The sequence below is a fragment of the Pyrus communis genome, chromosome 9, assembly GCF_041283825.1.
Source record: "Pyrus communis isolate YQ-2024b chromosome 9, ASM4128382v1, whole genome shotgun sequence".
In the NCBI taxonomy this organism is placed as follows: Eukaryota; Viridiplantae; Streptophyta; class Magnoliopsida; order Rosales; family Rosaceae; genus Pyrus; species Pyrus communis.
This window is the reverse complement of record NC_142573.1, coordinates 10,665,037-10,785,261: the sequence shown is the minus strand read 5'-3', so window position 1 is coordinate 10,785,261 and position 120,225 is coordinate 10,665,037. Positions and strand designations below refer to the sequence as shown.

Here is a 120,225-nt window from a genome sequence, read left to right as displayed (position 1 = left end):
CATTAAATAAACTCACATGACTATCACATGGAGGGTCAAATTCATCATTTCAATTCAAATTAAATCCTATTCCATGGACATCTATTATGAGTTAGGGTTTATAACGGAAATTAAAGTTCACATAAAAAAGCTTGAATGTAAAGAGTGAAACTAAACATGTAAAACCACATCAATGGCTAAAAGAAGAGGCAAAAGTGAAGTCACATATAATTTCTTAGTATGATTTAATTTCATTTGGAAATCATAATACTTCTAATAAATCATTGTTTTTTTCAATGTCAAGACGTCTTTGATCATGAGTTAGAGTCTTAGTCTTAGTTGAATTTTCATTCTTGTATTAATTTGTGCCAGTCCTAATGCATATATGCCTTTCAATTTTGTCTTTAATTGGTAGTGTGGTTTGATGCATGCTGTAATTGGCCAGTACACAACCTTTCAATTTTTTTCTTAATCTTCTTTAAATTTTAATTATTTAAGTTTCTTACGCTTTTGAAATTTATATGAGCATACGTGAAAATTGAATTTTTTGTACTGTCTTTCACCCATTACCTGCAATCCTGCAATCCTGCAATGCCTTTTACTCGTCTGAACGCATTAACATATGTGGAATATGTATTTTGACTTGGACATGGCGTTAGTTTTTATTTTATTTTTTATCTTAGATAAGATATTATAAATATTAGTCTAGAAGAAGAAATGTTTGTGGGATTCTTTATAAAACCAACGCAAAAGAAGTGGCAATAATTACTATAGCCTAATAAATAAATAAAAGATAAAATGCATTAACATGTGTGAAATATCTATGCTGGCTTGGATATATGAAGTATCTATATGCTGGCTTGGATATGTGAAGTATTTATAGTGTAATTATTTTGTTGTTGATGATTTACTTCGTTTGAGTTTGTCATGTAGTTTGGATCTAGTCTTTTTTAAGCAAACTCCTCGTTCTTGTTGTCTGTTGCTAATTGCAGATATAATTAAGTTTCGTAGCCTTGTGATATTCTTATGCAATCTTCTTTTTCTTTCGGACTTATACCCCGTTGTCAACCAAAAAAAAAAAAAAAAACTAGAACTAGTTTTTAATTTTCGATAAGGTTTAGTATAAAAGTAATTTTCTTCAAGGATTGAAGTGAAATTTTAATTTTTTTAATCATTAGAAGTAATCATCTAGTCAAACCACCATTGTTACCATCTCTAATACCATGACTTAATTGTGGCCGTTATCATTGTGTATTGGTTATCACCACAATTTCAATTACAAGAACATTTCCATTACTACTAGGACAATACTTGGCTGCTAAAAGTTTAGCAACAATTCCTGCTCATACCCAATCATATTTGGACACGATTCAAATAATTGAAATTATAAACACTGATTGGACACATGTTTATTTGTGATTGGGTATCGGCATGAGTTGTTGCTGAACTTTCAGCTGCCAAGTAGTGTCCCTACTACTAATATCACCACTCTAACCTTCATCTTTGACATCATTACCCTCACCATCACTCATCGTTGCCACCACCAATCATTTCAGAGCATTTCCACCGATTTTGGTTGATTTGGATCTAGGACTAGACTTATGACAGTTATTATTTACTTAAATAAAGAACTATCATGACTGTTACTAATCACTCTCCAACTATTGTGAATAATAACTAACATGATCTTTACTATTCACAAAGATTTATTTATTTTTAATGTATACCATATGTCCATGTGACACATCCCGACCCAGAATGTCCACCTGGACTCCGAATCGATCTGTGCTAGCCGACACCAAGAGGGTGACGTAGCCATAAAGTGTAGTAATGTTGAAAATGTGAATAAATTTAAACCTAAAAGTGCCTAAGTATAAGAGTGCGCTAGTGAGCGAGAATGAACCCATTTCACACGTGATGTCAGAGCATAAGTAAAGTACTGTAGAGTAGATTGAGAATTATACCATCGAAGGTAATCACCCATACCGAGATTTGCCAAGAATCCTTGTTAATACGAAAGCTCAGCTGCTAAAACCTGGAGGGGCAAAAAACAATGGTGAGTGGGCCTAAAAATAAAGTTTTATAAAAACTTTTTTGAAAACATTATAACCTCTCGCCGTAAAACAAGTATAGTTTCCAAAATATACATACTACGCATGGTATGAAAGTACTTACCGCAACCTACAATATCTCAAGAATTCAATACGGTACTATATTTCATAAATAAGCACATGACGTCCATAATCACATAATCTCGCATAAGCAAACATATCATATCGAGTACTCATTGACAGATACTGACACACGAGTTCATGCAGAGATATTCTGACATGAGTAGGATTAGGTGTAACAATGATATACGCTATAGTACTACAATCACGTGAAGACTGGCGTTATACGCAACACATATGAGTCCTAATTGCCTATAGCAATCTAGGACATGACTGGCACCTACAATGGATCCAAAGTGCGCGTACGGTGCGATGTGCACATACACGTCAATGACTAGCCCTAACCCGGGCAAGTACTAACATCGGTGCAGCAAACGATGAGCAGATAACATAAATATAGTCATGCCACAATGATTCGATAATTTGAGTCAACATAATATCATTCATAGCCGTAAATATAATTATGGCATCAATAATAATATGCATACATGTGCATCCCGTAAAACGTAACATAACTTCATAATTTTTATCAATATGCTAAATCTTTTAAACGTCACGTTAATCTAGGCGTATTGTAGAAAACTCTTTATGAAATGTATAAATGGAAACTAGCAATTATATACATATATATATACACACACACTATATAAAAGAAAAGACCCACTCACACATACTTGCGAAGTCGTAGCTGTTTGGACGTGAGAAGCCGGAGTCTCCAATAGTAATCGCACCTAAGTATAATATTGGGAACCATTAGTAAAACTTAACTAAGACAATTAAATTTGGAGGAATGAAGTGCGGATTTGAAATCAGGACGTCGAAATACGCTAAGGAAGGTCCCCGGCAAATTTTGTTAAAAAGTCAATGAAAAAGTCAACAGTCAACCCTAAAAAGTCAACCGAGACGCCCCGGTGATCAACTACATTAAGACTTTAGAATTTCACTAAATGGATGCCAAAAAGGGACTTGGGACGTCGAAATTAACCTAAGAGGGTTTCCGAGAAAATTCCAAAAAGTCAACTAACGGTTAACATAATATTCCTCTTCAACCTCTAAGTGGATCCGGGTTTGGGCTTGGGCCCTTTTATTTTATTTTATTTTTTTTCCTTCTTCTTTTCAGGCCGGTTGCCACTATAACCGTTGGGATAATCCCAGCTCCGACCATCGAAAATCTTCACTAAACCTAGCCTTCCAATATATCAAATCGAAGCTCAGAAGACAAGGAATCATAATATACCTTTGGTTTCCTCAGCCGTGGCCGGAATTGGCTAGAAAATGGCTCGAAAGTCGTTAGATCTCTGTCGGAGAATTGGGTTTGTAATTCTCGGGGTATTTCTGCATCCAAACAACATTAAAACATCTCAAAAACATCCTAAACGTACTCCTAAATACGATTTACGAAGATTTTAGGCATTTTCAAGGTTCACCTTTGTCAGAAAAATGAAGTTTCGTCGAAGGAAACGATGAATAATGGCCAAAGCCACTATACAGCCCTATCTCGAACTAGGGTGTCCTGAGTAAAACGGCAGGATAGAGGAGATGATGGTCCATCACAGTAGAATGGTGGTGATCGTGTCTAGTCACGAGAATGGTAATGGTGGTCACGGTTTGCACAAAAGAGAGGGACGAGAAAGCTTGGGGTTTTCCTCATACTTCTTGGTTTCGTGGAACTAGTCCAGGCAGTGAGATGTCGGCGGTGGTTCAAGTGGAGTTCGCTGGAGGGGAAGTGAGTGTGCCGTGTGGTGCACGGTCTCTCGGGGTGTGTAGAGAAAAAGAGAGAGTTTGAGTGAGATAGAGTGAAAAGAGAATGTTAGGTGAAAGAAATAGTGAAGAAAGGTGAGAGTTAGAGAGATAGAGGTCCGAGAGAGTTGAAGAGGAACTGAGAGGAGACACGAGAGTGAGGGGAGGAGTGGTGTGGGTTCCACTTGACACAGCTCAAAGTCACCAATGAAAATACAGAAAAATATTTCCTGCAACGTGAATTTACCAAAACGTTTGTCGTAACTCCAAATTCAATTTCGCTTGCGCTTATGTGTTTGTACTATCAAGTACTTCGAGAATACGATAAAATAAGAGCCCATGTGCGTCACGAAATGATAGTCAACAAAAGTCAACGATCTTGTCTCTAGGGACATTTTTGCCAAATCACTGTTTTAAATTTTATAAAATCGTAAAATTAGGGATGAATTGTCACACCATGTCTATCTCAAATATTGTTTAGCTTGTGATAAATGAATTTTGGTACATCTTAAAAACCTAACAAGATAACATAATAATTACATGTAACCGTTGTAATTTTTTTTATTTTTTAAGTGATTTTTTCCTTAATTTTTTCTGAACTTTTCTGGATTTAAAAAACATTATTATTATGAAAAATAATAAGAACAGTGAATTGAGCAGGAATTTGAAATGGACGTTTTAGATTTGGCCATATGTTGAGTATAGGAAAGGGATCATCTTCGGATCCCTTCCTCCTAATCCACCAAATCAAAGGATATAGACCATTGAAATTTGATCCAACGGCTAAAGTTATTATAACTTTTAAAGCAGGCCCTTGTTTGTAACCGTTGGATCAAATATTAATGGCATGGATTCTCTAATTTGGTGAATTAGGAGGAGGGAATCTAGAGAGGATCCCTTTCCTTGAGTACATGGTAAGTAGTTGTTGTGGTGGGGCCATGCGACAAAATTTGTCGCATCACTCTCCTAGCTAGGTATGCGTGGCGCACATGCCTAGCGCCAAAAAAAAAAAAAAAAAAAGTAAAAGACTTCGCTAACGTAGCATCAAGCATTTAGACATGAACTCTTCATCAATATGGCTGGTGGCATGGTTAGTGAGCCATGCTGACCCAAAAATGGGTGGATGAGTGTTTTGAGTTGGATTTGGGATCTAGCCATGTCAATTTAACATGTGTGAAATTGCTCTAAATCACCTTAGTCTTTCCACCCAAACAGTCATAACTACCTAAAGAGTTATAAGAATATTTAATAGAAGTGAGATGGTTAGAATTTTAAATGACTGGAAAAATACAAAATATGTCAAATATTGTGGAGCTTAGGACTCTAGTGGTAGTGGTAGTAGAATTATTTTCTTTTTCATACAAGAAATATTGAGAGAGAAAGAGAGAGGGAGAGGGAATCAAACGTAAGCCCTCAAGTGCAACATACGTACTTACAATCTCTTGTTGATTACTATCACATCCCCGTCCGGGCCCCCATCACATCCCATGCTTGACTCCATTGTAGCACGATATTGTCCGCTTTGGGCGCCGACCACGCCCTCACAGTTTTGTTTCTGGGAACTCATACGAGAACTTCCCAATGGGTCACCCATCCTGGGATTGCTCTAGCGCGCTACTCGCTTAACTTCGGAGTTCCTACTAAACCCGAAGCCAGTGAGCTCCCAAAGTGGACAATATCGTGCTATGGTGGAGTCGAGTGGCCAGCACAGCTCAATTCAGAGTCCTAGTTGACATTCTAGGTTGTGGTGTGTCAATTACCATTAGATCTATATCCTTACGTCAATTTTATTATGTGACTTGAATTTCTTTACCCCAGTTAAAATAAAAATTAGACTTTAAAATATCTTTCAATTTTTAAGAAAAAAAAGATCACTAAACCAAGCTTGGAAGAGTTTAAAAAACTATACGATCAAAGGATAATATAAATTTTTTTTTTTTTGAAATTGTGGATAAAATCAAGAACGTTCTATTATTTCTGTGCTTGGTTTTAATGGACTAGAATAAGGAAACACCCATTTTCTCTCTCTACCTATGTATTTTTTTTAACAAACAATATTATTTAAACGAGGGGGAGTGGACTAAGCCTCACAATGGGCTACCAATAATATGGTTCAAATTTGCCCTTAATGAGAATCAAACTTAAAACTTCTCACTCACAAGTGAAGATGACTACCTTTGTATTTAGCTCGCAATAATCAATCAAATTTTGAATTTTTTACTTGTAGATTTGCGTATTATAATGTGACCCAAGTCAAAAAGTCAGAAATCATAATAATTATAAAAATAATATTAATTAAGCACAATGAAAGTAAGTATTCATAATAATATTAATACTGTCACTTAGTACTACGGTATAATAATATTCATCTTCATTTGTAAGTGAGAGGTTTTAGGTTCGATTCTCGTTGAAGGCGAATTTGAACCACATTATTACTAACCCATTGTGAGGCTAATCCACCTCCTCTCCATTAGCGTAGATGATATATTTCGTTCAAAAAATAATAATATCAATACTCGTTCTTGTATAGGTAAACATACCGTTGTTGTTACAGGTAAAACGAGTTTCTCTTTATGAGGATGGAATGTGAGATTGAACTATTATTGTGAATGAATCCAAATCTTTCCAAGTATACAATCTTATTATTTATTGTTATACATATGAACCATGCGCGCCTACGCACGCATAACCATGTTTAAGTGCGTAGTTACACATGCATAAGCATGCGCTTAAGCTCGTAACCTTCTTTTAAATTATCTGTTGCTTTTGAATTTATGTTTTGTTTCCTAAAAAAAAGACAAATTCTTAGGCTCATGGTTATAAGAGCACGAGGAACAAGACCCATCATCCAATATTGAGAAGAAAAATATCATTATACGGTCTATACCTCGAAAGACCATAAAAAGAGAAAAAAAATGAAAGGATAACATATCATTTTTGATGAAAATGTGTATGAAAACAGGGGCACTTGTGTAAAATCAAAGCTTGGTTCATTGGAGTGGACTCGGAAACACCCATCTGCTCCTCTCTCTTTATCTATCTATCTCCATCTGCGTCTCTTATGTCGTCCTGTTTGTGTCATTAACTCAATTATTTTGGTAAATTAAATCATAAACATATAAAAAAAAATTTCCCAAATTTTAAATTAGTATAATTTCTCAGCAAATTAACCCCCAATTGAGCAATTGAGATTTGACTCGTTTGAGCCCCAAAAACCCGAAAGCCTCAAAATTTCGACTTCCTCTCGCTTTTCTTCTTCTTCTTCTCCTACTCCACCTCCCTCCTTCTCCCTCTTTCGTCGTAATTTCGTGTTCGGTTTCGACCCCCTTTTCTGCTCCGTGTCAATTCGCACGTGCGGTGTATCATTTGGGGACGGCGGTGCGAACCGACTTTCCCTCTCTCTGAATCCGAATCTCTATTCTCGCTCGCTCTCTCTCTGTATCTCGCAATCGCCGATCGTCGTCGACTGTACTGGTCGTGCTTTATCAAAGCCCTCTATCAATTTTGAGCTCCGATCGCTTATCTATCAGGTTCGTGTGCCACCTAGGGTTTGCTTCGATTTTTGATTCGATTCGATTTGATTTGAGTATGCTTGGGTTGATTATTGTGAAATTGGGAATTCAGCTTGTATTTGTTGACTGCTGAATTACTCAATTGCCCATTTGATTGCATAGGTTTAGGTTGCGATCTTCCCTGGCCCCAATTTTGCCCCTTTGCCCCTTTGCTGATTGATTGTCTTATTCATTTCTTACAAGTTCAGTATCTGACTGCTTTATGGTGTTTAATTGTAGTAAGCGAAATTTACAAAGTTTATGTGAAAATGGTGGTCGATTTTGCTTAAAGTCATTTATCATTTTCAAAGATTTGTTATTTGGTATACTAATTTGATTCACATTTTGCTGAATTGTTTTGCATTGTATTCATAGTTGTGCTATCCTAATTATTTTACTTGGTTTTCTGCTACTAAAACCCCCAAGTGGTAAAACTTTGAGTGAAAAATGCAAGCGATTCTCCTTAAATTCACTTGCATTTTTGAATGGTTTTATATTGATACAAAATGTGGTCATCATGTTGGTAATTTTGTTTTTTCCTCCCCGCTACTAGTTTTTTGTCTGTGCTATTTCTCCTACTTAAGTAGACTCATGATTATGTGCTTTAGTTGACCGAATTACATGATTCATTGTTTTGTCACTGTATGTACAGTATGGAGGGAGTTTGTTGTGGTTAAAGCATGAGTTGGCGGTGCAGTTCTAAAGGTTTTGTTTTTAAGTTATGCGTTACTTGCTAGTTACAGTCAGCGTGGTAAAGGATAAAGGAGATGAATGTGCAGACACACATGTCAGGACAGATATCGGGGCAAGTGCCCAATCAGGCAGGATCTCAGATGCCTGTGCTCTCCCAGCATAATGGAAATGCCCTTGCTCCCCAAATGCAAAATTTAGGTGGGCCTGCTCATGCTATGTCCAACATGGATCCTGAACTTATCAAGGCACGCCAAATTGTGCAGGAGAGAATGTAAGATGCATTTCCTTTTGGTGTTTTACCATTATTTATATGGGCAGCAAGTTGCTTGTTAGCATGTCTCAGCTGACTTGTTTGTTCTTTGTTCTTTTTTTGCGAAGCATGTTATTCCTTATTAATTGTTAACATGTATAATTGATATTGCTTACCTCCGTATGAAATCAAAAGACATGTTATAAAATCAAAAGACATAATTTATTTTTATTTTTATGAAGAAAGTATTCTTTAGCTTTTTGTTTTTTAGTTTTCTTTCTCATATATATTTTTTTAACAGGATATAGTTGTGCTAGCATGCACTTTTGTTAATTCATATATAACATTCGTCTCTTTATGTTAGAGCAATTGTTTACCTAAATACTGATGTTACCATTGTGCTTTTCAGATGCCAAATGATACGGCAGCGACCACTTCCCCAGCCAATGAATGACATGAAGTTTAGGGAGATTGTTAAAAAATTGGATGAGTGTTTATTGAAAAGTGCTCGGGACAAGGTTTCTCATTTTATTTTTTATTTGTTTCTCTATTCGCTTCCCCTTTAGCCTATTTAGACAGATATTTTTACCTCTCTTTTCTCAATGTTATTGAAACAGCTAAATTTTTTATATTTTGTTTTTAAAGCATTATTATTTTGATATTAATTTGAAGTCAAATATGCTGGTTAACCTTTTGATTTCTTGACAGCTATTGAAACTCACTATACATGTATATAGTGATAATGTTCTTACTTGATCTTATTCTTATTCTGTATGAAATGGATATCATCTTAGTACGCTTATGATTCTGTTGTTTGCAAATCCTATTTCAGGATGACTATATGAACCCAGAAACGTTAGGGAGTCGTTTGCACAATTTGATTAAGCGACCCTCAAATCAAAGCCAACAGTATCAACAGGCTGTTAATTCTTCCTCTCCTGCTGGTACGATGATACCAACACCCGGTATGTCACACAATGGGAATTCAAATATGATGGTTACTTCTTCCATGGATGCTTCTATGAACACCGCTAGAGGTAGTACTGGCATAGCGCCTACTACAGTCAACACAGGAAACCTGGTGCCTACTGGTGCCATACATGGCGGTTCATTCAATAGATCTGATGGTAAAAACTGAGTTGTATCATCTTTTCCCCAAATTACTCAAACTGCTGCTTCAAACCACTCTTACAAAATTTGTTTTTGTAGGTTCTATGTCTAATGGCTATCAGCAGTCTCCTGCCAGTTTCTCCATTGGTACTGGAGGGAACATGTCATCAATGGGTGTGCAAAGAATGGCTAGCCAAATGATTCCTACCCCTGGGTTTAATAGCAGTAATAATCAGTCTTTCATGAATTTGGATTCTTCTAATAATGGAGGTGGGTTCTCTACTGTTGATTCTTCAATGGTAACACAACCACAACAGCAAAAGCAGCATATTGGTGGTCAAAATAGCCGTATACTTCATAGCCTTGGCAGCCAAATGAATAGTGGAATAAGGTCTGGCATGCAGCAGAAATCATATGGGTTGCCAAATGGGGCTCTAAATGGTGGGTTGGGATTTGCGAACAGTGTACCAGTTGTTAATGAGCCTGGCACTTCTGAGGGCTATCTAACCTCAACACCCTATGCTAACTCTTCCAAACCATTACAACAGCACTTTGATCAACATCAGCGGCCGGTAATGCAAGGTACTTTCTTTGTGTGCATGCACATACATGCATGTACAGTATAGATGCATATATGAGTCGACTGTTTGTCTATACACTTGCAGGTTATGACTTTATTTGAGTAGTCTATCATAAAATAGGTAAATGTTTGACCAATGAATCATGTATTTACCAGGTGATAGCTATGGAGTGAGTAATGCAGATTCTTTTGGGCCTGGAAACTACTATGGTGCTGCGACCTCTGTTGGGTCAATGCTGAATCCTCAGAATTTGAATTCAGTCAGCTCGACACCCATGTCCAAGGCCATCTCTCCCCTTATAAATAGTCAGTCAAATATACATGGTGCCCAGCAAAGTGTCCATGCAAAGCCTCAACAACTTGATCAATTGGAAAAGATGAATTTCCAAACTACACTATCTTCAAGAGATAGTATGTTCCAGTCTCATCAACAGCAACAATTTCAACAGCAACCTAATCAGTATCAACAGCAACCTAACCAGTATCAACAGCAGCAGCAATTAGGTCATCAACAACGTCAACAGAAGCAGCAAAATCAGCAGTCCCAGCATATGTTAAACAATGATGCTTTTGGTCATTCTCAGATCACACCTGATGTAAGTAGTCAAGCAAACCGTGGTGTGGACCACCATAGTGAAGTTATGCACCAACAAGGTACAGAGCAGTTCCAATTATCAGAGATGCATAACCAATTCCATCAGCACCCTGCTGATGATCGGTTGAGGAATGCTCAGCATGTCCCATCCGGTCAACATGGTATCTCCTCCTCGTTGTCTCAAACTTCCCAGCAAATGCAACAGATATTGCATCCTCACCAATTGGTTGCAGAGTCTCAAAATGATTTCAGCTCTCATTCTGCTGGAGCTCAATCAGAACCAGTACTGCAGGATCAATGGCATCCTCAGTCACAAGATGGGACTCACAGACAGGTCAACATTTCCCATGAGCAGCATCTCCAGGAAGATTTCCATCAGAGGATATCTGGGAAAGATGAAGCCCAATGTAATAATTTGTCTTCAGAAGGACCAAATGCTGTTCAAACAATTTCATCTAGAAGCACATCTCGTCCCCCCAATTCATCGAGTGCTGTTTTTGGATCTTCTAATGGCAATCGGGAGAAACAGTTCAAAAATCAACAGAGATGGCTTTTGTTCTTGCGCCATGCTCGTTGTTGTTCAGCCCGTGAAGGGAAATGTCGCGAACTTAATTGTGTAACTGTTCAAAAACTGTTGAAGCACATGGGAACATGCAATTTACCTCAATGCCCACATCCTCGTTGTCATGTTACCAAGAAATTGGTTGATCATAACAAGAAATGCAAGGACCCAGCTTGCCCTGTTTGCCCTCCTGTTAGGAATTTTCTGCTGACACATCCGAATAAGGCACAGAATCGTCAAGTTTCTGATTCTGGTTTGCAGAATTCAACAAACGGATTGTGTAAAGCCTATGATAGAGAAGACACTTCAGCTAGATTGGTTTTGAAGACTAATACGGCTGTTGAAACTTCTGAAGACAGGCAACCTTCTATAAAACGCATGAAGATAGAGCAGTCCTCTCAACCTGTTCATCCTGATAGTGTTAGTTCTGCAGTAAAAGCTTCTGTGGTTATTGAACCCCATGTACCCCAGGATTTACAGATCCAGGATTACCAACATGGAGAGATTTCTATGCCACTCAAGTCTGAGATTGCAGAAGTGAAAATGGAAGTTCCTTCAAGTTCTGGACAAGGGAGTGTTGATGAGATGAAGGATAGTGTTGAGGATAAGGGCAATCCAAGGCATGATGGTGAATCTGTCTCATATAATGAGTCCGCTGGTTTAGCTAAGCAAGAAAACATCAAACATGAGAAAGAAACTGATCCAGCTAAACATGAAAATGCTACGCATACTGTGGAAAATGCAGCTGGAACCAAGTCTGGGAAGCCTAAAATAAAGGGGGTATCAATGACTGAACTGTTCACTCCGGAGCAAGTTAGGGCCCACATTACAGGTCTCAGGCAGTGGGTTGGCCAGGTTAGTCAATGGATTGGCACTCCTTCCCACCTTTCTCTCTTTGTTCTATTGGTTTCACTATTATATTTAATTTATTTATTTTCACAGAGCAAAGCAAAGGCAGAGAAGAATCAAGCAATGGAGCATGCCATGAGTGAGAACTCCTGTCAGTTGTGTGCAGTTGAGAAGCTTACATTTGAGCCACCGCCAATATATTGCACACCTTGTGGTGCTCGTATCAAGCGCAATGCAACGTACTATACAATGGGGGCTGGTGACACACGACATTATTTCTGTATTCCATGCTATAACGAGGCTCGTGGAGACATGATAGTTGTTGATGGGACTAACATTCCAAAGGCAAGGCTAGAGAAGAAGAAAAATGACGAGGAGACTGAAGAATGGGTACGTTCTTTTTGCTGGAACAATTTTTTTTGTTAGATAGTTTGATTGTTCTAGATAGTGAATCTTATGCTGTTCACCTCCTTATATGCAGTGGGTCCAATGTGACAAATGCGAAGCTTGGCAACATCAAATTTGTGCTTTGTTTAATGGCCGAAGGAATGATGGTGGGCAAGCTGAATACACTTGCCCTAATTGTTATATACAAGAGGTTGAAAGGGGAGAGCGTAAACCTTTACCACAGAGTGCTGTTCTCGGGGCCAAAGATTTGCCGAAGACAATACTAAGTGACCACATAGAGCAACGGTTATTTAAGAAACTGAAGGTGGAAAGACAAGAGAGGGCGCGGCAACAAGGAAAGAGTTATGATGAGGTGATTTATATAGTACTATGTATTTGAAGTGCTATGAGGGATAGAGTACTGCATGATGCTTTTGCTTTTTTCTCTTATGCTGTTAGTATTCTGGTTCAGGAGATGAAGGAATAATAGATAGAAAGTCTACTGTTTAGTTTTGTCTTTTGATTGGTCTAGATTGTAGAAGGTAAGTGAAGGTGAAAACTAAAGGAAGAGCATAGAAACTACCAGTATAACTACGAAGCTTCTAAGAATCATTTCTGGCGGCCTTAGGTATCACCATATCACACCTAGAGTTGAGGTGCATCACACAATGCTACGGAAAAGCACATGTTTTTTGGAGAACACAATTATGTGAACCTACATAAATCTTTCTTTAGTGACCGTGGATTTATCCATGCAGGAATCACCAGTATCAGATTATCTTTTACCAACATAATTCACTATATGGCTGTATTTTCCCAATACATGAATCCCGGACATAAGCGTCTTAGCTGCTGCCACGAACTGCCTTTCATTATTAGTGAAAGGATCATCATTTGGACCATCATACTTGCCGACCATTGATGAACTGATTGGATTAACCAACCAAAATTAGTTTCTGTCATAATATATTGAACAGAAACAAGGGCCTCTGTAATGGCCGACTGAGACTGAACCCAATTACCCAAGATTCCAAGTAGACCAAACATGATCCATATGCCAAATTAGGGCTTGCGTTTGAAGCCTTGTTTCCATGCCTTTTGTAAACTTTTACAGGAGGCCGCTCCCCTTAAGGACTTGGAGGCAGGACCAGTTACGACGTCTAATCCTAATAGAAGTATATAATTGCATTGTTTGTGGTCTTGAGTTTTATCTTCTATAGGACAGTGTCTCATTTTTGGGCATCGGCGGCTCCATAATTTAGGGATAGTTCTTTTCAGCCAATTGTATATTGTATGATTGAAATTTAGCTGCTCATTAGCTTTTGTTGGTATGCTACTATGCTACCATATATCTCGGTTGCTTCGCTTTTCAGTCTTTGTTAAAATCTTTGGCTAACTTTCTCTAGCTAGAGCAGTGGACACCTTGTCCCTGTCTTTTTCTGTTACTGCTAATAAACTTATGTTTCTTACCAAAAAAATAGAAACATATATTTGATAATGTACTTCTAGGAAAAGTTACCATAGAATTGAAAGAAACTTTGATTTATGAATTAATGTTTGTTTATGGTTTTTTGAAACAAGTATTGTGACTTTTGAAAGTGAAAAACTGGAAAGGTTTTTTCTTTTAATGTGATTGGCTGATTTTTTTTTTCTTTCCTTTGTGCTACAAGGTTCCTGGGGCAGAATCTCTTGTAATCAGGGTTGTTTCATCGGTTGACAAAAAATTGGAAGTAAAGCAGCGGTTTCTTGAAATTTTCCAGGAAGAAAATTATCCAACAGAGTTCCCATATAAATCTAAGGTAGGAAGATGGTCAATGTTTAACTGATAATGAAAAGGTTTAAACTGTATTGCTTTAGAGTAACAGGGAAAGGTTCCAATATGCTAATTACATATTTTCCTCTAGGTTGTATTGTTGTTTCAGAAAATTGAAGGTGTAGAAGTATGCCTATTTGGCATGTATGTTCAAGAATTTGGAGCGGAAAGCCAGTTTCCGAATCAGCGGCGTGTGTATCTATCGTACTTGGATTCTGTTAAGTATTTCAGGCCCGAGGTTAAAGCGGTGACGGGAGAGGCTCTCCGCACTTATGTTTATCATGAAATTCTGGTGAGGCTTAGGCTTTCAGTGATCTTGTTCTTCATGTTATCTGTGTTTTCTTTTGTTTGATATGTTCTCTTGGAACTATTGGCCTTAGTTTAGCATTCCCTTTTTCAGATTGGGTACCTTGAATATTGCAAGCTACGAGGGTTTACAAGCTGCTATATATGGGCTTGCCCTCCGTTGAAGGGTGAAGATTATATTCTATATTGTCATCCGGAGATTCAGAAAACACCAAAATCTGATAAGCTTCGTGAATGGTGAGCTTATAGAATTTTGTGAATTGTGTTGCAGTTATTTCTAGAATCAATTATCCTGTTTCTTACATTTTATTATCTCTCTGTTTTGTTTCAGGTATTTGGCAATGCTTAGGAAAGCTGCCAAGGAAGGCATTGTTGCTGAACTCACTAATCTATATGACCATTTCTTTGTAACCACAGCTGAATGCAAGGCCAAAGTCACTGCAGCTAGGCTGCCCTATTTTGATGGTGACTACTGGCCTGGTGCAGCCGAGGATCTGATTTATCAGATGCGTCAAGAAGAGGACGGGAGAAAACAAAATAAGAAAGGATCGACCAAAAAGACTATAACAAAAAGGGCTCTAAAAGCATCTGGTCAAACTGATCTTTCTGCTAATGCGTCAAAGGATCTGCTACTAATGCACAAAGTAATTTTATTCTTTCAACTGCATTATTGTTTTCACCCTTTGTGGATTTTCGGCTAGATAGAGTTTTTTGCACTAATGAGTTCAGGGTTTTCAATTTATTTTAGTATTTATCAGTCTTCGTAAAAGAATAATGTTTGAAGTCTTCTTGTAAATTAATATATGAAAGCTGTTCAAGAGGATGAGATTTTTATTAGATTAATTGCACTTTGTACAACTGATAAAAAAGAATTCGAGATAATTTTTTATCTTTTTTGCTGACTTTTATATTTATGTTCCCTCAGCTTGGTGAAACCATTTCGCCAATGAAGGAGGATTTCATCATGGTTCATTTGCAATACGCATGCTCTCACTGTTGTATACTAATGGTATCAGGAAACCGTTGGTCCTGCACTCAATGCAGAAATTTTCAGCTTTGTGATAAGTAAGATTCTGAACTCCTGCATTCTGCTGTTACTTCCCTCCCCTGCAGAGCTTCCTAATACTGTATTAAATTTTGTTTTTATTACCTATTTTACCATGTATAATGCTTTATTGCTCGTTCGTATATGACTAAATTGTGCTTATAGTTTGTTTGGAGAAGAATGGGTGAAGGTTCTGGTATTGTTGCTCAGGGTTTTGTTAGAATTTGCAGACGGTTTGACCGTTATACCTTCTCAGTTCAGAAAGTTGAATTTTTTTTGCACTTTTCTACACTAGAAGTTTCTTACTGAATATATTGTTTTATACTTCTCACTGAATATTTAACATCAAAGTTTAGCTTTTTTTGGAATAAGGTTTGCCAATTGATTTTGTTCTAATTACTTTACATGGGACCGCAGGTGTCATGAAGCAGAGCAAAAACGGGAAGAAAGAGAGAGGCACCCTATCAATCAGAGGGAAAAGCATGAATTGCGTCCTGTATGTGAATTGTCCTTAGTTCTAGCTTCAGTTCTCATGGCTCTGCAAGATCTTTGTACTTTTTTCAGAAAAACTCTACTTAGTACTGACATCATTTATATGTTGCAGTTTCAAATTACTGATGTACCTGTGGATACAAAGGACAAAGATGAAATTCTTGAGAGTGAATTCTTTGACACCAGACAGGCATTTCTCAGTCTTTGTCAAGGGAATCACTATCAGTATGATACTTTACGGCGGGCTAAACATTCCTCTATGATGGTCCTTTACCATCTTCATAACCCGACTGCTCCTGCGTTTGTGACAACATGCAATATATGTCATCTCGACATTGAAACAGGTCAAGGCTGGCGTTGTGAAGTTTGCCCTGAGTACGATGTATGCAATAACTGTTATCAGAAGGAAGGCGGTGTAGATCATCATCATAAATTGACAAATCATCCATCCATCGCTGATCGCGATGCACAAAACAAAGAAGCTAGGCAAATGCGAGTTGTACAGGTGCTTTATATTTGTGTTTACATAATTGAAGATTTGTGTTGAACATGGATGTATTAGTGGAGCAAAGGCTAGGATGCCAATGTGGTTCTTATAACACTGTTTTCAATTTTGCAGCTTCGGAAAATGCTTGATCTTTTGGTGCATGCATCACAGTGTCGTTCTGCACAATGTCAGTACCCCAATTGCCGTAAGGTGAAGGGACTTTTCCGCCATGGAATTCAATGCAAAGTCCGTGCATCTGGAGGATGTGTTCTCTGTAAGAAAATGTGGTATCTTCTTCAACTTCATGCTCGAGCTTGCAAAGTATCCGAGTGCCATGTGCCGCGTTGCAGGTTCGTGATTTAATTGTCTTCTATTATGACATTCGACTCTCTCTCCTCTCTCTTAATTTCCTCTCCTTCCTCCCTCCCTCTTAAGGGTAATATCGTTGATTCTATTATATAAATGTATGTTTTCAGAGATTTGAAGGAGCATTTGAGGAGATTGCAGCAGCAGTCTGATTCAAGAAGAAGAGCCGCTGTGATGGAGATGATGAGACAGAGAGCTGCTGAGCTACACAACAGTTCTGGGTGACCAAATTGTACATATAGAAACAGATGTTTTGGAGAACAAAGAAAATACCGACAGGGACAGTAGTTTTCTTCTGCTCAGCTAACACACTAGTGGGAACCAGGCGGTGACAGCAAAAGTGGGGCTAGATGGTTAGAAGGGAATAAGCATTTTGCAGTACAGCATGTTGTTTGTTTTCTCTTTTTAGGGAACAATTTTTTGGCTCTGATCTTCACAACTTAAGTCTCCCTAAGAGGAAGAAAGTTGGAGTTTGTCAACCAGTGCCCGCGCTCTATTCGACAGCTGCCAACTATGGTCCCCGTGCGAGTGAAGCAGATAGTGATGCGTGTCTCAGTGCGGCTCGATTTGGTGATTCTTTGATTTTATCCTGGTGTAATACTGTGGAATGCAATTATTTAAGTGGCTAGTGTAGTATAATCTTATCTAAAATGGTTTGTTAGGAAGAAATGTGGGAGGGAAGATAGTTTCAGATCCTTGGTTTTTTGCCCCTTCTCTCCCTTTGTTATGTTGGTCTTCTGTTTGTAGATTGTGTTCTTATCCATGGAAGGAATAATACTCTCTTTTTATAATTTAGTTTATAAATTTGGTCTCTTTAGTCGTACTCATACGATATACTCACATTGCCCTCTGTCTCTCTCTCTCTCTCCAAAAACCGGAATTCAGTTGGTTCTCTCCCCCTTCTCCTGCACTCTCTTGTTTTCCGCTAGATGATTGAATTAATCAACGATATATTTGTTCCCTTGCGCTCCCTCTCTTGTTTTCAGCCAAATGATTGAGCAACTCAACGGTGAATCAATGGACATAAACAAGAAGATTTGCAGTAAATAGGGTTTGCTTTGGCGTTTTGGCTTCTCAAGAATTTCTTGAAGCCTATTACGTTGTGTGCTACAAATATCATCGTGTTTCAAGTTAATCACACGTTGATATGTGAGTAACATAAAACGCAATGAAGATAGTGTTGAATGCAAAAGTTAAATTGCGTGACAATTAAAACACAATATCGACATTGTCGGATCAAAAAATTAAAACGTGTGACAGTGCGTTTACTCCGGTGAACCCAAGGGCAAGTATGCAGTACCAAAATGAAAGGGAAAAGGGTCCTCAACGTGGCACGTTTTGTCTCATGAGCAGCTCTCTCTTTTCAAACCTCAAATTATGTGTGTGTGTGTGGATATGTGGTATGTGCTGGAAATCTCAATCCTTGTCAGTTGTCACACCTTCTTCCGATATGTCCAACTCAAAACTCCCACCATTCATTTTCCCATTTTCCAACTATTTAATTTTATTCCATTATTTTCTCACCAAATTAGAAAAATAAAAGCAATTATCCAACAACAAAATAGAATAAAATTAACAGCAAAAACCAGAATCTGAATATTCGCGAAAGGCTCTGTCGTTGGCGCTAAAACCACCATGGCCGTCACTAAAGCCATCAGCAGCACCAGCTTGAGCAATGGCGGCGGCTGCGGTAAAAATAATATCACTCACTATTACCAATGGCGGAGGCCCATTTCTCTCCCAATCCTAAAACCCAACTCCCAAAACTTCACAATCGCCGCCGGAAACCGCTCGTTGTTAATTCCCAGGGCCGCCGGACCTTCCTCCGAGCCCACCAACAATGGCGGCGGAAGAAAAACCAAAACCAAAACCAAGAACAAAACAGTTGATCCTGCTTCTACTGAGGAGAAAAGTGATTCCCCAATTAATCAAATCCAAGAACAGCAGGAGCAGAAGCAGAGTCAGAAGCAGCTGGGATTGGATTTGGAGGACGTGAACCCGGTCGGGCTCGGTAGGAGGTCGCGCCAGCTGTTCGATGAAGTGTGGCGCAAGTTTTCTGGCCTCGGGCAGATCTCAAGAACCAGTCTTCCCGACGAAAGAGACGCGCTTGACGCTCTGCTCATCAGGGAAGGACCCATGTGCGAGTTTGTCATCCCCGGCGCCCAGAACACCACCGTCTTGGTCGTCGGCGCCACCTCGAGTATCGGCCGGATAGTGGTCCGCAAGCTCATGCTCCGAGGGTACACTGTTAAGGTGCTTCTTTCTGTCCAATTTTTTACATTCTCGACCTTTTTGTGTGTTTTTTCATTTGGTTTTCGGGTTTGGTTTTGTTTTGTGTTGTTTTGATACAAGCGATATTGGGGAAGGGGGAATCAAACTCGGAACTTCTGTTAATGGGTTTAATGCTCTTAACAAACTTAGCTACGAGCGATTTAGGTTTTGTTGTATGTAATGTGTTGTGTGATGGTGAATTAGGCGCTGGTGAGGAATGCTGATCAGGAAGTGGTGGAGATGTTGCCAAGATCGGTTGAGATTGTGACCGGGGATGTGGGTGATCCTGCTACCCTATACGCGGCGGTACAGGGCTGTAACAAGATTATCTATTGTGCTACTGCACGCTCTACTATCAGTGGAGACCTCTACAGAGTTGATCAAAGAGGGGTCTACAACCTCACCAAAGCATTCCAGGTATGATCCTTATTGTCCATATCTTTGAAATGCTCCTTTTTGACATTTAGTAATCTGTTTCGGTTTTGATGCCCTTAAGTTCTTGTGTTGGTTCCATGTTGGATTTGAATTTAGCCCTCCGAGAGTTGCTTGTGTGAATCTTTTGACTGTTTGCATTGCAGGACTATAACAACAAAATGGCACAGTTACGAGCAGGAAAGAGTAGCAAGAGCAAACTTACTCTTGTAAAGTTCAAGACTCCAGAGTCAGTGGATGGATGGGAAGTTCGTCAGGGGACTTACTTTCAGGATGTGGTTGCGTCTAAGTATGATGGAGGAATGGATGCCAAGTTCGAATTCACTTTCACCGGAGATGCTGTTTTCTCCGGTAAGGAAACTACTATAGTGGGGTTTTGAGATTCTAAATGGGAAGCATTAATTAGTCCTTTTTCACTCTATTTCTTGCTGCATGTAGGATATGTTTTCACCAGAGGAGGGTATGTTGAACTTTCTAAAAAGCTTTCGCTTCCCTTGGGTCGAACCCTTGACAGGTAAGCAATATTTGCATTCTCAAATAGAGTTTCTTAAGACCTGGTTATGATAGATTCTTTATTGGAACATCCATTGCCTAAACTGTGAAGGCTTATTTGCTTATGTAATCTATATTTTCAATGTACAGGTACGAAGGTCTAGTTCTTTCTGTTGGTGGGAATGGAAGATCTTACATATTAATTCTTGAAGCTGGTCCTTTGGCGGATACATCTCAAAGTAAATTATACTTTTCTAGATTCAACACAAAAGCAGGATTTTGTAGGGTAAGGATCTCTTTTCTCATCTCTGTTTCTTTTGTGGAATGGTTGCAATATATGCTGTCACTAATTCTATTACTCTGTAATTGGCAGGTCAGAGTACCGTTTTCATCATTCCGCCCTGTGAAACCAGATGATCCACCACTAGACCCATTCCTTGTACATACATTAACCCTGCGTTTTGAGCCCAGAAGACAGGTTTGTACGTTTCTGCTTTCTGTGTGTGAGATAAGTCGACGAATCTGTTTCATATGTTTTCCTCAAATCCAAAAACAACGTAAATTATTTTTTCTGTCTGTTTGATGAATACATTTCTTTGCATCTTTGCTGAATCTACTTAATATTTCTTTGCACAGAAAGCTGTTGAAGGACGTACGGGAGTGCAGCAGCAAGACCCAAGAAGTTTTACGCTTATACTAGAATACATAAAAGCTTTGCCAGTAAGTCTTTAATTTGAGTTGTGCTGATTGTTATATCAGTTTATGTTCTATATTTCTGGTTATTTTAGGTCACGTTCTGTTACCAAGAATTTCTCTCACTCTTGGTGACCAGATAGACTCCCTCCCATACATGTATTTTCTAAACGTTTATGCATTTACGCTCGAAAATCTCAAAAAAAAACAACAAAGCCTTATCCCACTAAGTAAAGTCGGCTGTGCGAATCTTAGAACGCCACTACGCTCAGTTTTGTTCCAAGTCTTCTGTGAGCTCCTACAACACCACTTGAAAATCTAAATGCTGAAAAATTTGCTCAACGCTTTCAGGCTTTAACCATAACAGAGTGAATATCTACATAGAACTCATAGTCCCTTGAGTATGCTTGCGATTCTTGCTAATGGTTCCCCGTTTTCACAATTCTACCATGAGAGCCAATGTTTTCATCAATGAGTTATAAACCGAAAGTCAAACCCTTTCAAAACTGATCATTCGTAGAATGAACCCATTTTCTGACGGTCCGAGTTTGAAGAAATTTTTCGGTGAATCGTTTAATTAACAACTACCACTCTGACCTCGAAGTTAAATAACCGTTTTTATAAATCCTTTTTCATCAATGGTTTGCTTAAAAATAATACTGATGTTTTCTTCTGGATTTTCGCAATGAGAAGCTATGTAACTATCCATTAAGTGTGGTTAATGAGATGGAATGGACGGTTTAGTTAGTGATGACATATGTAGAGTAATGGTCATGCATGATTATTTGTATGAGTTGTATACAGAGGCTAGGATTGCATAATATTTTACAGTCTTAAACCGAATGTGATAATGGGACACGTTTTGCAGACTGGGCAAGAAACGGACTTCGTTTTAGTTTCTTGTACCGGATCAGGAATAGAACCTAATAGAAGGGAGCAGGTTCTTAAAGCCAAAAGGGTTAGCCCTTTATCTTTCTCTTTGTCACTCAGTGAACAGGTTACCTTTTTTTCGTTTGTAACTTCGCTAATTCTTTTACTGTTGAAATTTCTCCAGGCTGGGGAAGAGTCATTGCGAAAATCAGGGCTTGGATACACAATCATTCGTCCTGGTCCCCTGAAGGTGGAGTTCTTACTCTACAATTCACGACTCCCCCCCCTACATTTTGGTCTTCCCCCTATCTGATGAGAATCGGTTTGGTTTGTACAGGAAGAACCAGGTGGACAACGCGCTCTCATATTCGATCAAGGAAACAGGATTTCTCAGGTTAGAATGATCGATGTATTAAAAGTTTTGCTACATCTATTAAGTACTAATTGAAATCACCTCGATCCCTTTTCACTAGATTAAAACAGAGATTATCTTTTGGTTTCTATATGACATCATTGAACATCTAACCTAAACTAGCATCTGTGAATCAGGGGATCAGCTGTGCCGATGTAGCTGATATCTGCGTGAAGGCGTTGCATGATTCAACTGCAAGGAACAAAAGCTTTGATGTGGGTGAAAATCTTTTTGCTGTTACTATATTACTCTCAACTGACATAATGCTAAGCAGATGTTGAAACTTTTCCAGGTATGTTATGAATACGTTGCCGATCAAGGAAAGGAACTTTACGAGCTGGTAAGGACCAAGTAAAATCGATTCATTAGATTCTGTATATTGAAAACAAATATGTATCACAAATATAAGCTTGTAACCACTTCGATTCTACGAACTCCCTCTGCAGGTGGCGCATTTGCCTGACAAAGCCAATAACTATCTGACACCGGCGTTGTCCGCTCTAGAGAAGAATACCTGATCGCGGGGAGCAAGGATGATCTAATGTTCCTAAGATAAGAGTACATTTGTAAAGCTGCATACATGCCAACATTTTCGTGCTGAAATTCATGTGTAGATGCCCAGATGGGTTTGAATTGTTCGTTGTCATGAATCGGGTCAAACGTGTATATAACAAGCACTACAATTACATGCTTAATTACAAAGCTCACTTTCTGATTAACACAGGAGGAATTTCTTGATACCCTCCTTTCAATGGAAGGTAAAAAAATAAAGGAAAACTAATGAAAAATGTTTGAAAACTTTGAGTTTTAACGATAAGGACAAAATAAAGGGTAAAGTGAATAGTACTATAATTGATTTTTTAGTGTAAAAATATAATTTTTCGTTAAAGTGAACAGTACCGTGGGCTTTTTGTTAAAACTCAAAAAATACAATGCCTTTATACGTGAAAACTGGAAAAACAAGGTTAGGGTTTAGGTGGAAGAGTTTAAATTTCAACGGTAATATAATCCCAAAAGCACAACATCCCAATGCGGCAGTGAGTCTGTGCAACTTTCTCACATGGTAAACAAGAGATTCTGCTATACAATCGAAAATATAAATCTCTTCATCTGTCTGATCACGTGAACGAATTACGAGTATAAAGTTATATTCTGGTCACACACAAGATTTACCCACATAAACACATATCTTGAGGTTAGCATAGTTGACACGTATAGCCAGCAGAGGAAAGCAACTCTTGGCCAAGGACCCCATATCACAGATTCACACACACAAGTTGAATGGATAAGAAAAATCTGAGAATCCTTTCATCGCATGCAGTTGGTCTCTTTTGGCTTGAAATGAACCTGCTACCTCAAAGAAATACTGCTTCCAGAATTGTACAAGAACATGCTAATTTATTATGTCCCAACTTCTCCATTCCTTCTCAATAAAATCCCACCACAACTTGAAAAAATCAACATCGCCAACAAGATTAACAATGCCAATGGTATTAGCATCAGAAGCACTTCCCAAGCCAGCAGCAGCAGCAGCAGCAGAAGCACTTCCCAAGCCACCAGCACCAGCAGCAGAAGAAGCAGAAGCAGAAGCTTTCTCTTAGCAACTGCAGGGTTTCTTGCAGCTGCTGCAGTTTTAGCTTCTGCCGGTGCAGTTGAGTCTCCTGAGCAATCTGAGACTCTAGAAAATATTCCCCAGACACTGTCTGGAGAGTGTGCTTTGCCCAAGGATTGCAAGAAACCGAGGATTCAAAGACCAAAGTCGAGAAAGGCAGAGTCTTGCACAATTAAGTGCGTCACCACCTGCATTAGAGGTGGTGAGGGCTCACCTGGTGAAGGCCCCTTCAATGTCAGGAGGTACAAATATTTTTCTTTTTTAAATTATGTTTCTTAGTAGGCATGCTCGGCCGTAACTGTAAAGAGTCATTCCACATGAAAATTGCAATCTTACAATTTATGCGCGCTTAACACTAAAATCACAAAAACAACTTTTTTTTTCCTCGTATTCAACTGCAGTTTGTCTCCAAAGAGGAATGACTTCGGAATTCGAGTATTTTGCTTTCTTGCTTGATCAGCTATATATGTGTTTTTTTTCCCTGCCTTTCTTAAGATCGTATGCCGTTACGTTTGGTGTTTGATGTTCTTGTCATGCCGCAGGCCTATAGTTGTTTTCAAGCAAGGATTTAGAAGCCGGCAATATTGGTACATTTTCCTCTTCAATTTAAACTCTGCAACTGAGAATTAACGGTCACCATTTTTATTTTATTTTTATGTTCTTTAAACATTTGTACAAAAGGCATTAAAGCTTCATCATATCCTCATCAACAACCATATATACGTTTCATGTATTTGATCTAACATCTGTATCTGTAAATACCCCATTCTAAAGTTCTTTTCTCTAAAATTTGATATTTTGCAGTTTGGTGGAGTGCTCAGATATTTGCAATTTAATTAAAGATGGTGACGACGGGCCTTAAATTTAGTTTTCGAAAACCAGAAAACTGTATAGCTTTCAGTTTCATTCCTTGTCAAGGAAGAAAGGAAAAATTCTTTATTTTTGGGGATGAGAGTTTATGCATGTTTACTCAGACATTGTATTATTTAGATACAAGGCATCAAAGCCTTGATGTAGAAAACACAGAGGAAGTGGGCGAGGCATCTACTTCTTTGGCGTCCTTCCTCGTTCTTCCTCTCATCTTCTCTCCCACGACCTCCACCAATATTATTAGCTTCCCTTTCTGCCTCATCCACCATCTGTCATAATTTAAAGCAAATGAGATTATCTTTATTATACTTGCAATACACACACACACACACACAGAGTTCTCTTTTCTTTCTCCTCAACATTATCATGCAAACAGTTTAAACAAATTAGCACAAATTAGATCTCAATTATATAGCTTGATGGTGTTACGGTTCAAATAAGAGTACTACTCATTTGAAGGGAAAAAAAATGTTTTCTTTAGCAATTTGTATGATGTATTACTAGACTGTAAATCTAGACTATGGGTTAAGATCATATTATTTTTATCTGAATATGTAGTTAAGTTCATATTTATTACCGTCGACGATATGTGTATTTGTTCTTGGCAAGAGAACATTTGTTTGACGTCGTGAGTCTCTTGTTATGAAGATAACCATAACATTCACAAAGCATGATTCTAACTCGAGAGAGGTCCTAGTTTCGATTTCATTCACCCTCCCACCATCGCTGGTATGACAAAACACTTGTAAGTAATTAAGCATCAAAGAGATGAGAGATAGAGAGACCTTGTTAGTGGTTTTAGGAGACAGGGAGGGTAGAATGTCAACAAGATGAGTTCTGATCCGGTGCAAGAGGCATCCTTGGTGATTCCATGCGCAGCCCCAGTGACATCTTTGATGACACTCTCTAAGAAGTGGCGTGCACTGTCCAAAGCATCAGCAGGAACAGCAGCAGCTGCCAGCTTCTCCAACAGTCTGTCCTTGATGGCCTCCAAGTTCCACCTTATATGGTCTGCAGCCACACCCAATCCCATCGACGACGGAATCAGCGACGATGGTTCTTGGTTTGCTTTGTTATTGCTCACTTTGATGGCATGGGAAGGAGAGTACAATTCTCCTTGACCCACTTTAGCATCAAGGTTTGCTTCGTTGTTTCTCATGTTGATGGAATAAGCAGGAGAGTACAGTTCTCCTTGACCCACATCATCATCGTCACTTAATCCCTTTGACCCATCTTTGCTTCTGTTTCTACTGTCTTCCATGAATTTGGTTTAGTTTTTTCTATGTCAATATTTACTTTTATGGGTTTGAGTGTTGGTGGCGATTGAGTTGTCTTTGCAAAAGTGCCACCTTATTATACTCTCTCTGTGTTTAGAGAGAAGAGAAGGCTGAGAGAGATGAGGTTGCATGTTTGCTTTCCCTTGATGCTGAACACCTGTCCCTTAACTCCTATTATAGTATGGCTTGTGGCATTAGAGCAATTCCAGAGTTGCTAAGGCCCTCTAAAGCAATTTACTATTGAATCCCCTTAGTGAACAGTAATTACGTTTAATGAACAGTAACTGCTTTTTGCATCTCCATTCCTAAACTGACTAGTCATGGCAATGGGCAATAAAATATTAGTATTTTTTATTTTATAAAATAATACAAAATAATTTTATTTGTAATTTCAGATAAGATTTTTAATCGTTTTCGTTGCTCCACGTGTCATTATCCAAAAAGATAATTTTTGGTTATAGATTTCGATAAGATTTTTATCCAATGTCGTCGTGCCATGTGTTGTTACCTTTTCAAAATCGTTAAGGATAGATTTCTGACACGTGTCACAATCTGTTCACAATCTTTGGTCACAATCTTTGAGGATAGATTTCGATCAAATTTTTAACGAATGACGGCATGCCACGTGACATTATCTACAACCTAATCCTTTCTTTGTCCTCCATATAACCCACCATTCATCCTAAGAAATCACACACTAAAATCAAAATCCATTATTCATAGTTTCTGCTTCCTTTTTACAATGTCTTCTTCAAGGAAGTTGTGGGAAATCGATGAGCAAGAGAAAGAATTGTTTAAGCAAGGGGAAGAAATGTTCAATCTCCAGGTGGGGTGAAAATGAGATGGAAGAGGAAGAGGATGAAGAACATAGAATGAGAGATGACGAAGCAAGAAGCCATAGAGCCTCACATTCCCATCGAGTCATCCAAGCTGTGGCTCAGATCTCCAAGCCCAGCCATTCCGCAAACATTGATAGAAGCAGGCAACGATGAGGTACGGATCTCTTGGATGATTATTTTGTTCATAACAGTGCATTCCCTGATATGTACTTTAGACGTTGTTTTAGAATGGAACGACATTTGTTCAACAAAATCATGATTGCTGTTTGCAACCATGATTCTTACTTTGTGCAAAATAATGTTGCTTTTGGTGTTATGGGTCTCCTTCCGGAGCAAAAAATTACTGCTGCCTTTGCGGGTGCTTGCATATAGAGCATCTGCAAACCAAGTGGATGAGATAGTGAGGATGGGAAAAATCAACCATTCTTGAGTCTCTGATGAGGTTCTGCTCCACAATCGAATTTCTCTACACCACAGAGTACCTCCGGAGACCTACTGAGAGGGACTTGCAAAGGCTTCTGAAGAAGAGCGAAATGCGAGGTTTTCTTGGGATGATTGGAAGCATCGACTGTATGCACTGGACCTGGAAAAAATTGTCCAAATGCATGGCAATGAGCTTATGGGGACAGAAAAAGAGCAAAAAGTATCATTTTGGAGACGGTGGCATCATTTGATACATGAATTTGACACGCTTTTTTCAATGTTCTAGGAGCTCAAAATGAGCTCAATATCCTTGCCCAATCCCCAGTGTTCAACGATGTCCTACAAGGAAAAGCACCAAGAATCACGTACTGGGTCAACGGACATAAGTACCACGGGCCATACTACCTAGCATATGGCATTTACCCAAGGTGGTCATCGTTTGTCAAAATAGTGCCACGTCGCAAAGTGTAAAGGAAAAACACTTTGCAAGCTGTCAAGAGGGATGAAGGAGAGATGTGGAGCATTGTTTTGGTATCATCTAAGGTCGTTGGGCGATTGTCAGGGGTGTTGCCAGAATGTTTGATATAGAGTCGTTTCGATCCATCAGATGACGTGCATCATTCTTCACAATATGATTGTGGGAGATGAGTACGATTATTATGTCGCTAATGAATATGAGCCAAACATGATGAACAATTCCAGAACATAAATATATTGTGTTCATGATGCCACCAAAGAACCCGTGCAACATGAGCCATTACAAAGGGATGAACGTTACAATCAAAGGCTCATTCAACGATATACTACACTTCAGGACCCATATATGCACAATGCCCGGCAAATTGACTTGATAGAGCACCATTGGGAATTGAAACAAGCTCAAGAAACTTAAGTTCATTTAGTGTGTTTGGTTTTATTTGGTGTGTTTATTTAATTTTATTTGGTGTGTTTTTTAAGTTCATTTAGTGAGTTTTTTTATTTTATTTGGTGTGTTTGTAATTTTATTTGGTATGTTTATGTAATTTTATTTGGTGTGTTTATGTCCTTTGAATAAAGATTCTCTTAGTTTAAATAAAGGGGTGTGCTATCCACATACCCTTTTTTACTTCTCCCACACCATTTGCTAATTTATATCCATTGATCTTCTTTAATTCAACTGATTTGACGATCGAAAATTAAAAAGGTGTGTGAGAAGTAAAAAAGGGTGTGTGAATATCACATCCCTAAATAAATTACCAAATTAAATAAATATACTCTTAGTTTAAATAAAGTAATAACTTCAATAAATTGGAAACAACATAAAGTACTCTATTCAATAAATAAGAAATTACAACCCAAAGTGATTGGAAAATTATGGGTTTCGATTAAAAACAAATTCCCTAGTCCCTAGTGAATGGGAAATCATCACCTAACCAATTTGTGGTGCTAGAATCATCTCCTTTTGTGGTGTTAGGATCATCTTCTCTTACTCTTGCTTTCCTTGCAAGCCTCCTTCACACCACGTCCGCTTTCTCCAAATTCCAAAAATATTTAGAATTCGGAGACATCGCCTCTACAGGCTCTTTCATAATGTCACGATCTTGTTGATCCCTTCTTTCTCCTTTAAGCTCCTTCCTTTCTTGCCTAAGTAGCTCTCTTTCTCTTTCATTACCTTGAAATAATCTTTCAGCAGCTGCATCTTTTGCCTCATATCTAGCCTTATTAGCCTCAAATTTAGCCATTTCCCGTGCCAAAATCAATTCACCTTAGCAAGCAAGTTCTTCCATATATTTTGCATTATCATTCTTGGAAGCACTCCCCTTTCTCTTTGAAGCCTTTTTACCTTGAGGCCTAATTAGATAACGGGTCGACCCCAATGCTTGTTCAGGGGGCGTTTTCGACACTTCTTCTTATGTCGGTTTCATGAACATACGAGTCATGAACGGGCATAGAGTGTAGATGGGTGTTGTTCATGACAACTTTTGGACCGACATGCATAACTCTGAATTTAGGACAATCTTTGACAATATTCCAACATTCCCACCGGCTGAACGATTTGTTTTTGTTTTTGGTTTTATCATTATACCAAGCTTATGCTTGAAGTGTCTACACAATGCAGGAGAAGAAATAATTATAATTAAAGAGCTAATGTAAATTTGGGTATAGTACAAACAAACAAATAATATATTGTTACCTGATTCGCTGAATTTTCCCCACTTCGAATATTAGTACTAGCTTGTGCCAAGGCGTCTCTCCAAAGACTAAACGATTGGCTGAGTATTCTCCAACGACTGGACATCGATTCTTTGGTTCTTTTCCACCAATTTTCTCAAGATAATTGGTATGAATAAGACTCCACATTTCTTGCAACTACATTTCATTACCCGTAATCGGATCATGAGTAACTTCAACCTAGCTAGAACACAACGTAACATCTTTAATAAGCATCCAATTCATACCTCCATCATTAGTCATTTTGTTGGAAACCAATTGGATTGAAACTTTGAGAGAAAGATTGGAATGTGGTTGAAAGTATTTGAGAAAATATGAAATTGTGGTGTAAGGTAGAATTTAAAGAGAATGTATTTATAGAAAAGTAAAATCAAATTTTTTTTATTTTTTATTTTTTTTCTGATTGTTTATTAATTTTTAACATTTTTTATTAACTTAATTAATTTCTGCCGTTGGATTAAAAAAAATTTGAAATCCAACCCTCTAGATTGTGCCATGTGGCACAACGGTAACATTTCAGAATTTTTAAAGGCGAATAATGTGGACCGTTGATCTCAAATCCAAAGGAAGGTTTAAATTTTTTTTGACCGTTGGAAATCCAACAGTCCAGAAAAAGTAACCGTTGAAATCCAATGGACGAGAACGTGCTACGTGGCCACCAACGGTAACTTTTTTGCCTTCTACACCACTGGCCCCAGGGCCTGAAAAATTATCGGGGATGTGCCCCCACAAGCGCGTGTTATGCACGTGCCTAACACAAAGTGAATTAAATCGTGGCTGATGTCAACGTGGCATCACCTGGCCCTTGGGCCACCAATTCGAGCCAGGCCTCTCACTTGGGCCCCATTGCCCAATCGCCCGCATGGGCTGGAGCAAAAAGCTGGGGCTTTTGGGTCATCAAAGTCGCTGGTCCATTGGGCTCCAGCTCCCGCTGGAGCTGCTCTTACATAGATATGACACACGTACGCGTATACTAATACATGCATGCACAAACACTCTAATGTAGAGATGAGATTGTATATGTTGGAAAATAAAGTCTTATATCCGGCGTAAACAAAATATTTTAGCTTATTATATTAATACTCCATAAATTGTTGAATAAACTCTACCTACTTAATACACTTCATATTTGCGTTTTCAATTAAAAATTATCTTAACGCCTACTTCCCCATAATACCCTCACACCCCACATTCTCAATATACACCTTACATTTTCTATATACATCCCATTTTTTCTGTACACTCCACATTTCTCAAATCTTATAACACTTATTTTTAATTTTCAGGGACTGAATTTAAACATTTGAACGTTTAGCTTGTTGAGTGATTTCAAATCATCTGAACGTTTAGTTTGCCGAATGATTTCAAATTGAATGATTTGAAAAATGTTTAGGTTCATTTGAACATTTTTCAGTAATAATAATAATAATAATAATTTTCAAGATACCATGCTGTTTCCATTTTCTTGTCCATATTTTGGTCGAACCAAGTCAACCTACAAGAAAGCATCTTAGAATAGTGCAAGAAAGCACCTTATGAATGCCATTGACTCACTCTGCAATTAGTTCGAGGGCCATGGACTTTGAATTATGAGAGTCATAAATGCTAAGTCTTGAATTATGAGATTGAGTAGGACTTCAGGGGCCATGGCCTTTGCCCTCATTAATTCTACAATCAATTCATGATCTCCCAGAAGGACATGACCACGCTATATTCACTGCAACCACTGCCTAGTTGAAAATCACCATTAAAAAAAAAACCTTATTTTAAAAAATGTACTATCTCCTGGCACTATATATTTCAGTTCAGTTTCTAAAACATAACTCAGTCATAATTAAGACATTGTTTTGATGGTGGCTATATTATTTAGACCTGGTAATAGCTTAACTTGTTCCACACAATCTTGTCAATGCCGATGTGTAATTGTCTTCCTTCTCATGGTCAATGAAAGCAAATGCAACAAAAAATGTAATATCAGTTGAAGTTACCCCATACAATCTCTAGTTGTGGAAAACAATGCCTATTAGTCTTGTACGTGCAATCCATGATAAGCAAATGTGGGAAACAATGTAAGATATCAACATTAATTGGGTGAGTCCAAAACAAGTCACTAACAACATTATGAACACTAGTACTTCGATGATGCTCAATATAGTTGTACTCAGCTAACTTACCTAACAAGTGTTGCATTTTTTATCTTCTTGCTCTTTCGTTTGTTCGCTAATAGTGTCTTGCGTTGTATAATGTCCTTGTTGTACATTAAGTAAATCTTTTTTCTTTATGGTGTTCAAAATAACTTTGGGTCTCACTAAACTTGTAGACATGTCAACTAAAAGTTCATTATGCTCTTTAGTTAATCGTCCGACAAAAGAATGCCCTTCAAGATATTGTGAATAAGTATGGTTTTGTACCCCACACTCAACCTCCAATTTCCAATCATCTCCTTCTCCAATGTTGACTTATTTCAACATAAATGGACATCCGCATTTTTCAGTACCAGTATTCCTGGGTTCTTTCTTCTTATTATTATTTGCATCAGAATTTTGGTCATTAATATCAAACTTCCTCAATATGGATCGGTACTTGCCACGTCTCTCACAAGCAAATGTTATTTTAGCTCTCTTCCTCCTTCGGTCAACCCCTCCTTCATTAGACCTGTTGATGACAATAACCATATTCTTCTTTTTTCCTTGTGTGGGAGTCCAATCAAGAAAATCATTTTTACTTTTGAACACATGTCCATACAAGATCATTGCCATTTGCCACTAACAAAATGTTTGTAGACATGCTAAGATTCCAACCCATATGCTATTCCCTATTATGAACCTAATGCACTATGATGCATAAAAGAATGCCAAAGTTTCCATGAAATTCACACATGCATATTCAGTAATGAATCTTGTTACAGAATCCTTGATGGATTAAAGATTTTGGAAATCTAACCATAATTGAAGAACCAATTGAAGTATAGAATACAAGAAACAAAGTATGACCATTTGTAAGGGTTTAATAATATACTAAAAATAGTTACCTCATCAGTTTTAAATGCGTTGGTGTAATCGACGACGCTCGTTGTTGCAACCTCAGTGTCCCCTGTAGAGGTATTGCCTTGTGTGCTATCCTGTTTAAATACACCAAAAATTCGTATCAAATCCTCGTTTATTTATTAAGAACCATACACCTCAATTATTTGCTAACAATCATACAACTCAATATCAATATTAGCCTTATACTTTAATTGGTAAGGGGGTGTAGTCATATGCAAATAATCAATAAAGCTTCTAATTTGGACGAAAAATGCCGACTGAAATTTTGACAAAAGATGTTGCCTGGGATTTAAAGCATATGTGGGTTTGTTTTCAATTCCACCATTAAAACCCATGTCGTCTGTTTTTAATATTTGGTGGTAATTTTAGGTGTTTAATTCTTTATGTAATCCATGTGATCTTTAAAAGATGAATATGAACATAGAAGCTTAAATAACACAGCAAAACCAGGATTAATAATTATTGATGTTGTCGAAATCAGTAAAACAATGGAAAATATGAAGTCTTACCTCATGTGAAGCTTTTGAAACATCGATTTCATGTTCCATTTGTCAAAAATAATTTTTCTCAATCAACATATTAGTAGTTTCATTGGTTAGGGTTTTATTCAACAATGTAAGGGGTTTCGGTAGTTGAAGAAGATAAATAATAGGGTAAATTACACAAAACTACCTCAACTATTGGTTAAACCACAATTTCATGCCTCATATTTTAAAAATTACAATGTCATACCTTATCTTACAAATTTGTTCTATTGGTTAAACCACAATTTCATGCCTCATATTTTAAAAATTACAATGTCATACCTTATCTTACAAATTTGTTGAAATGTTAGACCTCCGTTAGTTTTTCTATTAATTTCTCTGTTAAATACTAACGTGGCTTGATGCGGGTCTACTTCCTAGTCCATTTGGATTAAAAATTAATTAAATATTCAAAAACTAAAACTAAAATTATTTAAATATTTTATTAAAGAAGAAGGACCCACCCCTTACAAACCCATCCCCTCACCCTTCTTCCCCCGTCCACCATCTCGGCCGCGGGTCTCTCGATTCACTCGTTGCTGCTTAAATCTTCCCAGTCCGTCCAACCCATCTTCCCCGTCCATCCCTCTCCACCCATCTTCGTCAAAGTTTCTCCTCCAGATCTTGCTCCTCTTCTTCCTCCTTCTTCTCCTCCTCTTTGTCTTTTTTTTTTTTTTTTTTTTTTTTTTTCGGTGGGTCATATTGCATAGAAGGCAGGAGGACGTTAAAGCTTTACAAATCTTACCACCATTCTATTGGGGATTGGGGGCACTTAGGATTCCATAGGAAATAGGGATAAATTGCTTTTGGTTTTCTATTATGCCATCAAAAAGCTTAAAGCTTTACCACCTATTTCAATGTCCTCCAACACTTGGATTCGTTTACAAATTGCAAAATTGTTTGCAATCGCTAGTGTCACTCTCGCTCACTAAAAAACCCTAATTAAATACCCAAAATAATTTATCCCCAATCCTTAATGCTGCACCCTTACCATCCCCTCCAAAGATGAGATTGCTGGCGTCAAAATCCCGAGAATTCCCCCGTTCAATCCGCCATGAACGGCGGCCAAACAGCATGAACTCTGGGTAGGTCCTGTTCGTGGCACCGAGAGCAGTGGAACGTCGATGGTGGCGACGATGCTTGTTGCTAGAGTTCGTGTTAACTCACCTGGGAAGCTCACCCAAGGAACGGTGGTAGAGGAGACGAGTGGGGAAGCAGGGTGAGGGGATGGATTTGTAGGGTTAGTCCCATATTTAATTAATTTTTAAATATTCCAAAGAATATTTCATATTCATTTTGGAATTGGGTCGGCCGGGTCTTGGGTTTGGATCTTGTTTTTTTTATTTTTTTATTTCTTCTCCAGCCGGTTGCCGTTGCAACCATCAGAATTTGGAAAGTGATGGCCGAGACTTTAAATGGTCATAACGGGTTCATTTCTCAACCAAATTTTGCCCATAATATATCAAAATGAAGTTAGGAAAGTGTAGAACAAGATTATACATATTTGGAGTTCAAAAAGTGGCTGGAGATGGATGGAAAATAGCCTGAAAGGCGACTGGTCCGTCGGAAACTAGGTAACTCGCCGGAAAACTGGACAAACTTTAAACATCCATAGCTTTGTCAATACTCAACAAAATTGAGTGATTCAAAAAATGAAAATTGTACTTCTCAACAAGGTGAAGAGAATGGTACCTTATTGATGGCTAACTCACCGTGATTTGTTCAGAAAATGGCTCGAAAGCCTTGGAGGTCGCCTGAAACTGGGTAAAATTTAGACATTCATAACTTCTTCCATACTCAACGAAATCGAGTGATTCAAAACGAAAATCATACTTCTCAATGAGACGAAGAGAATGGTACCTTTCTTGACGGCTAACTTGCCATGGTTTGGTAGAAAAATGGCTTGAAAGCCACGGAGGTCGCCAGAGTTTGTCGTCGAGGAAGACATGCATGCATATGCAGAGGATAACATGACTAAAAACACACAGATTCAAGTTTAAACTCAACATAAAGTTCATTTCCATCACAAGCGGAAGCCCAGAAATTGAAGAGAATGAGAGAATCTCACCTGAGATTGAGAGTTAGAGCTCAAACCTCTCAGGTTCTATGGAAGGTCACTGCTCAGTGCTCCGATGCCACATGCAATGGTATGGCTAGGTTCCTCTTGTCCTAGAGATTAAGGTTTCATAGTTTTGGAGTTCAATTTGTCAAGGGATTAGGGTGATAGTGTGGGTTCTTTCTCTCGGTGCTAGAGAGAGTGTGAGTTCGAGACTGCAGAGAGAGAATGGAGAGATAGAGAAAGAATAAAAATCTATTTTAATAAAAATGTAAAGAAGTGGTGTCTGATGGTGTTGAGTGGGTAGAGAGAGAGGGAGAGAAAAAGTGTGAGGGAAATGAGTGGAAAGAGAGAGGTTTTGTGACGACGAGGATTGTTGGTAAAAGCTTTTACGTAGGAGACTTCTTATTTCGGTATAAATACTTACTCTTCTTTTACTGCAATTTATCTATGCTTTGACATTACTTGTGTGATATGGGTTCAATCTTGCTCACATGCACACTCTAAATTAGTCACTTTTAGGTTTTAATTTATTCACGTTTTTCACATCACTATACTTTATGGCTTCATCACCTTCCAGGTGTCGACCAGCACATCGTGATTCGAGTGTCCAGGTGGACATTCCGGGTTGGGATGTGTTAGATGTGGGATGCATTCAACATTTTGTGAGGTGCTAATATAAAAAGTCTACAATTTATATATGAGATATTTTAATTCTAAAGTTAACCAAGATTTTTTATGATAAAACTTCACACCTAGCAATAGATTGTTAAGTTATGGATAATGTCGGTGATATTTAGGGTAGACTTTTATGGGCCTATAAAGATTATCATAGTCTTAGAGCAAGTTATTCTTCGATACATGGACCTAATTTACTATGTTCGAACATGCTTCTTGAAGTTCAGCTTTCGTAAAGATGCGTCAACTCCAATTTAAATTGTTTAATAAGCTATGTTCGAGGGAAAAAAAAAAGAAAAAGAAAAAGAAAAAGAGGAAAGTTGTTTAATTAGCTAATTAGTCGGTATTCAATCTCTAATGAACATGCTGTTAGTCATCGGTATCCAGTCATTCAGTAGGTATTCAACTTAAAGCAAGAAGCCAATTAATTAGTTGTAAAAGCTAGTAGAACGAATCTTATTGCTTTTTTGGGTTTTACATTTCATTGCTTGTTCGTTACTAGATTTGGCATTCATGTTGTATTTTTTGAGGATTCGTGTTGTTTTCATGACACATCCAATATCTTAACGGGTCATGTCGTGTAATACCTGTTAAAATGAACGGGTAAATATGACCCGTCCTAAACTTGACTTGTTAATATTAACAAGTAATATGATCTGACCCATTACCCATTAAAAAAAAATATATTGATCTTTCAATAAATAATTAAATGAAAAACCTAATACTAAAAACGTAAGTGAGATCAAAGAATCCAACGGTAATGTTTAATCTCACATAAGTGAGAATAAATCCTATGGCTATTGTTGTAGTAAGGTTTTTTATTAGTTTTTTAATTAATGTAGAGTGTGTGGAAAATAAATAAACAAAATATATACAAAGGCTCGTAATGACAAGCTCTACAACTTTTGTGAAGTGGTCAACTCTGAAATTTGCAACCATAATCCTATAAACCATAAATTTAAATTTGACTGTTAATTGTTGTTCATATTTACACTTCATTTTTCTCAACGAATTTTGTTTTTTGTCCTTTCCATATTTTCTTTTTTTGAAAACATGATCTTTTAGTGGATGCAAAAAGATGAACGGTTCAGATTGTTGATTTCACCTTTGGATTTTATGGTTAGTGAGAATATTTCTTGGAATTTATAAAGCCTCTAAAAACTATATAACAATGGCTCATTTTTAGTTAACCATAAATACTGGAACGTGATATAGACAATCCGAATCATTCATTTTTTTACATCCGCTAAAAGATCATGGTTTCAAAAAAGAAAGTCAGAAAAACAAAATTCGGTGAAAGTTGTAAATCTTGTTATTACAAGTGATTGTATATTTCTTTTTACATTTTTCACACTTTTACATTAATTATTATGAATTTTTGTTAATTTTGCACTCAAACAATAAACACTATTTGTGGGCGTTTGGACATTTTTAACAATCTAAACTACGACGTAACCATCGTCTAACTCTAAGTGACACACCCCGACCGAGATCGGAGCGTGCTGGCCGTCACACGAAGGTGACGTAGCCATGTGCACGTGCGGAAGCTAATAAAGTAATAAAATAAAAGTACGAATAATTTAAAAACTATCATACAAAGTACTAAACAAGTGCTAGCGTAAGTGAAAGACAATTTCAGGGCAGGTCTACAGCAGTCCAAAAGAAAGTTGCGACATAAGTACACCCAAAGGTGACCCTACGCTGGTGAGTATCTGTCAGAAAAGCCGGGAGAATCCTCTGGGAATACCACCGAAACTGCTAATCAACTAGAACCTGGAGGGGCGCAAAACAAAAGCGTGAGTGGGCAAAAACAAAGCTCTTTGAAAACTATTTATCAAAAATACATTCTAACCCCTCGCCGTAAAACCTGTATACTTCCCAGAAAATAATCATATATACGTATGTATAAATATGCCAATCATGCTCAAGGGTATGCCAATCATGCTCAACAATGTGCCATGTCAAAGCCTCTTAATGATATGCAAGTGCTCAGGTATAAATCACATCAATAGCATAACATCTGGCAGCCGGAGTCACCTAACGTGACCTGTACGGCTGCATATAGAGCTCAAATCTCAAACTCAATAACTGAACCTGCCCACGAGTCGGAACCACCTAAAGTGGTCTGTACGACAGGCCTGGGTGTAATATATATGTACGCTCTAGTGCTACGATCACGTGAAGGCTGTGCGAATAATCGCGGGTCACCTACGAGTCGGAACCACCTAAAGTGGTCTGTACGACAAGACTGTGCACCTAACTTGGATCCAAGCTGAGCGTGTGGTGCGGGAAGTGAACATCACGTGAAGGACTGTGCCCTACTCTGGGCGGGAGCACTAACACCGGGGGTGCAGGTTATGAGTTCTCTAAGCACCTCAAACTACTGCTGTAGGTAAATATGAATACCACTTACCTGTGCGTCCACAGCACCCAATATGCATATGTGTATGCAAGCCACTACTAATGCATGTGATGATGCATAAACGATAACAATAAAGTGCATGGCATAAAACAATTAACCCTTTCAAACAATTTCTGGGAAAATAAATGTATATAGGTATATACGGAAAACCAAAAGCCCACTCACTGGTAAGTGGAAGGGTCGTAGCCCCCCTGCCTCGAGTGCGAACGCTCGTCCACGGGGTACGTGTCACCTATATGCGAAATAACTATAAAAACGTTAACTTTAAAGCACATAACCAACTCATCGCAATAACTTCTCATACATTGCTCAAAATGGACAAATGAATATACCAACGTGCTCTACACAACCTCAGGTTCACAACCATATTTTTAGAAAAAAATTCCTCCGCCGCACGCGCCCCCACGCGCCGGCCAAGGCACGGCCACACGCGCCGGCCACGTGCAGGCACGTGTGGCGCACACTGACGGCGTCAACTGACGCCGTTAGGAATATTCCGTCAAAACTGACAGATTCCGTTAACGGCGTCAGGAATATTCCGTCAGAATTGACGGAATATTCCGTCTCCTTCTCCAGCGAGACTCCGGCGACGTCGCCAGCGCCGGAAAACTGGAAAAACTTCAAACCTTGTTTTCTCACTCGTTTCTCAACCATTTTTCATGATTCTTGAACCAAATTAAAGCCCTAGACTAGTAGAATCACGTTATACAACTTTTAAAAGCTAAAAACCACGCGATCATACCTGTCTCGAAACTCAAAACTCGGCCAACTTCGAACCAGGCCTTCCCGACGTCCAATTTCGTCCAACGAGCTACTCCGACGCTCCTTAGGACCTCACTAAGACACCTACGAGCTTAGAAATCCCAAAAGCTCAATGTATAAATTTTGCATGAACAGTACTCAAATCGGCCATTGTCGAATCGACGTGAAAACGAAGGATTTCTCACCTGAAAATGGTATGGTTGTGCTCGCCTCAACCTCACGAGTTCAATGGTGTCCTTGGTTTCCTCGATCTGTGATGGTTTGGGTGGTTTTGGTGTTTGTCCGTACGTTGAAGGAAGAAGAAGAAGGAAGGGAGAGAGAGAGACATGGGACAGAGACAGAGGGAGAGGGAGAGTGTGACAGTGTGTGTGTGTGTGTGGTCCAACACATGCCACACCACACAAAACAACCAAAAACGTGACAAAAACAAACTAGGGGCAATAACGTAATTTCACACGTGCGTTCTAATAATCCCAGGACGGGATGTCACACTAAGCATAAAAGATGCAATCACGAGCATTTGTATATTTTACTTCTTTTTTTTTTTTCTTTTTTTTCTTTTTTTTTTCTTTTCTTTTTTTACATTTTTCACACTTTTAAACATTAATTATTGTTTTGAACTCTCCTAAAAAAATTTTTTTATTTGTTTTGAACTCTCCTAAAAAAAATTTTCACGAGGGTTTGTAAGGTTTTAAAATCCAAATGACGATGTATCCATCGTCAAAGTGTAGAGGCTGCGATCACGAGCGTTTGCATATTTTTTACATTTGTAAATTAATTATTATGAATTTTTTTTATGTGCTTTGGTATTTTTAAATTGCTTTGGTAATTTTGATGTGCTTTAGGATTTTTTAATCTCACTCATGTGAGATTAAATACTACGGCTATAATATTAAAGTCTTCTAGTAGTTTAAAATTATCAAACTAACTTTTTTCTTCTTGGTTGAAACAGGTTACCTGTAGGTAAACCTGTTAAGTATCCGTTATTAACTAGATCTTAACATGTGATCCGATAATAACTTGATTAGTTAACGTGTTAACTTGAAATTTGTTATTTTTGTATTGTTTCAGATCAGATTAACATATCGTGTAAAAAATGCCAAGTCTATTAGTTACCTTGAAACTGCCATTTGATTGGTTAAAGTATTATTGCCATATAGTGCACTGCCATTTGATCGATTAAAGTATGCAACTTCATGTAAGTGCATTATCAATTAGTAATAACATTTTGTAAGTATGTTATCGTTTATTAAACACCAACCTAGTAATCGGGTCGGAGTTCGGATAAGTCGGAGCTTCATGAATTTGGATTGAAACTTTTAAAACAAATAAATGAATTATTCCTTCACGGACAGTGCACAGATAAAAATGCCCTCCAAATGCTTCTTTCTGTGCCATTTTTTGAGTTTTTTCACAGGAAAATGACTGTTTTGCCCTGATTGCCCATGCGACCTCATTGCTCTGGCTTCTGACTCGATTTTTTTCTTCGTTTATTCTTCTGCTTTTTTTTTTCGCTGTGTCGGCATTCTCAGTATTTTGTGACCTAGGTTTCTTTCTGTATGAAACCCTGGTTTTTGTCGCTCTCCAATCATCTTTTTCTCACGAATTACCCAGATCGGTTTTTCTTGCTGGAGAAAACTGGAAGATCTGGAAGTACATTGAGTTGGAGGATGGATATTGCAAAGTAATATATCAGGTTGGAGGCCGTTTGAAATAAACTAGGAGGGGAAAGGAGGGGTGTTCAGGTTTCGCGGATGGTCAGAGAAAAATAGTAGAGAAGGGATGGAAGAAAAATTTAGGATTAGGGGGTACGAAAACAGAGGAAGGAAAGAAGAATGTGAGAGAGATATGGGCTGAGCTCATTTGGACTAATTTTTTTTTTCAAATTGATTTGGGGTTTTGTTTGGGTTTTGGGTTGTGTAGTTTTGTTTAACTAGGAATATAGAATGTGGTCAGACACATTCTTCCTTCCATAGATGATTAATCAGTTAGAAATTAGATCATTTTTTGTTTCTAATTTTACAGGACCATACTACACATCAAAACACACTTAAATTATATTTTTACATCATTGGAGTCACTTTTAAACAAAAACACCAAAAAAATTCTTCTAGCAAGTGTTTAGCAGTGTTCTTAACTTTTCCAGTTCTGAGAACAGTTAGATGCATAAAACTTTATTCTTGCTCATGTGTTTCCCAAATTGTTCACTATCTGAATGTAACTCGTATTTCAATTAGTCTTGATTTACTGTTCTTTTCCAGCATATTTTTTTCACACATTTACTCTTTAGTAGACACACTGGAGGCAACCAAGTTGATTTGTTCTATTTAAAGTTAATTTTATAGTTTTAGACATAAAAATTGAATGTCCACATTAGTTTTAAATTTTTCAACCATATCATTCAACTGATGTCACAAACTGCTATATTTTTTAAACTCTCTGGAAAGGAATTTACATGCAACCCAATGGTCCAAATTTTCTATCTTTCCTACAACAATTAGCCGTAAGCATCCATATCCATTTCGAATCATTTAGGTGAAATTTTGAACCTTTAATTATTGACATTGCTTAATTTAGTTGTAATTTAAAGTCCTATTTTTTTTTTCAGTTTTGGTATTTCTTTTACAGAACAACTTTGATCTTCCACAAGACTACTTTGTGCGGTTTCCGAAAGATCTCCGTCTCAATGCGAGTAGGGTTTTTTCTATCTGTGTGAATTGCCCAACCATCTGTTATGCCTCTATGTTTGTTCCTTGCTATAAATATGATGAATACATATACATATTTGTTAAACTGTTTTACAAATTTTATACACTTTTAAAACCCGCAACAAGGCACGGGCACAATTACTAGTATATGCTAAAACCGTTGGGGATATCACTATAGGTTAGCTTACGAACATCTTCTCCACCGAGTTCATCATCAAGATGGCAGACGGAATGCGATAGAAGAAGTATAAGCAGGTATAAGATTGTGGATTCTCTAATTTACGTGATGTTTAATTTGTATTTTAGGGTTTTACTGTTTTGTGGAATTTAGGAATTAGGATTTGGTCTTCTATTTTAGGGTTTATTTTTTTTTTTTGGTCGAAACCTTCTATTTTAGGGTTTGGTGCGTATAAAATTGTGTATTTTAGGGTTTCAATGTTTGGTGGAATCGCAAAATTAGGATTTGGTCTTCTATTTGTGATTGTTCATTTGAAATTTGATGTAATTTCGTTTTGTAATCTGTTATTTATTCGGGAATTGCAGAATTAGGGTTTCAATATTTGAGTAGTTTGTGATTGTTCCGTTTTATGGACTTAAAAAGTATGTTTATCTTGTGCACCTTATAAGAGGTCTTGAGGCCTCAACATGCGCCATAGTAAAAAAGCAGGGGAAGAAGATGATGAACATGGAAATGGCATTGAAAGCCAACAGAAGAGAATTTTGAGATTTCATTTGAATGATGCAGAGGTTTGGGTGAGGCTCAAAGAATGTTGGGTTGATCTTGAATAGAACGAGGGTCCTTGTATAGTCATTTCTTGATTATGTTGACCTCTACTTACAATGATGCTTAAAATTTCTCCTTCCTACTTTTCTGAACCATAAACCATATTAATTCTATAAACAGAAACCTATAAGCAGTCATTAGAAGAATAAAGAAATTTGGATGTTTACTCGTATATGCAAGCTACAGGTTGATCAAAAGTCAAGTAGTTTGTTCCTTAATCCTTTCTTCCATTTGAAACTAATCAATTGGTAGCCAAACTAATATCATGTCTTGCTTTTTAACAGCCGACCAAGCAAAACTCTATCTAAGCTAATAGCTCTAATTGTGGGTGTGTATATTTTGACACGACGAAAACCAGCTTGCTCACGTTGAAATATATACAGATACATATGTATAAATTCACTTACTGAGAAATCAATTGACACATATAGATATAATTTATTTAATTATATATGTTTTTTTTCTCTTTCGGTTTTGCATTTAATTTGTCATTTATATTATTGGCCTCTGCAGGGCAGAGATCACTGATTGATGTTGGTGTTATTAGTGGAGAAGATGGAGAACTTCATTACTTTGTTAATGTTGCCGACATTCATTTGTAAGGTTAACTTGGAAATTTTGGTCAAGGTCACAATCTTTGCTAAGAAAATTAGAATATTGATGTGCATTTTTGTTTTATATTACATTGTGATTTGCGGGTACTAAGTGTTCTGCTTCTTCTTCTTTTTTTTTTTTTCCCCCTTTCTTTTCGTTTCAATTCTTGATTTTATAATTAGGGGAAATTGTGAGTTTCTGAGCTGATGGAGTTGTTTGTATTGTTTCTGGAAGTAGGTGCAGGCGGCTATGGTTGCGAAGGTTAGGCACAAAAGATTGGTGAATTTGATGGGGCTAATGGTCAAAGTACTCAATAACCCAAGATGTAACCTCACGCACTCCGAATTAGGTTCGTCTATACTCCCATCATATCATCTAAACCATTTAATTGATTACCTTAGACCTCTTGAACACAATCGTAAAGTTTACAAGCATATAAGGAGGATGAAGGAGACTAAAGCACAATCTTGAAATTTCACGGATTACCAAGATTTGGACATTGCCGCATATTTTTGTAGATACCGAAGGCTCAGGCTTGGGCTTCCCATTATATTGATGCATTGAGTGTTTCCTACAAACATTCTCCATTTATAAATTCGTAATAAAGAATAACGTCATATATAGTTGGTTAATTATTTTGTTATTAAGTTTTGTTTTTAGACTTTTGGACGAGGTTAGAAATTTATGCATTTTTTATTAAGTACCGTCACCAAAACTCAGGGCCTTCGTTTCCCAGTGGCACTTTTTATCATGTGGTACTTTCATACATTTTGTTTATCCTCATAAAATAATACATTGTCTCCATGAAAGCTAATTTATCGACTGTGTCAGTAGATTAGAGGTGCTACAACCCACTATGATGCAGTTGCGAATTCAACAGCACCGGGAGTACTTTCAGCCGGATTGAAATCAGGTCGATGCGAAAACGTTGCCTTGGAAAGACAATGAAGGTAGAGCTGAATGGAACGAGGGTCCCTGTAAAGTCATTTCTTGATTATGTTGACCCTACTTAGGGTTGGTTTAGTATTGTTGTGTTATGAAAAAAAGCTACTTCTGCTGTGCTGTGAAAATAAACAACTATGAAATAAAACAGCAAAGTGTTTGATAATTTTTTTTTGTAAAAGTGCTTTTGAAAAAAAAAAGCAGTATTATAGTGTTTGGTAAACTTTTATATAAAACAGATGTGAAAAAAAACCGATTTTTCAAAACTGGGTTTTGCAGCTTTTTGTTTTTGACTTTTTTTTCATCCAAAACTATGAAAAAAAAGCTGAAGCTGAATGTTTACCAAACACAATAACAGCTCCTAGCTTTTTTCAGAATCACCTCAGTACCAAACCAGGCCTTACAATATGATCAATTATTATCACAATGTGCTTGTTGATTAAGATCAAGATGCTTAATTATTATTATTGTTTTATTTTCTTGAAACAATATGTTCTAATTGTAAATTCAATAGATCCATAACTTTTTTGTCATCAGCAATGTCCAATTTTGTTGTTTCTTCCTTTCCTTTATTTTAAACTCATTCATTCAATTTTGCTAGAGGCAATGTTGAGAATCGAACCACTTATGCTACAAGTCCTTAACAATTTATGTGAGCAAATTATGATTAATGATAATATGGAGTGTGATTAACAATGATGGTAGAATACTATGTAATCAATATAAAAAATATTTATGAAACCGAACCAAAATAACCCATAATGTTTATGGAAGAGAGAAAAACAAAGGCCAAATTTTTTTCATGGTCCTTGTGACACGACATTTTCAATGTGCCCCTTGTGGTGAAAAAGCTTTTAATTAAACCCTCGTGGTGAGCCTTATTAGTAATTGAGGTCCAAATCTAAATTTTCATTAGTCTTCCGTTAAATAAACTCACATGAGTATCAATGGAGGGTCAAATTCGCCATTTCAATTCAAATTACATCATATTCCATGGACATCTAGTATGAGTTAGGGTTTAACAGAAATTAGATTTCATAGAAAAAAGCTTGAATGTAAAGAGTGAAACTAAACCTGTAAAACCACGTCAATGGCTAGGAGAAGAGGTGAAAGTGAAGCTGTGTATAATTTCTTAGGTATGATTTAATTTCTTTTGGAAATCATAATACTTCTAATAAACCATTGTTTTTTTTTTCAATGCCAACACGTCTTTGATCATGAGTTAGAGTCTTAGTCTTAGTCTTAGTTGAATTTTCATTCTTGTATCAATTTGTACCAGTCCGAATGCATATATGCCTTTCAATTTTGTCTTTAATTAGTAGTGTGGTTTGATGCACACTATAGTTGGCTAGTACACAACCTTTCAATTTTTTTTCTTAATCTTCTTTGAATTTTAATTATTTAAGTTTCTTATGCTCTTGAAGTTCATATTGCAGAGGGCAGACGTGAAAATTGAATTTTCTCCATTACCTTTCACCCATTGTCTTCAATTCTTTAATTCTGCAATGCCTTTCACTCGTCTGAATGCATAACTGCAATGTCGTTCACCTATTGTCTTTAATTCTTTAAGTTATTCTTGTAAATTATCTCTCATTTTCACTTGTTTCAATTTGCTTTGTGCACTGGAATCAGATGCCAACTTTTTAACTCACAAGAAAAACAAGTGTATGTCATAACTCACCCAGAAAGAACAAGCGTATACCTAAGTCATACTAGATGTCTATGGAATAAGATATAATTTGGATTGAAATGATGTATTTGACCAATCCATGTGAGAGTCACATGAGTGTTTTTAACGAAAGACTAATGGAAGTTTGGATTTGGACCTCAATTGCTAACAGGGCTCACCAGGGAGTTTAATTAACAACCTTTTCATCACAAGGATAACATTGAAAGTGGTGCGTCACCACGGGACCACAAAAAAAATTTGGCCAAAAACAAATATTATTTATTCAACTACAACAAAATAACCAATACTATTTATGAAGTGAACCACTATTTCCTGAACTACAACAAAATAACCCACACTATTTATAAAAGTGAACCAAAATAACTCACATTATTTCTGGAACTACAATGTAATAATGCACACTATTTCTGAATGTAAACCACCGGAATTTGGAAAGTGATGGCTGGGACTTCAAATGGTCATAACGGGTTCATTTCTTAACCAAATTTTGCCCATAATATATCAAAACGAAGCTAGGAAAATGTAGAACAAGATTGTACATATTTGGAGTTCAAAAAGTGGCCGAAGATGGCCGGAAAATGGCCTGAAATGCGACTGGTCTGTCGGAAACTGGGTAACTAGCCGGAAAACTGGACAAACTTTAAACTTCCATAACTTTGTCAATACTCAACGAAATTGAGTGATTCAAAAATGAAAATTGTACTTCTCAACGAGGCGAAGAGAATGGTACCTGCTAGATGGCTAACTCACTTTTATTTGTTCGAAAAATGGCTCGAAAGCCTTGGAGGTCGCCCGAAACTGAGTAAACTTTAGACGTTCATAACTTCTTCCATATTCAAACGAAATTGAGTGATTCAAAAGCAAAAATCATACTTCTCAACGAGAAGAAGAGAATGGTACCTTTCTTGATGGCTAACTCGCCGTGGTTTGGTCGGGGAAAGCCACAGAGGTCGCCAGAGTTTGTCATCGAGGAAGACATGCATGCATTTGCAGAGGATAACAGGGCTAAAAACACATGGATTCAAGTTTAAACTCAACATAACATTCATTTCCATCACACCTGAGATTGAGAGTTAGAGCTCAAAGCTCTTGGGTTCTATGGCAGGTCACTGCAATGCTCTGATGACACATACAAATTTTTATAGAATGAGATGAATGATTAAATAATTACAACTCCATAGTACTTTACAAAATATTTTTTAAAAATCTTACGAATTTATTTTAAATTTAAAACAAAATAAAAGTGTTAAACATGTGATGTAAAATGTAACGGTCCGTTCCCAATTTTACTGTCTTTATAATTTTAATAAGTGAATTTATGAAAATACCCTTTGAGGCAAATGCGTTGACTTTGCTTGACCACTTTGTCATGTCATGTAAAATCTATATATAGCGTATCCTTGTAGTATTCGTCGCTACGAACGCGTGGGTATAAGCAGAATGTGATTCGGAATTATAACAAAGATTTTATGAGGTTTTGAACGTTTAGGATATTTTGGTAAGTTGATAATTAATTAAACATGTGATATTTTTGTCTAACTATTGGGTGCGTACACGTGGGCACCCAAAAATTCTGGAACTCTCTCCCTCCTTCCTTTTCCCTCCCGTTCTCTTTCTCTAGAAAGTTCTCTCACTCTTTCTCGGCTCTCCCTTTCTTCCCGTGGAACAAACCACCGCCACCACCAAAATTTTGGCTTGTTGAACACCAAAACCACCATTATCTGCATGTCCTCACCACCATAAACTCCATTGTGATTTTTGTTTCATTGAAAACGAACCAGAAACACGAGTTCGAAGAACAAGGTTTTGGGCCGAGACTTCTGGGCATGATTCAGACAATTTTCAGCCATCTTTTGAACTTAAAACATCTATAAATCGATTCCTGTCGTTGATTATATAAATTTTCATGTTTGGATCGTGTGATTTGGTTGAAAAATGAGAAAGTTATAACAATTTAAGGTTTGCCCAGTTTTCGGTGAACCCGTGACCTTCCAGACTATTTTCTAGCCAAAATACGGCGATTTAGCCATTGAAAAAGGTGCCAATCTGTTCGTCTCGTTCCAAACTATGATTTTCGTTTTTGAATCACTCAATTTCGTTGAGTATTGACAAAGTTATGGATCTTTAAAGGTTGACCAGAAATTCTGGCGAGAACCCAGTTTTTTTCTGCGGACAGCCGTCTTTCACACCATTTTTCGGCCACCTTTTGGACTTCAAGCAGATATAATATTGTTCTACACTTCTCTAACTTCATTTTGGTATATTATGGGTCGAATTTGGTTGAGAAATGAGTAAGATATGGAGTTCTAAAGATTGCCAGAAAATCTGCAAAATCTGCAAAATCCGGCGACCGGAGAGGTTGAAGAAGAGGAATATTCAGAATATTCCTTGGCATTGACCGTTGATTTTTGTTGATTCTTTTTGGGTTTTGACCCAGGATCTAACTTAGGATAATTCGACGTTCTGAAACCATTTTTGACATCCGTTTAGTGAAATTTAATGTTTTAATGTAGTTTCATAGTTAATCGGCTAATTGACTGCCACATGAATTTGTGAGTGGCGGAGATCCGACCGTCGGATTGTGGTAAGATTTTAGTATGTTATTCTAGAAGTATAATGTGGATCTTTAGAAGTTACGGATCCAAAATCCGAAGTGCGGATCTTCCGGAATGAGTTACATAGGATTATAGATCTTATCATCGATTTTTGTCGGCAAAATGATATTTTCTAGTAGTAGATGTTGACTCATATCTGAGACTTGAACCATTTACGCCACATACATTACTCCAAAATATTTTACGTATTTCAGGGTTTTTTTTTTCTTTATACTACCCTTAAGAAAAGTAAGAAAAAATGTGGAGGGTTGTCGGCTTGGCTACCTAGCTAGCTAGCTCTTCCTTTTCCCCCTTCCAAACGTCCCCTTAAGATCCTATTGGCTATAACGTCACTTCACTCTCCAATTCCTCCTTATAAATTCAGTCCTTCTCTTCTACTCTTTTGCTCACAAAAACTAAATTAACCATATAGCAGTTAAATAATCACTTAAAAACATGGGGAGAGGAGAGTTCAAGGTGACGACGAGCAACCAAGAAGTGGTGGCAGGTGCCTTGCCACTGCAAGAGTATTGGCTACCACTCTCTAACCTTGACTTGCTTTTGCCACCTTTGGACGTGGGAGTTTTCTTTTGCTACAAAAATAAGCAAAGCATGAGCTTTGGGTCCATGGTTGGGGTTCTGAAGAAGGCCATGGCTCAAGCTCTTGTGACTTTCTACGCCTTCTCCGGTGAGGTGGTACCTAACTCTGACGGGGAGCCTGAGATTCTATGCAACAACCGCGGCGTTGATTTCACCGAAGCGTTTGCAGATATTGAGCTTAAGGAGCTCAACTTTTATGACCCTGATCAGAGCATTGAGGGCAAGCTGGTGCCCAAGAAGAAGCATGGCGTCTTGGCTGTCCAGGTTTGTACCTAACTATCATGTCATTTCCTGTTACATGTTTCGAACGTTTCTACTGTGTAGTTGAAATGTGCATGTATTATGGAATGTAATTATGAATATGAACTTCTAACACGTAACATATTTTAAAGGAACAGTACCTGTCACTTGATCTACAATGCACTCACCAAATTTTTATTTTTTCCTAACCACGGATGATTCGCTTTGACAAAATATTTCCAACACCATGCAAGAAGGACAATTTTTTTAAGAATGGTGCAATCAACACACCTATTTTTACCTCTCACACACCTCTTTCAGTTTTCGGCCATTGAATCGAATGAATTGAAGAATATCAATAGACAAAAATTAACAAAAGTGTATAAAAAATAAAAAATGTGTGTGAATAATAAGACTTCTTTTTCTAATTACTTACCGTAAAAAAATCTATGGTGCTTTGGGTTATAAAATACTCCGAGAATTGAACACCCACCCCGCGCCCCCCCACCCCCAAAAAAAACCCCAAAAAAAAAAAAATTTCAGTTAAAAATAATTATATATTTTTTATTTAAAAAAGAAATTCCTAACATTGTGGAAACAAATTAAATTGCGAGTAATGTTATTCTTACCATTTAAATATACCATAATTTTATACCATCTTATGTGGCAACTGAGATGGACATCCACATCAGTTAAAAAAATCCCATGTCAACTAAGGTGGATATTTACGATTTTACTCAATGATTTTTATTAATAAAATAATTAAAAAATAATAATGAAACCTACTTGCTCCCATTTTCAAGCCTCACCGATGGGGCCTCCTCCCTCTTCGCTCTCCAATTTCACCTTCCTTCACCTAATGATTGATGGTGCTCGACCCGCTTAATCACTGCCAATTGACCGAATATCCTAATGGTGCTCCCAGTGATTGTTTTGCTCTGCCACCAAATCAAGTTTGCAATTTTAATGGTTTATGCCTTCTAGCCAAACATTGGATTTCATAGGTTTTTAATTCCAGTAACATTGAACAAAAATCTGAAAAGGATTGGATACGATATTTTCCTTTCTGTTCTACTGTTGAGGATTTTCCGAATGGAAGAAGATTTGGAAGACAACCTCTTTTACTCTTTCTTCATGGACCTTTGGTTAGCACCAAAATCTTTTCCTAATCCTCTATAGGAATGAAAATTTCATTCCATGTTATATCCCGATGTCGAAGGTTTTGGCTTGAATTTTCATTGGAATTATCATCTGTTGGACTCAAACCAGGTGGAGAGATGAAACGTATCTAACAGGGAAGTTGAACGGGTAGGGTTTAAGCAAAAATAAAATAAATAGAAATTCCACCTAGGTTGACACCTAAGCTTCCACATCATGTGGTATACTAAATGTGGTATAATAAGATGGTAAGAATAGCATTATTGTTAAATTACAGGTAACTGAGCTCAACTGTGGTGGTGTGGTGGTGGCATGCACATTTGATCATCGCATAGCAGATGCCTACTCAACCAACATGTTTCTGGTCTCATGGGCTGAGATGGCTCAGTCCAAATCCCTCACCATCCAACCAACTTTTCGTCGTTCCTTGCTTAACCCTCGTCGTCCTGGTCACATCGACCCCTCCCTAAACGACATGTACATGCCCATCACGGCGTTGCCGCCTCCCAGTAAAGGCCGTACTACTGATGATCATGACCATCTCATCAGCCGCATATACTACATCACATCCGAGCAGCTTGAAAATCTCCAAGCCCTAGCTACCTCCAATGGCTACAAAAGGACCAAGCTCGAGTCCTTCTGTGCATTCTTGTGGAAAATGGTAGCAAAATGTGACACTAGTAATGATCGTGCCCAAAAATTATGTAAAATGGGCATTGTTGTTGATGGACGGACAAGATTAAGTGAGGGAAATTACCAAAACGACCATGCAACTCTAATGGCTGCATACTTTGGAAATGTGCTGTCTATTCCATTTGGTGGGGAAAATATTGAAGACCTAACAGAGAAGCCACTGAGTTGGGTAGCTGAGGAAGTCCATGATTTTTTGGAATGTGCTGTGACCAAGGAACATTTTTTGGGGTTGATAGATTGGGTTGAGGCTCATAGACCAGTGCCATGCTTGACCAAAATATACGACAGTGGGAGCAATGAGGGGCCAGCATTTCTTGTGTCGTCCGGCCAACGGTTCCCCAGCTCCAAGGTGGATTTCGGGTGGGGCTCGCCTGTTTTCGGGTCGTACCATTTCCCGTGGGGAGGCAGTGCTGGGTATGTCATGCCAATGCCAAGTCCAGTTGCTAATGGTGACTGGATTGTGTACATGCACATGATGAAGGGGCAGGTGGAGTTGATGGAGAAAGAGGCTGCTCATGTGTTAAGGCCCTTGACTTTTGATTATCTTAATTAGGTAAATTTAGATATAATCAAGTAGTGTTGCCTGGCTATTTCATTATTCAATTCCTTACCAGTAATCTAGCTCTTGCTGCAATATATTGTATCTTCTTTTTATCAAAATCATGCAAGAGACTTTTGGTTTGCTTGGATGTTGTTGACCCTAAAAACTACTAAGCCTAAGTGGCGCGCAGGCCGAGTAACTAATGAGTTAACTATGTCCTTCGATTGATGCGGGGCGTGCCAACTCGTCGGCCAAGCTCAGCCGAGGAGTAAAATTTGTTGATGCTGCGTTGAACGCGCTACTGACTTCTAGATCTTGCAACTGCGGCCAAGGAAGAAACACGTCTCGGCCTTCGGGTTCTCGAGCCTAAATACAAGGCTGCTAGTTCTGTGAAGTTCAATATCAAATTCTGCTTTCAATGTGCCGAATATAGTAACCTGTAACACCTCACTTCTCCGAGATGGTTAATGATATAACCTCTACCAATAAGGATTCGAAAATCCTTCTCGACCGAGACTTGGATAGATAACCGGTCGGCCTTGACGCAGTGCTGTTTATCCAAACTAAAGGTGCTCCGGGAACGGCTGATTCTACAACAACAGTGCTGTTTATCCAAACTGAAGATGTCACCGGTTGCCTTCACAGTGCTGTTTATCCAAACAAAAGGTGTGTTAGTGAAAAAAGAAAATAAAAATCTCAAGATGTTTGAGAGGTTTACGCAGGGCAATTTGTGTGTTGAATTGGAGGGGCCCCCAAATGTTGTCTGCGACTCTGTATTTATAGTAGCTATCTTTTGCTTGGCACGGCTTGATAGCTTTGTAGAGTCCAATTGTCGCTCTAACTTTGTAGAACATGACTTAACTCAAACTTGTGTCCCATCACCTTAGCCGTCCAATATCTCCAAGATATGATAAAGGCTATCTCTTAATTTTCCTTGAAAAGATTAAATATATCTTCCCACATACGTGGCTAACCAAATGAATGCATCATATTCCAACTGAAACCTCTCTTTCTCCACTATATTGGTCCAAGTGTAACCATGCATGCATGATAATTAAAATACCATGGTTGATAGTTTTGCATTATCTGCAAAACCACCCTGATCCCATCAAATCACCTCATTTTGACTAATCCAAAAGGCGTATCCACATGTTGATCATCCAATATTAATTGCATCCTTGTGGTATTGTTCCATGTGGTTTTGCATGTAAGATATGATTCTAATGCTGCACGGCATTTCACATAACCTCTTATGCATGGAGCTTTACGCGTATCACAACTCTGTACATATTTTCAAGATAATTACTATGATAAAAAAAAAAACAATAGTAATGTTAAGAAAAATCTCTAATCATCCAATGGCCTCGATTATTTGAGCCGATGGTGTAATTTTGGGTCCAAACAGATATGTATGGTTAATATCAATACTAGTCATCTATGGTTGATATAAATCTCATTCCACTTCTCTTTGCAGTCCAATTTTCCATCAAATTGTTAATTAATTTGTCTACCTACATTAAAGATCCCCTCTATTTAATCAAGGTAAAAATATTACTTCTAAATTATAGAAGAGTATAAGCAATTATCCGTCGTTCTAGGATTCATATAGCCGACCCCACTTAATGAGAAAAGGCTTTGTTGTTGTTTTGTATAAGTAATTATCCGTTGTATAAGCTGGTGGACGTCTGGGTGACTCCTTCGGGATTTTTTACGATTCGATTATGATTTCATAAAGTATGAATTTAGAAGATATGGATATGATTGTTATTATTTTGGTCAAATTAGTAGAGAATGTTATTGTGCTTCGTTGGTTCTTTGATATGATATATGTTGTGAATTGCGGTATCATGTTGAGACATAATGACTTATATGATGGATGGAAGGGAAATCATGATTTTCATGTGGGTTTGTTTTGTAGCCCTGAGTCTAGGAATTTCATGCTTGTTAAGTTCTAACAATTGAATGAGAAAATGTTAGGCCTTACAGTTTAAACGGATTGTGATATATGACAATTGTAGTGAATAGTAAACTATGAATGACTTGATCCCTTTTTAGGGTATGTAGGCAATCTAACGAGGAGGTTAGATGCAGCCATAAAGTTTACAAAGATTTCTATGCAATCTGAATCTTGAGTTGCGCTTGGTACATATTCGGGAGATGAGGTATGTTAGATATATATAGATACTTGTTGACGTCACGTATCGATCCTGGCCGTATGTCGGGATCGGGGCGTGACATAAAATGTACCCATTCTTAAATATACCAATTTGTTCTATGTAAAATGTACCCTTTTTTGTTTTTTTATATAAAACCTATTCAATTTTTTTCTAATCCATTTTTAAACTTATATGGGTACATTCTTTTCTTTTGATTTGAGAATGTATCTATATCAAGTTTAATCGAAGAAATTTACTAAGTTATTAAGCCTAATATCTATTACTTTTTTTTGTGTGGTTTTGAAGAATGTACCCATGTTTTGGTACAATATTTTTTTGTTGATTTTGATGAATGTACCCATGTTTATATATGTGTGTGTATATATATATACATATACATACATACATACATACACATACACACAATAGTATAATTTTATATTTTAATATTTTTAACCCCACAAATTATGGATTTTTATTTAAAATTTCATTAATATAAACAACTATAAATTTCAATTTTTAATTTAAAAAATATAGTAACATACATAGAAATAATTTATTACATTAATTTCAAGGACTTCAATCAAAAATTGAAAACCAACAATGCTTCAGTAAAAGAATATTGATAGTTAGGGACTGCATCCAAAGTCTCCCATTTTTTTTTTTTACTTGTAAATGAGATGTTGTAGGTTCTATTAATCGATGACATGATACCAATTTATTTTTTTATTCTTAGTGTAAATAAATCACTGTATTAAAAATAAATAAATAAATCTTAGTTTGAACGTACATATTTGTCAAATAAATGTTTCTCTCAAAGTTAATATGATTTTTTTTTTTTCTTTGACTACAAGCACAAGATTGCTTTATTGGGGAAAAAATATAGAGGGGTAACTAGACGGAAAATCTAAAGAGAAACCAGCTTGTACACAGAATAAGCTAGTGAAGAAATCTGTTGGGAGGGATCGGGTGAGCCACTTTCGTACGTCTTACTAGTTTTTAGCAACTGCATGGAGAGTTTGTACGTACGAATTAGCAGCAAATGAGATAAATGGTTATGACTTATACTACTTATCCTATCACTTTCAAGGCAAAACTTGCCGACACACACTTTTATACCAATACCATCACGGCATCACCTTATTATATGTATAGTTTTGTTCATGTTATCGTTCAGTAGTCAGGGCGGTATGACGAGCGAAGTTGTCATAAACACACTTAACAGATAATATCATATGCATGCGTGTCTAAATATATGGTTTATCAAGAAAGTTAAGGATACGAAAATCTTGGAAAAGTGTGATTTTTATTTCATTTTATAGGTTTTAGTTTGGCCATCACAACCTATATGGATTGATTGAAAGAGGAATCTGAGCTACACGAAGGTGCCCGAAGCTGTACGTTAGTGTAACTTAGGGTATATTATTCATGCACTCAAGAAAGGTTATTAGAATAGCATCATATCAACGTACCCCCTTTTTCTTATTGATTAATTTATGGGATTTGAATGACATAAAAGTAGTTCAACCTTTACCTTATCATTAAGAAATCATTCAAGAAATAAGTACCGATCGAGTTTAATTAATTTAAGTACTAAAACCAAATAAGATAAATGGGACTTTGTGGAGGGGCTACTGAAGTAGTTCACCTATCACAGTTGGTATGACATTTGTGACATTAGAAACTAAATCACCCAAAAAACCCTACACTTACAACACCATCTCTCCCAATTTGTCTCGGAAGATGAAACAACATTTCCAGCTAGGGTAAATAAAAAAATAAAATAAATAAAAAAAATAAAAAACCCTAAAGTTTTGTAAGGTGGTGATTGAGGGTTTGGTTGCTAATGTGGTTGAGGGAGGCCAACACAGAAGGGTGAAATAAACATATATAATAAGGAAAACTAATGAAAAATGTTTGAAAACTTTGAGTTTTAATGATAAGGACAAAATAAAGGGTAAAGTGAATAGTACCAAGATTGACTTTTTAGTGTAAAAATGTGATTTTTCGTTAAAGTAAACAGTACCGTAATATGGTTAACAACTCCTGACCGTTCACTATATATATTTATATACTTCACAGTTTAACTGAAACTGGTGCATTATTCTTTGTGAGTACTAATAAAAAAGTTAGTATTACTGAATTAGGTGAATAACTAGCTAGTGATGATTGAACGTAATAACTAAACGAAACTTACATTTTGACTAGAGTATTTGGAGAAGAAATTAAGTAGCTTTCACTGGTACTATTCCATGCATGCTCATCATGATTTGCTAACGGTTGTGTGATGCCAAATAGAAGAAACTTTCACTTAATAATATGCTCTTAAAAATTATGGTGGTGATGGAACAACTACACTATGACTATAGACTAATAATTTCAAATAAATAAATAAATAAATCATGCTGGTTTGTTCACACACGCAAGTGGACCTCTTACCCAATTTCACGTAGTTTGTGTATGGTTTTCTACTATTTTATTTGTTAGGAATTAAACAAGTTTTCCACGTTCCTTGATAATGTATCATAGTTTTTATCGAAGGCTTAGACCAACTTCACTACTTCAGTTTGGTCTAAAAAATGAAGACTACATTTTACTCAACTCATCAGCACTCCGGTTAACTACTAGAACCATGACTGATGCAACTTATCGACTCGGTGACAACGTCGCCCTTATTTGGTTTTTCCTATGCAAACGAACCACGTTATTTCGACAAATAAAAATACGATCATTTAGACAGTAATTAACCTGCCCTTGTGCGACCTGAGTAATTAATTTGTGAAGTTACCAGACGTATTACGTTTAACTTAAGCAATGAACAATCTTACAGCCGCGATTATTGCCAACTCTTATTTTACGATTCTAGAATACAAGCAAATACATATCAGTCACCTTCAAGCACTCTGTCTCAACTCCTGTTAACTTATCCATGAACATGTACAACACCCCCGTGAGGGGTATGAGGTCTACGAGGTGAAAGACCCTAACTGCCACCGAATGGTTTTTCTTCACGCATGCTTACACTTGCATTGTCAACTAGTCCGATCTTTTGTATCACCACGTTATTTAGGGCAAGCTAACTTTAGCTCGATGTCAAGGACTAATCTGAGGTATTTGGCAGTGTAGTATAACCAGGTATCATTCATAAAGGAATTTTGTCAGGCAGGAAGAGGTACCGGAAGCGTGAGTCAAATGGCAGAATCCCACAGTTGCGCGAACCAAGAAGACTTTGTCGCCTCTGTGACATGCATTGTTCAACAAAGGCAGCTTGGTGGGGTGGAAGGTAATGTGATATCCACACAGCCAAATTTGAATCATCCACAAGGCCCTTGGCAAAGCAGTGCAGCATTTTTGGCACCAACAACCTCCCCTTGCTGCTCACCCCAACTGAAGCTCGAATGAAATCACGCTGGGCTTCCTGAAGCTCTTCCCTCACATTTTTAGCAGTGTAGGTTCTTACCTGCATTTATGTACTTCATGTCAAAACATAAAAATATAGCTCAACTTCTAAAAAGGAAATAAAAATTAAGCTGTCCTTGAGCACATAGAAGAACTGTAGGGATTACCCCTGGCGAAGAGTACATTCCACAGCTTAAAGCAAAGGTTGCAAGTGGTTCGTATGTATCAATTGCAGACTTCCGTTGCTCATCTGAGACCTTCAGTTTGTGAAGGGCAAGAAGCAAAGCCTGATATTTTTCACTACAATTGTCAGTCAGGGAATGAAGTATATTAAAGGACTAGAGTTAAAATTAATTGATAGCAAACATTAGGCAAAGTTCATACAATTTGTGGTCTATGGAGTGGCGGTTTCATCTTCAGAATTACATACTCAATAGCAGCTGCACTGAAAGAATGTTCGCCAACTGTGTAAGCCGCCTGCAAAAGTACAACACCAATCAATACATAATAATTCTTTGTTGAGTAGCAAATCCAGTGGCATCGCCAAATTGGCATTGTTTTTCCAATGTCGTTAGAAATGCATATTATAGAGAGAATTATCAGAGAAATCAGACCTTTTGCATCAAAGAGAAGAGCTTCAAGTCACTTCTAGGGACTCCATAAGCCAAGTAAGCCTGTTCACAGTAAGAGATATTAAACTCCATAACTTCTATATGCATGCTTTGCAAAGTTCACCAATGCGACATATAATACACGGTAAATGAAGGAAACTTACATGCATGATCAGTGCATTGTACAAGTTAATCCAGAAAGCAAGCTTCTCATTGTAACTCAAATGGATAGGGTTTACTTTCGCCAGTTGCTCCACAAGTACTCTGTTATAAGTTTGGAAAGAAAAGCATAAACCTTTCTGATTAGCTTTATATTCAAACAACAATTTTAGCCATTCCAAGATAACGTTAAGAATTCATAAAGTTTCCTCATTAAGATTTGACCCAATCGAAGGAAAACAATAAAGTAAAAGGCATGATGAGTTAAAGGTAGAACCAGCAAATTTCCTGGAAGTATTTTTTAATTCAGGACCATTTGAAGTATATTTCATGTTTTTCCACACTATAATTTCTTGATGCATAACATCAATTAATGTTTGCCTAAACAAGACAAGAAGAATTCAAAACAAAAAATATTACCTGAATCTCCTCAACGCACCTGCAGCATATTCTAATTGCTTCTTCCCAACTGACATCCAAGAAACTTCAGTCGCTAATCCATAGTTCCCAATCTCCGCCCAACTCAGTTTTCCTCGAACTTTGTAGGGATCACAGGCATTCTCTGAGGCTAATACTTCAGAGTTACTATGTATGTCAACCTGTGGGCTCTGCACCCATGATGAAATCACCGACCGTTCAGATGATGACCACCAAGAGGAATTGGAAAGATGTCCGCGTGGTGACATAGACGAGCATTGGCTCTCTTGCACTGAAGATTTTGACGTTGTAGCTGAATCAGCCAAAGATATGAATATATTTTTCATGCATCTCACCATCTCCTCTGACAGTTGATTTGGATGATCCCAGAGGCCCTTGGGGCGCATCCCCTTAGGAAGCCTCCTGAGCTCAGCAGGTTGAAAAGATTCAGAATCCATCTTCCTCGACATTTTCATATCATGGCAATTTGCAATGGAGTCCACCGCATTCTGATAATAAGAATCACAAAAAGACTTATCCCATGGGTTACCACTTAAACTTGCAGAACATTACTCAACACATAATCAATCGAGAGAGAGAGAGAGAGAGAAAGAGAGCAATATCCAAGCATGAAAAACTAACAGATACCTCAGTTACCGACTGTAAAGATGTTTTGCCACTAGGTTCTGATTGTTGATCCTTCGGCTCTTCACATGAGTCGTCTTCAGAGGAATGATGTATTTTACGATTGGACTGCTCTGAAGTCCTCAAAGAAGATGAAATCTGGTTGAAGTTAAAATAAGTTAAAATACACTACAAGGAATTTGGTAAAGACGATATGTTATGACATCACTTCTTACTGCTGGTTATCAGCTGCCTGAAACAAAGAGCTGCTAACGGGTCTTCGATCACCCAGAAATATTTTATAGATGAAAAAAAATTTCTGATGCTTAAAATAACTCTACCTTTTACTATTTGATATCATTTAGAACAAAATCTATAAAATAAAAACTCTTTCAATGCATTGACATCAGCAACATTTTCAGTTTTCACTCTACTTCTTTCAAGACACTAAAAAAATACTAGAACAATTTAGAAGACATCAAAAGAAAACGAAGGCATGGAAGAATGATAACAGACAACATACCGGTAGTTTCACAATGTCAGAGGAGTGAGGAGACGTTGACTGAGGAGATGGATGTCTCAGACGATATTCTGCAAGCCTTCGTTCATTTCTTTCTTGACTAAGTTGGAATTGCAAAGCAACCAACTCCTGTTCGAGTTTTGACACTGTAACCTCCAGTGCAGAAATATTGCTTAGCAGCTCTTGAGCCTGTTCAAATGGGACAGAAGAAGACTAGTTCACTACCTAAAATCCCAATCTGAAACCTGGATGATCCGTCAATATGGTAGCAGGGATGGAATATGGAAAAGAATAGTTAAGGAAAGTGTTCAAACTCAAGGTAAAACAAACACAAGGTTCAACTTAATGGATTAAAATCTTTCAAAGATTTGGTGTAAAATCATACATGCTCAAAATCTGTGCCATTGTATGGAATATGAGTTTGATGTTGCCTCTTTCCAATACACTGCTTTTGGGACAAGCTTGGGGACCTTATATAACGTTTCAGAGCCATGACTAGGCAGCAGACAAATCTATAGTATGTAGGATAAAGGAAACATACATAGTTAGGGAGGCACGACGCACTGGAAAATTTAACAGTGTTTTTCTCAATTGCATTTTGCAGAATAGCATGTAGCTCTAGTTCTTCTCGCAGCTGCAGTTGCAACTGTTGTACCTATAGTAGAAGCACTTCCATAGGTTAATTATAATTTGTGACTATAACAAAGATATTCTTAAATAAGCAAACATATGACACTGTTGGAAGAGAATCGAACAATGAGATGCCGCCTAGCATGTCCCGGGTGTAATGCGTTCAGAAATTTACTGGAACTATAACATGTTATCTAGCTTAACCCAAACTAGGAATTTAGCAAGATTTGAACTGATGCTATCTACTGCAGTAAAATTAAAAATCCCTTGAGACCAAAACACACATTGAGAAGGGATGACGTAGCATCCATGAAATGACGAGCAAATTTACAGCATGCTCTCTGGTTGATAATGTTATACAATTGGCTGCCAAGTCACAAGTCATATTGAAAGTGAAAAGCAAATTTATTAGCATAATATATAACTTCAAGTGGCGAATCCCCACCACTCCAAAATCAGCCCAGAACTTTTGGACTAAGAGAAGATGCATACGAATAGTATTACAGACGCAAATAGTTGCTTGTTGCTTTCAGGTAGGAAGGAAACTTACATCCTGTTCAAGCTGGAATCTGTAAGGGTAAGTATCACTGCTTTTAGTGCACGACCCAAATCTTCCAATACCTTCATCGAGACTGGTCACCTAAACGTTAAACAAATTATCAAAATTAGCATCAGTAGGAAGTGTGACTTAAAACCACATAAGCAACAGACAGTAATCTCTATAACAAATAATGTCCAATAAAATGCTATGTAGTTATTAATTTGAACCACATTAACCAGAATTCCAAACAACAAACACCTAGACTGATCTTTGACCCGAATGAATTCCTAAATTGTAAAGATTGCAATTATACCAAAATCCTAAAAGTCAGGATTTGAAATATTACAAAGCTAACCCCGGACCGTTATCAATCTTAAAGAATGGGAACTGTCATGTAGGAAATAATGAACTTTGCACCTAACATCATAATCCATGTGGTTCCAAAATGCAAAAGATATAGCGGACCAGGAAAAACAATAAAATCTGAAGGAATTTGTAATTAAACTCGCTCCGAAAATGAAAATAAGAGACTCAATTTATTTTCCTTGCATAATCAAACATCTCCTGGTCTAAATCTTGACTGTCAGAATGGTTCCCATGTACTTTCGTTACTAACATAATTTTTAACTTTTAATTCACAGATTTCGACCATGATTATGAAGCAACTGACATCGACCATGGAGCAGAAGGAGAGAATGGAAGAAGGAGGGGGAATCTAATCTAACAGCACAAATTCGTTTTCGAGAAGGCCTGAATTTGCCGAAACACAAATCAAGTTTATGCCCACAAGCTCTTACCTGTGAAAATGAGCGCTCACTCTGAAGTTGTTTTGCAGCATACGACTGAATTTCCGAATTACTAGTGATGCCAGAATGCGAATACTTACAAAATGAAACGTTTCTGTAATTTGCAATCGAACAAAACAAGAAATCATTATCAATGAAATATCTTATAATATCCACTCCACAATGAAATATCAAAGAACATGAATGCACACTCACTGGCTCAAGGCAGTTTGCAGAAACGGTGAGTCACACATCTTGCGATCATGGAGTTTGGCTTTCACCGCATAAACACACATCCAGCGATCACCCAAAACAGCTCGGCTTCCGGTACTAGAAGCTATGCCTTCCCACACATACAAACAAGCATCACAAGATCCTGCAAATCCCACTTCAAATGTAAAACACCTGTCTTTTTTTCCAATTTTCAATGAACAGTTGTAGGGTGTTTTCGGGAAGACAATCTTAGTATATCTCAGAACCAAGCCTAAGTGAGATGTATAACTAGAAACACATGGTACTGTGCACCTGTGAGCCATATGGGGACAAATAAACTCATGAATGCTACAGCTACCAGTCATTTTCAACACAACCATACAAACATTATCATGACCAGAATCGTTAACCCGAAATTCGGTTTCGAATTAAGACACGACAACCTCAAATCATTGTAATAATAAAAAGGGAAATCTGGCAAACCACCTTGTGCACTTCCATTACAGCAATCAATTACAAATTTACAGTTCACATCCCACGAAATTCAGGGCTTCCAAAAAAAGCAGTAAATTTGGAAAATCATGAGGATATGATATTCTACAAAAAGCAAAAGGAAGAATGATTCGGTTCGATCATTAGAGTAAAGGGTTTTTTGCACACAAGGAGGTAGGACACCAAATGCAAAAACACAAAATTGCTAAAGAACAAAAGTGGGGGCACTTCCTAAACCCTCGTGGTAGTGGGAGTCAAAAGTAGTTACATTGTGAGTTAATAGGACAGCAATCATCAAACCTACCCTCTGAAAGTCTTCCAATGGTCTTTTGGAGAGAGAAAATGGTTGCTTTTTGCCCCATATTACATTCCCTTCCATAAAAGTAAACAAAAAGTAAACAAAAAAACTTATTTTTGGTAGATGCCCTCTAATGGGAGAATAAATTTCACTGTGACATCCCAAACCAATAACGCAAGAACCTCAATGAGACTTCACTTAAACAATAATCCGACTGAGATTCAAAAGTGCAGGTCAAAAGAAGGCAAAGGGGTTTTCTTTGCACTGAAAAAGCTTCCAATCTAAGCGACATGATGAACTAAATTACTCAAAGAAACAAGTAACGGAAGATACAATTCCAGAGGACGGATCTCAGTGGTCCCCCATTTGCCCAAAAGACCCTTCCTTTCAATTTTTCACACTGATCACAATCCGACCCATAAAAAATTAAAAGATCCCTACTTTTCTGAGTGCTCAGAAAGATTATAAGCACAACAAAACAAGAACATGCAGGTGCAAAATTGAAATCAAAAACCAAAAAATAGAACCAGAAATTAAAGGGGGTTGTTGGTTGTTACTTGTTAGCTCAACAAATAAGTAGAAAAGCAGAAAGATGCATACATATTAGCTAGAGCAAGATGTCAACAATTGACCCAAATTTCCTGCTGCTGAAAAGACCCCAACTTTCAACTCAAAATTCTTCTCCTTTCTCTCTCTCTCTCTCTCGAACTTTAACCAATTCTCCCTCCTGAAATTCAAATCTTTGTCCACCTCAAAAGTGACAAAGATGCGGCTGGGCAGATTAAGACTTGATAAGTAACAAGGATTTTGTGCAAGTATAAAAACAAAATGTTTGGAGAACACAGAACAATACTTCCAAACAGCAAAACACTAAAATAGTACCTGCCCTTTGACTAAACGGTGACAATACTTCAATTAAATAAATGGGGAAATGGGCTTCTTGTCTCTTGTTTGTTCTTGTTCTTCTGTCTGCTTATGCACAGAGCTTAGTGAGGCCAAAGATTGATCCTGTGTTTAAATTTGATCTTGCGAAAAATTGCTTTTCTAATAAGTGCTTTTGAAATTTGAAATTACGAGGAGAAACCCAGTTGCCAGAAAACCATGCTGATTATGTTATATGGGTACGTGGGCTGTTTGTGTTGAGTGAAATCGCATCCTCCGTGTATCTGGAGATGTGTGAAGTACAAGCATTTATTTGATACTTATTGCAGTAACAGACTCAGAGTCACAGTTTCCACGGCACCAAGAATATAATAAAGGAAAGGCATGGGCATTATGGGTAATTCACAATAAGCATTTATTCGACTTAGGGTTATTCTGACTTTTAACTAATTGCCCAAAAAAATTATTAATTATGACTTCACCGCTCGGTAAATAAAATTTAAAAAAAATGTATGTACATTATTACTTAGTACGATGATTTAGTAATATTTTTTATTTATTTGTAAAGTAAAAAGTTTTATGTTTAATTTTCATCAGACGAATTTGAACTATATTATTGCTAGTCTATTATAAAATTTTAACTCACTCTTTCAAGCCTTGTAAACATATCGTTTATTTAAAAATAAAATATGTGTTTATTATTTCCTTTGATCTTTACCATTACTAAAATCAACTAGCTTTTTAATCGAATCGATCTAATTGTTTGTCGGATTAATTTACAATTTCTTGAAATTGTTAATCTGACTGAATTGACCCACATTTGAGAAACCGATAAATCAGTTAACGAAAAGTCGAAAAACTGGCTTCAAATCTGTATTGGTCACAATTTGGCATTTGTGTTTGTTTAGGGCATTAGGTTTGGTATCAGAACCAAAATTTTTGCCCACCACTCTTTGTAAATCAAAGAGGGTAAAGCTTTCATTGTTCCCTTCTAATAATAAATGAACTTAGGGTTTAGTATATATAAATATTTAACTTTTTGGGGGTGATGATTTCAAATTGACCTCAACTTTTTTAATATATTTCAAATTACTTAACGTTTTAAAATTACAACATCTATTAAATCACTAATGTTAAGCACTGTTCTAAAAATTCCCGTCTAGCGCCGCCTAACCCCCTAGGAGCTAAGCGGATGGCCATCGCCCCGATTAATGCCTAAGTGTTTGAAAATTAAAAAAGAGCGCCTAGACCTATTGAGGCGCCTGCCTAGACACCTGCCTAGATTGCAACTCAATTAAATAGAAAATAAATAATTTTCCTTTTGCATTTTATTGTTTCCAATAAATTGTAAGAGACTTATTGAACACTTGAATAAACATACATTATATGTTTGCTCCCCATGTTTTCATTATGTTCCAATACTTCATAATATATATGTCATTCTATTTTCTAGTTTATGATGAAATTATATATATTTTTAAGTATAAACAGACACTTATATACACAAAATACAATAGATTTACTTAAATATGTCTAGGCTCCGCCTAGGTGCTAGGTGCTAGGCCCCAGCTCGCCTCCCGACTAGCACCTAGCTTTTTTTAGAACCTTGATGTTAAGTGATGATGTTATCAATGTTACATGATGATGTCATGAGTTTTAAGTGATGTAGTGGACAAATACTGAAGTTAGTTTAACTATTGTCATCTTTGATTCAAGTTGTTGTGAATTGTGAAAAGTAAAAACCTATTAGGGGTGTTTGTTTGCATTCTTTAGCTCTCACTGGACTGGCTTAGATTAAAAGTTAGTGCAATCCGTGTTTGTTCACTGACGCGACTAAGTTTAATGGGACAAAGGAGGACTCGCCTCGACTAAATCCCTCACTAGGAGGTCTTAAGGCCCCCAAAAAACAATGGGATTGCTAGTGCCGTCTCCCTCATCTACCAACAGCATCCCGCGAACCCACATGAGCAGCATCATCCCCCTTCTCTGGTGATCAAACCAGAAACGGTTGTCGCCGATCTTCATTATCCTGCAAACCCAGCGCCCTTTTGGCATCTGGGTTGGTGATTTGGGATCTTTTGTTATATGGGTTGACCCGAACGACGACAAAAACGGGTCTTTTGCAACCTCTGCTTTGCTTTGCGCCTCCCATCTCCTTCTTCCCCGCTTCCCCCAACCAAAAAACCCAGAAAAAAAATTGAACAAAACAAACTCAGAAAACCCAAAAAAAATTGTGGGATGAGCTTGAATCAATGATGGGATTGATGTTGAGCACAAACCAAACCTAGAGAACATAAAATTCCTAATCTCAGACCTTCCCTATCTTTCACCTTCGAGCTAATTACACATGCACCCCGCCCCAACTCCTTAATTTTCACTCTATTTTTTGCTTTGTGGTTTGATTTTGAAGATATGCAGTTGATTATGAAGTTGTGAGAGGAAGTGAAGAGGGTGAGAGAGTAGGGGAGAAAGAATTGGACGGGAAAGGAAAATGGAGGAGATGGAGAAAAAGGATGAGAGATAGTTTGACCAAGAAAAGGGAAAGACAAAGAGAGTGCCTTGTTTTTGGGAAAATTAAAAAAAGAAAAAGAAATTTAATTTTTATTATTACTTTTAGTCTGAGACTACATTAAACGCTTCACTAAGTTAGTCCAGCTTAGTCTATTTTAAGTCAATCTATTGTGACTTGTGGAACCATGATTTTTCAATGTTGGAGTTAGGCAGATCAGAATACGAATACTTCAGAAGTCATATCATGGACTTAACAACTTCCATCACGGGCTGCAAAGATGAATCAGTAATACCACCTTCACCATGTTCCAACTCAGTGGGCCAAGTCTACCGACTTCATTGAGATTGACCATACTTGTTTTGCAAAATACGGAGACCTGATCCAGTATGGAATCAACCGGGTTTCCTAGAGTTCCTACAATCTAGAAATTAGCATGAGTTGCAAGTAATCACACTTCTGAGAGGATGCGGTATCTACTCCTAGATATTCTTTGGAATTATCACGGTTTAATACGGATTCTATATCCTAAAAAGAGTATAAATACCCCTATATGATTTATTTTTGGTAACACAATTATCGCATACTTATTCTTTTGCCTACTACTTAAATCTCATAATATTGCTTACTAACTTGACCGTCGGAACACCGATCCCGAATCCAAAGCGTGACAATCACCCCTTAAATCTTGGACTAGTAAAGGACCTAACATATTACAAGTCCCTCCCTCCATTGAGCCTTTTTCTTTCTTCTTGTTCTGAAAATCACTTGGATCAAGACCAGTGATAGGAAAATAGGTCAAGGCCCAAAGAAACCAGGTCCGTTCTGTGCTTTTTAACCTCATCTTTAAGAAAGGACAACTTACAATAAGATCAATTTGCTGAACTTTGACCAATCCAGGTTATTTTGAGAACTTGTTAACTCCAGCTACACCTGCTGCGTGCTACCTCCTATCTCTTTCAAATGCTTTTCACATACCTGCAGCCTTGAGATAATGACTAACTAGTCTTCAAATGCAAACAATGATGAACACTCTGGCCGGATTTTTTAGAATATTCTAAATATTCTATATTTTGGGATATATTACCATTAAATTTTTTTATAAAGATATAACGAATTTTAATTTCAATAAAATAGAATTTTCATTTTTCTTATATGTTGTGGTCTTGTAGGCTTGTAGTTGAACTATTTCTCATATTGTTAATTGATTTTATGCATGTGCTTATAAGTAGTTGGGCTAATCTTCATATTACTAATTGGTCTTATAGTGGAACATCAACTTCTTCATGATATCAGAGTAGGTTGTTCAATATGTGAAGCTCAACGACCGCACATGCTCCATTTCACTCGAGTTGTATTGTCCACGTGTTAGGTTTGAAAATTACCACACATGACGAAGCGTGTTGAATCTCATATTGATGAAAGGATGGACCTTACGTGTACTTATAAGTAGTTGAGTTACTCTCGATATTGCAATTGATTTTACGGTGGAATCTCAACTTCATCATATAATTTTTATCAATTATATATGCGTGTTTTCTTTATAAGCGATATTATTACTATACTCAATACTATAGAAAAATAAATTTAAACTCGAAACACAATGATTAAAATAAAAAACCATAAATTTGGCAATCCACCACTTGCCTATCCGGGCTTATATTTCGTATGTTTCACTACTACTAAAAATGGCATAATAGTTACTCCAACAAGGGCCATGCATTATAACACACTAGTGTCTAGCCGGACACTTGAGTAGCTGTGCATGCAATTATGTTGAGTTGTTATAGAAGTGTTCATATTTGACGTTCGAACATAATTACTACGATTGACAGTGCAATTATAAATGAAAAAGGCTTCAAAACTTTATATTTTAACAAAAAACTATCTAATAAATTTAGTAGGACACATATAGAGGCTATCAATGCGATGTCGTAACTAGTCTAGTTGGTCCGTCCGAATAAGCAAAATAAGTTGTATAAACAGAGCTTGCATCCTCTGTATTACAGCGGTTGCTGACACAAAGTTAGCTGATGCTTATTCCCCAGATACTGTCATTGCTTCTTCTCCAGGATAAAGACAAAAAGAATAAATAAATAAATAAATAAAATAAAATAAAAAAAAAAAAATATATATATATATATATATATATATATATATATATATAAACATGTGTGCCCAACGCGCGTTAAGTTTCATAAACAGTATAGTATCGTTAAGTTTCATAAACAATGTAGTACCGTTAAGTTTCATAAATAATGTAGTAAGTTTCATAAAAAGTGTAGTAAATTTCATAAACAATGTAGTACCGTTAAGTTTCATAAACAGTGTAGTATTGTTAAGTTTCATAAAAAATGTAGTAAGTTTCATAAACAGTGTAGAAGTTTCACAAACAGCATGTGTGATGACGTGCGGGTCTCGTGCATCAGTTTTTTTTTTTTTTTTTTTTTTTAAGTTTCTTTCATTAAATAAAGTTATAGCATGAGTTTTTGTTAAAATAAATTTAACCCAAACCCTTTTCATGAAAATTCCCTCATTGTTAAAGTTTTTCACTTAATACCATACAAGAAACTTGGCAGTTTTGGTAAGAAACACAAGCTGGGTGTAAAGAGCATTTCTTAGTTAGTTAAGAACATTTACTCTGAAACCCGATATCTTATTAATAAGGGTAAAACTGTAAACAGTTAAGTTTGTTAAAGGTTGTTATAAGGAGGCTATGGTAGTTTGTAATTAGTGAGTGATTAGTTGGATAAAGATGTAATTAGATAGTTAGCTAGTACTAGTGAGTCACTAGTATATATATATACATCAATGTGTAACTTTATTGAGTTGATGAAATGAAAGAGTTATTTTCTTATTATGGTATCACTCGCCTCAGTCCTACGACATTTGATCCTCTCATTCTGCTTCCCCTTTCTTCCTCTTCGAATCTTCAAACCCTAGAAATCGCCACGGCTGGCTCTCATTTTTTTGAATCTGCTTCCCTTGTTCATCCAATTCCGATGAATTCTTGCCCTAATTCCTCTCTCTCCCCGGCAACATCGTCGATTACGATCTAGAATATTGGATCTATGGTGCCAATGAAGCTCACATCGACGAACTATCTCACCTGGAGTGCTCTGTTCGCTCCAATCTTTCACCGGTACAATCTCACCAGAATCATTGACGACACGATGTCTGCTCCGCCGAAATACCTTCTTGACTCCTTTGGTAATTGAACCTCTACTCTCAATCCTCAGTCTGTTACTTGGTTTGAAAATGATCAAAATATCTTAATTTGGATCAATTCTACATTATCAGATGCCCTAATTCTGTACACTGTTGGAGTCAATTCCGCTCGTGAACTCTGGTCCAAATTGGAATTACGACTTGCAACTGCATCGCAATCGCACATTCACGAGCTTCGTTCTCATCTTCGTAGCATCAGGAAGGGTGATTCTACGACTGCACTTTATCTTCAACAAATTGAAGAAATCGCAGATGCTATTGCAAATGCCGGAGCCCCAATCGAAGATTCTGAGTTGATTTATGTAATTTTACATGGTTTGCCTTCTAAGTATGAGTCTTTCATTGACGCAATCCAATTTCGCCTCGGTTCAACCACCATTGATGAACTTCATGGGTTGTTTTTGAGCAAGGAGCTTCAATTGACTGCTTGCACGAAAACCTCACCATCTGCCCCAATTCAAGCTTTTAATTCTTATGTTGGTCATCTTCCAACACCACATGGCAATTTTGGTGCTCAAGCATTCATTACTCAGAACGGATCTCCTTCGCAATCCTATGGTACTCTAAATCGTGGCAACTTCTTTCAATCTTGCAATTACAACAATCGTGGACCACAAAGGAATAATCAAGGTTTTCAGGGCAATCAAAGATTTAATCGTGGTAGTCAGGGTAATCATCATTACAACCATGGTTCTTGTTCTCAGTACAACAATTTTAACAGAAAGATCTCCTGTCAAATTTGCTGTCAATTGGATCATGAAGTTGTTGAGTGCCCTTAGCGCATGAATCCTAGTTTTGGTACCAAGAATTCTCCAGCTACCTATCATGCCTTCACAACTCCTACTTGGCTCCTTGATTCTGGTGCTAGCTCGCACATGACTCATTCCTACATGAATTTACAGAACCCTGAGCCATACACTGGACATGTGCAAGTGTATATTGGTGATGGCAAAGGTTTGCCCATACTCAATTCTGGTTCTTCTACATTTAATATTGGTTCTCATTGCTTTGATCTGAAAAATGTCTTGCATGTTCCTTATCTTAAGCAAGATTTGATTTCTGCCAATCGCTTTATACTTGATAATTGGTGTTATATTCATTTGTATCATTTTCACTTCATTGTGAAGGATCTTTCTTCGAGAGAAAACGCTCTTTAAAGGTCCTGTGGGAGTTGATTTCTATCCCTTTCATGCATCCTCTATTGCTAGTAATCAAAAGGCATTTGCAACTTATGCTAAAGCCTCACAGCAGACTTGGCATCAAAGATTGGGTCACCCTGCACTCAAAATACTAAATCAACTAGCTTTTAAGTCTTGTATTTCAGTTTCAAGTGCTGCAAATAAATCTGTGTGCACTAGTTATGCTCTAAGCAAGCCAAACTGTCTTTTGCTTCTGTTTCTCGTACATCAATTAGGCCTCTGAAGCTTCTGCACACTGATGTATGGGGTCCTGCACCAGTGGTTTCTCAATCAACTTGATGTTAGCAATGCCTTTCTGCATGGTACCTTGACAGAATATGTGTTCATGATCCAACCACCAGGATTTGAAGACCCTACCAAGTAAAATCATGTTTGTCATCTCCATAAGTCTTTGTATGGGCTAAAGCAAGCCCCTAGGGCCTGGTATGACAAGTTAACCACTGCATTGAAGTCTCTAGGTTTCTCAAGTTCATCAAATGATCATTTCTTATTTGTCAAGAAGGATCCTGCATTGGTTTTCATTTTGGTCTATGTTGATGATATTATTGTTACTGGACCAAATGCTTAACTCTGTGAAGCAATTATTTCTCAGCTCAGTTCTTTATTCCCTGTCAAAGATCTTGGTCATCTTCATTACTTCCTTGGTATTGAAGTCAAGAGGTCATCATCTGGTATACTCCTCTCTCAAACCAAGTATATTCTCGATCTCCTCTCCAAGGCGCATATGGAAGGTTCAAAACCTTATGTCACTCCACTTAGTACAACTAAATTGGATCATGAATCTTCTCTGCTTGATAAACCTGAGGAATATAGGTCTTTGGTTAGTGGTTTGCAATACTTAACATAGACACACCCAGATCTGTCTTATGCCGTAAATTTGGTTTGTCAATTTATGCAAAGCCCGAGACAAGCTCACTTTCAGGCAGTCAAACGCATTCTCAGATATCTAAAGGGCACTCTATTTCTTGGATTGTGGTTTCCAAAATGTGCTAAATCTCTTACTCTCGCTGCTTTCTCTTATACCGATTGGGCAGGTTGTAGTCTTGATCGACGCTCTACTAGGGGGTTTTGTGTCTATTTGGGAGACTCGCTTATAAGCTGGAGTGCCAAGAAACAGCCTACTGTGGCTCGGTCATCGATAGAAGCTGAATATCGATCATTGGCTAACACTGCAGCTGAATTGATATGGATATGGAAGCTCTTAGTTGATGTTGGTCTTGTTCTTCCTTCTTCCCTTCAGATTTGGTGTGACAACATTTCTGCCATTTCATTGGCTAGAAATCCAATCTTCCATGCTAAAACTAAGCATGTGGAGATTGATTATCATTACATTAGGGAAAAGGTGCTTGCTAATCAAGTTTAAGTTCTGTTTGTGTGCACTCAAGATCAGGTTCCAGATATCTGCACCAAGGCACTATCCAAGCACATATTTCATCTTCTTAGGGACAAATTGTCCCTTCGATTACCTCGGTTAGGTTTGAGGGGGGATAATAAGGGTAAAATTGTAAACAGTTAAGTTTGTTAGAGGTTGTTATAAGGAGGTTATGGTAGTTTGTAACTAGTGAGTGATTAGTTGGATAAAGATGTAATTAGGTAGTTAGCTAATACTGGTGAGTCACTAGTATATATATACGTCAATGTGTAACTTTATTGAGTTGATGAAATGAAAGAGTAATTTTCTTATTACTTATGTTTGATTCTCTTACCATCGCTTGTATAAAACAAAAAACACAAGTTGGGTATTGCAAATTAAGCCCTGAGAAACACATAAACGATATCCAAGTTCAAACAGTTCATTTCCTAATTTAAACAACCATGAAGCAAATATTCACCAACACCATCTTGTTCTAGTTATAACTCAAAACAAACTTCTAACATTTAAACTTCAGAAGACAAAATGTCGCCTACAAGATGTTCTGATTTTTCTGACAAACAGAACGGATCCTCTCTGAATCTTACTCTTCTTTCAGCAACTCACATGGTTTCCGTCTTTGCAGCAAACCTGGAACAACCTTCCTCGCTGAGAGCTCTAGCACAGTCCAAGTTCATCCACGACGATTCAAGATTTTGGGACACAACATCTGGTGCTTCATCAACGATCCAATCATCCATTGGATCAATCTCCTCAGCCTCAATTCCACTCTTCATACCTGCATGAAACTGCTGTAACTGCAAGTTATAATGAACAGATGTAAGATATTTAAGCCGCTGTTGCTCAACAGGATTCCTTCCATTTGTTAGCAGTTTCTCCGCCATAGTCCGTTTGAGCCCATACCTTAAAGCGCCATCGCAGTTCTGACTCAAAATTCGAACCACAAACCTCTGCAGTTCAGGATGATTTTCTCCATAACTAGACCACCACATAGCTGCAATCAATTTAACATAAACTAGTTTCAAATATTGGTTTTTTACCGACCTCAAAACTACTAACGTAATGCCTAAAATTAATAGACTATTTAAGAAAATATTCGATAGTGTTCTTGAATCTTGATTCATTTATTTACAACTTTATAACGATATCTTATTTTACCTGGTGGAACGTTTCTTCTTCGAGTTCTGGAACTCCCCTCCTGATAACTACCTTTGCCGTGTGCATACTCCCCCAATTGACGGATAATTAAGTCTTTGATTGGCTGACTCTGGACCAGTTGTCCAAGACAGCTCAGAAGACCAGAAGAAACCTCGAAGTCAGGATAAAAGTCACTTGAATAGAAGAGACTTGGGTTGAGATAATAGCCAGCCGCGTGGAGAGGACTGTGGAGAACATTGTTCCATATCTCATCAACAACTTCCCAGATTGGCATGTAATCTGGTTTCTTTTTGTTGAACTCTTCCTTAATTGTCTCCTTTACTTGATCCATTGTTTCATATATGTACCCAATAAGCGGCTCGTCAGCCTCAAAGATCCAGTTTAGAATGCCAATGAGAGGCATAGCTGCGTTCAGGACCATCTCAGCTCCAGTCCAGAAAGAGCGACCCTCAACTAAATCCGCTACCCTTTTTCCCTCCACTCGCGAAGCCCAGGTTGACATGTTCCACTCAGGTGAGGAAAACATGTCTTTCAAGTTTTGCTTTTTTGATACAATGTTCTCCAAAGTCATAAAAGGCATTGCTGACCTTATCTTCGAGGGCTTAATGAGGCCGTGGCCAAGCGTATGTTTCTTCAAAAGCTTCAAAACCGCTTCGTGTCCATGAATGAACTTTGTCATAACCTTGGCCTTATCAAATATATCTCTAGTAGAGCCAATCATCCCAATATTCTCCAATATCAATGCAATGCAATGAGATGCACTGACGGTCCAAAACACATCTTTGCACCTACTACTAAACTCCTTCTGCATTGTACCCGCCCAGCCAGTTGTAGTATCCGCCACAACCTGAATCACGTTTTCAATCCCGACATCCTTAATAACTCCCTCAAGTACCATATATATGGCATCGATGTCACCAACGATAGAGGAAATATCATGGGTGCAAAGATAAATTGGGCCTTGAGGGCAATTGACCAAAAAGTTAACAAGGCTTCGACCCTTCTCATCAGTCCATCCGTCCAACAAAATGCTACATCCAGTGGTAGCCCATGAATCTCTAATCTTTGTCACATACTCTTGCATCTCTTTCACTTCTTCGTCAAGTATCCAACCTCTGAGCTCATCACAGGTCGGTATCTTGTACCCCAGCTGACCAGTCCCAAGAGCAGAACGTATCATTCTCTCAAAGGAAGACGAATTCACACCAACAAATTCTAACCCCGTTTCATAGAAGAATCGACCAATGCATTTTTGCACTTGCCTCGAAATGATATCCCTTTTTGTTTCCCCATTGTCGCCTCGTTGTGCGCCTCTGCCTCGTTTAGTAACAGAGACATGTACTGCTGCACTATCTTCACACTCCAACTCCAATACCTCTTGGCTTCGATTCTGAAAACCGGCATTTTGAGAAGCTCCACGCTTACAATTCCTCTTCCGTGAAAGATCTGAGCTATTCAGCTCCCCGAATTCCTTTCCAAAAGTTTCTCTTTTTCTATCAATCACATTGTTTTTCACCAGCTCCCTCACATCAGCCGGAGCACTATTACATGGTAACACGTCGCCACGGATTCCTCCGATATGGTACTTCAAACGGGTGGAACCGCTCACCACCTTACCACAATAGTTGCATTGGAATTTATTTTTACTATAAAAAACTGTTCCATGATCATGAACATTGATGGTTCCACTACTCCCAGCATCCATTTTATTCAAAAAAATTGTCCAATGCCCACACCTAGGATTTCAGAAATCTAGGCCTGCAAAATCACCTCAAGATCTTTAATTTATGACCAATTTGTTGCACTTAAAAGAATTAGGCCCTAATGTTCCTCAAGCATCAATGATTCATAAACTATAGTGAAAATACATCTAACCCAATATACATGCAATCGATTTAAATAACCAAACTAACAAAAATAAAAGGATCAAAACAGAAAAATAACTCCTTTATGTACACCACTTAGCCACCAAGGTAGAGAGAAAAAAAGATATTTTAAATCTTGCTAGGCACTACAAAAAGAGGGGAAAAAAAGAACCCCCCTGTAAATTATTCTCTCATACCAAAACTCAAAGATTAGGAACAAAAAGTTAAATATCTTTAGCTAAAATGCCAGTAAAATGGTATATATCATGGTAAAGCCATAACTAAGCAGGACCGAAAATAGCATTCACAAATACATACATGCAACACATATATGTAGTTTTAAAGCAAAAAATTTAAATAAATATGCAGAAACACAGAGGAAGATATTAATTAAATTAATAAAAAAAACACCATGGTAGACATACCTTGAGCTTATCAAGCAAGATTGAAGGTGGATGAGCTCTGATGAGAGAGAGAGAGAGAGAGAGAGAGAGAGAGAGAGAGAGAGAGAGAGTTGATCAGGGGTGGGTTAGGGAGAACGAAATGGGACAAAATCAAAGGAAACTTGGATAACGGGTGGTACACAACACACACTATGTACGAGAGCTCTGCAGCAGTAGCTCATTCGGTGAAAAGCTTAAACTTTCCTTTGGGTTTCTTCTGTCTCGGACTAGCAGTCGCTTTGTGCATGTGTTCTGCACCGCGCGCCACCTAGGATTGGGAAATTTTTACAACTTAGGCTTTTTTTCAAAAGAGAACTTGACTTTTAAACATTGCTTTCTACTTGTTTTCTTTTTCCTTTTTTTTTATGAACAATGAATTAGTTAATTACCAAGGAGATAATTTATCAAGCAAACAACAACATCCCACAGTGCTGTTGGCGTGGTGTTTTGTCCCTAGCAAGTGGTAAATGTCTTGATCGTTTCGTTTTTCTTTTCAACTCACTACGTTTTAGTTTTGAACTTTTCACCCTCTTATAAGTGTGTCTTATAAAGTATAATATCATTCGGAGTAAAAAATCATAAATTTTCTTCCTTTACTTTTGGTAGATATAATTATTTCCATTTATTCTACATTTTTAATTAAATTTTCATGCCAAGTTATTTGGCACATTAGGTGCAGGTAATACGACTGGAAGAGAAATGAATTTCTGAAAAAAAAAAAAAAAAAAATTGTGTTGAAACAAATCAATGCTGTCAGCTTAGCGTTGAAGTCAAGTCAAATTGTTGAGTTCATACGTTACAAAACAGAAGCGAGTGGAGTGCGGGGCCCGCAACGCATGCAAGCCGCGTGCATGGTTTTGTCAAGTGATTGTCGTCACATTTTTGTTGAAAGTAGACCAGGGTTGTTGAATCTATTAATCAAGGGAAAAGAAAAAGTAGTCGAGTGTGGGGCTGTCGTTAATGCATGGAGGTCACGTGTGTGGCTTGTCAGGCGAGTGACGTCAGATCTGTGTTGAAACTAAAATTTTAATTTTGAGTCCACGGTTCAAAAGAAGATAAAGCTTGTAAAGTCTAGGGCTCGCAACTAACACATATTAGTAGATATATAAACGGGTAACCATATTCATATTCGTTTATAATCGTATTATCAAGTCTTGATATATTTGAATCTTCAAAATCTGACTTGTAATCCTTAGCATCGAATTTAAATCGGATCAAATTCTTATCAAATTTAATTTAAGACCTAAAAATATTAAAATACTATTGATTACCTTATTCTCTATTTATATGTATGTTTTTAATTATTAGAAATATATGTTGTATATACTAATAAAAAAAAGGGTATAAGTGTACCTGGAATGCACATAAAACTAAAATTATTATTACACTCGCATATAATTAATATGAAATAGTATAAAAATCAAATAATATGTTATATAGATCTTATAATTATCTAGATCAGATCTGTTTATACTAGAATTACGCTGGATTCGAATCACATCTGCATTAAATTTGATCAATTGACATGTCTACATCATGATAGCTGTGTGTGTGATTTTGTCAAGCTAGTGGTATCACACTGCCAGAAAATAGTGCTTGCCCTACAAAAATTTGCCCGACCAACATGTTTTCGTTGGCTAAAACAACTTTACTTGATGAAATATTCATTGCATAAGGGCTAATATGTTAGATCCCACATCGTTCAGGAGAAATGATCTTCTATGTCTTATATGTACATTCTCACCTCCAAATGGCATGAGGTCTTTTGGGTGCTCACTAGCTTCGGAGTTTATTGGAACTCCGAAGTTAAGCAAGTTCGCGCGAGAGCAATCCCAAGATGGGTGACCCACTGGGAAGTTCTCGTGTGAGTTTCCAGAAACAAAACCGTGAGGGCGTGGTCAGGGCCCAAAACGAACAATATCGTGCTACGACGGAGTTAAGCCAGGGATGTGGTGGAGCCTGGGTCGTAATGTGACAATTTGGTATCATATCCAATCCATGGTCGGAAGTGTGCCGACGATGACGTCGGGCCCCTAAGGGGGGTGGATTGTTAAATCTCATATCGCTCAAGAGAGACGATCCTCTATGCCTTATATGTACATTCCCACCTCTAAATAGCACGAGGCATTTTGGATGTTCACTGGCTTCGGAGTTTATCAGAACTCTGAAGTTAAGCAAGTTCGCGCGAAAGTAATCTCAAGATGGGTGACCCATTGGGAAGTCCTCGTCTGAGTTCCTAAAAACAAAACAGTGAGGACGTGGTCAGGGTCCAAAACGGACAATATCGTGTTACGGCCGAATCAAACCTGAAATGTGATGGAGCCCGGATCGATATGACAAATCTGATCAACAAGTAGAGTTTACTAAAAACCTTTAAGAGACTGACAACATTCAAGAAAATATTTGTTGGGCAAGATTTTGGCGCCAAGAGAAAATAAAAATGACGCAGTGCATTGAGGTTTGCGGGACGAACGCTTGCTTCTCGTTGGCTAAGTAACCTTTGCCCGACGCTCACTTTTGTCAGCTTATAGTTACTATTTGTTGGCAAAGGACGTCAATGATAGTGTTAAAAAATTAGCGGTAGAGCCTTTACTCGTCGGCATCCTCGTGGTTGCCCGACGAACTTTTCTGTTGGCCAAATCGTAAGTCATGAATTAGGTCCGTACCTTCTTCTTTCTCCCCCATTTCTTCCTTCTCTTCTTCCCCCTACTTGTGTAACACACACACACACACACTCTCTCTCTCTCATGCACCCTCTCCTTCATCTCTTCCTCTCCTTACTATTTTCCTTTGTTTTTATTTGTTGGACAATTTTTTATTTGAATGTGTGATTAGTTATTTTTTTATTCATGTATGTTTGTGATTGGATTGGAAGTAAATCAAAAGAAAAGTATGTACTTATCTCTTCAACATAAATAATAAGCTTGAATTTATTTAATTGTGATATATATATATATATATATATATGTTGAAATTGTGTAATATATGAAATTTTGAGTTTGTGTGCTATTTAAATTTATGTAAACTAGAAGAATTTAATGTGTGCAGCATTGTCTAGGAAATTGTGGTGTGAAATTTGTTAAAAATTCATAACTATTTATATGAAGTTAACTATGTTGATTAACTTCGTATAATAAATTCAAAAAACCCTTAGACCTGTTTGAGATTCTGTTGGATTCGCAAGTAGACGCAATATGCGGCTATGCGATCAAACTAAATCTTGAATTGTCTAGTTTGGATAGTTTGGGTGTGCACTAGTATGTGTTTAGGGTTTGCGGTGAACGTGGCTAAGTTTCGTTCGTGGAAGATTCAGTTGTATTGCCCTAATGTTCTTTGAGTGCATATTAGATATTTGTTAGTAATATCTATGTTGTGCACTTGGGGATCCTAGGGAGATGTTGTTGAATTTTTTATGATCGACAATAATCGTGTGAATCACAAACCGCAAGTGCACTTTCGAATGGAATAAGATTATATCGGAGGCATAAGGGGGCGATGAAGCGTATATACCAAATCATTATGATGACAAAATTCTCTAAAAAGGGGCACAATGGACAAAAGGTGGACCAAGTTGCAAGATAGAAGTTGTGACCAATATTTGGATGGGATTGAAAATTATATTTAATTTGCAAGCAACCATATCAATGGTCATAATCATATGAGGTATCCTTGCGTGAAATGTGACAACATTGTTTGGAGGACACTTGAAGAAGTATGGTATCAGTTGTATATGAATGAAATGGTATACACTTACTCCAAATAAACTTGTCATAGAGAATTGTCCATTACAACGTCAACGTATTCCGGAAGTGAGACAGTTAGGCATACCTTTTCATTTTCCAGGGGTGATGATATTTGGGTTGAAAGAAAATCAGAATGGGTGATTTCATTAGGAAAATTAATGAGGGAGTAGGGCGTGACTTGAGGTTATAAATGATGCATGTAAGCTGCGTGTAATATTTTTAGGCAGGTGGCATCAAATTTGTGTTGAAATTAAATTAGAAGGTTAATTCTATTAATTTAAAAGAAGTACTACGGTTTAGTGGTATTTCTTTTTAGAGTAAATTACACTTTTATACCTCAGGTTTGGACTTTATTTCAATTCCTTACACCATTTTTAAAACATTTCACTTTCATACCTTAAATGCTATTTTATTTCAAAATAATACCTCTGTTACATTTTCCATCCATTGATCCGTTAAATGCTGACGTGGCTGCCAAATGTCTGCCATGTGGCAAAAATAATAATTTTTAAATTTTAAAAAAAAAAACCTGAATTTTTACCAAAAAAAAAAAAAAAAAAGAACCCAATGACCCACATTTGCAAGAAGAAGAAGAAGAGGAGGGAGGAAGAAAGAAATAAATAAACCCCAAAATCCCACTGAAAATCACCAGATTGCGGAGGGAGGAAGGTCACGCAGGAAGAGGGCTGGAGGAGGGTTGCGGAGGGTTTGGGGGGGGGGGGGGGGGGACGCAGGAGGGGACGCCCGGGGGGGGGGGGGGGGGCAGGGAACGGGGGAAGGGTGGCGCGAGGAAGGCACCGGAGTTCCTTTTCTTCCTCCTTCCTCTTCCTTTTCTTCTTCCTGCTGCAGGTGCATGTTGCTCAATTTTTTCCCCTTCTTCCTCCCTCTTCTTCTTCTTCTTTCAGATGTGGTCGCTGGGGGGGGGGGGGGGGGGGGGGGGGAGGGATAGTTTCAATTTTCTTTTTTTTTTCCTTCCTTCCTCCCTCTTCTTCTTCTTCTTCTTGCAGATGTAGGTCACATAGTTTCAATTTTTTTTTCTTTCTTCCTCCCTCTTCTTCTTCCTCTTCTTCTTCTTCTTGCAGATGCAGATGTGGGTCGTTCAATTTTATTGGGTAAAAATTCAGGTTTTTTTTTTTTTTAATTTAAAAATTATTATTTTTGCCACGTGGCAGACATTTGGCAGTCACGTGGCATATATGTGGCAGCCACGTCAGTATTTAACGGATCAATGGATGGAAAATGTAACGGAGGTATTATTTTGAAATAAAATAGTACTTAAGTTATGAAAGTGAAATGTTTTAAAGATGTTGTAAGGAATTGAAATAGAACCCAAACCTGAGGTATGAAAATGTAATTTACCCTTCTTTTTATTTATAAGTGAGAGGTTTTACGTTCAATTTTTGCCAATGGCGAATTTGAACTACATTATTGTTAGCTCATTGTGAGGCTTAGCCCACTTCTCTATCCCCTTAATTTAGATAATATTATTTGTTAAAAAAAATAAGAACTAATGAAGTGTGAGGGACACATCTAATTCTTGCAAAAATATGCTCAAGAGAAAAGTCAGTTTCATTTTCTTATCTCATTTCATACATCGTAATAGAACCAATTTTTTTTCAATCAGAAAGTACTTAACCGCTTGTTTGGCTTTTATGAGACCGGGTGACTAGCGAGAAATTTTTATTGTGATCGGAATACGAGTGGTACATCATGTGTTTTTATATAAGTAATAAAAATTTTTTATTTTTTTTAAGTTATTAACTTTTTAACTCACATATCTTACTATTTGTATAATAATATATAATATACCACCTCGTATTTCGATCACATTGAAAAATTTCTCGTGACTAGCACGCTACTGTAAAGTAGTGAAAGAGTGAAATATTTTGAATCACTGTATCATATAAGTGACTTTCTTTTAATGCGCATCTTGCGTTGAGAGAGAAGTTGGGAAAACTATGTTATTAAAATAAGATTATTGGCATTCTAAAATTTTTATTTTACATTTTAAATTTTAAGATTTAAAAATAAAAATACATTTGTGAAAAGTGTAAAATGAGATTTTTGGAGTGCAAATAAAATTTTTCTTAAAATAAATTATTGCCAACATCTTTATTATTTTTTTTAATTAGTAGGGGTGGTTGTGGTGGGAAAATAATATTTTTGGTGTTTAAAATTTGATGGTGAGTGGGCGAGTATAACAACAATCTCAGGAAATAATGTGTGCTTTTGTGCGTATTATGGGAGTATATTCATTTATTTTGTAGAATATGAATTATTCTACTTTGTTTTAGACTTATCCCTTCCTCACAAGTCACAACATTTTAAAAGATCATATATATGAGACTGAATTACCGTACGTAATTCCCATTTCATAATGGTAACCAAGGTTTTAAAAGACACTAGTCGAGCGGTGAGCTGTGGCTTAGCGCCTAGGCAGAGCTTAGGCGGACTTAAGTAAATCTACTATATTTCATGTAAATAAGTGTCTGTTTATACTTAAAATATATGTAATTTCATCAAAAACTGCAAAATAGAATAACATATATATTATGAAATATTGGAATATAATGAAAACATGGGGAACAAGCATATAATGTGTGTTTATGTTAGTATTCAACAAGTCTCTTACAATTTATTAAAAAAAAAAAATGCAAATGAAAGTTATCTATTTTCTTCTAAGGTTGGTTTGATTTACTGTGCTTTGAAAAAAAACTGCTAATGCCGTGTTGTAAGAATAACTTCATTTTTTGTTGTTTCACTTTTTCAAAATTTTTTCACCAAAAACTGTGAAAATAAGCTGTTTTTAAGTGTTTACCAAACACCTTTTTGAGCTCAACTTTTTTTTATACCCACTTTTTATAAAAGCATCTTAATACCAAATCAGTACTAAGTGAGTTGCAACCTAAACGGGTGCCTAGGAGGGTCTAGGCAGGTGCCTCAGCAGATCTAGACGTCATTTCTTAATTTTCAATTGTCTAGGTATTAATCGGGACGGTGAGCAACCGTCTAGCACGTAGGCAGGACCTAGACGTCGCTAGGCGAGAATTTTAAAAACAGTGATTGTAACAAAAAAGAAAGATGCAACCACAATCAGATGTGGAAATTTTATTAAATTTAAACTCAGCTGAAGTTGGATTTTTATTCATACATCTGGCTAAAACTCAACTAAAGCGGCTGTGGATCGTTGAAATTTGGATTGTCCCAGCTCGATCAGGCTCACAGCTCTAGCCGTTGGTTCTGCACCAACAATGGTTGCCTTCAGTTGGAGGAATCACTTTACAAAATCCACCAAGTGGACCCACATATTCGATGCAAAAAACATCGCAGTTCGGGTACGAGGAGCATATCCCCAAATCTTTCAAAGTTTCTGCAGATGCATGCCCTGAAAATTCAACAAAAAAAAAAAATATATATATATATATATTTAAGATAATAAAATTTAAAAATAAATTCTTCATTAATTCCTTCTTTTCAAGTGCAAATAAGGTGTGAATTATACACACTATCACTAACATTATTTCTACCATGGTTATTGACTATATTGTACAGTTCACGTGTTTTACAAAAATATTACTCGTATACAGAAATAGATTTTATCGACGTAATTAATAAATTATATGGTACTGCATAATATATATTTGAAAAAATGACTACAATACCTGAGATCATCAAAAGCAGCAAAGCAGTGGAAAAAAGGCTCACGAAAAAGACCCTTGCCAGACCACCAAAGTTGATGGAAGCCATGCCAAGGATATTTGTTTGATATTGGTTCTTCCCTGTTGCTAGCCTTGCTAGCCTTGTCTATTTATATTATCCTTCATCTGTATTTATGTCATTAATAAAAAACATTTAAAATTTTTAAAAACTACATGAAAAAGGAAAACAAATAAAAAAACTATTGTATTAATTCATATTTTTTGCATATAGTAACAAATATAAAAAAAATATAGGAAACATTCCTAGTTTGAGTGTGATTGTGTAAATCCTAGATTAAATTTGATTCTAGTTATTCTTTCCTATTACAACTTGTATTCCTTGGGGATGAAGGCAGGAGAGATAACACACACATTCCCCTACAATTCTACAAACACATCTCTCTCTATTTCTCTACCCTTGTCATCGACCCTATTCCTTTTGTCAAATAAAATAGGCTACAACAGGAATTCAATTATTTTTCATTCCACTTTTAGAAAGTGACAAAAGTGTGGAAAAGTAGGAATTAAATTGCGTTTCTTACTTTCACTAAATTTAAAAAAAAAAAAAATATATATATATATATATATATATATCTATATATATAGAAGAAGCTGCCATTAGTAAGAAAAGAAATTTTAAAGGGAAAAGAATTGAATTAGATCAATTTAGAAAATTCCTCAACAGAAAACATATAGGAATACAATCATTTTTTCATATTCAATTCTAGAAAGTGAACAATAGGAATTAAAATTAATTTTCTTACCTTCTCTCTTTGTTAATGTATTTTCCCCCATATATGTCGAACTTTCTTTCTTTTCTTTTTTTTTAAAAAAAAAAAAAAAAATAAATGAAACAGCTATTAGTGAGAAAATCAATATCCTCGTATTAATAACACAGATGGATATGTGTCACATCCCGGCCCGGGCCCCCACCACATCCCGGGCCCGCTCCACCACCGTAGCACGATATTGTCCGCTTTGGGCCCCGACCACGCCCTCACGGTTTTGTTTCTGGGAACTCACACGAGAACTTCCCGATGGGTCACCCATCCTGGGAATGCTCTCGCGCGCTACTCGCTTAACTTCGGAGTTCCCATAGAACCCGAAGCCAGTGAGCTCCCAAAAGGCCTCGTGCTAGGTAGAGATGGGAATATACATTTAAGGATCACTCCCTTGGGCGATGTGGGATGTCACAATCCACCCCCCTTAGGGGTTCGACGTCCTCGTCGGCACACCACGCCAGGGTTAGGCTCTGATACCAAATTGTCACATCCCGGCCCAGGGCGAATCACTTCCCGGGCCCGCTCCACCACCGTAGCACGATATTGTCCGCTTTGGGCCCCGACCACGCCCTCACGGTTTTGTTTCTGGGAACTCACACGAGAACTTCCCGATGGGTCACCCATCCTGGGAATGCTCTCGCGCGCTACTCGCTTAACTTCGGAGTTCCCATGGAACCCGAAGCCATTGAGCTCCCAAAAGGCCTCGTGCTAGGTAGAGATGAGAATATACATTTAAGGATCACTCCCTTGGGTGATGTGGGATGTCACAATATGAACATTCATTTTATAAAACATGTCAGCACAATATTTAAAAGGATAACATATCCCATCAATTGACATAAATGTGTCACCAAATAGTATACGAACGAGGTACAAAAATGTGGTCTTTTAACATTGTTTCCTTACATTTATATTAGTAATAAAGGAAAACTATGTAAAATTCAAATAAATAGATTACATTCAATTAATCTATAAATTTGTTGTCATAATAAAAATTGGAAAACACTAAGTTGAAAAGGAATGCCTTTATATCCACCACTTGCTTATTTTTGGCAACAAATTTAGCAAGCAAGAGAATGTTTTCTATTACCTTCCATTTATATTTGCCAACAAATTTAGCTATTGCAAATTAAAGCATAGTTAATAAAATAAAATAAAATAGAAATGAAAAGTATTCTATTTCACATAGTTAATAAAATAAAGGGGCATTTTGATATAGGTGCCTCGTTTTTTAATTTTTTAGACTAAACATACACTCATTTTGAAAATTTGATCAAACATTTTCCTAAAATTTTGGTTATTAATTTCAGTTTTTCACATAAGTTCAATTTTGTTTAGAATTTTAGTTTTTCATGACTTTTCTTGGACACTTCGGTTTTTTTTTTTTTTTTTTTTTTTTGCCTTTTCCTCTTATCCCTATATTTATGCATTTATTATCCATCTTTATGCATTTTTTTATTGTTTGTTGTAATTTTTTTTTTTGTGAATATAGTAGAATATTTATAAAAAAAATTGTCTGATTTTATTATTTAGAAGACCCAACACATAATAAAGATTTGTTTGATTATATAGCTACATCTAGTTACCTATAATATGGACACGTTTAGTTTTATAATGGATTTGATTTTTTGTATTTCTCAGTACATTTGGAATGTAAATGTACCAAAAGGGTTATCTAATAGAGACATTAGGTTTTGTGGTACATTTGTGATTTTTTGTTCATTTGGTCCTTTGGTACATTTGAAATCTAAACGTACCAAAAGGGTTACCTGACAATGGGCACATTTGGTTTTATGGTACATTTGAAATTTTGGTACATTTGGTTTCTCTATACATTTGAAATCTAAATGTACCAATAAGGTTACATAACAATGGGTACATTTGGTTTTATAGTACATTTGAATTTTTGGTACATTTGGTTTCTCGGTACATTTGAAATCTAAATGTACCAAAAGTCGATACTTTTGTTCTCAAATGTACCATAAGTTTTAAGTATATTTTTTATACATCTATACATGAAAAAATATGTACTGAAGACTTTTTATTGAGACATTTTTAATAGAAAGAGATTTTTTTTTTTAAATACTGATAATAAGGTAATGAGGAATTAGTTAATTAATTTTTTATTTTATTTTATTAAAAAAATGTCATTTAATGCGTAGAATGGGATTGATGAAATTAAATTCCTATATTATAGGCAATTTGTCACATCCCAACCAGAGCCCCCACCATATCTGGGACTCGACTCCACCGTAGCACGATATTGTCCGCTTTGGGCCCCGACCACGCCCTCACAGTTTTGTTTCTGGGAACTCACACGAGAACCACTAGAGGTGGTTCCTACTCGTGTGCAGGCATGTTTGATGAGCTATAGATTAAGTCGTACAGGTCACTATAGGTGACTCCCGACTTATATGCTAGCATTGATTGATGAGATATGGATAAGTCATACAAGTCACTATAGGTGACTCTGACTTATGTGCTAGCATTGATTGAGGAGATATGGGTGCAGTCGTACAGGTCACCATAGGTGACTTCCGACTTTCGTGCTAGTATGGGTTATTAAACACATGATTATTTATGTTGCTAATGAGATGCTATGTCGTGGTATTCTTCTGGATTTACTATTGTTATACATTTGATTTCATACTTATACGTAGTATGATTTTTTGGAAACTATACAGATTTTGCGACGAAGGGTTATTACCTTTGATAATTGAAATGATTTTGAAAATTTTTGTGTTACCCACTCACACTTTCTATTTTGCACCCCTTCAGGTTCTAGTAGCAAAGTTCTGTATCGACGAGGACTTGTGGCACTCCCCAATTTAGGTGGCTCCTTATGATGATATAATTATTATCTTACCTCACTGTACTTTACTTATGTTCTGTATCATGTGTGAAATGGGTCCATAACCGCTCACCGAGCACTCGCGTATATAGGCACTTTTAGGTTTAAATGTATTCACATTTTACACATTATCACACTTTATGACTTCGTTACCTTTCAGGTGTCGACTAACACAGCTCGATTCAGAGTCCTAGTGGACATTCTGGGTCGGGATGTGTCGCAATTAGTTGCTAAGCTACCTTATGCCTCTATATGAATGCATTTAAATTAATGACATGGAAATTAAATAAATAGAAAAATATTGAGGTGGCAATTGATCAAAGCACCTTAATCAAATCTTTAAAAGGGATGAATGTTTAATCTAACAACTATAGAAAATATGTAGGACATTCTAATTTTCCCTAAAATAAAATAAAATAGAAATGAAAAGTATTGTATTTCACATTCCGATAAAACAAAGGGTGTATTGTATGGATCTGCAGTTTGCTGCCTTCCTTGGTGTATCCCGCGTGGATGTGCAACGCCGTTATTTGGGTCTCCCTATTAACTTAATCTGAAATAAATCCGCTACATTTGCTTATATAAAGGACATGCTTTGGAAAGAACTTAAGGGAAAGAAGGGCAAACTGCTTAGTGTCGCGGGGAAGGAAATTTTGATCAAAGTTGTTGGGCAGCCATAACCAATCTGTAGTATGAATTGTTTTTTTTTTTTTTGCCGAAAACTTTTTGTGATGACTTACAACTAGGGCTATAAATGAGTTGAGCCAAACATAATATTATTGTATTTAACTTTGGTTTGTTTAATATTTTTTGAGCTCGAGTTAGGCTTGGTTTGCTTCTTATATGAGCTGAGATTGAGCAAGCTTAAAAAGTTCAAGCCTGATACTGAGTTAAAGCTGTTTCGAACTATTTGTTGTAATATTTGGTTTGATTGTCTAAAAAGTTGTGCGAACTTGGCAGTGCATGTCAATAATAGAATACATAAGCATAAAAAACGCATAAGAAACGTAAACGTTTCTTTTCTTTATGATCAAAAGCATGTGAAAGGCCAGACCGTCACGTTTATAGTTTCTTTAGAAGCAAAAGAAGACGGTGGGACATAACGTCTTAAAAATATGAAACAAAAGATTGTCAAGCATTAATGCTTCAAAGAAAACTTCCAACATATAATTTTCGTTTCAAACAAACTTCTTGCGTAATATATTCATCAACATATAATTTTTTGCAGTATGTTTAGTGTTCTTGGTGTAGCAACTTGTTCTGTTAACATAGTTGGTTTGACTTTAGCCTCCAGATACATATTAGATAAGAAATAAAAATATATATTATTCGTACAACACATTTAATCAAGAGTGAATGACATACAATTCTTCATAAATATTATGACGTGCAAGCTTGAACGATCTGAAGACGGCGAATTTTTGCTACCATAACTTGGTGTTTTCGTTGAGAGCTTGATTCATTTCTCAAAGAAGCTCTTGAGAATCTTTTATGAACTTCTACCCTCTTTGAATCTTTCTAACATATCTAAACTCCGAAGTTTCTAATTCCTTAATTCATGTGCCCCGAAAAAAGAAAACATGATTAGAAATTCTGAAATCACAATCAACGACACACGTGCCTGATTTGGACCGAAGGATGGAATCCATGGCGGACCATGAAGCAGGGGCGCCTGCCACCATCATTATTAATTCGACACAAGGAAGGGTTGGGGAATTTCTTGTGTCAAGGACTACAGGACGAACAATCTCCTCTAAAATCCTCCATCTGCCAGTACCATGTCCCAAACAATAACATCACCTGAAATTGTGGCAACCTAGAGAGCAAGCCCACGTCCTCGACTCTCGAACTCACAGCCAATACCAGCCCAAGGCGAGCTAGCCTAAGCCCAATAAGCCCAAGATCACCCCAGCCCAGCGCGCGCTACAGAAACCCGCACAAGTCGACCCGCGTTCGAACCCAAATTCATGCCCAGGAGCTCGAACCGCTCTAACCTTCAGACCGGTCCCACACCCGTTCAGCCGAATTTTCCCCAACCTCCTTGGCATAATGAATTTGCTGCACCATTTTACTTCTGCAATGTTTGGCTATGTGACCAAATTTGTCACATTTGTGGCATTTTTTTTGTTTTCCCTTAAACCAGCATTCACCAAAATGTAAATTTCCACAAGTTTTACAGTCTTCTTTACTGTCATTGTTCTTCACAGCTACGTTTGGCTTCGCATTGGATCTCACAAATGACTTCTTCTCCATATTCTTCCAAGGCTTCTTGCCTTTGAAACCACCAGCCTGTGAGCTACCCTTCAATTGAATGCTGACTACTAAATACCCCCTCTCATTTGCTTCTTCATCTTCAACATGACTCATCAATCTTTGCTCAAAACCTTTGAAAGTTGCTACAATCCTCTTATTCGACAATTCTTCACCATACATTTTCATTTTGATTCACGAAGTCAAACAATCTAGTCTAGTAATTAGATAGACATTCACCATTTCTCATTCTAGCATACTCAAAATCACGACGAAAATGCCTTGAAGTTTCACCACCATGACTTGAGAATCGCCCTTGTATTCCTGCTTCAGTACATCATAATTAAGCATCCTTAGCCGTCTTCTAATTTGTAGTTCTGGGACAAATCTTATAACTCACAACACTCTGAATCAAACCCAGAGCTCCAGCATCTCGAGCAATGAGATCCTGAGCAATGATCTGTTGCTTCTCGTCTGTTTGCTTCTCAGCTGAAGGAAGTTCATAGCCATTTTCAACAAAACTCCACAGATTGTGAGATCTGAAGATAGTTTTCATTCTAATGCATCAAAACTCGTAGCTGAGACCATTGGAGACCGGAACACAAAGGTTAGCTCCCGATTAAACCATCTTGATTCTCGATTCACCTGAGTTCTTCGTTGGAAACTCAAGGAACAACTCAGATTCACGCCCCTTGATTCAATTCGAACTAAGCTCTAAGGCCATGTTGGTGTTTTATAGCTTTATAGTTTGCATTTGGATAGTGATTAGCTGCTGAAAATCGAAGAGAATTTGATCTCTACGTTGAAGAGAGTAGAATGGGCAAGAAAGAAGCAAGCAAATCGAAGACTTCTCTCAATGAGCCTTTCTAGGATTCACTCAATTCGATTACAATGAAAGCATGACGAGTGTGTGAAGAATATATATATATATATATATATATATATATATATAATGGACTTCAGACTTTAGGGCGTTTATTTATAGAATGAACAGAAGGGAAATGAGCTCACTTTGTGAAATTTCTCGCGTTTACTTGCATACAAGAAATTAAAATGTGTAATGGATTACCTAAAAGCCGTAATGGAATAACCAAATTAAAATGTTCAATCGCACCTCAGCAAATTAAATTTCGTCAAGAAGGGGATTTTTGATCCGTTGCTCATAATCAGTATTGTGAATGTAAGTCACCGGACGACACAATAATCTTAGTCCTATCATTCAACAAAATAATCATGCTAACTGAGCAATATACCCATTTTTATATAGCTGCAACGACAATCAGTTGCAAATATTTTATTGAAGCTAACTCGACAAAAAGTTGTGAGTTTTATTTAGACATTAGGGTTTACAAGATGTTGGTAGTGGGACCTCTGTTGGTGGTCCGTCATCTATACAGATACAATCGCACCGTTTGTCTGCAGGATCAATTCCACAAAATCCACCCTGTTTGCGACCTACAGTATTGATGCACATCGCATTGCAATCTTTATAGGTTGCGCATGGCCCCCATTTAGAATAACGCGGATATTGTGCAGATTCATAGCCTGCAAATACGAAATATATATTATTTATGCAGCATTACTATTTGTTTTTTTTTTTTTTTTTTTTTGAGTGAAACGATAGCTTTAGTAAGTTAAATGTTAGATTAGCTATTGACGGGGTTCGAACCCATGCCGTTATGTGATACATAAAGAATTAATGTTGCATCGTTTATATGCCATCAATAGAACATACTTATCATATCATGGCAAGCACAATTCAAACAAAGGATTAAATACCTGAACTCATCAGAAGAATCAAAGCAATGCAGAAAAGCCCAACGAAAGGAAGTCTTGCCAGACCTACAAAGTTGATGGAAGCCATTCTTTCAAGGATGTTCTTCGTTTGATCTAGTTTTGTGTGACGAATGATTGAATGATAAATGGAGAATATATATTTATATACACTGCAAGCCTATTGTACATTGAATCATATCGGACCAATTATTTGGTGGTTTCCACTAAATAAGGATATTATTTATTTGAGGATTTCAATGTGATTTATTTGTAATTTTGTATTTAACCGTTAGAGAAGTAACATTTCTATGATTTGTGGAAAATAGGAATTAAGAGATTAATTCTAGAAATAGAAAGGAAAAATGATTTTATTTCCATTTTCTCAGTATTATATTATTGGCATGTTAGGGACAATTTGAGGGAGAGGCGTATGGGACGGACCAATACATATTTTCAATGTGGCATTTTTTACAGGGTTAGGGAATATAAGGAAACTCTACTAATTGATAATTTTGTTGTGATAATAGTTATAGAAAATAGGAAAAGAGTCATTATTCAGCATCATTTCTATGAAGTGTGGAAAGGAAAGAGATCATCTCCGGATCTTTCCCTCTAAAGTCTAGAGATCAAGTGATCCGGATTTGGCAAAAAATTATTATAGTTTTTAAAAGTTTTTACTAACTTCTCTATTTTTAGCCGTTGAATCAAATATTAAAGGACCGAATCACTTGATTCTTGGATTTTGAAGGAAGAGATCTGGAGAGCATCTCTTTCCATACGGACAATAGGAATTAAAAATATTAATTCTTGAAATAGAAATGAAAATTGATTTTATTCCCATTTTCTCATTATTATATTATTGGCATGTTAGGGACAATTTGAGGGAGAGGCGTATGGGACGGACCAATGCATATATAGGGCCTCATGAGTTATAGCTAGACAACATTTTACTCTTTAATGTAAAAACATGTGCTTAGAAGTAGTTGGGTTACTCGTCATATTCTCAATTGGTTTTACAGTGGATCCTCAACTTTTTTCATGGTATTAGAATAGCTCAAGGGCCACACGTGCTCCATGTCGCTCGACTTGCCCACATGTTAGGCTTGAAAATTCGTCACACGTGAGAAAGCGTGTTGAGAGTAAATCTCACATTGATGAGAGGAGAATCTTGCATATGTGCTTATAATCACAATTTAATCACAATATAAATAGGAACCATGAGTCTAGTTCATGTGGAGCTATTAATCACAATTTAACCTCAAGGTGATCATGCAGTTGCTTCTGGACTTACAATTGCATGCGCAGAGCCTCGTTGATGTTAATGCTAGTAAGACGAGAAATAGAGTTTTTCAGATAACAAAACAGTATTCAAACAACATATGTTGACAAACAAAAGATACAAAAGAAGCAATACTGACCCATTTCTTCTAGTCCACCCCTTTAGTTAATGGTCGAAGCTGCTTTCTTTTCTTCAGAGTTAGAGGCCTTCTTATCTAAAGAGTGAGAGAAAAGTGCAGGAAAACAATTTGTCAGAACATTCAACTACGTATATAATCGAAAAACATATCCAATCTTCTGTTTAGCTGAAAACCCATCATGTCGAACTACCTGTTGACATTTTATATACATGAATAGTCAATTGACATCCCAAACTAAAACTATCAACCAAGATCACTTCTAACTCGCTTAAGCCAAGGTAAACCTAAAACTGTGCCCTTCAAGAACGAAGGTTTCAAAACAATACTACTATTCATATTCGGATCTGGGATTCTGGCTAGTTCAATTCTCGCGCTCGTGTCGGCCCGTCCGTTTGACACCTCTAGTACGGTACTTAGATGAAGTTATTTTACGCTGGCCAAGTTTTGAACTTAGGCTGGCCTTTGTCAGTTTTAAATAAACATCAATAGCAATCATGCCTCAACTTTCTTCATGGTATTAGAACAAGTTGTCTCGCGTGTGAAGTTCAACAGCCACATGTGCTCCACGTCACTCGATTTGTGTTGTCCACATTTTTGACTTGAAAATTCGTCATACGCGAGGAGGCGTGTTAAGAATAAATCTCACATTGATAGGAGAAGGGACCTTGCATGAGCTTATAAATAGTTGGCTACTCCTTATATTACTAATTGGTTTTATGGTGGATCCTCAACTTTCTCCACTGTCTAGACACCTCCATTGAAAGTACAAAACCCCAGCCCAGAAAGGGAAAAAAAAACACAAAAAGAAGAAAAAAGAAAAAGAAAAGATGGTTTTGTTTTAGGCCCGCAATGATTGTTCAGGTGCTTGGACTAGTGACCACTCAAGTGATTGTTGTCGAAGATATTTGATGTTTTTTTATATTCATCTGCCATTTGTATACCTGTCTGTCCGCTTGTCGGAGCATGCCTGCATGCTTGTTTGCTGAACGGGGCCTACATCTGCTTGGCAATCTCATATCGTGTACCACCATGAGTTTGACCGGGGGGAGGGGGATTTATTAGATTATTTAGGGAATTAATTAGAGATTTGATTTGATTTGATTTTGTATTAGATTGTTTTTTGTAGGGTTTTTAGGTTTATGTTGCTATAAATATAGGTTGTAAGTTAGTATTAAAAATAAATCAATCACAACGTAGTCTTTTTAGGTTATGTATTCATCTCGATGAATTTGTAATGTTTCTTCGCTTTCAATAATATTTCTAATTTGTAATCTGTTTGTTCATTAGTTCATTATGCATCTGTCTCATTAGTAATAATGGGAAACTATGTGAATTTAGAAATAAATAGATTACATTGGATTAATTGATAAATTTGTTGTATAATGAAAGCAGGAAAACAATCGTTGTAGTTCTTAGCACAAACAGTATGACGACAGTGTTGAACACTGAATGTGGTCAGATGCCATTTCATTATTTTATGTTGCAGGAATTGTTTCGTATTTCATCAGACGCAATTGAGTATTGAGAAGGTAGACTTGCAAGGGTTGGATTTTTGCATAAACTGCTACACAAGATGTCATCTCCGATTGACAAATCCTACACTTAAGGAGCATCCACCACGTACCATTCCAGACAATAATGATGCAAAAAAAAAAAAAAAAAAAAAAAAAAAAAAAAAAAAAAAAAAGACAATATACCCATTTTATATAACTTTCATAAATAAAAGATGCAATGACAATCAATTGCGAATATTTTATTGAAGCTAACTCAACAAAAAGTTGTGATATTATTTAGAATAACTCAACAAAAAGTTGTGAGTTTTATTTAGACATTAGGGTTTACAAGGTGCGGGTAGTGGGATCTCTGTCGGCGGTCCGTCATCTCTGCATATACAATCGCAGTTCTTATCTGAAGGATCAATGCCACAAAATCCACCCTGTTTTCGGCCTACAGTATTGATGCACATCGCATTGCAATCTTTATAGGTTGCGCACGGTCCCCATATAGAATAGTGGGGATATGATTGTGCAGACTCATATCCTGCAAATACGAAATATATATTATTTTCACAGCATTACTATTATGTGATAAGTAAATGGGGTACATGTAGAATTTGTATTGCAAAGTTTATTTATATGCCATCACTAGAACATATTTATTATGGCAGGTACACAATTCAAACAAAGGATAAAATACCTGAACTCATCAGAAGAATCAAAGCAGTGCAGAAAAGTCCCACGACAAGGAGTCTTGCTAGACCTACAAAGTTGATGGAAGCCATTCTTTCAAAGATTTTGTTCTTCGTTTGCTCTAGTCTTGTGTAACGAATGATCGAATGATACTTGGAGAATGTCTATTTATATACAATGCAAGCCTATTGTACATTGAATCAGATCGGAATCTTTGTGATGAACATTTATTTACATATTTATTTGAGGATTTCAATGTGATTTATTTGTAATTCTAACCGTTAGAGAAGTAATGAGGCCAATGATAGTATTGGTAAGTGATGCGTTTTTAAGAAGGAGATACATATTTTCAAGTGCAACTGCTCTAATAAGATATAAAATGTATTTTAATTCATTGAAATGAAAAGATTTTATTCTGTAACATTTCTATGATTTGTGGGAAAAATGATTTTATTTCCATTTTCTCAGTATTATATTATTGGCATGTTAGGGACAATCGTGAGGAAGAGGCGGTAGACCAATGCAAAGGCTTCATGAGTTATTGCTAGACAGCATTTTAGAAAACATAAATCATAGTTCAAGTATTAGCACATGTACTGCTGTGACGATGCTCTTGTATGCTAATGATTGTCAGATTGATGCAGTTTTATCTCCAAACCAACACTAGTAGGAAAAACTACTTGCGCGACAAAATTTTGCGTGACAAAGCAAATTCCGTCGCACAATGACTCCTCACGCAACGATGAACATACCTTCGTCGTGCAAGGGTAGTGAATGTTGCACGACGGGGAACTTGGTCGCGGAAAAACCTTTTGCGCGACGGAAAAAACATGTTCGTCGTGCAAAGCCAACAAGAAGGCGGGAAAACTAACGCACGACGAAGATTTTCCCGCTGTATCTTTGCGCGACAAAGTCTTCATCGCGCAAAGCTTGTTCATTTTCTAGGACAAAACATTCAACGCTTGGGAAACCGAGGAGCACTTGCGCGACAAAGGCTTCGTCGTGCAAGTTACAGTCAGTTTTCAGTCAGAACATTCAGTGCATGTGAACCAACAGAATCTGCAATGTATTTAGTGGGGTCTTTGCGCGACAAAGCCTTCGTCGCGCAAAGGCCCTAACCTTCCTATAAATATGTGCTTCTGCTCTCATTTTTCTTCACAATTCTGTTCTCCTTATTCTTCACAATTCTGTTCGTGCTGAGATGGAGGATAAAAACAAGGATCATAGCATGACCAACGCCGACCCGAATGATTTGAGGCATCATTTTTAGTTTGCGCATGCGATTGTTGTAGCTATGGGGAACAATTGTCCTACTAATGAGTGGCGTTCTTGGAAAGATGTGTCGGAGAATGCGAAGAAGGCGGTGATTGATGAATTATTAGTAAGTATACTGTTGATGGATCAAAAATTAATTTTGTGAAATTTTTTGTTATATGTTAGAATTAATTATCTGCATATATGTGTAACAGTGTAAGTATACTCTTGATGATGATACGAACGAATAGTTGATGAAGTTGATGGAGGATGCGTTAGAGGGAGGTTACAATAGGTGGCGTTATGAAGTCCAGAGGAATGGAGGACCATCGAAATGGTTGTTTTAAATTTATGTTTTGTATGACAATATTTACATTTAAGGTACTTTTTATAAGTTATTTATTTGGACTTAATTATGTTTTAATTCTTGTTTGATCATTTAAATAATTGAATGGAGTATAATATCAATTTATTTAAGGTATTAATTGAATGGAATATAATACCAATTTATTTAAGGTATTAATTGAATGGAATATAATATAATTTATTTAAGATATTAATTATTTAGTGTATTAAGTGAATGAAATATAATATCAATTTATTTAAGGTATTAGTTATTTAATGTATTAATTGAATGGAACATAATATCAATTTATTTGAGGTAGTAATTATTTTTAGAATACATATTATAACTGAAAATTTGTTGGTAATTATAAAGTTTACGTAAACTTTATAATTACAATAACTTTGTCGCTAAAACCTTTGCGCAACAAAGATGTCACTGTGCAAACCCTTGCGCGACAAAGGTTTCGTCAACGTAAGTGGCTTTCAGTTTTTGGTCAACTTATTTGGTGCATCTAAATCCAAAAAATAAATACTGTATTTAATGCATGTGTTTGAGTGACAAAGTCTTCGTCGCGCAAAGTCCTAACCTTCCTATAAATATGCGCTTATGCTGTCTTTATTCTTCACACTTCATTTCGAAAACGCTTTGCAATTCTAACGATTATAATCAGTTCGTTCTTTGAGTGTTGGCACGATGACCGACAAAGGTGCACGTTCATTAAAGGCAATGGATGGAGAAGGTTCTGGAAAAGGTTTGCGTTGAAATGTTTGCATTTTGTATAAATTTTTTATTTAGCTTTAGTATTATAAAAATATTTTTTGTTGATAGAAAAAAAAAAAAAAAAAAGAGTTGCAGTACGGGTCCAACACACTTATGGGGGGAGCCGTTATCGAATCATTGTGGATGAAATAATGGGGGTTGTGAAGTCAGATAAGCGCACCAGCTTTTCGTTCGACGTAGGAGCAGTGGTGAGTACCAAATGTGCTGCAAATTGGGAGTCTTAGAGAGCCATCCCTGAGGAGCTGAAGATGCACATGATTGATGAGCTAACTGTATGTGTTAATTTCATTAGTTAAATAATAATTATGTTAGTTAAATATAATATAATACTGAGATTTTAGTTTATTAATTTTTGCATGATAGGTGTGACGACCCGTCCCAATTGTCATTATAATTTTCTCCCCGAGTATGTGAGATGACGATTATGCCCTCCGTGGCTTAGTGACGTGGATGTACATATGCAGTTTTAAATAATCTTCGTGGCTATTGTAATTAAATTGTACTCGATGTCACGAGTGCGTCGATGTGAGTTAGGGTCGAATTGGATTCCTAATGAAAATTTTACGACGATTAAAGAACGAGTTAGGGTAGAAATATATTGTTGGGTTGACTATATTTTATTCACCAATCAATTAGTTCCTGTCATGTCTAGCCCAATTAGATCTTAGGTTGAATTGTTATTTTCCTTGGGCTAATTGGACCCTAAAATTTTTTCTAAAAATATGGGGGTATTCGTGTTGTTGAGTAGATTATCTTGGTATATTCAAACACCCATTTGAGCAACGTATGAGAAGGTTTTCCTAGGGTTCGTGTATGTGCTTTAAAATTAACGTAAATTTAGTTATTCCGCATATAGGTGAAGCGTACCCCGAGGACAAGCGAGATTGGGATGCTACGATCCTGCTATTTATCAGTGAGTGGGCATTTGCTTTATATATATATATATATATATATATATATATATATATATTGTGGGTTCCAGAACATTTTAAAAATGATTTATGCTTTAAATGCCATGTCGAAAATGAGTTGCATTTTAAGTATTGCATTATTATAAATTGTGAATTATATCGTTTGATGATGCAGAGGCTCAGGTAAGCTTCAGGTGAGTATATTGTGATGTTATTGGTTGCATGGCACATAGTTATGCATAAATGCATTTAGAGCTTATCATTGTTGCACCCCCGGTGTTAGTGCTCCTGCCCAAGGCCAGGGCACAGTCCTTCACGTGATGTTCACCTCCTGCACCGCACGCTCACCTTGGATCCAAGTTTCGTGCCAACCCTGTCGTACAGACCACAATAGGTGGTTTCGACTCATAGATGACCCGCAATTATTCGCACGGCTTTCACGTGATCGTAACATTTGAGCGTACATATTTACACCCAGCCCTGTCGTACAGATCACAGTAGGTGGTTCCGACTCATGTGCTAGCATATATTGATGAGCTATAGGTCTAGTCGTACAAGTCACACTAGGTGACTCTGATTGGCATATTATTTTATATTGATTTCACCTGGCTTACATCTTTTAGTGTGGAAACGTTATGGCATGACATACTTCAGTTTTTACTGGCTTTATGCATTGGTATTCGTATGTATATACGTAGTATTATTTTCTGGGGCTAGATGGGTTTTACAGTGAAAGGTTATTATGTTCAGAAAAGATAAATGTGTTTTCAAACGTTTTGTTTTTGCCCACTCACCCTTTTGTTTTGCGCCCCTCCAGGTTCTAGGTAGTTGTACATCTTGGTGGCTCACGAGGATTTCGGTGGTTTTGACGATCTACTAAATAACTGTAGGGATCTTCTCCCTGTTTGTACAATTAATACTTAGTTAGTTCGACTTCACTTTCGTTTACCTATGCTTTGATATGTGTGTATCTTATACTTGATCACTTTCACGCACTTACATATTATCTCTAGTTTAAGTAAGTTTAGTTTTGGTTTTTACTTAGTCGCATTTTCTTATTATTATCACCACTTCTGTTGCGCACTTGGCTACGTCACCCTCATGTGATGGCCAGCACGTCTCGACTTCAGTCGGGGTCTGTCAACAGGCCAATTGGGACATTGACAAAATTAGCCCAAATCTGATGAAGGCTGTTAACAATATGTTCATGTCACGATTCTAGGAGTGGAAGTTTGATAATGAATGCGCTGCACCACTACAACAAGAACCAAAACTCCCGGCGAATGAGTAGAATAGGATTTCTTATTTTAATTTTAGGGATGTGCTATTCACACACCCTATTTTACTTCTCACACACCCTTGATAATTTATGTCCATTGATCTTCTTCAATTCATCTGATCTGACGGCCGAAAATTAAAGGGGTGTGTGAGAAGTAAAATGAGGTGTGTGGATATCACATCCCATTATTTGCTTATTTAATAATTATATATGAATTTTAAGTTTTTTTAGTATGAAATTTTTTTATTAAATATGTACTTAATGTTCATTATGAATGAAATTAATGCATTTTAATAAGTAAGGATAATAATTAAATATGCACAAATGGTATTATTTATTAAATATATGTATGTGGTTTGAAAAAATTTGAAGAGTTAATGGAAAAATATTGTCAATATCCCCAAAAAAAAAAAAAAAAAAAAAAAACAACGCGCGACGAACCATAGTTTGTCACGCAATGGGTTTAAAAAACCCGGGAAAGTCGGAAGGCGCTCAAAAAGTTGAAGGCCACGTCAATGTCCCAAAAAAATAAAAAAGCGCGATAAACTGTAGTTTGTCGTGTAATGGGTTCAAAAATCCCGAGAAAGCGTAGTCAAATGGTGCCCAAAATGTTAAAGCCCAAGATTTTGCGTGACAATGGTTTCGTCATGCAAAGTTCTTCACTTTACTAAACTTAACCAAATTGCAGGAAGGCAGAAGCTGCAACAGTTTAAGGTATAGTTTTTCTTAACTAAGTTATTTAATTTCCTTTCATTTAAATTGTGTTGTATGTAGTTTATAGGTGTTGTGAGTTTATATTCTGTATTCAATCATTTTTGTATGGATGTACAAAAAATGGTTTGCAATGTTCATATGAGCTTAGTTTCTCGTTTGAGAATTAGTTGGATTTCGCGAATGGATGTGAAAGCATGACTGTGGTCCAATTAATTTTTGAATTATCCCAAAATTTTGTACAGTTTAAGATTGCACATTTACATTTTGTAGTTTGCAGTTCACGCATTAGAGTTTGAACGTGGGAAATGTGGTAGCATCTCTTTGCGTTCTTCGGGCACTTCGTAGTTTTTTGTATCTACGTCATGCACTTGAAGAACTGTAGGGAGATGATGCCGAATTTTTCCCACGCTCGAACTCTAATGTGTTGGAACCGTAAATTACAACATGTAACTATGCATTCTCGAATGAGATAGGACCTATACCGGAGGCATAAGGTGGCATGTCATAATTGAAGTTGTTGTAACCCTTGTAAATTTTTTTTGATTGTAGGTGAAATGGACAAACAGTGGATACATAATCCTAACAGATGTGCTGATGAATATTTGGATGGAATAAATCAGTTCATCAATTTTGGAATTGCAAACAACTGCAGTTCAACTCAAATTCGATGTCCTTGTAGAAAGTGTAACAACTTAATGATTGAATATTTTGAAACGATTTGATACCATTTAGTGAGAAATGGGATGATGGAAACCTATACTATGTGGAATCATCATGGAGAACAAATACAATATGCTTCATCCTCCCACATTACTCGAGCAGTGGATACAATTGACTCTGTTGTGGAGCCAAATGATTAAATTATGGACATTATCAATGATGCTTTTCCAACTGCTAATTTGAATACGAATGTGGAAGTAGAAGATGATGTCTCTCCCACCATGGACAATGAAGTATTCGAAAAATATGAAAAACTATTAAACAGTGCCAAGCAAGAATTATATCTCGGTTACGAAGGATTTTCGATGCTCATGGCCATTGTTGAGTTGATGCGTGGAAAAACAAAGTTTTGTATGGGTAACCAGTGTTTTGATTACTTTTTGGGGGGTTTTCAAGAGGATTCTTCCAAAGGACAATTGCCTTCCTAAAGATCATAAAAGTGCAAAGAAGGTGTTGAGTAGTCTTGGATTGAGATATGAAAAAATACATGCGTGTAAAAATAATTGCATTTTGTTTTACAAAGAGAATAAAGCGTTGGATAAATGCCCTGTATGTAATGAGTCACGGTTTAAAATGACATCTCAGAATAGAAGAACGAAGATTCCACAAAAAGTTATGCGTTATCTCCCATTAAAACCCAGGTTGCAGTGATTGTATATGTCGACGTACACTGCAAGCAACATGAGGTGACATAAGGACAGACGAGTGGATGACGATGTTATGAGACATCCTGCAGATGGAGAGGCTTTGAAAGAGTTTGATCGGTTGTACCTCGAATTTGCATGTGAGCCCCGGAACATTAGATTGGGACTTGTGACGGACGGGTTTAATCTATTTAGGGTTTTAAACCAAAACCACAGCACTTGGCCAATCTTTGTAATTCCGTATAATTTGCTGCCTTGGAAGTGCATGAAAAAAGAATTTATGATGATGATGTTGTTAATAACCGAAGATCCGAGCACGTGTATTGATGTGTATTTACAACCATTGGTCGATGAACTAAAAGAATTATGGGAAAACGATGTTCCCACGTACGATAAATCTACCAGAAATATGGACTATAAACGATTTTTCTGCGTACGCTATGATGTCTGGGTTGACCATTAAGGGCTATTACGCATGCCCAGTTTGCAAAGAGGACACGACGTCTAGTTGGCACGCAGGAAAAGTTTGTTACCTAGGGCATTGTAGGTGGTTGCCGTGGAACCACGAGTGGAGTTAGAATGAGACAACCTTCTTCAACAGCATAGAGCTTCGCCTAAAACCTAGACAATGGTTTGGCAATGAAATTTTGGCTCAGGTGAAATCGATTGGATTTTGCTCCGTTGGGTAAATCCATAAATAAGACGATACCAGACACACAAGACGAGGTTGGTCGAGCTCCCGTACTGGTCCAAATTAAAATTGAGACACAACATCGATGTAATGCATGTTGTGAAAAATGTGTTTGATGCACTAGTCAGAACTATACTAGACATCGAGGGGAAAACAAAGAACACAATAAATGCTCGGATCGATCTGGAACAAATGGGCATTATGCCAGGTTTAAGGATGATGAGGGACGGAGATATAGCCAGAAAGAAGCTCACATCGTTTTTGGTGAAACCGGAAAAGAAGAAAGAATTTTTGCACTTTCTATCTTCTGTAAAGTTTGAAGATGGGTATACTTCAAACATCGGGCGTTGAGCAAACGTGGATGGAGGCAAATTTTCCAGCCTCAAGAGTCATGATTATCATGCCATACTTCAACGCCTTCTCTGAGTGGGAATTCAACACCTTTTGCCCGAAGACGTGGTGAAGTCGATTATGTTGTTGGCAAGATATTTTTCTCAATTAACTGCAAAAACTTTGCGGAAGTCCAATGTTAAACAGTTGTGCGATGATATTATTGAAGTGTTATGCAAGTTTGAACAAATATTTCCTACATCTTTCTTCTCAAGCATGATCCACATGATGATTCACTTGCTGGATGAGGCATTTCTAGCCAGCCCCGTCAACTATCGACGGATGTATTCGATTGAAAGATATATAATCGCCATAAATACTTTAGTTCGTGATGTATGTACAATTACACTAATTTTATACGGTAATTTGTTTATTGATGTAAACTACTAGGTGAATTAAAAAAGAGTGTACGGAACAGGGCAAAGCCCGAAGGATCAATCGTGGAAGCATAGGTCGGCTTTGAGTCGCTTACATTTTGTGCAATGTACCTTCAAGACATTGAGACTATGTTCAACCGACAACAACACAATAATGATGGTGGTGTGAGAAGTGAAAAATTTTCTGTTTTTGCCCAAATTGCACGACCATTTGGCTAACCAATCAGAGGGAGGCGTTTGACAAAAATGACATGGAGGTAGCACATTGGTTTGTACTTAAAAATTGTGATGAGACAATTATGTACCTAGATGAGCATGAAGAGTTGATGAAGTGGGAACATCCTTCACATTTATATGCCAAAAAGCATCGTGAATTGTTTCCTCGATGGTTTCGTGAAAATGTATGTTGTTCGTGTGTTGGGTTTTTTGCATAATTGTAAATGTTAAACTAACACGACATCTTTTTCTCTTTTATTTAGGTGAAGAAATTGAAGGAAATTAATTTGCCCGTTTACAGTGAAGAATTATACAACTTGGCGATTGGGCCCCTAAGCGCAAAATTGTACCCCGGTTGTCATGTAAATGGCATCAAGTTTTTGGCAACTGATCGCGATGACAAGCTTTGTATGAAAAATAGTGAGGTGCATGGACAAGTGTTGTGCAATTGCTTTACAAAGACCGGTGTCAAGTTATCCTCTTTAAGTATTGCTGGTTTGATATAAACCCACATTGGGTTGGAGGTGTTAAGCGAGACGATGGTTTGCTATCGGTCAACACTAACAGATGTTGGTATAACGACGACCCTTACATTTTGGCAATGATGGCTAAACAAATTTTCTATATAGATGACCCTAAGGCCGGGAGGGGATGGAAAGTAGTTCAGAAGTTTGAGCACAGAGGAGTGTATGATATTGCATATCGAGATCCTGCGGCCAATGACGATTATGGTGACGTTGCTGACCAACAATTAGAGACTTCAACGGCACTTGGTGAAGATACAATGCGGGATATAACTATTACACAAAACCCGTATCAGGTAGTTGGAGGTCCTGAAATCGAAATACCGATCAATTCCATTACGATTGACCTCGGGGATCTGCCGCTATACAATGCACCCGAGCCCGCGAACGATGATGTTGATGTGCCTACAAACGAGGAGGAATGGGAGTCTGAATCTGACGATAGTGATGATCTTTACGAGGATTAATGAAAAATTGTATTGAATGGTATTCAAAAATTTTGTATACAAACAAAAGCTTCCTTTAAAATTTGTAACAAAATTAAATTAAAAAAATATATTTATTTATTTAAACCAAAAAATAAATTAAATTTATAGTTATGAACGACGACATTTTATAAATATTTGTCGTGCAAGTATTTAAAAATTCATTTAAAAAAAAAACTGGTTACTCGACAAAAGTTTAAACATCTTCGTCGCGCAAAAATGTAAAAATTTGATTTTTTTTTTTCCCAAAATTGGGCACGTATGTACTTCGGTGCCTTCAATTCATTTCACTCTCTTTGTCTATCTCAGACTCGAACTCCTCTTAGATCCAAGCTTCTCTCTCTCTCTCTCTCCATTCAATCAACCTCTTCACTCTATCTTTCTCTATCTCATATTCAATCTCAGTGTCTCCCTTTCTCCCTCACTCGCACTTCCTCGGTTTCTCTGTCTCTCTGTCACTCTCCATTTCGAATCCACAGCACTCCTACACCACATCGCACGCAAATTTACTAGGTAAGGACCCAGTTTCCCTTAATTCAATTATTTATAAGTGCAATTTTCTGAATTTTGATCTTCAATTGTTTTAGTTACAACATTTAGGGATTTAGGGTTGGAATTGGGAATCCTGGGACTTAGGGTTGGAATTGGGAATCCTGGGTTAGGGATTTAAGGTTGGGATTGGGAATCGTAGTTGTTCATGGTGTAGGGTTTTCGAATTAGGGTTCGAATTACATATTTACAAGTTGGGGAATTTTTTTTATTTAGGGTTTTAATTATGAGAAATCAGTAGAGAAGGGAATTTAGATGTCCAATCATCGTTGAAATAGCCCTGTGTTGAAATTGAAAGCGGTATCTACACTTCTATTTTCTTTTTTCTTCTTTTTTCCGTCTAAACTATTGTCTGTGTATTGTTTCTATTTGTTTTATTTTCTCATCATTTTTATGGATTTGAGATTAAAAAAAACTTAAACTCTATATCTATTTATAGAGCTAATTGCTTGCATATTATTATATCCAGTTCTTACTTCTCCCTTAGCCTAGCATGTTTATCTCATTCTTCCCCCACATGCATGTATGGGTAAAAGTACACAAAGGAATATATTGCATGTGTGCAGTTTTAGTTGAATGAATAATACTCTTTGCTCTTAGTATGGATGGAGGACCCCAAATCCTAGATTTGAAGAGCTGGGAAATATAATATGAACACCTCTACTGTATGAGGACTGTTTTGTATTGTGATGATCTGCGTGTCATTCTTCTTCGACCAAGAAGAAATACATGGTTTTTTCCTTTTGGTGGTGAAGAAATAAGGAATAGGCAGGTATTTGAGGCAGTTGGAGAATGAGTTTTATCATTCAAAGGAATCTTTGACCCAATGTAACTTGGTTGTAAGCTTTATTTTTTTTTATTTTTATGATATGTGACATTCTCCACCCTCTTGAGATGAGGTTTTTTTTCAAATTACAATGACATCTTCTAGATATTCCATGTGTTATAAAGTTTTTTGGGGATTTCATATTATCTTTACGAATGGATGGCTGTAATTAACATACATTACAAACTAAGCCTTCATATTGGAACCTAATATGTGAAATGTTTTGGTAATTGTACAAGTCAGAAAATAAAATTAAGCTTCTATCACTCTTTGGATGCATAAAGCATTTAGTGTGATGTTTGTGTGCTTGAAAGATCGAATAACTTATAATTAGTGGCTTCAAGCATTGAATAAATCATGGTTTGTGGTTTTTTAGGTTTTCTTGTGTTGTTTTCATTCACCTTATATATGTGAAATGAAATGCATATAATAAGATGATATCTAAATAGATTCATGATTGTTTTTGCAGATGTCAAACTTAATATCAAACCGGCGGGCAGCTAGTAAGGGCAATCAAACACCTTCTCAAGGAGGTAATGTGACTGCCACCTCCAAATCTGATATGGCCACGAAAGGTGTCCCTCTAGTTGCATCTTTAGGGCCAACGGTGTCTACGGCTACTGCGTCATCGACTTCTTCGGTGACCCATCATGTCCTAAGCGCCCAATGGATTCATCAACGGCCTCGGACTTCTGAGGAGGCTCAGCCGTCTGGTGACACTTCCTCTGTCCATGAAGAGGGGTCCTAAATAGGTAAGCTTGCTCCTTCCCTCCCTCCCGCCTTCTCCTCCTCTTCTGGTGTATATTAGTGTAGATAGCTTATATGCAAACACATTTAACCAAAAAAAATAGGGAAAATGTAATTATGGAGATGCTCATTTAAAATGATTCCATATCCTTGCCTCTATACACCAGTTGAAGTACTTCAAGCACTATAATCGTTTTGATCTTGTTTTCATAGCGCATCATAATTAAATACTATTCTTGATCTTTGAAGAAACTTGTATGATTCATAAGAGCTAAGGACACCTCCCTAGAAAACCAAATGTGATATAAAAGGAAGCATATATTAGCTGCTGTAAGTATAATTTTGTTCACTGAAACATTAAGCACAAATATCTCATTTATTGTAGAATATGTTTATACAAAATGCCTCTTATTTAGCAGCCGCCTTATGCACAAAAATTATAAAAATATATATGTAAAGAGCATATTATCATGTATGTGTTAGAGAATGTCTTAGCAACTAGAGATATAAAGTGCAAATTTACTACATTATTAGTTGCAGATAATCAAACTTCCACTTAAAAGATGGATATTCACCATTTCCCTTGAAGTATAGAATGTGAACTTATCTTGTGTAATTAAAATGAGAACCATAATATAATTAAGGAATCTTATCCTCTCTAATAATTGAGCAGCAAAGTAAAAAATATTTGATGCAAATCGAACTAATCTTTTAATTTATGCAAAGAATAACATACATGCCAGCTAGTTATTTTGAATTGTGATTTTGACCTATATTAATGATTGTTAAGTAGCACTGAGAAGTCATATCAATAAGTTGGAATTTTGTTTTTAACATCCCCAGTTGGTATAAACTTTTTGAATTGTTGGGTTGATGTGTTGTTTTTGTTGTTATATTGTGTGCAGGTTTTTGGAAATGTTATAGTTTTAGGGGAGCTTATGTCGATTTTTCAATAGAAAATAGAATTCGTCTAATGTTTATTTTGTTTATTTGATAGTTAAAAAAAAAACCAGGGGCCCTTGCAGACTACAAAAAACTTCTCAGACCACTCGTACCATGCCCAGAAGATCACCATTACGTGGGATCCTCGACATCGTGCATCTGCAACAAAGGAGTAGCACAATGCGTTGGTCACCGACGTTGGCTGTGTTATTAGGAACCATTGCCCCCTCAGGTGGGAGTCATGGAGAGCTGTGCCACAAGAAACCAAAGACGCCATGCTTTATGAATTATCGGTTAGTATTTTCAACCTCAAATACTAAATTTTTATTAAAGTATACAAATATTATAAATTTTAACTACTATTTATTTGTTGAGTTTTGCAGCATCACTATGAGCTCTCCAACCTCAATTCCAACCAAATGGAGTACATCAAGGACCTTTGCTCCAGTAGGTTCACTCAATGGAAAACCAACCACCACAAGCATTATGAGCTATATGACGGTCCGGTGGTCGCTCTAGAAGTTAGGTGCCCTATACAGTTGCTGGACCATCGGGATGAATGGGAGTGGCTCTGCAGCCATTTTCAAGACGAGAATACTTGGTATGTATAATTTATATTTCAATAATATATTAATAAAAAAATTTACACTTAAAAAAAAAACATTTCATTTTTTTCATTCATTTGTTATAAATATCTAAACTAATACATTTTTTTTAATTCAACAGAAAAAAGGTGAAGGCAAACTCGATCAATCGGTCGAAGAAAAAACTTCTTCACCGATCCGAGTCATGACGCTTCTCTTATAGGTTCGAGGAGCGACGTAAGGTAACTGTATATTTATTTTAAGTTTTCAATCTCTTTATTACACAATTGGTAATCCATGTTAACACTTTTTAAATTCTTTTAGGGGGGTCAAAGTTTCCTGAAATTGGCAAGAATGTGTACGTTCGGCCTGAGGATGAGCTGACAGAGCAACTTCATGTAAGTTCTTTCAAATTTATAATATTCAATTTGAATTAATATTAATTACATGTATATTCAAATTAATTTGATTTTTTCATTTTTCTAGTCCACCATGGTGGAGAAGGGTCAGACAGTTCTGGAGGAGGTGACTTCCCAGCTTCCCCTAGAGACCCCGATCGAGGATGTGTTTCCCCTTGAGGATGCTGGGTTTCAGATCATGATCGACACACTTGATCAGACCCTCGGTCGTCGGCATATGAATGTTCACTGGGGGCTTGGGAAAGCCTACCTTCGAGACCCGTCTGCCTTATCCTCTAGGCAGAGAATTAAACAGGTCAAAACGCTGACATCTGAAGTGGCGGGCCTGAAGGAGCAGATTACGGCCCAGCAGTCTCAGATTATGGCCCAAAACAATTTGATAAACCAAATACGTCGCGCACTTCAGATCTCTGGCATTCAAATCCCTGACGTTGAACTACCTCCAGAAATGACCTCCCAGCCCCCCACAGCAGCAGCTACATCCTCCTAGCCCCCCCGTCGCAGCAGCTACGACCTCCCAGCCCCCTTACACAGCAACACACCACCAGCCGGCAATTGTGACGTGGCAGACTTCTTTTTTTAGTTTTGTTTTAAATTGTTTTCGAATTTAAAAATACTTTTTTCCATTGTATGTGCATTTACAATAATTTTTCAATTCGATATTCTTCTTTACATTTTCTATTTTTATTTTCATTAAATTCACTTTTACATGAACGAAAAAAATAAACAAAAAATAAATTATTTATAAAACTAATTTACAAATAAATAATAGATTATTTAAAAAACTAATTTTAAAATCTTACGACAGCCTCTATATACGTCGTGCAAGAATTTGTGGGTCAAACTTGAATGTCCGTCACGCAAGACTTTGAGGGTCGAACCGGGTTGAAACCCAGTTTCGTCGCTCGATACGCGCAACGACCACGACTTCTGTTGCGCAATCTTCATTTTGCGCGATGAAGACATTTCCTCCGTCGCTGCCTGATGTCACGAGCTTTGCGCGACGGAGTCTTCGCCGTCCAATGTTTCAGGTGACGGTTTTTCCCTTTGCGCAATAGTTTCCCCTTCGTCACCCAAGAAGTTATTCCTAATAGTGCAAACTAATGAGCAGGGTTCAATATTTCATGTCGTAAGAATTATTTCAATATTTCATGTTGTAAACTGGTCTCATTTAATAACCACATTGTATGCTCATCATATATAAAGTCTGGTTCAAGTTAATATTTAGTATTAATTCCGTTCATCCTGAGTTCTGGTTCATGCATAGTCCTTAATAAGGATTAACTTATTCGTGGAATGTTGTTCTGCGTCCACACTACACCATTCTCATAAGAAGCAAAGCAGTGCAGAAAGCCCTAGTAGAAGGAGTCTTGCTCGACAAACAAAAGCTGATGAAAGCCGTTCTTTCGAGTTATATTACATTGCAAGTCTTGTGATGTAATGATAATTGGAGCATGTCTATTTATATAAGATTATTTACATTGCAAAACTATTGTACATTGAAATGTGCAGTGGCTACACTTTTTTTTTTTTTTTTTTTTTGGTTAAATAAATAGATTTGATTTATGGTGCTATTATTACCGAATATGTTATACTAGATTTGTGCACCATTTGAATTCTACGACTCAACCTACATCCATCACTTACAATTTTTCCAACACTCCGAAGTAATTTTTTAAGTAATAGAACGATTGAATTATAATAGCTGATTTTATCTTAATTAAATTACTACTTTGCTGTTAAGAGATACAAATCGAGCAATATCAGCTCAATTGCTTGGGTTAGCTACAAACCTGGGAAGCTCTGTACATGATACATAAAGAGTCAAGTATTGGGTGAGTCATGTTTGTTATAATTCTTTTGTAAATTGGTAGATTAGTCAAGGGCATAACTGTAATTGTGAGAGTAGCATATTGCCTATATATATACACTGAAGCACCATTGTAATTTTATGAACATTGAATGAAATGAAAGAGGTATATTCAGAAACTGTGTATTCTTAGATTCTACATGGTACCATTGCCAACCGCCTCACGGCTTCTTCGATCCTGCTGAATTCTTCTTCTCTAATCTTCCACTATTCTCTGATCTTCTTCTTCGGTGTGTTGATTGAGTAATCGTTCTACTCCTATTCAGATTTTCGGCTTGTTAATCTTGAATCTTGACGACATCTCCGTTCGAATCCTCTTCTCTGGTTGCATCAGTGCCTGCTCCAAACCCTAATTTTTCATCCTCGAACTCTAATTTCTCCCAACCCTATGCTTCTCTCACGATCCAGAATATCGGTAGTATGGATCTGATCAAGCTTCGACGATCCAATTATCTACCATGGCGTGCTTTATTTATACCGATCCTTCGTCGTTACAAGCTCCTTGGTATTGTTAATGGCACTGAGCCCTGTCCATCGCCCTTTATGCCAGATCGTTCGCTTAATCCTGCCTTTGAGCATTGGTATGAGAGGACCAAAATCTGCTCATCTGGTTCAATTCGACTCTCTCTAAGAAAGTCATTCCGTTCACTGTTGGTGTCTCGTTTGCTCGTGATCTTTGGCTCAAACTTGAGCAGAGATTTAGTGGTGTCTCGGATACGCATATTCATCACTTGTGCTCACAGCTTTAGAATATTCAGAAAGGCACTCAGTCAATGTCCGATTACCTTCAGTAAATCAAGGAGATCTCTGATTCTCTCACTGCTGTTGGAGCCTCTATTATTGATCGTGATCTCATTGCAGCAACTATTGCAGGCCTCCCTGATGAATTTGAATCCTTCACTGATTCAATCTTGCTTCATCTTTCATCCACTTCTTTGGATGAATTACATGGCTTGTTACTTACTAAGGAGTTATCCATGGCGCGTCCCAAGAAAACTTCCTCTTCTGAGCCTTTTCATCTGTTCTTCATGCAAGCTAAACTGCCACTACTTCCTACACCACCATAAGCTCTTGCTGCTCAGAATCATGGCACTCAGCCACTTCACAACTCATTTCAGTAAAATTCTAATAAAGGCAGGCACAATCGTGGTAATAATTGAGGTTTTCGGGGACATAATCATGGCACCTACAACTCTGGTTTCAATCGTGGCAATTATAACTCTAGATTTAATCATGGTTCTTTTTCTTTGATCACAAAACTCCTTGTCAAATTTATGGGTCTACCAGCCATAAAGCTATTGATTGATTCGATCAAATGAATCCAGAGATCTCAGACAAGGTTCCTCCTACAAAACTTGTTACTATGTGTGCCCATTACACTGCCAAGCCATCAACTTCTTGGCTCATTGACTCAGGGGCTACCTCCCATATTACCAATGAAATATCTAATATACAGTCTCCTACTCCCTATCATGGTGAAGACAAGGTATACATTGGAGATGGTAAAGGTCTGTCTATAGATCATGTTGGCACTTCTATTTTGCATACTCCTGCTCATTCCTTTAAATTGCAAAATGTTCTTCATTTGTCTCAAATGCAACATAGTCTACTTTTTGCCTATCAATTTATCAAAGATAATGATTGCTCATTAACTCTTGACATTCATGGATCCTCTGTCAAAGATCATTTTACGGGGATGACGCTTTTGCGAGGACAAGTTAAAGATGGATTCTTTCCTCTTCAAAGTTCACCTTCCCTCTGCAAAACTACTTTTTCCACTCATGCTGCACTAGTAAGTACTCTTGCTAATGTCAAAATGTGGCACAGCAGGCTTAGTCATCCCTTTTCTGTTATTTTTCGTAAAGTTCTATCTACGAATAAGGTTGATGTCCAAGGCAAACCCTATCTGGACTTCTTTTGCAATGACTGCGCTCTCGCCAAGAATCATAAGCTTCCATTTGCTGCTCCTCATTCTGTGTCTACTAGAAGTCTTGAATTGTTGCATTGTGATGTTTGGGGGCCATCTCCTATTGTTTCAATGAGTGGTTATATGTATTACTTGCTTATTATTTATGATTACTGCAAGTATAGTTGGTATAGTCTAAGTCTTTTGTATTTTCAACATTTGTGGAGTACAAGACTTATGTAGACAACACTCTTGGTAATAAAATAAAAGTTGTTTGCTCTGATTCAAGGGGTGAGTTTACTAGTCATCAGTTTCAGAATTTTCGTGAACGTCATAGCATTTTACAACAATTTACTTGCCCTCATACTCTTGAGCATAATGGATATGTTGAAAGGAAGCATCGTCACTTGGTTGAAACTACACGACCACTCTTGGTTGCATCTAAAGTTCCTCATGTGTTTTGGGTTGAAGCATTTTCCACTGCTACTTATTTGATTAGTAGGCTTCCTATTGGTGGCTTATTGCAATCTCCTTGGGAACTTCTCTTTCGTACACCTCCAAATTACTCTCGGCTCAAAATTTTTGGTTGTGGATGTTTTCCTTGGCTCAAGCCTAATACTACATCCAAATTGGACAATAAGAGTAAGTACTGTGTATTTTTAGCGTATAGCCTTCAACACAAGGGGTATCGGTGTCTTGATCCAGTTACATAGAGAATTTACATTTCAAGGCATATGTTATTCGATGAGACTCGTTTTTCATTTCATTTTTTATCCACTCCCTCTACTATAATCAAGTTCTTCTAATGACACTTCACAAGTGAACCCAATGTTACTCTGCAATTTAATATACACGTTGCTCCCAATGCTCCAGTTGCACAATCTATTGCCCCTAATGGACCTGTTGCAACTAATGTCCCAATTACACAGTCTGTTACCCAGTCTGTTCTTTCTCCATCTTCAGTTTCACCACCTGCCACTTTGGATGCTAATATTACCCCTACACCACCTATAGTATCTCAACCTATAATATCTCCATTACCTGCAGCAACTAATATTCATCATATGATCACACGATCCAAGGCTAGAATAACTAAACCCAAAGCCTACTCATCTACCAAACATCATTTGCCTGAAAACTGTTGATTTTGTCCCAGCCACTTATCTCCAAGCTTCGAAACATGCTCATTGGAGGTTTGCTATGAAGGATGAGTACAATGCCTTGCAGTCCATAAATACCTGGTCTCTAGTACCTTTTCACCCTCATCAGAATATTGTCGATTGTAAATGGGTTTTTTGAGTTAAAAAGCATCCAGATGGGACTATTGATCGATATAAAACTCGGCTTATTGCCAAAGCCTTTCATTAGCAAGCTAGTTTGGACTACAAGGAAACATTTAGTCCCATAGCAAAGCTAGTGACAATTCGAATTCTTTTCTCTCTAGCATCTCAATACAATTGGTTCCTCAACCAATTGGATATAAGTAATGTTTTTTTACATAGGGATCTTCAGGAAGATGTCTATATACAACAACACCAAGTTTCAGTGATCCCAATTAACCCAATCATGTAAGCAAACTTCAAAAATCCTTGTATGGCTTGCAACAAGCCCTTAGGGCCTGGTTTGACAAACTATTTGCAGTTCTTCAGTCTTTGGGATTCCACCAGTCACAATTTGATGCTTCTCTGTTTGTGATCAAAACACTTGTTCTTGTTATTGTATTGGTGTATGTTGATGACATACTTGTCACAGGTCTTAATCCTGCAGCTTGTCAACAATTTATTCAGAAATTGGGTGGTCTTTCCTATGAAAGATTTAGGACCCTTGCATTATTTCTTGGGCCTTGAGGTTCAAAGATATTCTAAAGGCATCTTTTTACATCAAAGCAAGTACCTCATTGACTTGTTACAAAGGACACATATGGAATGTGCTAAATCGTGTATCACCCCTCTTGATTCACTCAAGCTTGATCACACTAGTCCTTTGTTAACAGATCCAACCGAGTATTGGTCACTTGTAGGGGCGTTGCAATACTCAACTTGGACACGACCTGATTTGTCTTTTGCTGTAAATTAAGTCTGTTAATTTATGCATGCTCCAAGAGAATCACATCTCCAAGCAGCCAAACGCATTCTCAGGTTTCTTAAAGGCATAGTGAGTCGTGGTTTGTGGTTCAAGAAAGATGATATTCATCTCAGTGCTTACTCTGACAATGATTTGGCTGGCTACATATTTGATAGAAGATCTACTAGTGGGTATTGTATATTTCTAGGGTCCAAACTTATTAGCTAGAGTGCTAAGAAGCAACCAATTGTTGCTCGCTCCTCCACTGAAGCATAGTACAGATCGTTAGCTCACACAGCAACCGAAATCACATGGATCTATAAAGTATCCAAGGATATTGGTTTTCATCTTCCTCAGGTTCCTCATATCTGGTGTGATAATATTTCTGCAATTTCACTTACCTCCAATCCAATTTTCCATGCTTGAACCAAGCATGTTTAACTTGATTATCATTATATCCAAGAGTTGGTGCTGGCTAATCTACTCAAAGTCCAATATGTGTGCACTCAGGACCAATTAGCAGATATTCATACTAAATCCTTGTCTAAATCCAGGATCTTGTACTTGCAATCCAAGCTTTCTCTTGGACCTTTGGATGCAGTCAAGTATTGAGTCATCAAGTTAGTTAAATGTTTGTTCTAATTCTTTTGTAAATTGGTAGATTAGTCAAGGGCATAACTGTAATTGTGAAAGTAGTATATTGCCTATATATATATATATATATATATATATATATATATATATATATATATATATATATATATATATACTGAAGCACCATTGTAATTTTATGAACATTGAATGAAATGAAAGAGGTATATTCAGAAACTGTGTATTCTTAGATTCTACACTACAAACAATGCACGAGACTTCAGAAGTTTATGGTAGTGGGTGAAACTGTGTATTCTTAGATTCTACACTACAAACAATGCACGAGACTTCAGAAGTTTATGGTAGTGGGTGTTGTGGCAGTAGTTATTGCTTGAGGATTCTCGATCGCCCCGTCATCTGGTTTTTCTTCGAGGCGGGGCCTTTTGGTGCACGCCGGCTTCTCAGAGTCACTACAATCAGTAGCCCTTATGCTTCAGTGATGAGGTGCTGATGAGTCAGAATCACTGCAATCAGTAGCTTTATGCTTCTGTGACGAGGTTGTTGAGTCAGACTCACCCGGTTGTGTGGGTGATACATCAGGCCACCTGCTGATAAAGAAGGCTATTGTTCCGACTCATGAATGTAATTGGTCCTCGGAGATGACAAGGCTTATGGAGAAAGGTAGATACTGCCGGCTTTCTATTGTTCCTTCAAGATCTTCCGCAAGTATTTCTCGTGATCATGTATGTTTTTTCCTGATCATGTTTATTTTTTGCTCTTATACATTAATGAAGGAGGAATGAACTCCTTTCAGGATGGACGCAAGTGATCATTCATTTTGTTTTAGTACAAAACAACAAAATGCCTTGTCGTTTTCATGCTCGTGCTCGTGTTGGCCCGCCCGTTTGACACCTCTACTACGGTACTAAGATGAAGTTGTTTAATGCTGGTCATGTTTTGAACAAAACTTATTATGCTGGCCTTTGTCAGTTTTAACTAAAAATCAACCGTAGTTTTACCACTGAAAGACAGGTCAAGGGTTTACAACTTGGATAGGATTGACATTCTGATGGAGTTTGGCGAAAAATTAATGACTTTGAAATGTCGAGATATGTTAAGCTCACAATATCATGCGGCATTAGTATATACGTGATAAGTAAATATGATACAAACAACATTAATATCGCGTTGTTTATATGTCGTCCCTTGAATATACTCATCGTGGCAGGTACAATTTTAAAAAAGATCGAGATTTAAGTACCTACTCTCATCATAAGAAGTACAGCAGTGCAAAAAAGCACCGTCAAAAGGAGTCTTTCTACACCAGCAGGGTTGGTGTATGTTTGGTTAAAATTTGCTAGGCCCTGTGTAATGTATGATTGAATGATCATTGTAGTTCTTAACACAAGCCATGTGGCGATAGTGTTGTACACTGAAGTTGGTCAGATGCTGTTTCAATATTTCATGTTGTAGGAATTGTTTCAATATTTCATGTTGTAGGAGTTGTTTCAATATTCCATCAGACGCAATTGTGTATTGCGAATGTACGCTTACAAGGGTCAAAGGTCTTCAAAACCCACTGCACCGAGATGCCATCTCCGATTGGCAAATCCTATTCTTAAGGAGCACCCACACCTACTCTTTCTCCAACACTCCAAAGCAAATTCGTGAGCAGGGTCTCAACATTTTATGCAACAAATGGATTTTGACTCAAATAGCTGATTATCAGAATGATTGAACTAAAAAGTTGATTTGCTCTTCCTCTAATTACTACTTTCTGTCAAGAGATACAAATCAAGCAATATTAATTCAATTGCTAATTTTAGCTACAAAAAGTTCGGAAGTTCTATACATGATACAAACAATGGACTTGAGACTCTAGAGGAATGGTGTTGTGGAAGCAGTTATAACTGAGGATTTTCGACTGCACCCTCATCTGGTTTCTCTTCAAGACGGGGCCTTTTGGTGCCTGCCGACAGCTCAGAGTCACTACAGTCAGTAGCTTTATGCTTCAGTGATAGAGGCGATGATGAGTCAGACTCAGCCAGTTGTGGGAGTGATACACAGGATGATGAAGAAGGCTGTTGCTCGGACACTTGAATGGAATTTGTTGTGAGAGATGACAAAACTTGCGGAGAAAGTAAAGCACTGCCGGCTTTCTGTTGATTCTCCAAGATCTTCTGCAAGTATTTTGCGTGATCCTCTATGCGTAGTTGAAGGGCCCTTTGAACCTATGTTTACGATGCAGGATATATAAGATTGAAACCGAAACTTTTTTAAATGACTCAAGGTCTGACCTACGTATACCATGAAACAGACATGCAGCCAGAAGAAAAATAGGAAACATCAACTGTGATCAACTTCAAATGAACTCTCACCTCAAGCTGCTCATGCAGTTGCTTCTGAACTTCCATTTGCAGGCGCAGAGCCTCCGTGATGTGAATGCTCCTGAGACAAGAAAGATGAAGTTTCACAAAACAAAATAAATCCAAACATCTGTTGAGAAAACTAGATATATATGAGAAGCAATACTGACCCTTTTCTACGTCCATCACTTTCGTTAATGGTTGAAGTAGCTTTCTTTTCTTCAGAGTTAGAGGCCTTCTTATCTAAGGAGTGAAGAGAAAAGTGCAGGTCAACAATTTGTATGAACATTCAGCCACCTATATTATCTGAAATCAGATCTGATCTTCTATTTAGCTGAAAAACCATCCTGTCAGACTATCTAGTGACATTTGATAAACATGATCAATCGACACCCCAAACTGAAACTATCAACCAAGATCACATTCTAACTCGCTGAAGCCAAGGTAAACCTAAAACTATGCTCTTCGAGAAACGAAGATTTCAAACCAACTACTGCATAATCATATTGGGGCCTGGTTAGTTCAGTTCTCATGTTGCAGCCAACTAGCAAATAAATTTTACTTCTAAAACAGAGCTCAATTGCTGAGATTACGACTTGACAAAAGCTATGATTTACTTTCAAAATCTGTTCCTTACCCTCCTTTTTCTCTGGCATGTACCTGGCAAGCCGGTATTTCTGCAGATAATTAGAAATTAACAATATACTGTCAAATAGCTAAAATAAGTACCAACATTTTACTCTTACATCACCGAAAACTTAAAGATGAGTACCTGTAAGTGACTTTTCACATGATAAATGGTTAAGCCCTCAACATTCATAGCCTTTAATACACCTTTCGGAGTGGCCTCTGCATTTTAAATTACACTAGTGAGCGCTCCATAAAAATCAAAATAATGTTGGTAACTTCTGTAACCGAGAAATTTGTAATTTGATTAATAGAGTAACTTATACAACTAGGGCTCCCATTGAAATGGAACGAAACCCAAGTTGAAAGTAGAATAGATGGTGCAGTACTTACTTTCAGCCCCATCAAGCCTGTTAACAGCCTCTATAAAACGCTCATGGAGCTCAGGTGTCCATCGCATTCTTGGCCTATGTGCAGAAGCTGGCCCAGGAGAGGGGTGACTTGAAAGAGCATTAACGAGTGGCGCTGTCACGCAAGAACCCTTACTACATGTCAATCCTATAGCTGCGTTTGGTGAGGCTTGAGGAATCTCATATATTTCCTATAAAAACAACATAATGGAAGGCAAAATTACTAGTAAATATATGGCAAGATAAATGTTAAATATCACCAAGAAATTCGAAAATGATTTAAAAACAAGCCATCTATAGTTCATCCATATCCAAAACTTATGTGATTAAAACTAGAAGCCAGTAATATCTCTAAGTTGTTAGCAAATCCTGTTTGATCAAAATGTAACTAAACATGACTACATTTTACTTACATCAAGCCCGGGATTTTCTCCATTGTCCGTGATAGCTATGTCAAGTTGATCTGACAAAAATTGTAACTCTAATTGTTCTGTAAGTGCTAGAGTGTCACTTCCACAACTAATATCATGGAAGCTTCCATGAGAGGCATCTCCATGCAGATTAAGAAAGTCTTTCATGAGATCATCAGATTGTTCATCATCATATTGATTGCTCATATCCTCACTAAAAAGCAATGGTGATTTTGAATCAACAGCAGAATTGAACTGGCCGTATGCTGGAGGATGTGGAAGAAATGGAAATTTCCCAAGCTGCCGAGAGGTTTCAGAGCTCGATGAAGAAGACTGATACAAACTGGTACAGAAAACAGAAGAACGTGAAAATGGGCTCTTGGAATGTTGAACAGGAGATCCTCGCATATTAGTAGGAGAGCCAAGAGATTCTGCCCGTTTGAAAGGAGACACTCGTGGAGATGAACATTTACTGGCCGTGAAACTCCTGCCTTCTGATTCACTACCCAAAAAATCATGTATCGGGGAAGGAGAAGTACAGTACGACGATGTGACTCCTTTCGTAGTCTCACTTTGTGGTACAGAGATGACACCATGGTGACTCATGATTGCAGATGGAAGCCCAACCTTCATCAATCTATCAAATATGCGGTGCAATATGCCGACTTCTATTGGTGGAAATCTCTATATCTAGATTGAGAATAGATACACTGAATTAGAATTAAAGCTTCAACTTGATTAGCAAGATTGAGATATGGTAAGCAAAGGGTTTTAAGTTCAAATTCCACCCTAGGAGCCAGGAGAACCAAGAATCTACATTTCCACAAATAAGAAGTTTTCTTCAACTCAATCTACAGGGTAATAAAGTACCCCCACACCAGATGGTAGTTTCACTAATAAAAGAATCACGAACGAGTGATTGGGGTACATTTAATTGTATGGAGAAACTAGACCACCAATACGGAGGCGAAAGGAACTAACTCAAATCTAAATTGTATAAATAGAGCATTGTCCTCTCAGTTGGAAGACCATCTTCTAAGGTAGAAGATCTGCAGGAAAGACCACCAAAACAGGTGATCAGCATTATGGCATGGCATCTAATAACAAGACGAAAAAGATGACAAAAACATACAATCATTTTGGTCACTGATGGCACACTAACCTAACAAAACCAGAAAACCGTTCACGAACACCTTTGCAAATGCAATTTTTTTGTCTTTATAGCATCTGATAGGTAATGCACCAAGTATAGAGCAGAAAACTAATTGCATATTGATCACCACATCTGTGAGTTAAATTTTCCTAAAATACCAGTTAAAGACTCCCGTTTACAATGTTCCTCGATTCAAATAGTTCTTAAAGATTATATCTCCCATTTCTCACTCGCAATTTAAACATTTCAAAATATTCGTGCCACAACTTCATTTTGTTGTCAAATTCCCTCCACATGATTCTTCAGGGCACGCAACTATCAAATAAAACAACTTTGAGCCTCTTTCCAATGGCCCTCTGCCATATCAAACCCTTCTGTTGTTCCCTCCTTATATGCAGAATTTAACCAAAAACTTTTGTTGCAATACCAAAAGACTTCCCGTATATGTGGAGGTTGAAAATGGCTACAAAACCCTCCCAGTTGAACCATAAGGACAAAAAATTGCATTCATTTTGTTACTTCAATTAAAAAATTATGCCGTAGAGTTCATTTAAGCCTCAGTTATAATTTCTCTAACCTTGGCCGAAGATTCAAACAACGACTTAAACCAGCAAAAATTCAAAACAGCACATGGAATCCTCGACCGAGGATCACTAATATCTTATGGAAAAAATGTTTAGCTTTGGCCACTTGTAGAAGGTTAAAACTGTCAAATAGGATGAATGGCCTTTTTCCCTAAACCAATGGGGTCAACCATTAAAGATTGAACTCAACAGCCTATCCACAATCCATAGGATGATTCAGATTTACCCTACTATCAAGTCAGAATGCGAAAGTTTTCACTCTAATTCATACTTTTTTGAAGACCAAGTTCATAATTATTCTGAGTAATTTGGAGCTCTACACTACACTCTTCGATTCATGTTTCTTTAAAACTGAGTTTTCATCATTAAAAAAAAAAAAAAAAAAAAAAACGAAAAAAATTTCAAAAATCAAAAGAAATTAAAACATTGTAGCATGGCAATAGGCTGTCAGTAATTTGAAAATATTGTCTCATATACTAATTAAACAGAAAGCAATATAACTCACCAGAGAAGAAGAACAGTCACTGATTCGGAGAAAAGCGACCAACTTGATGAAAATTTTCCAAATTTACAAAAACCCAACTTAGAAAAGATCCCCACAAAGAAAATCTTGCAGAAAAAAAAAAAAAAAAAAAACAGATAAATACAGATATAAACAAACAGATACATACATTAGACATAGGAAACAGAAAAGAGATAAAGTTGTAGCACAACCAAGAGAGAGAGATTGATTGGATAAGAAAATATACGGACCTGCGGGAGGGGAGAGATCTCTGAAACAGAGCAAATGAAATGCTGACTCACAGAGACACATATAAATGTCTCACAATGTAAAACCAACAACGTTAACTTGTAAGGAAACTTGGGTTTTGAAACCTCTCCCTCTCTCTCTCTCTCTCTCTCTCTCTCTCTAAATTAAAAGATGAAAGCATTAAGCTCGCAGTTGGCTGAAAAAATAATGTTCTCAATTGCTGTTTGCTGTTTGCTGTTTGGGTTCGGCTGCGCGTAAATGATTGAGTTCGAGCATGTGGGGACAAGATGGTGAACTTGGTCACGCGCTTTTTGAGGGGGAGGTCAGTCCACGCGCCAATTGGAGGTCACACAAAATTACAAATTAGTTTCTCACAATTATCAAGTGGTTGTCTGTTCCTTGTCGCAATTTGATGTCGTCACCCTTGATTTATTCCATTTTTGTAATTATCACAGCAGCACTACAATAAATCTAAA

At 37.2% G+C, this 120,225-nt stretch overlaps 8 protein-coding genes and 1 long non-coding RNA gene across 18 annotated transcripts; 5 read left to right on the top strand and 4 right to left on the bottom strand.

Annotated features, from left to right (window-relative positions):
- Nucleotides 1-6,956: 6,956 nt before the first annotated feature.
- On the top strand, nucleotides 6,957-17,799 carry HAC1 (histone acetyltransferase of the CBP family 1). Of its 2 annotated transcripts, none has more exons than XM_068478159.2 (17): nucleotides 6,957-7,420; nucleotides 8,094-8,405; nucleotides 8,794-8,902; nucleotides 9,217-9,511; nucleotides 9,594-10,076; nucleotides 10,231-12,086; nucleotides 12,174-12,470; nucleotides 12,562-12,840; nucleotides 14,138-14,266; nucleotides 14,372-14,572; nucleotides 14,681-14,823; nucleotides 14,918-15,230; nucleotides 15,512-15,651; nucleotides 16,049-16,127; nucleotides 16,236-16,628; nucleotides 16,743-16,960; nucleotides 17,087-17,799. In XM_068478159.2, the coding sequence occupies exons 2-17, from the start codon at nucleotides 8,209-8,211 to the stop codon at nucleotides 17,199-17,201; spliced, it is 5,247 nt and encodes a 1,748-aa protein (XP_068334260.2). In that variant the 5' UTR covers nucleotides 6,957-7,420; nucleotides 8,094-8,208; the 3' UTR covers nucleotides 17,202-17,799. The 2 variants fall into 2 exon arrangements, with proteins under 2 accessions (XP_068334260.2, XP_068334261.2); XM_068478160.2 differs by having other exon boundaries at nucleotides 7,038-7,420; nucleotides 8,185-8,405.
- A 475-nt stretch (nucleotides 17,800-18,274) lies between these two features.
- Nucleotides 18,275-22,865, top strand: HCF173 (high chlorophyll fluorescence phenotype 173). The gene is made up of 13 exons (XM_068478483.2): nucleotides 18,275-19,229; nucleotides 19,452-19,664; nucleotides 19,826-20,030; nucleotides 20,118-20,193; nucleotides 20,322-20,457; nucleotides 20,545-20,649; nucleotides 20,808-20,891; nucleotides 21,733-21,822; nucleotides 21,919-21,984; nucleotides 22,072-22,128; nucleotides 22,284-22,361; nucleotides 22,439-22,486; nucleotides 22,593-22,865. The coding sequence occupies exons 1-13, from the start codon at nucleotides 18,612-18,614 to the stop codon at nucleotides 22,662-22,664; spliced, it is 1,848 nt and encodes a 615-aa protein (XP_068334584.2). The 5' UTR covers nucleotides 18,275-18,611; the 3' UTR covers nucleotides 22,665-22,865.
- Nucleotides 22,866-23,397: 532 nt separating this feature from the next.
- LOC137741143 (uncharacterized) lies at nucleotides 23,398-24,889 on the top strand. Its single transcript, XM_068480946.2, has 3 exons — nucleotides 23,398-24,000; nucleotides 24,301-24,345; nucleotides 24,563-24,889. The coding sequence occupies exons 1-3, from the start codon at nucleotides 23,537-23,539 to the stop codon at nucleotides 24,618-24,620; spliced, it is 567 nt and encodes a 188-aa protein (XP_068337047.2). The 5' UTR covers nucleotides 23,398-23,536; the 3' UTR covers nucleotides 24,621-24,889.
- LOC137740536 (uncharacterized) lies at nucleotides 24,675-25,979 on the bottom strand. The gene is given in 3 exon segments (XM_068480380.2): nucleotides 24,675-24,897; nucleotides 25,414-25,479; nucleotides 25,482-25,979. Coding segments are annotated over 3 exon segments (627 nt in total). The 5' UTR covers nucleotides 25,890-25,979; the 3' UTR covers nucleotides 24,675-24,744.
- A 22,587-nt stretch (nucleotides 25,980-48,566) lies between these two features.
- Nucleotides 48,567-51,524, top strand: LOC137741070 (coniferyl alcohol acyltransferase-like). The gene is made up of 2 exons (XM_068480875.2): nucleotides 48,567-49,043; nucleotides 50,455-51,524. Exons 1-2 carry the CDS (start codon nucleotides 48,636-48,638, stop codon nucleotides 51,421-51,423), a joined length of 1,377 nt encoding a protein of 458 aa, XP_068336976.2. The 5' UTR covers nucleotides 48,567-48,635; the 3' UTR covers nucleotides 51,424-51,524.
- A 4,774-nt stretch (nucleotides 51,525-56,298) lies between these two features.
- Nucleotides 56,299-63,483, bottom strand: LOC137740025 (uncharacterized). 4 transcript variants are annotated; one of them, XM_088699983.1, is made up of 14 exons: nucleotides 63,143-63,483; nucleotides 62,857-63,028; nucleotides 61,470-61,629; nucleotides 61,266-61,368; nucleotides 60,478-60,567; nucleotides 59,839-59,952; nucleotides 59,301-59,486; nucleotides 58,802-58,936; nucleotides 58,157-58,662; nucleotides 57,742-57,841; nucleotides 57,581-57,640; nucleotides 57,351-57,443; nucleotides 57,134-57,253; nucleotides 56,299-57,027 (listed from the first exon to the last, which is right to left on the bottom strand). In XM_088699983.1, exons 3-14 carry the CDS (start codon nucleotides 61,547-61,549, stop codon nucleotides 56,710-56,712), a joined length of 1,905 nt encoding a protein of 634 aa, XP_088556109.1. In that variant the 5' UTR covers nucleotides 61,550-61,629; nucleotides 62,857-63,028; nucleotides 63,143-63,483; the 3' UTR covers nucleotides 56,299-56,709. The 4 variants fall into 4 exon arrangements, 3 of the variants coding, with proteins under 3 accessions (XP_088556109.1, XP_068335913.2, XP_068335912.2); XM_068479812.2 differs by lacking the exons at nucleotides 62,857-63,028; nucleotides 63,143-63,483 and adding an exon at nucleotides 61,953-62,264; XR_015966515.1 differs by lacking the exons at nucleotides 62,857-63,028; nucleotides 63,143-63,483 and having other exon boundaries at nucleotides 57,134-57,266; nucleotides 61,470-61,908.
- Nucleotides 63,484-71,814: 8,331 nt separating this feature from the next.
- LOC137741159 (uncharacterized) lies at nucleotides 71,815-75,206 on the bottom strand. Of its 2 annotated transcripts, XM_088699436.1 has the most exons (4): nucleotides 74,895-75,206; nucleotides 72,605-74,362; nucleotides 72,350-72,440; nucleotides 71,815-72,243 (listed from the first exon to the last, which is right to left on the bottom strand). In XM_088699436.1, the coding sequence occupies exons 2-4, from the start codon at nucleotides 74,307-74,309 to the stop codon at nucleotides 72,219-72,221; spliced, it is 1,821 nt and encodes a 606-aa protein (XP_088555562.1). In that variant the 5' UTR covers nucleotides 74,310-74,362; nucleotides 74,895-75,206; the 3' UTR covers nucleotides 71,815-72,218. The 2 variants fall into 2 exon arrangements, with proteins under 2 accessions (XP_088555562.1, XP_088555561.1); XM_088699435.1 differs by having other exon boundaries at nucleotides 71,815-72,440.
- Nucleotides 75,207-103,223: 28,017 nt separating this feature from the next.
- Nucleotides 103,224-107,691, top strand: LOC137744163 (uncharacterized). Its single transcript, XR_015966313.1, has 7 exons — nucleotides 103,224-103,463; nucleotides 104,795-105,077; nucleotides 106,070-106,307; nucleotides 106,398-106,615; nucleotides 106,741-106,840; nucleotides 106,923-106,996; nucleotides 107,085-107,691. It is a non-coding gene; the product is annotated as an uncharacterized LOC137744163 (long non-coding RNA).
- Nucleotides 107,692-115,133: 7,442 nt separating this feature from the next.
- LOC137740236 (myb family transcription factor PHL6-like) lies at nucleotides 115,134-119,982 on the bottom strand. 5 transcript variants are annotated; one of them, XM_088700206.1, is made up of 9 exons: nucleotides 119,752-119,982; nucleotides 119,504-119,607; nucleotides 117,265-117,951; nucleotides 116,835-117,042; nucleotides 116,587-116,663; nucleotides 116,452-116,491; nucleotides 115,985-116,057; nucleotides 115,827-115,896; nucleotides 115,134-115,679 (listed from the first exon to the last, which is right to left on the bottom strand). In XM_088700206.1, the coding sequence occupies exons 3-9, from the start codon at nucleotides 117,892-117,894 to the stop codon at nucleotides 115,353-115,355; spliced, it is 1,425 nt and encodes a 474-aa protein (XP_088556332.1). In that variant the 5' UTR covers nucleotides 117,895-117,951; nucleotides 119,504-119,607; nucleotides 119,752-119,982; the 3' UTR covers nucleotides 115,134-115,352. The 5 variants fall into 5 exon arrangements, with proteins under 5 accessions (XP_088556332.1, XP_088556330.1, XP_088556334.1 ...); XM_088700204.1 differs by having other exon boundaries at nucleotides 117,265-118,310; nucleotides 119,752-119,978; XM_088700208.1 differs by having other exon boundaries at nucleotides 117,265-118,310; nucleotides 119,504-119,545; nucleotides 119,752-119,943.
- Nucleotides 119,983-120,225: the final 243 nt, after the last annotated feature.

What these genes read in the sequence shown, in the direction of transcription:
- HAC1 (XM_068478159.2), top strand. Translation starts at nt 8,209, where the DNA reads ATGAATGTGCAGACACACATGTCAGGACAGATATCGGGGCAAGTGCCC. An exon ending in TGAAAAGTGCTCGGGACAAG is followed by an intron (nt 8,903 to 9,216) that starts GTTTCTCATTTT and finishes ATCCTATTTCAG; the next exon opens with GATGACTATATGAACCCAGA. An exon ending in AAAAGCATGAATTGCGTCCT is followed by an intron (nt 16,128 to 16,235) that starts GTATGTGAATTG and finishes TATATGTTGCAG; the next exon opens with TTTCAAATTACTGATGTACC.
- HCF173 (XM_068478483.2), top strand. Translation starts at nt 18,612, where the DNA reads ATGGCCGTCACTAAAGCCATCAGCAGCACCAGCTTGAGCAATGGCGGC. An exon ending in CGGAGATGCTGTTTTCTCCG is followed by an intron (nt 20,031 to 20,117) that starts GTAAGGAAACTA and finishes TGCTGCATGTAG; the next exon opens with GATATGTTTTCACCAGAGGA. An exon ending in GAAAGGAACTTTACGAGCTG is followed by an intron (nt 22,487 to 22,592) that starts GTAAGGACCAAG and finishes CTCCCTCTGCAG; the next exon opens with GTGGCGCATTTGCCTGACAA.
- LOC137741143 (XM_068480946.2), top strand. Translation starts at nt 23,537, where the DNA reads ATGCTAATTTATTATGTCCCAACTTCTCCATTCCTTCTCAATAAAATC. An exon ending in GGCCCCTTCAATGTCAGGAG is followed by an intron (nt 24,001 to 24,300) that starts GTACAAATATTT and finishes GTCATGCCGCAG; the next exon opens with GCCTATAGTTGTTTTCAAGC. An exon ending in TTTAGAAGCCGGCAATATTG is followed by an intron (nt 24,346 to 24,562) that starts GTACATTTTCCT and finishes GATATTTTGCAG; the next exon opens with TTTGGTGGAGTGCTCAGATA.
- LOC137741070 (XM_068480875.2), top strand. Translation starts at nt 48,636, where the DNA reads ATGGGGAGAGGAGAGTTCAAGGTGACGACGAGCAACCAAGAAGTGGTG. An exon ending in ATGGCGTCTTGGCTGTCCAG is followed by an intron (nt 49,044 to 50,454) that starts GTTTGTACCTAA and finishes GTTAAATTACAG; the next exon opens with GTAACTGAGCTCAACTGTGG.
- LOC137740025 (XM_068479811.2), bottom strand. Translation starts at nt 61,846, where the DNA reads ATGGTTGTGTTGAAAATGACTGGTAGCTGTAGCATTCATGAGTTTATT. An exon ending in CTTTACAGTCGGTAACTGAG is followed by an intron (nt 58,663 to 58,801) that starts GTATCTGTTAGT and finishes TCTTATTATCAG; the next exon opens with AATGCGGTGGACTCCATTGC. An exon ending in CACTCCATAGACCACAAATT is followed by an intron (nt 57,254 to 57,350) that starts GTATGAACTTTG and finishes GAAAAATATCAG; the next exon opens with GCTTTGCTTCTTGCCCTTCA.
- LOC137741159 (XM_088699435.1), bottom strand. Translation starts at nt 74,309, where the DNA reads ATGGATGCTGGGAGTAGTGGAACCATCAATGTTCATGATCATGGAACA. An exon ending in AAGAAGAAACGTTCCACCAG is followed by an intron (nt 72,441 to 72,604) that starts GTAAAATAAGAT and finishes AATTGATTGCAG; the next exon opens with CTATGTGGTGGTCTAGTTAT.
- LOC137740236 (XM_088700206.1), bottom strand. Translation starts at nt 117,894, where the DNA reads ATGAAGGTTGGGCTTCCATCTGCAATCATGAGTCACCATGGTGTCATC. An exon ending in ATGTGAAAAGTCACTTACAG is followed by an intron (nt 116,492 to 116,586) that starts GTACTCATCTTT and finishes AATTATCTGCAG; the next exon opens with AAATACCGGCTTGCCAGGTA. An exon ending in AACTGCATGAGCAGCTTGAG is followed by an intron (nt 115,680 to 115,826) that starts GTGAGAGTTCAT and finishes TCGTAAACATAG; the next exon opens with GTTCAAAGGGCCCTTCAACT.